The 144179-nt window shown below is 43.1% G+C and overlaps 3 protein-coding genes, 1 non-coding gene and 1 pseudogene across 6 annotated transcripts; 3 read left to right on the top strand and 2 right to left on the bottom strand.

Moving 5' to 3' along the window:
- The first annotated feature begins 18753 nt into the window (after positions 1–18753).
- Positions 18754–28279, top strand: MCRS1 (microspherule protein 1). 3 transcript variants are annotated; one of them, XM_036252858.1, is made up of 16 exons: positions 18767–18842; positions 19534–19689; positions 20022–20138; positions 20660–20798; positions 21170–21308; positions 21894–22052; positions 22200–22309; positions 23185–23293; positions 23552–23690; positions 26232–26307; positions 26670–26698; positions 26807–26899; positions 27076–27158; positions 27315–27402; positions 27605–27732; positions 27854–28279. In XM_036252858.1, the coding sequence occupies exons 3-16, from the start codon at positions 20129–20131 to the stop codon at positions 27938–27940; spliced, it is 1389 nt and encodes a 462-aa protein (XP_036108751.1). In that variant the 5' UTR covers positions 18767–18842; positions 19534–19689; positions 20022–20128; the 3' UTR covers positions 27941–28279. The 3 variants fall into 3 exon arrangements, with proteins under 3 accessions (XP_036108750.1, XP_036108751.1, XP_036108752.1); XM_036252857.1 differs by lacking the exon at positions 19534–19689 and having other exon boundaries at positions 18754–18842; XM_036252859.1 differs by lacking the exons at positions 19534–19689; positions 20022–20138.
- A 288-nt stretch (positions 28280–28567) lies between these two features.
- On the bottom strand, positions 28568–45445 carry KCNH3 (potassium voltage-gated channel subfamily H member 3). The gene is made up of 15 exons (XM_036252489.1): positions 45370–45445; positions 43507–43740; positions 42912–43046; positions 41865–41998; positions 41169–41412; positions 40530–40687; positions 40238–40445; positions 36309–36581; positions 35797–35996; positions 35197–35446; positions 31668–31885; positions 30573–30895; positions 30062–30168; positions 29359–29435; positions 28568–29260 (listed from the first exon to the last, which is right to left on the bottom strand). Exons 1-15 carry the CDS (start codon positions 45443–45445, stop codon positions 28664–28666), a joined length of 3234 nt encoding a protein of 1077 aa, XP_036108382.1. The 3' UTR covers positions 28568–28663.
- An 11130-nt stretch (positions 45446–56575) lies between these two features.
- On the bottom strand, positions 56576–134504 carry SPATS2 (spermatogenesis associated serine rich 2). Its single transcript, XM_036253013.1, has 13 exons — positions 134442–134504; positions 125938–126197; positions 117119–117198; positions 106809–106917; positions 106089–106138; positions 97915–98176; positions 96482–96649; positions 92384–92519; positions 76173–76231; positions 70899–71008; positions 60503–60605; positions 58058–58272; positions 56576–57010 (listed from the first exon to the last, which is right to left on the bottom strand). The coding sequence occupies exons 2-13, from the start codon at positions 125960–125962 to the stop codon at positions 56708–56710; spliced, it is 1620 nt and encodes a 539-aa protein (XP_036108906.1). The 5' UTR covers positions 125963–126197; positions 134442–134504; the 3' UTR covers positions 56576–56707.
- Positions 80091–80197, top strand: LOC118624765. The gene has a single exon (XR_004958436.1). It is a non-coding gene; the product is annotated as a U6 spliceosomal RNA (small nuclear RNA).
- LOC118623705 lies at positions 129922–137340 on the top strand (annotated as a pseudogene).
- The last annotated feature ends 6839 nt before the right edge of the window (positions 137341–144179 follow it).

Below are 144179 nucleotides of genomic sequence, written 5' to 3'. Positions count from 1 at the left end.
CAAATTCAGATTCCCAGCTGGTGTTTTTCAACAAACACCAGCGATGTTGCTAAGTAGTCCTAGAACTTTGAGAAATTCTACTTTCCTCCCTCACTCCCCAAACTGTATATTTTAATAAAATAGAGGTATGTTTATTTTTAAATTTTTCTGTCTCATTGCTGAAACCCACACCTTCCCAACTGATTTCTGGAACCAGGTCCATGACCACATGGCCACTGACCTGGACACCAATCAGAAAAGATTCCCCAAGTGTTGTCTCTGTCCTTTGGGAGCCAAAAGACTACGAAGGCCATCGTTAGTGCCTGCCACACAGTAGGGGTCAGGAACTCTTGAATTAATCAAAGACATGGGCAAATAAATAAGTGAAATACTGATGAGCAGCATGAAAGCACAGGATAAAAAGGAAATATCATGTACAAGTCAGAGTCAGGTGCCACTGTGGGAGGCAAAAGCAAGTAAGTCTCAGGGGTGATAGCAAAAGTGGCAGAAATGGAGAAATGGTTCCATGTCCAGGTGATGTGGGCTAAGGAGGCCATCTCTGGCAATCGCCTGTCAGTTCAGTTAATTCACTACTTTCCTTAGTTCATTCAGCTAAAGGGCACTGTCCCACCCTCCCTGTTCCCAGTACACAGCCATCTGTCTCATCTCTCAATGGGCCTCTGCCCTGCCCTCCTTCTCCACTCACCCATCCAGACCCTGCATGATAAAATGTTAACCCTGTCCGCAGAGAACCTGCAATCCAGTGATCGTTCCTCAGGAATGGTGCCCATCTTTGCTTCTAGCTTAAGGTTGAGAGTCTGGAAGGAAGAAAAGGATATGGGGTATGAACAACTGGCTATTGCATGATGTTGAAGTGGGATCTGATTTCTGAGCGACAGCTTAACACATTGCAAGGAACGTCTGGTGGGGGGAGGAAGGAGAGGGGCATTCCTGATGCAGGTCCCACAGGGCAGCTGTGGCAACAAAGGGTCCTTTCTGGCCTTTCAGGTCCTAGGGCTTATTCTTTTTTGGAGGCCTCACATCAATGGTATCCAACATTTAAATGCACTCATACTCAAAATGTATTGCTTTAAATAATTTGAAAGGATTTTCATAACTTTGTTTTGGACATGAACTGGGTATGAGTAAGTGTTTTTAATGTGTAGTTGGCTGTGACTTTTCAACAATCATCATGCACAGAGATGAAATCTAACAAGTTTTAGAAATGTAATAAGAATTTTTGAATGTTAAATTTGACATTGTAATGAAACTGGCAATATTATGTTTTATAAACATTTAATTATATATACTTTTTTTTGGTACTTTGAAACCAATAACATTTTTAAATGTTTCATATGCTCTTGGAACTGTGCTTGAGGAGCCTAGTGGCTAACTTGCTCTGGTGATGGAGGACCTTGACTTTCTGCATGTCCTCTAGCAAGCTGTCTGTCAAGCAAGCAGAGTATCTGATAGATTTTTCTCCTGCTTTGCCAACAGTTCATTTCCTTAAAGGTAAAGAAGGCCTAGATGGGCCAAGATATGAAGCCAAGAGGGTTGATAACTTAGGAGATACATAAATATATATGGTACTTTTCTAGCAATGAGGTTCTTTGATTCTATATATGTGCCTCTTTTTTTTTTTTTTCAGAGCAAAGTTAATGTATTTGGTCAAATAAGATATTGCCTCCACCCTCAGAAAAGCTCAGGAAAGCTAAGGCATGGAAAGGAATATTTCTTGGCATAGTTTTTCAAGGCAGATTTGGGGGGTTGGCCATAGCTCTGCTTGTCTGGGAGCTTCCAAAGTGAGGAACCAACATTGATGTGTATGGGGTCATGAGGGAAGGGTCTACTTTAGCCCTCACTGTGATCTTCAAGGAGGCATGGGTGAAGTGGAAGGAACCAAAACTTTTTGTAAATCTAGCCAAAGAGGCAGGGGGAGGAAAGCCATATGAAGTGTGGTGTGTCCTATGTACTGGGGAGGCCAACTTGGAAAAAATCAGAATAAGGATAAGCCTGACTCCACGAATGGAGGAGTCATCTCAAAAAGAGAATATGTGCATGACTAAGATGTAACTGTCAATTGGGGACTTTGAAATGGCTACATTTAATATGTTAAAGGTTCTAGTCTAGTGGGAAAAGTGGACAATGTGTGTGAACTAATGGGGAAATTTGAGCAGAGAGTAGGAAATTGTAAAAAAGAAATGCTAGAAGTGAAAACCTTAATGTCGGAGATGGATTCCTTGAACGGTTTTGCCAGCAGATTAGACAACAGCAGAGGAAAAAAATCCATGACTTTAAGCTAGGTCAATAGAAATTAATCAAATTATAACACAAAGAATAAAAGCAAATAAATAATCAGGCAAACCCAAAACTAAGCTAAATGTGTGGGACAGTGACAAATGGTCTAAACACGTGTAACTGAAGTCCCAGAAGGAAAAGGGAGAAAGAACGGGGCAGAAGAAATATCTAGAGATACTGAGAATTTCCCAAATTAATGGAAGACAATAAACCACTGATCCAAGAAACTCACAGAATCCCAAACAGGAGAAACACAAAGAAAAACACACCTAAGCATCTTATAGTCAAAGTGCTGAAACCAAAAATAAGAGAATATTTTGAAAGTAGCCAGAAAGAAAAAAAGTGCATAGAAATAAGTAACAAAGCAGTCTCCTCATTGGAAACTGTGCCAGCCAGATGGTTACTGAGGCCCAGCTGTATCCCTGCCTTATAAGTCCGCAATATAACCCAGGAGCATTCCAGGACATTCCACTGGTTGGGGCTAATATTAGCTTAGACAGGTTTCTGTTACCTGCAGAAACAATTGGCTAGAACTGAGCAGTGGCTCAGCTAAGCAGAGTCCTACAGGGCATGAGCTCTCCAGTTTTCCACAGTACCCAGCCCCTCCTCTCTTTTTTTTATTTTTTATTTTTATCCTCACCCGAGGACATTTTTTGATATTTTGTTCAGATAGAGTGGGAGGGAGAGAGAGAGAGAGAAACATCAACGTGAAAGGTACACATGGAGTGGTTACCAACCAGGGCCGGGGACAAACTGCTACCACCCACACAACCCAACCAGGGCCGGGGACAAACTGCAACCGAGGTACATGCCCTTAGCGGGAACCGAACCCAGGTCTCTCTGGACCACAGGCCGATGCTCTAACCGCTGAGCCAAACCGGCCAGGGCCCAGCCCCTCCTCTCTTTACACGTAGTTCTGAGCTGGTTGGTGACTGCATCACCCTCAAAGACTATTTATTGGCTGTGAGTTGGGAGGAAACAGAGTAGGTGGAGGCTAGATATACTAGTCAACTGGCCTAAATGCTCCTCAAGTTAGGCCCTGTGATCTGACTGTTGCCTCAAATTCTTTCCCCAAAGATGACCAGCCCAGAACAACCAAAGCCCCAGTCCAGCTGGCACACCTATCAGGGTTCTGAGAGATGGTAATTACCACTGGTGGCAATGTCTGTGAGGGAAGGCAGTTTTCAATAATTCAGAGTCACCCTGGGGTCAAGAAGATTCAGATTTCCTCTCCCACAATCCCTGTTCTAAGAGTCCCTATGTAGGTCTCTGTCACCTCACTTTCTGGAAGGGTTGCCTTACTGCAAGAGCCACAAGGGGGCAGCAACGTGTTTGTTTAAGAGACTGTATGGGTCTGGGTTGAAAAATGGGCTGAATTAAAAGTGTAGGAATTGCTGAAAGATAGACACAACTGAAGCTGGGTGAGGTGCATCTGAGAAAGTGCTTGGCTGAGCATGGAGAACAAGTATGACAATGGTAGGAGAAAGAGACAATGGATTCCTGGCTTATCCTTTGGATATCTGGATCCTGCAGACAATTCCTGGAGATAGGAAGCACAAGTGGAGAAGCTGGTTTGAGTGAGAAGGAAAGATGAGTTGTATTTGGATGATTTGAGTTGGAGGTGTCAGTGGGCAATGGGTTGATATGTTCAGTTGGGTGTTTGGATATACAAGTCTATGACTTCAGGGAGAGATTGGAGTTAGGCAATCATCATCATGTAGCTGATCACCCTGGCTCTAATTTTACTCTTTCAATCGTACTCCATACTAAGCCAAAGAGATCTTTCTAAAATCCTGATCTCATAACACACCCTGCTTAAAAACTCTTTAACGGTTTCTTCATGAGTTTAATCATGGCTTATAAAGATTTTTGTGACAGCTCTTTGGCCTGGCTGTATGACATTCCATTGTATGGAGGGACTATAATTTATTTGACTAGTCTTCTAGTAATAGATGTTTGCGTTGTTTTTAAACTTTTGCTACTATAAGTAATGCTGTAGTTGATAACTTTGGGTATAGTTTATTATGCTTATATACAAGTATATTGGATCAGAAACTATATGTATTTGTAATTTTGAGAAGTATTGACAATTTACAACTCTACCAGCATAGCTATGAGGGCCTATGGCCTCAGAAGTCTATTGTCAAACATTTGGAATTTTTGCCAGTCTGTAGGTGAAAAATTGTATCTAAATGTAGTTTCAATTTTCTTGTGAGGTTGAGTATTTTTTCATAAGTCTAAGAGCCATTTGTCTTTCCTTTCATGTTAACCATCCCATTTTCTTATTGAATTTTTGTTCTTTTTCATATTGGTTTGAAGGGATTTTGTATATATGAAGCAAATTAGTTCCTTTGCCTATGATATGAATTGCAAATATTTACCCCAGTTTGTCATTTGTCATTATGGTGTTTTTTGCTCTGGAGAAATTATAGATTTTTATGTTGACAGAAAGTCTTTTTTTTTTATGCTTTGGGAAATTTTGTTATTCTCAAAAATACTTTCTCTACTATGACATTACAAATTTATGTTTTTACTCTTTTAAGCTTATTTAAACACAGTTGATTCATATGGATTTATATTAATCTAAAGGCTAAAGTAGAGATACTACATTTTTCTTTTCAGGTGGCTACACAATTGTCTCAATACCACTTATTATATAATTCATCTTTTCCCTACTGATAGACAATGCCATCTTTATCATATACTAACATTTTAAATGTCTTGGGTGTATATCTGGACTCTTTTGTTCTCTTGACCAAGTTGCCTATGTATGTGCCAGTGTCCTTGAATTTTACTATTTTAATTATTGTAGCTTTTATTTATTATTATTATTATTATTATTATTATTATTATTTTGGTGGTATGTCCCCCTAGAGGGAACCGAACCCGACACTCTCTGGTCCGCAGGCTGACACTCAACCACTGAGCCAAACTGGCCAGGGCAATTATTGTAACTTTTAATGGTTTAATATCTGGTAGAGCGATTCTCTTCTCATTAACCTTCTTTTTCAGAATGTTCATGGCTATTCGTGATGCAAAAATTTCCATATGAACTTTATATATTCAGGTTATATAGTGTTAATATTTTTATTAGATTGTGTTAAATTTATAGATTAATTTATGAAGAGCTGACATCTTTATGATAGCAAGTCTTTCTACCCAAAGAATAGAGTATTCCTTTCCATTTATTCAAGCTTCCCTTTGTGTCCTATGATATACAGCATTTTAGTTTTGGGCACCTAGACATAGCATGTTTATAAAGATTATTCTTAGTTCACTTTGTTATTGCTATCATAAATGATCATTTTATTCTCCTGTACGTTCTAATTGGCTGTTGTTCATTGGTTTTTTGTAAATTAACTTGCTCAAGACTTATTTGTATTATTTTTTCAGTTGATGTCCTTAGATTTTTGGGGGTAGGCTCTCATATCATTAATAATAATTTTACCTCTTTTCCAGTTTTTTATCTCATTTCTTCTGCTTCTGTAATTAATTAGGCTAGTACTTCCAAAGCAATGTGAAATAAAAATAGTCACAGGGGCTATCCTTTAATGGGAATAATTTAGGTTTCCTTATTAAGTGTGAGTCTGGCTTTTGGATTGAGATGTGTACATTTTTTTCCTTTTTAATCCTCACTCAAGGATATTTTTTTTATTGATTTGAGAGGGAGAAGAAGGGAGAGAGAAACATCGTTGCAAGAGAGAAACATCTATTGGCTGCATCCTGTACACATCCCAACTGGGGATCAAACTTGCAACCTAGGCATGTGCCTTGATGGGAAATTGAACCCACAACCTTTTGGTGTACGGGATGTTACTCCAACCAACCAAGCCACCCAGCCAGGACAAGATGTATGAATTTTATTATGTTAATGAAAAGATATTTCATAAAGTCTATCTCTGATTCTCTATCTAGGGATTGATATTTCTGAGGGTGTCAGCCTGTGCACGAGACTCTCCCTTTACAGATGGTTTCTCCTCCCATTGATAAAGTGCACAGATATCAAGTAGAGTATTATGTTGACTTAAAATGCATTGTAGTCCAGGTCCTTGACTCTACCTGGCAGAAGATATTGAGACCCAAGCCTAAGAACAGTACCAATAGCTAATAGTTTTTGAAAACTTGCTATATACAACCCACTTGTGTAAGTAGTGATTTACTCCTCAGAACCATCCTAAAGAGTGAATACCATTATTTCCCCACAGATAATGAAACTGAGGCAATGAAAGGTAACTTACTCAAGGTCACAAGCTGGTAGGTGATATTGCTGAGGTTTAAAATCAGGCAGTTTGACTCCAGAGCCTGTCTTATTTTTTGTCTCTAATCCTCACCTGATGACATTTTTCCCATTGGTTTTTAGACAGAGTGGAAAGGAGGGAGGGAGGGAGAGAGAGAAACATCAATGTGAGACACACTGATCAGTTGCCTACTGCATGACCCCTACTGGGGCGGGGATTGAACTTGCAAACCCAGGTACATGCCCTTGACTGGGAATTGAATCTGCAATCCTTTGGTCCATGGGCTGATACTCTAACCGCTGAGCCAAACCGACCAGGGGAGAGCCTGTCTTCTTAACCACTATGTTCTAATCCTCGAGAAGGAGGAGCCTGGGGCCCTGAGCAGATGGGCAAAGATTCTGAAGAAACTGTGAATGGGGCCTCCATTGTAAGCCACATCTATCTCAGGCAAACAATGTCAGACTATGAAAGATTACTCTGGAATCAGGGAGGGTTAACTGGAGGCTGGATGATCAGTGCCATTAATAGCTTTTCTTTTTATCCACACTCTCCTTTCTTTTTGTTCCTTTGCTGGTTCCTCTTCTACTTTACCTTTAATATTAGAGTGCCCCAGGCATTGGTCTTGGACCTTCCTTATTCTCTATCTACACTCTCTCCCTAGACTCTGGCATCCAGATCTTAATCTGTATCTCCAGTCCAGGCCCCTTTCCTGACAGGACGAGGGTGTCCCCGTCTCTACTCAACACCTTCACCAAGATACCTCACAGGCCTCTCAAACTTAACATGTCTAAACAGAGTTCCTTGTTTCTACACCCATACAAACATGCTCCTCCCACAGATTTCTTTTCAGTAAGTTTACTCAACACACTTACTCAAATATTTAAAGCCCTGGCCAGGTAGTTCAGTTGGTTACAGCATGGTCTCAATATGCCAAAGTTGCAGGTTTGATATTCAGTTAGGGCACACACAGAAAGCAACCAATGGCCCTGGCCGAGGTGGCTCAGTGGTCAGAGCATCAGTCCATGTACCAAAGGATTGCAGGTTCGATTCCCCGTTAAGGTCATGTACCTGGGTTGCAGGTTCAAATCCTGGCCCCAGAGTGCCCGGGAGGCAACCAATTGATGTCTCTCTCTTTTTCTCTCTCTCCCTCCCCTCCACTCTCTCTAAAAATTAATGGAAAATATATCCTCGGGTGAGGATTAACAACAACAAAGGCAACCAGTGAATGCATAAATAAATGGAACAACAAATTGATATCCCCCCTTTCTCCTTTCCTTGCTCTCAATATATAAAATTTTTATTTTATTCTTTTTGCACAATCAATTTTTTCTTTATTTAATTTTTTTTATCTTTATTGTTGAATGTATTACAGATATCCATCCTTTCCCCCCCATTAATCCCCCCATCCTCCCTGCTCCCACCCCACTCCTGCCTTTCCGCATACGATTGTCTGTAGCCACTGGTTATGCACATACATTCTTTGGTTAAATCTTCCCGCACCCCCCCCCCCCACTTCCCTTTAAGATTTGTCAGTCTAGCCCTGGCCAGTATGGCTCAGCGGTTGAGCATCGGCCTGCAGACCAGAGTCCTGGGTTCGGTTCCGCTATGGGCACGTACCACAAAAAAAAAAAAAAAAAAAAGATTTGTCAGTCTAACAACCAATTTGTACTTAATCCCTTCATATTTTTGCCCCATTCCTCCAACCCACCTCCCATCTGGCAACCAACAAAATGTCTGTATCTATGAGCCTGTTTTTGTTCTGCTAGTTCATTTTGTTTGTAGATCCAATTGTTGATATATATGTATTTATTGCCATTTTGTTGTTCATATTTCATATCTTCTTTTTCTTCAAGAATACCCTTCAACATTTCATATAATATTAGTTTGGTGGTGATTAACTCCTTTAGCTTTTTCTTGTATGAGAAACTCTTATTTATTTATTTGTTTGTTTGTTTGTTTGTTTGTATCCTCACCCGAGGACATTTTTGCATTTATCTTCAAATAAAGTGGGAGGGAGAGAGAGAGAAACATTGACTGGCTGCCATCCACATGACCCCAAGCGGGGCTGGGGACAAACTGCAACCGAGGTACATGCCTTTAGGGGGAACCAAACCCATGTCTCTCTGGACCACAGGCTGATGCTCTGACCACTGAGCCAAACCGGCCAGGGCTGAGAAACTCTTTATATGTCCATCGATTCTAAATGATAGCTTTAGCCTGGCTAGTGTGGCTCAGTGGTTGAGTGCCGACCCATGCACCAAGAGGTCGCCAGTTGGATTCCTGATCAGAGCACATGCCCAGGTTATGGGCCCAATATCCAGTGGGGGGCATGCAGAGGGTGGCCAGTCGATGTTCTCTGGCATCGATGTTTCTTTTTTTTTTTTTTATCCTCACCCGAGAATATTTTTCCATTTTTTGTTCAGATAGAGTGGGAGGGAGAGAGAGGAGAGAGAGAGAGAGAGAGAGAGAGAGAGAGAGAGAGAGAGAGAGAGACATCGACGTGAAAGGGACACATCGAGTGGCTGCCACCCACACAACCAACCAGGGCCGGGGACAAACTGCAACCGAGGTACATGCCCTTCGCAGGAACCGAACCCTGGTCTCTCAGGACCGCAGGCCGACACTCTAACCGCTGAGCCAAACCTGCCAGGGCTGGCATTGATGTTTCTGTCTCTCTTTCTCTCTCTCTTCCTCTCTCTCTAAAATTAATTTTTTAATTTAAAAAATAAAAAAATAAATAAATGATAGCTTTGCAGGATAGAGTAATTTTGGTTGTAGTTTCTTGCTTTTCATCACTTTGAATATTTCTCGCCACTCCTTTCTGGCCTGCAAAGTTTCTTTTGAGAAATAGGCTGCCAGTCTTATGGGAGCTCCCTTTTAGGTAATTAACTGCCTTTGCATTTTGATTATGGTGTGTCTTGGTGTGGGCCTCTTGGGTTCATCTTGTTTGGGACTCTCTGTGCTTCCTGGACTTGTATGTCAATTTCCTTCACCAAGTTAGGGGAGTTTTCTGTCATTGTTTTTTTTCCAAATAGGTTCTCAATTTCTTGCTCTCCCTCTTGTCCTTCTGGCACCCCCGTGATGTGAATGTTGGTACACTTGAAGTTGTCTCAGAGGCTCCTTACACTATTCTCATTTTTTTGGATTCTTTTTTTTTCTTTTTTTTTAATCCTCACTCGAGGACATTTTTTGATATTTTGTTCAGATAGAGTGGGAGGGAGAGAGAGAGAGAGAAACAGCGACGTGAAAGGTACACATCGAGTGGTTGCCCAACCAGGGCCGGGGACAAACTGCAACCGAGGTACATGCCCTTAGCGGAAACTGAACCCGGGTCTCTCTGGACTGCAGGCCGATGCTCTAACCGCTGAACCAAACCGGCCAGGGCTGGATTCTTTTTTCTTTATGCTGCTCTGATTGGATGTTTTCTTCCTTATATACCAAATCAATGGTTTGCTTCTTGGCTTTACCAACTCTAGTATTGATTCTCTGTAAATTATTTTTTATTTCAGTTAGAAATAAATTATTCTTTATTTATTTCTGATTGTGCATCCTTCATTTTTAACTGGTCCTTTTTATGCTCTTGAGGCTCTCACTAAGTTCATTCAGCATCCTTATAAGCAGTGTTTTGAACTCTGCATCTGTTAGATTGCTTATCTCCATTTCATTTAGTTCTTTTCCTGAAGTTCTGTTCTGTTCTTTTATTTGGGACATTTTTTTTTTCTTTTAATATGTTTTTTTATTTTAGGGAGAGAGAGATAGAAACATCAATTGGCTGCCTCCTGCATGCCCCCCACCAGGGATAGAGACCACAACCCAGGCATGTGCCCTGATCAGGAATTGAACTAGGACCTCTCAGTCCATGGGATGATGCTTACTCCACTGAGCCACACTGGCTAGGCTGGGACATGTTTCTTTGTCTCCTCTTTTTGGCTACCTCCCTGTGTTTGTTTCTATGTATTAGGTAGAGTTGTTATGTCTCCTAGGCTTACTAGGGTGGCCTATTATAGTAGGTGTCCTGTAAGGTCCAGTGACACAGCCTCCCTAATCACCTCAGCTGGGCCCTCAAGGTGCACCCCTTGTGTGGACTGTACATCATTCTATTGCAGTTGAGTTTTGATTGCTGTTGGCATGTCAATGGGAGGGATTTACTCAGGCTGATCAGTTTCAAGGACTGGCTATGCCCACTGACCACTGACCTCTGTCTATCTTGGAGGATGAGCGGTGCAGGGCCCAACACACAGAGCAAGACTTACTTCAGCAGGGCTCTGATACACACTGAGTCCACTCCTTGAGTGTGTCACTTGTGGAGGTGGTTGGGTGGTCTTCATGTGCTTCATGTGGTCTGAAACTGTCCACTGGGTGTGCTGACTCTGGGGCAAGGTCAGCCACTGCCTGTGTTCTACCCGGGGCCACCAGGCATAAGCTACAAAGTGATCTGCAGATGGCTGCTTCTTGTGCTGGGCTTGCAGGTGTCCAGGCAAAGCCAAGTTGTAAACCAAGGCTGGCTGCTCCTAGTGCCAGGCCTGGGGCCACTTAGTGAGAGGTATGGGACTCACTGAGGCCAGATGTTGCTTTTCTGAGAGAATTTAGGAAAATCTAAAACAGGAGCCAAGAGGCCACTAGAAATAGCTTGGGTGAGTCTGAAATTGGGTGGGGCAGGACCTCAGGGAAATACCAGGGTGGGGCAAACAGTATGAGCCAGGTTGCTGGAATCTCAGATATGGTGGCCATCTGCCTGCCCCATGGGGGAAGGGCTCATTAACGGAACAACCACCCCTGCTACCACATATGTCTGGGAGAAAGATACCCTACAGTGCTCACCCAATGCCAAACAACTCAGTTCTTCCCCGTATGTCTCTGGTGCCTTTCAAGCTGCCTCCCTCACCCTGGAGCCTGGAGGGAGCGAGTCCAAGTAAGTCTGTGCATAGGCCCTTGCAGAGGAGCTGCCTGGGGTTTCAGAAGCCTCAGCCTCCCTCAGCCTCAATTCCCACTGGTTTTTACAGCCAGAAGTTATAGGGACTTCTCTTCCTACAACTGGAACCCTGAGCTGGGGCCTGGTGTGAGACAGTGACCCCTCAATCCTCAGGGAGGACTTTCACAGCTGAGGTATCCCTCCTGATTTTTATCTGCCACACGTGGGTGTGAGACCAGCCCTCCCATACCTCCACCCCTCCTACCAGTCTTGATGTGGCTTCTTATTTAATTTCATAGTTGTAGGACTTCCATTCAGCTTGATTTCAGGCAGTTTTGCATGATGATTGTTCTGTAGTTTAGTTGTAATTTTTCTTTTATCCTCACTTGAGGACATTTTTCCATTTTTTGCTCAGGTAGAGAGAAACATTGATGTGAAAGGTATACATCGAGTGGCTGCCACCTGCATGACCCAACCAAGGCCGGGGACAAACTGCAACCAAGATGTCCGATAGCCTGGGGACTGGCACCAGGCAACTTGCTTGACCATTACCACGAGTACCTAACCTTAACCCCCGCCCTGTTTCAGGAACTATTTGCCGCGGGCCTATAGATTAACCCCTGCCTGGTTCCAGGAACTGTTTGCCCCGGGCTTATAGACCCACACCCTATTACGCATCAGGCAGGTATAAAAATCGCAGACCCAAGCATCGGGCGCAGCTTCTAGGACTCGACCCCTGGAGTCTGTGAACCCGCCCAGAGTGTACCCAATAAAGCCTGATCTGATTATTCAGTTGTTTGGCTCTCCAGTCTCTTCTCATCTTTTCGGCGGTGCCCCGATTCCTTACACAAGATACGTGCCCTTAGTGGAAACCAAACCCAGGTCTCTCTGGACCACGGGCTGACGCTATAACCGCTGAGCCAAACTGGCCAGGGTTAGTTGTAATTTTGATGTCAACATATATAATTTTTAAGACACACAAATATTTATTACTATAGCAGTAAACAAAACAGACAAAAATCCTTGCCTTCATAGTGCTTACACTCAACTGCTGAGGGACATACAATAAACAGAAAAAAAGTAAAATACATCATATATTAAAGGATAATAAGGGCTAAGGAGAAAAACAAAGCATGGAAGGGGTAAAGAGTGCAAGGGATAAAGTAAAATACATCATACATTAAAAGATAATAAGGGCTGCCCTGGCCAGTTTGGCTCAGCGGTTAGAGCGTCGGCCTGCGGTCCGGAGAGACCCGGGTTCGGTTCCCGCTAAGGGCATGTACCTCGGTTGCAGTTTGTCCCCGGCCCTGGTTGGTCGTGCGGGTGGCAGCCACTCGATGTGTCCCTTCGCGTCGATGTTTCTCTCTCTCTCTCTTTTCCTCTCTCTCCCTCCCACTCTATCTGTACAAAAAATGGAAAAATGTCCTCGGGTGAGGATAAAAAAAATAATAATAAAAATTAAAAAAACAAAGGATAATAAGGGCTAAGGAGAAAAACAAACCATGGAAGGGGTAAAGAGTGCAAGGGATAGGGCAATTTTAAAAAGGGCAATTGAGAGGAGTAGGAGATGAGGTCAGAGAGGTAACAGGGACTAGACCATGAGTTTTTATTCCAAGGAAGATGGAGAATTTTGAACAGAGGCTTGACATGAGTGGATTTCCATTTGTAAAATGTATTTATTTAAAAAAAAAAATTTTTTTTTACTGATTTTAGAGAGACAGAGGAAGGGAGAGGGAGAGACAGAGACATAGATGAGAGAGAACGAATGACTACCTCCTGCATGTGCCCCATTGGGGATTGGACCCACAATCTGGGCATGTGCCCAGACCCGGAATCAAACTGGTGACCTTTTGGTGCATGGGTTGACTCAACCACTGAGTCACACCAGCCAGACTGGATTTCCATTTTACAAATTTTTTTTTCTTTTTGTTTTAATCCTCACCTGAGGACTTTTTTTTTTTTTTTTTTTTTTTTTTGCATTTATCTTCAGACAGAGCAGGAGGGAGGGGGGAAGAGAGAGAAAACATCAAGGTGGCCCTGGCTGGTTTGGCTCAGCGGTTGGAGCATCGGCCTGCGGTACAGAGAGACCCGGGTTCGGTTCCCGCTAAGGGCACGTACCTCGGTTGCAGTTTGTCCCCGGCCCTGGTTGGTTGTGCGGGTGGCAGCCACTCGATGTGTCCCTTTCACATCGATGTTTCTCTCTCTCTCTTCCTCTCTCTCCCTCCCGCTCTAGCTGAACAAAAAATGGAAAAATGTCCTCAGGTGAGGATAAAAAAAAAAAAAAAGAAAACATCAATGTGAGAGAGACACATCGACTGGTTGCCACCCGCACAACCTCAACCGAGGCCAGGGACAAACTGCAACCAAGGTACGTGCCCTTAACGGGAACCGAACCCGTGACTCTCTGGACTACAGGCCGATGCTCTAACGGCTGAGCCAAACCAGCCAGGGCTGGATTTCCATTTTAATAGGAACATCCTAACTGCTGTGAAGTAAAGATGAAAGCTGAGAGACTAGTTAGGGAGCTCTTGCAATAGTCCAGGTGAGAGATGATAAACCTAGGACACTTGGATCAGGAAATGAGAAGCTGGTGCAATAGGATAAGTAAACACAATATCGTGTCCTCCCACAACCACATCAGAGTTACAACTAAACTATAGAACAACCATGCTTCAGAACCACCAGAAATCAAGCTGAATGGAAGTCCTTCAACTACGGAATTAAAGAAGCAGCCACATCAAGACTGGTAGGAGGGGTGGAGGCGGATGGGCTGGTCCCACACCCACGTGTGGCGGATAAAAATCAGGAGGCTACCTTGGCTGGGAAGGTCCTCCCTGAGGACTGAGGGGTCCCCATCCCACACCAGACGCCCCGCTCAGGGTTCCAGTGCCAGGAAGAGAAGTCCCCATAACTTCTGGCTGGAAAAACCAACGGGAACTGAGGCTCAGGGAGGCAGACACGGTTGGAGCCCCAGGCAGCTCTTCTTAAAGGGCCCGTGCACGGACTTATCGAACTCACTCCCTCTAAGCTTGGAGGGGAGGCAGCTCGAGGGTTGCCAGAAACACACAGGGAAGAACTGAGCTGTTTGGCACTGGAGTGAGGGCTGGAGAGGGCTTTCTCCAGGACAAACGTGCTGTCAGAGGCCTTTGTTCCTTTGGTGAGCCCTTCCCTGGGGAGGCAGACAGCCTCCATATCTGGGACTCCAGCAACCTGGTTCATACTGGTTGCCCCACCCTGGTGATTCCCTGAGGCCCTACCCCACCCAACTTTCAGGCCCACTCAAGCTGTTGTCACTTGCTTAACCATAGGATTGGCCTGTCTTGGATCCTGCTTCAGGTTTTCCTAAATTCTTTCAAACAAGCAGCATCTGGTCTCAGCTAGCCCCATACCTCTCGTTAAGTAATACATAGAAACACACACAGGGAGGCAGCCAAAATGAGGAAACAAAGAAACAGGTCCCAAATGAAAGAAAAGAAAAAATCTCTAGGAAAAGAACTAAGCGAAATGGAGATAAGCAACCTAACAGACACTGAGTTCAAAATACTGCTTATAAGGATGCACAATGAACTTAGTGAGAACCTCAGCAAACTTAGTGAGGGCCTCAAGAGCATAATAAAGGACCAGTCAGAAATGAAGGATGCACAGTCAGAAATGAAGGAGGCACTAAATGAAATAAAGAATAATTTACACAGATTCAATAGTAGAGTAGGTAAAGCCAAGAAGCAAACCATCGATTTGGAATGTAAGGAAGCAAAAAAAAACATTCAATCAGAACAGCAAAAAGAAAAAAGAATCCAAAAAAATGAGGATAGTGTAAGGAGCCTCTGGGACAACTTCAAGGGTGCCAACATTCACATCTTGGGGGTGCCAGAGGAGAAGAGAGAGAACAAGAAATTGAAAACCTATTTGAAACAATAATGGCAAAACACTCCCCTAACTTGGTGAAGGAAACAGACATACAAGTCCAGGAAGCACAGAGAGTCCCAAACAAGATGAACCCCAAGAGGCCCACACCAAGACACATCATCATCAAAATGCAAAAGGTTCAAGACAAAGAGAGAATCTTAAAAGCAGCAAGAGAAAAGCAGTTAGTCACCTACAAGGGAGTTCTCATAAGACTATCAGCTGATTTTCAAAAGAAACTTTGCAGGCCAGAAGGGAGTGGCAAGAAATATTCAGAGTGATGAAAAGCAAGAACCTACAACCAAGATTACTTTATTCTGCAAAGCTGTCATTTAGAATCTATGGCCATATAAAGACTTTCCCAGACAAGAAAAAGTTAAAGGAGTTCATCACCACCAAATCGTTATGATATGAAATGTTGAAAGGTCTTTTTGAAGAAAAAGATAAAATATATGAATAAGCAAAATGGCAATGAATATATATCTATCGACAATTGAATCTACAAACAAAATGAACAGGCAGAACAGAAACATTCTCATAGATACAGAGAACATTTTGTTGGTTGCCAAATGGGAGGGGGGTTGGGGGGATGGGTGAAAAAGGTGAAGGAATTAAGAAGTACAAATTGGTTGCTAGACTTATAAACCTCAAAGGGAAGGGGGTTGAGGGGGGACTTTTTTTTTTAATCTTCACCCGAGGACAGTTTTTTCCATTTTTTGTTCAGATAGAGTGGGAGGGAGAGAGAGAGAAAGAGAAACATCGACGTGAAAGGGATACATTGTGCCACCCGCACAACTCATCCAGGGCCAGGGACAAAATGCAACCGCGGTACGTGCCCTCAGTGGGAACTGAACCCGGCTCTCTCAGGACCGCAGGCCGATGCTCTAACTGCTGAGCCAAACTGGCCAGGGCTAAACCAAAGAACTTATATGCATAACCAATGGACACAGACAACAGTGTGGGAAAAGGCAGGAGGGGGGGGCCAGACTGGGGAGGAGGGGGGTCAATGGGGGGAAAATGAGGAACATCTGTAATACATTCAACAATAAAGATTAAATAAATAAATAAATAAAGGCGGGGGAGGTGGGGCGGCTAGCATCACCCAGTTTCTCAAGCCAAAAATTTAGGTCTCATCCTTGATTCTTCTCTTTCCCTCATATCCCATACCCTATCCATCAGCAAGTCGTTGTGGTTCTGCCTCCAAAATATACACCCAAGTCACTGTTTCTGTCCATCTTCACTTCTACCACAACCCAGCTAAATCACCTGGGTTTACCTTTCACCTGAATTGCTACAATAGCCTCTTCTCTGATCTCTGTACTGCCTCTTCTGACCCCTAATCTCCACAAGCAGCCAGAAGGCTCATTTTAAAATTTAATATTATGCCTTGGCTGGTTTGGTTAGAGCGTCAACCTGTGGTCCAAAGAGTCATGGGTTCAATTCAGGTAAAGGGCACGTACCTCGGTTGTGATCTGGTCTCAGCCTTGGTTGGGTCATGTGGGAGGCAGCCAGTTGAAGTGTCTCTCTCACGTTGATGTTTTTCTCTCTCCCCGCCTCCCGCTCTATCTGAGGATAAAAGAAAAAAATATCCTCAGGTGAGAATTAAAAAAATAAAAAATAAATAAAAATTAAATATCACAGGATGGATGACTTTGCTTGCAATTCTTTAAGAGCTTTCCAAGGCATTAAGCAACAAGACCAAGGACTAATGTGACCTTCCTCTGTTCTCACTGCCTTCCCGTTTTTTGTTGTTGTTGTTAATCCTCACCCAAGGATATTTTTTCCATTGATTTTTTTTTTTTTTAGAGCAAGTAGGAGGGAAGAAGGGAGAGGGAGAGAGAGAAACAGCTATGTGAGACACATTGATTGGTTGCCTCCCACACACAGGATCGAACCTGCAACCCAGGCATGTGCCTTTGACCAAGAATCGAACCCGAGACCATGCCATGCTCAGGTCCACACTCTAACCACTGAGAAACACAAGCCAGAGCTCCTTCCCTCTTTTTCTTCATCATCCTGCTCTAGCCACACTGGGCTCCTTCCTGTTCCTCAATTCACCAAAGTGTTTTCTGCTTTGGAGCCATGCTTTCCCCTCTGACTAGGGCATCTTATCCCAGCTCTTTGCATTACTGGTTTCTTACCAACTAGTAATGCAAATCTCAGCTAAGTTGTCACCAGCTTAGAGACCTCCCTGATAACTCTCATCTAATATATATACTATATCTAGATAGTCCACCAGACCTTATATCAGGAAACACAATCTTTCAGGGGAGATAAAATAGGTTAATACTAAGCAAGATCATAGGACAGTAAATGAAGTAGGGACTTAAAAAAATTTTTTTTTCAATATTGATTTTTTTTTTTTTAGAGGGAGAGATAGAAACACTGATGAGAGAGAATATTGATTGGCCGCTCCCTGCATGCCCCTCACTGGGGATTGGGCCCACAACCTGGGCATGTGCCCTGACTGGGAATCTAACCAGGGATCTCTAAGTCGACGCTCAACCACTGAGCCACACCGGGCTGAAGTGGGGACTTTTTAAGCTGAGGGCTATCATATACTGTCAGGGCTTGAAGGGCCGGGCCTCCATCTGATACTTAAATCCCCTCACAATGTCCAGGTGAAGGGGCTGTCCTAGCTGGACAGCTTTGGAACTGGGTCTTCCATTTTCTGAATTGCAGTATGTTTCCCTAGAGCGTCTACACTTTTGTGCCCTCCAATGAAACATAAAACAAATAGTAATCCTTTAGAGGACAGTCTTTCTGGTTTCCCAGAACAGCCCTTATACACCCAACTTTTCCCATCCCAAGATTCCCTCCAGGGCACTCCCCTCTGAAGGTGCTTCCATTGGTCTTCTCTCTTTACCTCCCAGGGCCCACAATGACTCCAGCAGTCCAGGTGGGATTGGGCTGGCTGGACCAACTGAGCACCACTCCTTCTCCCAGCGCCTCTGCCTTCTAGGAACGGCCCATCCGGCTCCCTGCCCCTTTTGTACGCCACGTCTCTCCGGCGAGCTCCTCAACATATCTCCCCGTCATGTGCCTAGCATGGTGCTTGACACCGAAGAGTTTCTCTAAAACCTCTGGTCGAATCAAACAATGCATAACTGCTCCTGAGAAACTATTAAAGATTCTTCTTCGTGCGAATTCGGAAGCCGAGTCTAGTAGGTGTGCGGCTCCAGCCCACCCCACGCTCGGGCCCGCCCCTCCCAGCGTCGCCCCAAGTCTCGTCTCTCCCTTAAATCGCTCTCCTCAACCTGGTAACCTCTCTGGCGCCTAAAATCCCTGATGTTTCCCTACTGGGTAAACCTTTGGTTTCACCTGTTAACAAAAAAGCTACACGGTCGCAGCCGTGGCCACGCCTCCTTCACGCCTGTGCTCTGGGCGAACCGGAAGGGATTGTTCGGTCCCCGGTTCGTAGACCCGGAAGTAGACTTACCTCACGGAAGCCTTGGCCCTGCGGCTGCTGCCGTCGCCGCGGAGAAATTATTGGATCTGGCAGCCTAGGAATGGTGAGACTCGCGGTTCGCCTCTGAGGGTGGTGAGCGGAGTTGAGGGTCAAATGGAATTTCCCAGGGTGCCTCCAGGGACGACTACTCCCCAGGTTTAGGGCCCCGCCCCAGTGGCGCCCCGAAAATCTGCGCATGCGTGGGTCGCACCGGGCCAGAATCAGGTCGGAACTGTTACGCATGCGCAAAGGTGGCTTGCCGAAGGTGGGGTGAGAATTGGCCCAAGGAATTGTACCCCTCTTTCCCGCCACTAGCTCAAGGGGCTTAAACCAAGGATGCAGGAGCATCGGGGTTCTCTCGGTGCTACGCTTTGAGTTTCATCACCACTCCTATCCCGAGCCCCTGAAATAGACCTGGACTAACCCCCACCTTGGTGTGCACTCGAGGGAGAATGAACCGAGGGCTGGGGAAGGAAGGGGGCGTAGACCCTGCCTCAGTCGGCCCGTGGAATCGGGCCCCTTCGCCCTCTCCCCAGGTGTCAAGATTCCCAGTCATATACTATGGGGCGGCGCGACGAGCACACCTGGGGACAGGGCCAGAACGCTGCGGGAAGAGCAGCCCTGGGCAGAAGGAGCGGGACCCGCAAGCGCCCCCCACCTCGAGTCCCCAGTACCTGAGTTTTTCGGAGTTTAGGAACCACCCCTGCCCCCTGGCTGAGGGTTCATATTCCGGCAGTTTCCAAACTGTATTTTAGTTCCCCCGAGGTACCGCCAACCAAATCTTCAGCTAAAGATGCACATGGGAAAAAAAAGAGATGGAATGGTTGGAATTGTATCCTTTTTCCTTCTTTGGCCCGGGAAGGAAAGGGGTGGTGCTGTTGAACTGAGTGGCCAGCTGATGGAAAGAAAAAGTGAGCCAAGAATCTCTTGTTTCGTGCTTGTTTATATCAAGGCCATTAACTTAGGGACTATGAGTAGAATTAGTGGGGTGTGTGAACCTCCTAATTAGTATGTGTTTTTACATTTTTCTGGAGTCCATAGTTTTTATATTCTCAAAGATGTCAGTGCCCTTCAAAAGGCTACTGATATATCAGGATCATATTGGTGAAATAGAGGTTTGTGACTTTCTTCTCCTTGTGTCTTCCCTAGCTTATGGGACCCTGGGGGATCTGTTGCAGTATAAGGAGGTGAGGCTGGCCAGTTGGAATCCTGAGCCTCAGGGAGCCTCATTTATCCTTTGCAGAATCTTTCAGCCTCTAAGCTCACCTGGTCAGAATCCTTGGATGAACCTGTGGGACCCTTCCTCCTAGCCCTGTGGTTTGGAACCAGTGGCTTTGGGACTGTAAGAGGATGGACAAAGGTAGTATGAGGCCGGGACAGCTCCCCAAACATTTGGGCACCAAGCACCTGCTGATTCCACCCTGTGCCTGGAAAGACGTGTGTCTTTCCATTCTGGCTGGGCATTGCCATCTCCCCCTGGGCCAGCACCATCCACATACCTCTTGGCAGAGGCCACAATTGACTGACTTGCTGTTGAGCTGCTTGCTCTTTGGCATGGCGCATTTTGATGGCAGAGGGAGCAGTTATGTCCAGAGCCTGGTGTGTCGGCATCACCAGTCTGACTTGAGCACCATGTGTTGCACGACATGACATGTGGCACTGGGAGAACTACCCAGCGTGGAAGGTCTGGGCCAGGTCTGAGCCCAGATGGGATTTGGATGGCCAAGGAATTCCAACCTTAAAACCTCAAATGTCAAGGAAGTAGGGGAGGGGCTGAGAGGGCTGGCAGAAGAAGGAAAGGACTGAGAAGACCTATGAGCAGAGGCTCAGGGCTCTGCTAGGCATTTAGGAGACCCGAATTCACTACTTCTCTCTTTCTAGATTCTCAGGGGCTGCTAGATTCATCCCTGATGGCATCAGGCACTGCCAGCCGCTCAGAGGATGAGGAGTCACTGGCAGGGCAGAAGCGAGCCTCCTCACAGGCCTTGGGTACCATCCCCAAACGGAGAAGCTCCTCCAGGTAGTAAGGATTCGGAGGGCTGGGGACTGAGCAGGGGTATTTGGTACTGCATGCCTTTGCCCTGTTGGGAATGACCTGAGACCCTAGGGACTTAAGGGTTGGTAGAGCCTTGTGCTTTTCCTGTCCCTACTGAATCCTTGACTGAGGGCAAAGGAAGGAGATCTTAGGTCTTTGACATGAAGTTGTGAAGGTGAAGTTGTGGTGCAATGCCCTTTTGTCTCAGAGGGATGAGACACAGCAATTCCATGCCCCATCCACTGAGCTGGGCAGTCAGCACCCTGCTGGGAACCTGCTCTGTTCTGAGGCATGGTGTGTGTAAGTGGTTGATGGGAAGGGAGCGAGGATTGCTCACTGAGTAGGACTCTTCACAGGTTTATCAAGAGGAAGAAGTTTGATGATGAGCTGGTGGAGAGCAGCCTGGCTAAGTCTTCTACCCGGGCGAAGGGGGCCAGTGGGGTGGAACCAGGGCGCTGTTCTGGGAGTGAACCCTCCTCTAGTGAGAAGAAGAAGGTAAGAGCTTGGGAGATGGGGTGGGGGGGAGTAGGAGAAAGATGGGGTGCAGGGCCACAACCTGTCAGCTGGCAAGAGTTCTTCAGAGGATGCTATGAGAGGACCAAGCTGCCCCAGCCCAACCTCCATTGCCTCCCTCCTGGGAGCCTATCTCTCCCTACCCCCTCTTTCTTGCTCCACTCCCCATCCTTCAATGCATCCTGTATCACATTCTGTGTGGGAGGCATAGAGCGTGCATCTATTCTGGGAGCAGACAGCCTGTTCCCAGCATTGCTAGGTGTAAAAATAACCCCCAGGTGGCTTTGCTCTGGCCCCAGACACTGTACCAGCAAGAGTGTTTTCCTGGTATCCTCTCCACCCACCCTCCACTCTGGGGTTGGGGGTGCCACCAGCAAAGAGAAGACCCCATATAGTCAAGGACTGTAGAAGTGCTCTGGTGAGTGGGTGTTAGAAAACTGAGCTCCCTGCCTGTGCTGCTTATTGTTGAGTGGGGCTGGGCTGTCACAGTATGTAAAGCTCTAGGCCTGAACATCCAGCTTCCCTGATGCCGGCTTTGAGCTCACTGTGTTCCTGTTCTCTGCCCAGGTGTCCAAGGCCCCCAGTACTCCTGTGCCGCCCAGCCCAGCCCCTACCCCTGGACTTACCAAGCGTGTGAAGAAGAGCAAACAGCCACTTCAGGTGACCAAGGATCTGGGCCGCTGGAAGCCTGCAGATGACCTCCTGCTCATCAATGCTGTGTTGCAGGTACTGTTTCCTACCACAGTTTTTGTGTTCCCTTTTTCCCCCCAACCTCTAGTTGTCTCTCATCTAGCCCAGCGGTGCCTTGTGGGTGGCAAGGGAAGGGTTTTTTCCAGCACTAAGGCTGAAGCAAACCCCTCTGGGGCCTTGCAGACCAATGACTTGACGTCCGTCCACCTGGGTGTGAAGTTCAGCTGCCGCTTCACCCTTCGGGAAGTCCAGGAGCGCTGGTATGCCCTGCTCTACGATCCTGTCATCTCCAAGTGAGTGGGACTGGCTCCAGCAATGTAAGAGGACTGGGGGAACCAGAATTTGGCTCCTGAAACAAAGAGAATTGTATAAGGGCCCAAGGAGGGGGTCTGGGAGGCAGGGCCCTTGCATCCTCAGTCTTCAAAGGGAAACTTCTTTCTGCTGCCAACCCTGCTAGTTCTGGCTTGATACCAGAAGCAAGGGGATCTGCAAGCTAAAGAAGTAGCATAGGAGAAAACACCCAAATGAGTGTCAGGAGCCCTGGTTCCACCACAGTGTGCATGTGGTTTGGGGCAAGTCACCTCCCAGCCTTTCCACACAGACCTCCCGCAATTCCTTCCAGCTTCAGCACTCCGAGTTACAAATAAACCTGTGCACACATGCACCACACACTCTTCCTCCTCAGTCACTTCATTTAATGTCATCCAGATTTGGTTGGCTGCTTGACACCTGTCTTTTACTCCACAGTCTCTGGCACCGCTTAAGCTTTAGCATGGCCCCGATACACCAGGAAACAGGCAGGGCTCAGGGAAAGGGGAAGTGCTAGGCAGTGGCTAATGGGTGGCAGCTTTGGCCAAGAAGGACTAAGGTCTTGGGGAGAGAGCCTCAGCTTGACTTAGGATCTTTCTCAGGACTGACCTGTAGGGGGCTGTGCCTTTGAATCACTTCACGGGGTTCAACACAGGGACTTATTTCCTGAGTTGTCTGTTCATGCTTTAGACAATCCTGTGAGGCCACAGGTGCCATGGTAAGCCTTGGGCTCTTCCTATTGAGGGCCTGGCCTCATCCTGCATCTCAAAGACCTACAGGCTTTGGGGGAAATAGGAACCTCAGATTGCTTGGCACCCTCCCTTCAACCCTGCCCTGACATTTTCTCCTCCCTACCTAGGCTGGCCTGCCAGGCCATGAGACAGCTGCACCCAGAGGCCATTGCCGCCATCCAGAGCAAGGCTCTGTTTAGCAAGGCTGAGGAACAGCTGCTGAGCAAAGTGGGATCGGTAAGGATGATGACTAGTAAGGTTGATGAAGGGGCTGGGCAGGGTGGGAGCTAGACTAACTGGAAAACTGATGTGGGGAGACCCCACTGCCTGGAAACAAACCCTTGTGGACAGAGTCCTCGGGAAAAGCCAGGCCTGAGCAGCCATAGCTCTTCTTCCAGCTCCGGGTGGGAATGGGCAGGAGGCGAGAGTGGGGTGGTAAGACAGATGTGGGAATGAGGAAACCTAGCTGTCTAGAGCATGCTTCTTGCCCTCCAGACCAGCCAACCCACCTTGGAGACCTTCCAGGACCTGCTGCACAGACACCCTGATGCCTTCTACCTGGCCCGTACTGCCAAGGCTTTGCAGGCCCATTGGCAGCTTATGAAGCAGTATTACCTACTGGAGGACCAGACAGGTAATTGGCCCCAGGAGCTGGCAGGGTGGGTATACATATGTGAGTGTGACGTGTTCTGGGCACAGCTGCCCTCTAGTGCCCTGTAATAAATCCCTCAGTGGCCCCCAGGGTCTGGCTCACCTATCTTTGCAGCAAAACCCACTTCTTTCTAGAGGGAGGGAAAGTAGCTGGAATGGCCTTCAGCTTCATGGCAAAGGTAGCCAAAATTGTCTCGAATCCTGGGCAAAATGTCTAGATGGCAGAGTTGTCTATTCTTTTTCTTTTCCTTTTGTCATTCTATAATTACATAAATAATATGTTAATATAGTCTTCATGAATAACATTCAAGTATGAGCAAAATGTGATCATCCCCCTCACTGTTCACCTTTCCCCATTTCCCTCCCAGGAGATATGCCCTGCCCTCTCTTCACCTTTTTCTCACTGCCTCTCCTTCAACCAGCAGTGTTGTCGGGCTGCCTTCGGGCCATTCAGAACTCCCCACTGGGACTTCACCCCCAGCCTATGTGTCCTCCTCCCCCAAGGGCTAGAACGCTCCTTCATCTCTTCCCTTAACTCTCACTCTCACTCTCCTAGTGACAGGTCTGGAAAGCAGTCTGATTAAACTGCAGGAAACGCTTCATTAGATTTGAGGTTCAGGGTCAGGCTTTCATAATACAGCACCTGCTGCTCTTCCTAAATGTTGTCCATTGCCTTCTACATTGTTGTTCACAGTGTTATGAAAAGGAAGAGTTGGCCATGCCCTTCACTGTACCATCTGGGTCCTGCAGCTTTAGCTCTTGAAGATATTCCTACAAGAGGATTTTAGGAAATCTTGTCAGGGGGACGCCCCATCTTTCTTTCCTAAGGATCTCTGAATTTAGTGCCCAGAAGGCTGCCGACTTTATTCCTGCAGCATCCAAATCTCTGCTGCTTCCTCAGGCTCAAATATCGCTGAATTCCCAGAGAGAATGGACACTGGATAAAGTTTATTTTTGCAGTTATAGCTAGGTTCTTTGTCACTGTTTTTGTTTTGTTTTTTTGTCATAAGTGTACCTCCTTTTTCTCCCATTGATATCCTCCTCCCTGCTTTGTCACTGTTTTGAAAGTTATTTTGGCCCTGGCCAGTTTGGCTCAGCGGTTAAAGCGTCGGCCTGCAGTCCGGAGAGACCTGGGTTCGGTTCCCGCTAAGGGCATGTACTTCGGTTGCAGTTTGTCCCCGGCCCTGGTTGGTCGTGCGGGTGACAGCCACTCGATGTGTCCCTTCACGTCGATGTTTCTCTCTCTCTCTCTCTCTCCCTTCCTCTCTTTCCCTCCCACTCTATCTGTACAAAAAATGGAAAAATATCCTCGGGTGAGGATAAAAAAAAAAAGAAAGTTATTTTTTATAAACTTACTTGTTAACTTAAAGGTTTAATTTTTCTCTCCAAGAGTCTCCTTAAGTGAATATTTGATTTCTCCTTTGCTATTTAGAGCTAGAAGCCCCTAGGAACAGAGTGTGCACTGCTGAGCTGATAAGTCAATTAAATATTAAGTTGGTGGGATTTCAGGCAACTATGGTTGGGGAGGGGCATAGTGATGACCACCCCAAACCCATTTGCCCACACAGTCTGACCTCAGGAGGCAGCTGTAGTACTGGAGGGAGCATTTGGAAGGCAGCGAGGGTACCTCATTGTTGTCAAACTCCTCAGCCAACAGTTTCACAGCCACTAGCTCGGGGGAGCTGCTGCTGAGCGACACTTGCAATAATGGGAACAGCTACCTTCAGGCAGAAGTTCTCAGATTTTGGAGGCCCCAATCCCTTTCACATTTTGACCAGAAAAAACTGAAAAACTTTCATGAAACAATATTTACCCTGAACACAGCTGATGGACTTCGATATTAATTGTCCTGTTTCTCTCTCATCTTTGGAAAAAGGGAAATTAATTCCATGACCCATTAACACATTTGAAAACACTGGTGAGAGTGGGGTAATTTCTTTACCACATCCTTTCTAAATGGGCTTGTGCCTCCGGACCGCAGGCGGACGCTCTAACCGCTGAGCCAAACCGGCCAGGGCGGGCTTGTGCCTCTTAGCCCCTTGCCGAGGGTGGCAGAAAAAGTTCAGGAGCATGTGATGCTTTTGGTTTGAGATTTGCAATCGGGAAAGCAGGGCTTGAATCTTGACTCTGTGCTAAACTAGAGTCACATAGTTGAACCTTCCCTCCCATGTCCATTTCCTCATCTGTAAATGGAGCTAATAGAGCCTTCCCTACTGAGCTCAAGGCTTGTGAGAGCCCTTCACACACTGAAAAGTTCACATGAAAGGTCACCCTTAATTCCCTGCCCTTTGTAGAATCGCCTCTGCCCTCCATTAACTGCAGGCACGCTCTCTACCGAATTGGCATGCAGCCTAATCTGGCATGCACTCCGTTACCCATATTGGTATTGGATTAACTTCCGTTCATTTCAACATGAAGCTGATCCCACAGGCTCAGTTTTACAGTGTGTCCCCTTAGTTCCATGGTCTGCTCAGCAGCTTAAGGAATAGCATCGGCGCTGAACCTCCCTCTGTCCTTTGTTCAGTGCAGCCGCTGCCCAAGGGGGACCAAGTGCTGAACTTCTCCGATGCAGAGGACCTGATTGACGACAGTAAGCTCAAGTGAGTGGCTGGGGTCACAGGCAAGGTGCAGAGAGCTGAGTGTCCCCCGGGATGGGGCAGAGTGCCCAGGTTACCAGCCCTACCTCTCCCGCTGCAGAGAACAGAGCCCAACCCAGTTTCAGCTTCAAGTTCCAGTTGTAGCTATTGGCACTTGGTCTCCCTGCTGAACCTCCCCGCTCCCAGAGCATCTTACACCACTCCTATCCCCTGGAAGGAGGCTAGGGAGGAGGTCAGAGAAGCAGCCTGCTGGGCCACTTGGCTAAGGGGCTGAGGAAGGTCCTAGTGATATGAGGAGCACCTAATGGTGATGGCAGGTGAGCTGGAAGTGGAACTTCATTTATCCTTCTCTTCTTACCTCCCAGGGACATGCGAGATGAGGTCCTGGAACACGGTGAGTGTGCCCTGGGGGGGCAGGGAGGGGGTGGAAGCTCCTGCCGGAGTAGAGAGGACCAGTACAAGGTGCTGGCATGTCCCTCCTTACCACCCCAACTCACCCCAGAGCTGACAGTGGCTGATCGGCGCCAGAAGCGAGAGATTCGGCAGCTGGAACAGGAACTGCATAAGTGGCAGGTGCTAGTAGATAGTATCACAGGTGAGGAGGCCAGGGGACGAGGAGGAGCACACTTCAACTCTTTTCACCCAGCCTTGGGCGCCTGCGGTTGCCTGGCTTGGTGCACCCTACTTTCCCTCGGTTGACCTTGCCCTGGCTCCCTAGCCCTAAAGCGCTAAAGGGTGGGCTCTCCCCCACATGAGCTCTTCCTCCTCCAGGCATGAGCTCTCCAGACTTCGACAACCAGACACTGGCAGTTCTGCGGGGCCGCATGGTGCGGTACCTGATGCGCTCAAGAGAGGTAAGGCAGGCCCAGTGCCGTCCCATTCCCTCTTCCCCTTCCTAAGTTTACCTCCTCCATCAGTCTTCCCCTCATTGCCCTTTCTGTGTCTGGGCTCTGAGTTCTCATCTTTCCCCGATTCCTCAGCTGCCAGCCCTCACCTGCCCATTTTCCTAGATCACCCTGGGGAGGGCAACCAAGGATAACCAGATAGACGTGGACCTGTCTCTGGAGGGTCCAGCCTGGAAGATCTCCCGGAAGCAAGGTACCAGCAGGAAGCCCTCTCTAGCCCTGGGGCTTGGTCTCTGTGGGAACTCTCATGGATGAGCTAGCATTTTATGATCTCTAACTTGGGAGTCCCTGGGTGCCTTCTAGCCCATCCCCAGGAATCAGAGAGGGTACATGGGCACTTTGGACCCTTTTCTGGCCTTCCCCTAACACATCATCTTTTTTTCTCTATGCCATAGGTGTCATCAAGCTGAAAAACAATGGCGATTTCTTCATTGCCAATGAGGGTCGGCGGCCCATCTACATCGATGGACGGCCCGTACTGTGTGGCTCCAAATGGCGCCTCAGCAACAACTCAGTGGTGGAGGTGAGCTGGGAGGGAGATGGAGAGGCCACAGCGAGACCCACCTGGGGTGTGATGAGCCAGTATGCGGGCCTGGCTCCCAATCCCACCTCTGTCCTCAGCCACCCTTTTCTCTTGCCCACAGATTGCCAGCCTACGATTCGTCTTCCTCATCAACCAGGACCTCATTGCCCTTATCCGGGCTGAGGCTGCCAAGATCACGCCACAGTGAGGAGTGGTGGCAGGACCCATGTTCTCTCTGGCCTCAGTTTCCCCTGCCATTCCAGCTCTCTGGAGCTTGGACTTAGGCTCCTGGAAAAACCAGAGTGGGTAGTGGGAGACCCAAATGACAGCCCATTGATCTGAGCCTCTGCAGGGGGCTGGGCTGGCCCTCAGGAAGCCCCTAGAGGCTGGGACCCTGCAGCTTCCTTGGGGCCAGGGCCCGTACCTTCTCTCTGCAGACCCCTTCCTCTTCCCCCTGATTCCTACCTTCACCCTGTGTCTCTAGCTGATTAGCTTCAGACTTTTCCTTTATTATTCTTTTGTAAATAAAAAGCACTGAGTTCCAAAGTAGCTTCGTTTATTATTACTTTTTAATATAAAAAATGTGGGGACAGGTGAGGCAGGGGCACATGCAGGGGATAGCAGAACCTTCCTTGGCGTCAGGCCTGTCCCCCAGCCCGCAGAGGGAGACAAGGAGGTCAGAGGAGCAGGCTGAGGAGGGGACCCACAAGAAGGGGCCAGAAGAGTACTAGCCTGGAGCCTGTCCCTGAGGCTCCAGCCCACCCACCATGAGAGCCCAGGGCCAGGCCTTGCTCGGCTCTCAGGTTCCCTGCCCTGAGCCAGAAAGCAGCCTGGAGTCCCTGTGTGTAGCTGCCGCCCTTCCTCTACCCCAAGGTTGGTCAGAGCAGCAGATGGCAGCATGTCCAGCAACACTGAGTTCTGGTGCTGGCAGTCAGACCCCTGTGCCTTCTTCCTGGGTCCACTGGACCGTGCCAGAGCCATGGCAGCCAATAAGCACCATCTCCAGGCTGTGGGGTTCCCAGGCCAAGGCCAGGGGCCCTGACCCTGGTGGGGGCTCTCCGGTGCTGGCAGCCTCAGCCTGGCTCACAGGCTCCAGGGGTGCAGTCCTAGCCCCTTCCTTAGGGGGTGGTGAACCAGGGGTGTTAGGCTCAGGACAGAGTTCTCTTGAGCCCGGTGGTTCTGAGTCAGAGGTGGAGGTCCAAAAAGCTGTTGTTTGAGGCCATGGGGAGCTCTGAGATGCTGGGGGACCCCAGGGCCAGGGTGCCACGAGGGGTGGGGGCCCCGGACGAGGGTGTGGCCAAGTCCCACTCAAGGCAGAGCCAGCCGGGGGCTGCAGACAGTAGGAAGAGGCCCCAGTGTCCACACACAGAGGCTGTAGGAGTCCAGAGGTGCTGGCTGGACATGGCCCCTCTCCTGATGCCTGAGGACATGTGCCCTCCCCATGGGGCGCCAGGAGGAGCTGCACTGCCTGGCGCAGGGACTGCAGTCCCTCCCGCATCTGCAGCACCTGCTCAGACAGCTCCATCACCTTTGGGGAGGAGAAACATGAGATCAGAGTGGAGTTAGGGCCTTACACAAGAGCAGGGCCCCTCTCCTTGCCCTGCCTCCACTTTGCCCCTGACTCACCGCCTGCTGAAGCTTGTCCAGTGTATCTTTGTTACTCTCCTCACTGGGTCCGAGGGGGACAGTAAGACGGCTGTTCTCTGTGGACCATAGAATGAGGTTACTAGCCAGGGCTGTTAGGAGACAGCACAGGGTCCAGGCCTGTGCCCTAGTCGGCACTAACCACATTGGCCTGGCAGGAAGGGCCACTGCCTTGCCCAAGTTGCTGAATTCTGCCCAAATGTCCAGGGGGCCACAGACACACTGCCCCATGCTTTTCCCCTCAGGAAGCTGCTTTCTGTGCATCTCTTGTTCTGTCCTCCAGGGACATGGACACTTCTGGGAGCTCATTACCCAGGGCTGTCTGGTCTGGCTGGGGGCCATTTCAATCTGCCTCCTCAGCCCTCTACCCTCCCAGTGAGCCAGACAATGTGCTGAGGGTCTTAGCAACATTAACATGCACAAGAATCATTTTATAGACCAGAAGCTGGGGCGAGAACCAAGTCACACTGCTAGGGAGCTGACAGCAGAGGTCCAAACCCCATTCCCAGCTACCCTCCAACACCAAGGTGCCGGTCCTCACCACCAAACTCCCTGCCCATACCATGCAGGTGGGTGAGGGCAAGAGGGCTTCCAGGCAATGTCTATGTCCTGTCGGTTTGTCAGAGGTTCACAAGGCAAAGGGACTGCCCCTCCAACCTCCCCCAGAGGCAACTGGCCCCAGTACCTGGTCCAGGGGAGGGGCTGCTGCTACATTCCGGGACAGGCTGCCCCACGCGGAAAGAGAATTTGGGCTGGTCAGAGCCACAGCCATCCTCAATGCCATCTACTACCCTGTGGACACAGGTAGCAGGACAATAAATTGACAGATAGCCACTGTGGTGTTTCCTGGGCAAGACTCCCCATTGTCCTCATATAGAAGCTGCAGGATCCTGGAGCTGGGATTGGGGACTTGAAACCCCAAGAGAAAGGTAACATGAGAAGCCCCTTCCCCTAGGAGATTGCAGTTTCGCTGAGGATCCAAGATTGAGAGATATGAAACAGCAAGAAAGTTCTGAGCTGAGTTCTGAATGGTGGGGTGGGGGCAGCAGGGAGGTGGAGTCCAGGAAACTTCCTGGAGGAGGTCGGGAGGGGTTAGGATGGAAGGATGGGTACCCAGGGAAGCGGTGTGACTGGCCAGGGCCCCGGCCCTATCACTACCATCTCTGCCAAAGTGTAGTAGCCCAGGGCCTGCTCACCTGGGGCTCAGATCCGGGGGCACATTCCATGGCACAGGGGGCAGCCGCAGCCCCTCTAAGCTTCGAGGGTGAGCAGAGGGGCCAGCTTCAGCTTGCAAAGTCCCTGACCTCCCTCTGCCACCTAGATAGGACCTGGGCGCAGTTCGACGTGGGGATAGCAGCTTGGCAGCCGAGGATGAGGAAGTGCAGCCTGGGGATAGCAGGGGGCTGGAGGGTTCATCAGCTGGGGCTGGTGAGGCCGCAGGGCCCTGCTCCCCATCTGTCTCCTTCTCTTCCAGTGTGGACATGAGGGTGTTGTCGCCGCTCAGGGAGCTGGTGTCCACCTGGGGACAGTGGGGGACGGGGAACTAGCACAGATAGCCCTTACTGTGCTTCATTCGCCTCCCCCACCCTGGCTCCATGTCCCCAGAAGAGAGGAGCCATTCCTGTTAAACAGGGTGCCCAGTATACCCACCAGGCTGAGGAAGTGGCTCAATTGGTTAGGGGCAGGGAAGACTGCTTTTCTGCTGCCCCCACAACACCACAAGCCCTAGAGGTATTTGGTGCCTCTCAGAATTCCAGCAAAGTGTGGCTTGGGCCCTTGGGCTAACTAAACTATTCAAGAAAACACAGTACTAAAAACTGGTTTGGAATTTGTGACATAAGTCAGGAAAATTCAAAAGCCCCTCAGCAGTTACATTTCACTGCGAAGAGGAAGCGGGGCAGAGGCAGGACTTTCTTCAGAGGTGACCTGGTGGGCTGTGCGTGGCCCTGCCCACCCTGCCCCGTGAGCACCATCCTTAATTTTCAGCCTACAAACTCCTTTTCTGGTACGAGTGGACTCAGCTGCCCTCCCCCAAGACCTCGCTCTGGTCAGGCCAGGCTGTCTCAGATGGGCCAGGGAGAACCGGGAGTGTGGCTGAGCATGGCTGGGCTGGGCTGGGCTCTAAAGGATAGAGTTTGGTTATGAAGGAGAATGTAGACGTCTTATCATGTGCCAGGGGTGTTCATCCAGGCCATATATTCACACACACCTCTACAAACCCCAGCCTCTGCCCCCCTCACCAGGCTCCCTGGCACCCCAGCTTCCTCCATGCACATATTCAGCACCCTCACCTCCGGGGGACCTCCGCCAGCACCCAGGTTGTAGCTGAGCTCCCCTCGGAGGCCCTGGCTGAAGCGCAGGGCAAACTCGGGGTACAATGCCAGGCTTTCATGCAGCCCAGCCAGCTGCAGACACTGCAGGACGCAGTATGTCAGCCCTTTTACATCAGCATTGGCCTTGACCACCTGCTCACGCCGGGGCAGCTCACAGCCGATCAGATCACCCTTCCCTGGGAAGAGGAAGCAGAGGTCAGCGAGCCTGCCACTGCAGAGGGGAGTCAAGCAGAGGCTGCTGAGCTTTCCTCATGGGCTGAAGACTTCCCAGCCGAAACCCCACTGTGGGACCTGAGGGCCAGGGCAGAGAGGAGCAGAGAGGCCTGGCCCTGGTTGAGCACTGTGACCCAGGTGCTCCAGCACATTGAGGATCAAAGCCACTGAGCTGAAACACATCTATGTTTTACCTCTGAGACCACTGGGCAGTCACCAATTCTAGTGGCTCCCAGACTGCCTAGGGATCAGCAACCTCTGGGAAAGTTAAAATAATTAGACTCCCAGGCTCCATCCCTACCGACAGAATCAGAGTATTTACAGGAGACCCCACAATACGATGGTTTTCCAGCCTCACAGGTGATTCAATGGTTTTCCAGCCTCACAGGTGATTCGGGTGTAGCTTACCCGGAAACAGTGTGTGGAACCAGCAGGTGAGTGCCCGGTGTGGCACGATGGAAATGTCAGGTGGCTGCATACTTCAAGCCCTGGTGCCTTGTCTCTACAACAGATCCTGCATTAAACTGAGGCTGTGGTGCTTTCGTGATCTTACCAGCAGGTGTCAATGAAGGGTTTTCCCATCACCTGCTGACTCTGCCACTGGGCTGACAGTGATTGTAAATCTGCATCCCGATCTCAGAAATGTTAAATGGTGGGGAAAAATGTGTGTCTTAGAATCAATGAAATACGGTGTCTGGTGTCTCCGATCAGGGATGTGGTGAGGATTAAATAAGTTAGTGGAGATAAAGTGCCTGACACATAGGCCACCAATCAAAGTTCATTTCCTTCCCTCCCCTGTCAACAGAGTCCCCTGTAGATCCTGCCAACAGGGATGGTGTGCCATTGGGGACTGTGCAGAGCACTCACTGCCCTCACGAGCCAGCTCAAACCACAGCCAGATAGTTCACAAGATTAGAAAACGTTTCCTTAACCTTAAGGAAGAAGGTGGATCATTGCCACCAGCGCTGTGGGCTGCTTCATGCTGCCAGCAGAATTCTAAATGGATTTTTGCTCAAACTTAAGACTAGAAGGCATCACTGCTAAATCTTATTTTCTTGATTTCAGGCCACCCTTCTGGTTCCTTCTGAGAGCTATTTGGATCTTAATGTGATCATCTGATGAATGAGCTCTCTCTCCTCATGTGTGTCATCTGGAAATAGGATAAGTGCGTATTCCTTGTCTTCACCCAACAAGTGAGATAAAAACGAGATACAGGACAGGACCAAGGACAGAGTTCTGGGCCACTGGTCTCAGGCACCAGAGACCACCTTCTAGGCTGGCATCTCAGCCAGAGCCTCCAGCTCAGTTCATCAAGCTCCGTAAGATCCTCCTGGCACCATAGCCCAACCCACCTCTCTTGGGCTTGCCTTCTTTCTCCCCCACAGTTGAGTTTGCACATGCTCAGCAGTTAGTTCATACACAGAGGGAGGGGCCAGACTCAACATTGCTAGATGCATGGTGAGCCTTAGCTGCCAGGAGCAGGCAGGAGGCACTGGATGTTCAACTAGGAAGCAGGTGGGAGATGGGATGGAGACGAAGCAGCAAACCAGGTCACAGGGACCCAGGAACTCTTGGGGCACCCAGAGATGCCAAGTCGACAGAGGAAACAGTTCATTCAGAACATATGAGATAGGACAGATCAAAGGTGACATAAGTCCTGGTACTGGGAACATTCTGGAGGCAAAGGCCCAGGGTGAAGGTGATGGCTGTTCTTGAGGCTCCATCTTAATTCCGAATGTGGCTATTCTGAGACCTGGTGCCTGGCACCAGTGAAGACAGGCTCTTGCAGGACTCCTGCCAGCTCCCAGCCACACTACTTCCTCACTCCAAGCTGAAGCCATCTGTTTAATAATCCACTTGACAATCTTGCTTCAGGGTGACCAGTCTGCAATTGTCAAAATCTGTCTTTTTGCCTTTCTGAATCTCTCCAGTTCTTCACAAATTCTTTAGGATTGACAGACAAATGTAGGTGGCCAATAACTCTGTGTGCTAAATCCTGGCACAGACTGCATCTGGTCCAGAAGCCAAAATCATGAATGGCAAGGTGAAGGATGTAGCAGCCTGTAGCCTCTCTTGGTTCCAAGAACTCCCGGATGGTATTTATTCATCCTGTTTCCTGTCAGAACATCCTTCTCCTCAAGGGAGAGAGAATGGACACATAGTAGGTACTGGTCATCTGGTCATCCTGGTTCTTCAGAGTAGTACACACCTCAGCTGCTTGCTCCAAGCATGACCTGTCCCCACAGTGAGTCTACAAGTGCTTGGCTACCTGAGGATTCAACTGTGGTTTGGGTGCCACCTCCTTTCTGTCCAGTTCTGTCCATGTGCGAGGCCCTCAATTACCCAAGCAGTTCACAGCACCCCTGCTCTCTGGGGTCACTGCTGACAGCCTCCCACAGCCCAGGCACCATGCAGCACATGTTTCCCAGATGCTCAAATGTGCTGCACGTCCGGGCATCCTGAAGCAAAGCCCTTTCTTCGGCGCAGTCTCCACAGGGCAGAGCACCTGGGAGCGCAGTGTCGGAAGCCTGAGGTTTAAAGTTGGGCAGACTAGCTCTAACCACACCTGCCAATCCATTAACCTCTGGACATCTTTGTCTCCTATGTAAAACAGGAATAACAATACCTCTTCCCACTTTGGGTTTTGATGTTTGCTTGAGATGAAAGTGTAAGCCGGCCCTGATGTGAGACCCTTGTGTCAGCTCTGTTATGATGCTGACTCCATAACTGCAATCTCTTCTTCCTTATCTAGGGAATGGATCCTTCATCTTCACCTCATTCTTTTGCCAAGAAAGGGGTATACATGCTGAGTCTGAGCTCTGCTGTCACTCCTCAAGGCCCTGGGCTTGCTCTGTTACCTGCCCTGGGAAAGTGGCATCTCCCCTCTCCATGGCCCAGTGGTGGTGGGAGTCCCGCAAGGATAACTTCCATTCCTCCATTTTCCAGCCCTGCTTGAACACTCTCCAACACTTAAATCCTCATCATTTCAATTTCTTCTTTGACAGAAGTGCTACTCCCTGGTCCCCTCAAAGACTAAAGACTGGTCCTCCACTTACTCTAGCCTCCAATACCCTCAAAATCATTTCACCTCCTTGGGTTGCCACCTATGGTCACTAGTTCTGCCCTGAGCTGTGCCCAGTGCTCCATGGTTACTCCTGGCTCCATCCTGGCTATTTCTCTCCAGGTGGTCTTGCCTGGATCTCCTCTCTGGATTTTCTGCAGATGGGCCATCTGCCTCCCACAAGCCCCTGTGCCCTCTCCCACCCTCACAAACCTAGGATTGCAAGCACGGTGCCACCCTTGAGCACCTCCATGGAGCCAGAGCAGACGAAGTAGAGGGCCTGGAGGGCGTCGCCTTGGTGAATGAGGTACTCGCCAGGTGTGCAGAAGGCGGGTCGCAGAGCCAGGGACAGCGCCCGCAGGCAGCCTCGGCTCGCAGCTTCGAACAGGGGCAGCTGCAGGACCTCCTTGTGCAGGTGCATGGCAATGTCTGCTCGTAGTTCGTCAGGAAGGCTCTGCAGCAGCTGCAGGTAGGGAGCAAGGGTGGGGGTTGGGTGGCAGAAAGGGAGGCAGCCTCCAGCCGGCCCCACAGGGCCTGATCAACAAGGGGGTTCTGTGCTTCCCTCTCAATCACTTCAGCCCCTCCATGAACAGCCCAGCTTTCCTCCTCCAGACCTAACGAGAGTGGAGAGGGGCCTCCGAACCTTCCTGGCTGCATTCTGCCCCATGTTGCTGCTGCCCAGGAGAGAGCAGAGGCAGGGAGGCCAGAATTCTGCATTCGTTGCCTCCCAGCCCACTCACGGGAATTTTAGGCCAATTGCACACCCGCTGAGGGAGCAAAGGCTAGAAGGGCCAGCCTTGGAGGTCTGCGCACCTCGGTAGTGTCAATACCGTTGTTCACGGCCCAGGTCGCCTGGAAGTACTCGAGCATGCGCTGCTTGAGAGGCTTGGGGATGCGGTGGATGCGGATGTAGTCGCGCAGGTCGCGGGTGCGGCTGTGGTACAGAAAGCGGCGGGCGTACATGCGCTGGATGATGGCCGTCACGTTCCCAAACACCACCGCGTGCATCAGGGCTGGGGAGGGTGGCGAGACGGGGTCACCTCCAGGACTGGCCTGGCCTAGCCTGACTGACACAATGCAGGACACATCTGTCCTATCCCTCCAGCCCCTCTACCCTCCACCCTCCACCCTCCACATGCTCCTGGCCAAGGCACAAGGGTGGCTGTGTGGCATGGAAGCCTGAAGCCAAATGGGCTCTCCTGGTGTTAGCCTCAAGTTCCTTGGGCCCCCTAAAGCAGAACTTCTAGGAAGAACCTTGGGGCCCTGGGAGAGATGGAGAGGGAGGGGCCACCTGGGGAGCAGTCGCAGACTGGGGCAGGCCTCACCACCGATGAGCATGGTGCAGATGGAGAAGATCTTCTCCGTGTCCGTGTTGGCAGACACGTTGCCAAACCCCACGCTGGTGAGGCTGCTGAGTGCGAAGTAGAGGGAGGTGATGTAGGCACTGCGCAGTGATGGGCCGCCCAGGAGCTCCAGCCCTGTCCTGTTGGCCTCGCTGCTACAGTTGTCACTCTGGCCAGAGCTGTTGGCTACAGCTGGGCTCTGGCCCACCAGGTAGTAGGGGGTCTCCAGTCGGCGGGCCAGCTCCTGTAGCCAGCCTGGGAAGGGGGCAGGTGGGCCTGAGTCAGCAGGACAGCACTGCCAGGCTGTGGGAGCAGGTATGTCCTCTGGTATCCCAGGGGTGAGGGACATGTGGATAGAGATCTACCCCCAGGGCTTCCCTCCACCTTCCTCCTCTGCTGGCCCAGTACTCCCCTCTCCATTCCCTCAGCCCTCAGCAAGACGGGCACATGAGGACGAGGCTGAGGCTGCCATGTCCCCAGCTGGTGTCTACTGGTGCTGAGGACGGAGCAGGGAGCACTGTGCCCTGTTCTCCACAGCTGGCACTGGTCCCAATCACCCCAGGGCTACCTCCTCTGCCCTATCCACTCAGACTCCTCTTGCTCTTTCTTTGAACTTTCTTTGAACTTGTCTGTTCCAGAAAGCTGCCTCCCATTCAACCTCATTCCTCCCCACAACCACACACACCATTCAGCCTCACACATGTGATCTCAAGAACATTAACACCACCAAGGCTACACATGAGCTCTGCACAGTCAGACGGACAAGGACACACGCGTGTGAGCACGTTCACAGAGCACGGCCACACCAGTCACACAGAAAAGGCCCGTGCACACTTGGGAGATAGACAAGGCTACGCAGCTGCTTGCATACTGATGTCCAGACTGGGGAGGGGACACACTTGCATGGACACAAGCACACAGGTGAGGACACTCAAAGGCCACAGTGCACACACAGAGGCCCTCACCACACATGCAAACAGAGGCCAGCCTGGGCCGCTGGGTGGAGGCCAAAGATCATCTCAATCTCCCCATCAACTCCAAATTCTCTGGGCTGGCCTTGCCAGGAGGTGGGAGCAGTGGGACCTACCTCTTCATATGCACTCTGCCCCCTCCCACCTCAACATACCCTAGCCCCCCTGCTCCATACTCTCCCTAACACCTTACGCATATTCCCCCTCATGATCCCGATTCCCTTCCTCTCCCTACCCACCCATTCATTCATTCAGCAACCTGATGTACAGAGGCCAGGAGCTCAGAGACCCTTAGGAGTTTACTGCAGGGTTGGGGCTACATCTCAGTCATACAAGGCCCGAGTGCCACAGGGTGGGGCTCAAATCAACATGTTATGGGCTAGGGCTAGAAGGCGTCCTGGAAGAGAGATTTGTGCTTGGTCTTAGAGGATGGACAGAGTTTTGATACAAAGAGACTGGGGGAGAGGGGTGTCATTTCTGATCTAGGGAAAGGCATGAGCCAAGTATCAAGATGGAGACAAGTATAGGCAATCAGCTCAGCTTAGCTAAATTGGGGGTTCACAATGGGTCTTCACATTCCAGGCCAAGGAATTTAAGGGGTTGTGATAAGGTCTGAGCCAAGGTGAGGATTCCCCCTCCTATTTGAGGTGTTCTGGGAGAATACAGGGGAGTATTCAAAATGTTTCAGTCACTAGTTGGGCTCTTGAGGTGAAGCCAGTGGCCAGGTGAGGAAAGTGGTGGTGGTGGGAGGGGAGCAGGGGGGCAAGACGCAGGAACATTAAGGGAGGGTGGCAGACCTCTCTCAGTCTTGCCTGGGGCCTCCAGGTGCAGAGGGTCAGGCCAGCAGAGGCTGTTCTGGAGGCTGGTGACTTTCACACTGTGAACTGCCCTGAGTGATCGCCCTCAGTAATTAGTTAACTTTTGAAAATCCAGCCCATCTCCATTGGGCTCATGGGAATCTATGTCCACACCATGGGCAGTAGAACAGGGGAACTAAGGCCAGGAAGCCATGGAAAGGTGCCTCCCAGAGATAAATGCGGGCCACTCTGCCCTCAGGGACATCCTTCCAGGGCTGGACTTTGGGAGGTCTGGGTGTGACTCCAATCCAAGTTGGAGATAGTTTCCTTTGAGAAAGAAGGGGGAAATGATGACCTGAAGAACTTGGAAAATCCCCAGATGTGAACCAGTACCAGCCCCAAATGGAACAAAAGCACTCTGGAACTTAGGGTTCAAGGGTACAAGAATTGCCACGTATATCTACAAAATGATCAGTCAGCGCCTCCATCCCCATGTTCTCCATGTGGGGCCCAGAGCTCTCTGGGAGCCAAAGTTGTTTCTAATGTCAGTCCCACAGCCCCTGTGAAGTGGCCAGGACAAAGGAGCCATGTTAACTCAAGACCCTGGGTGTCTGGGTCCTGTTTGGGGGTGGAGGGGCTGACCCAGGAATTTGGTGTCTCAGCCACTTTGGGGCCAGGACTTTGTGTCACCATTATCTACCTCTTGGCCCTCTGACTATATGTTCACTGGGTGGCCATATGAGCCCAGAGCAGCCTCCACCACAGCCCCCCATCTGGGAAGGGCAGGCACCAAGGTGTGGACATGCCTGGAGCATCTGTGTGCTCAGCAACTAGAGCACTTGGGAAATGTCCAGGTGGGCCCTCTGGATTACACAGCAGTCTCTGTGGGCTTGGTGAAGAAGAGAGAATTCACAGGAGCCTCCTTATCCCTGGGAACTAGTCAGAGCAGATTTCTAAGGCCAACCTGGATCCCACCAAGGAGTGGACAGTCATGACAGGCTGTCTGAGCAGCTGGTCTCTTGCCCACTGCCTGGAAACAGGTGCTAAAGGCCAGCTACTGGGAAGTTACCAGAGGGCTGAGGGCATGGGAGGAAAGCAAGTATGTTGAATTTTGGAGCTGTAAGTATGGAGAGTTAGAAATGGCTGGGACAAAATGGTTGGCATTAGAGAGAAAAAAATAGAAGTTGAGATGTCCACATGGTGGAACCATAGTGGAACTGCAAGAGAAAACAAGGTGAGTGGTTAGCAGCAATCGGAGGAGAGCTCAGCACCGAAAGAGGCTGGAGTAGGAGGCCCAGCCCGGGGCAGAGAGGCAGAACAGTTTGAAAGAGTGTAGTTGGCAGGGTTAGGTGCTACAGGGACTTCAAGGGGGATGAGGGTTTGGCCCCAGAAGGTCACTGTGACCTTCTGGATGACATTTTAGTAAGAGGTGGAGGTGGAAGCCCTTCTAGCAGGAGTTAAAATGTGAGTGGGAGGTAAGCAGAGGCAGTTGTGGAAGTGGAGGTGAAATGAAGGACAGTGAAGACACTGGTGGGATGCAAAAAAAGACCATGTTTTAGGCAACAGGAGGGCTAAGAAGCAGCCGAGAGCGATGCAGCCTGGAGATGACAAGTGGGAAAGAGGCTTGGGAGCTGAGATATTGGGGGATGAGCTTCAGAGAAGGTGGCAGGGAAGTGCCAGGCATCAGGGGACCCCTGAAGGGCACTGACTCCCTGAACAGCCTTCTCCAGCTAGATAGGCATTTGAATAAGGTGATAAAAGTTTGGCCACAAGGAGGTCATTATGAGTGAATAAGACTCCTCCAGGCAGCCCACCAGGCTTTCTCCACAATGCCCAGCTGCTGGAGAAGAGGCCTACTCTGAGGTGATGGCTCTGTCACACTCATACCTGCACACACATACCACCCTCACATTCTTCTCACAAGCACATCTTCTTGAACACATGTTGCTGTGACACACAGATACAAGCACACACACATGCAGACTTGTACACATCTCTGACACCTTGTACCAGCTCACAAACATGCCCTGACAGAGACACATGCATTCACACTTTCCCGACACACGTACATTCGAACAACACACTCCTGGGCACGTACGTATGCACACTCAAACGCCCCCCTCGCCACCCCAGCCTCCAGTACCGATCTCAGGCAGCTCAGATGCACTGCTCTCAATCTCCTGCTGGCCAATGTAGAACCAGATGCAGGCCACCCAGTGGGCAAGCAGAGCGAACACGGCCATGAGCAGGGTCAGCACCACGGCACTGTACTGCGAGTAGCGATCCAACCGCGGGAGCAGGCGTAGCAGCCGCAGCAGCCGCACCGTCTTCAGCAAGTGGGCCCCGAAGTACTGAGGTGGAGGAGGGAAGGAGGTCACCCCTGGACCAGCCCACACTGTCCCACCCCAAAGCCCACCCTGCCCAGCCACACTGACCACATTGACCTTGAAGGCTTGTAGCAGGTCAAAGGGCAGGGCTGCAATGACGTCCAGCAGGAACCAGGTGGTAACGTAGTGGAGGCAAATGGACTTGGGGGCAAACACCACCTGGCCCGACTTGGAAACGAATGTGGTTCGGAAATTCAGCACGATGTCTGTGGAATGTCCGGGTGGGAGTTGGATCAGGGTGGGGAGGAACCACTTTTTACTGGGCACCAGCTCACTATCTGACATTATCCTGGGCCCTTGACATCAGTAACTCTAAAAGGTGAACACTGGCCCTGGCTGGTTTGGCTCAGTGGTTGGAGCGTTGGCCTGCGGACCAGAGAGTCCTGGGTTCGGTTCCCGCTAGGGGCATGTACCAAAAAATAAAAATAAAATAAAATAAAATAAAAAATAAAAGGTGAACATTGCTATGCCTATTTAATGGAGAAAGGAACAAGTTTGGAGAAGCTAAGACTGGCTCAGGGTCACATAACCCATTAGTGGTAGACACACGTGGAACCCAGGTCTGATTTCAAACAGAAAAGTGGCAAGAGGGACACTTGTGGGGCACTGGAGCCAGGCAGACTATCGCCATCAATGCCTGAGGGGCATCTAGCATGGGACTGGGTGGGAGGCACAAAGGGCACCTACCAAGAATGAAGAGGACCTCCACTGCCAGGTCACAGACACTGGGGGGGCCGCGGGCAGCACTGGGCTCCCGGGCTGTGCTCACACACACACTGTAGGGCACAGTGACAGCCACGTAGAGGGTGGCAAGCAGGATGAAGCCGTCCCAAGTGGCTCTTAGTGCTCCACAGTGCAGCAGGATGAATGGTGACTTTCGAATGGCAGCTACTTTGTATTCAGGCAAATTTGGCTTCTCCCCAAACACCTTCTGAGTGAGGCAGGGCAGGTCCAGGCAGGGATGACAGGAAATTGGTACAGGCTGAGTTTGGATAGTGTCCAGGACAGGCATCCATCTTCTTTCCCTCCCTGCATTCATTCTCAAAGCAACCTCTGACATAGGTATTAGTGTCCCCATGTTATAGATCAGAAAACTGAGGATTAGGGAGGTCAAGTGACTTAGCTAAGGTCACACAGCTGCTTAGGGGAGGAGCCAAGATTGAACCCAAGCCCATCTGACCCCAGGGCCAAGACTCTCCTCTATATCTTTGATGGATCAGGCATATGACAGTCCCTCCTTCAGTCACAACCCCAAAGTACTTGTGGAGACTATGTGGCCCCGTGGACATTCTCTCTGTGGTGGGCTCAGTTCCCCCCTCCATCTCTTCAGCCTGCCCCTACATTGTCCCAACCCCCAGACACACACCCTAGTGCTCAATCCACCTTATTGAGCTTGTGCTTGCCCTTGGGTTGCTTCTGCAAGTGCCCAGACAGGTGGTAGAGCACAGCCCGGCTCCGCCGCCGGTTGGCATTGAAGCCTTTGGCTCCTGCCCGGCCATATCGGCGCCGGCCACCACCTGCAAAAAAAAGAGGAGCCTATGAGGATAATGGTGGAATGGTCTTGGGTGTAGGATACTAGTTGTTGGTCCATGGACAGGTCTGGCTCATTGACTAGTCTGTCTAGAGTTGGAGGCTCCGGCATTCCTCACTTCCTAGAATCACTTGCACCCCAGCAATGGGCAATCCTAGGGGTGCTTACAGACACTACTCCCAGTGCCTGCTTGCAGGAGGATGTTTGGACCAAGGCAAGGCAGGAGAGGGTCTCCACAGGAAAAGGCCTGGGAACAGAGGGAAGAGGTGATTCCTAGGAGTTGGGGGAGAGCAGAGCAAGCAGAAGGCCATCAGGCAGAAGCTCAGAGGAGGACCCCGGAGTCCAGATGCAGGGACTATCATGGACTTACATTGTGGGGAGGCTGATCCAGGGCTGGGGATGGAGGATTGGGAAATGGAGAGTATCTGACATCCCCAAGTGGCAAAGAGGCCTTGGAGCAGGTTCGGATGACAGCTTGATGAGCTGTCTAAGGGCCTTCCCCAGCCCTGGGAGGATACAAGAGGGGCAAGATTCCAAGGACTTAAAAGAGGGCTTTGGCCAGGGTCCCCAGTCAGGTTTGTGTGAAGAAAAGGCACTGGGGCTGGGGGTGGTGCTCAGCTTCACTATTGGTCAGAAAACTGAACTTCACAGGCACTAGTAGAGTTTGTTTGCTTTTAGTTTCTTAGTAAAGTTGACTTCGAAATTCCAACTGTATAACCACCAGTCTATCTGAAAAGTCTTTTCATACCTGGGCATGTGGAGAGGACAGCAGCACAGGCCTCTCAGCCAGCAGAGTAGGAGTCAACGAGTGCAAAAGGGTGGGGGCAGCCATAAGCCAGGCCTGATATACCCAACACCCCAGCCACAGCAGTTAAACCAATGGCACCAAAGGCACCTACCTTTCTCCTTCCATTTGTCAGGGCCCCCTCGGTTCTTGGCATCACTGATGTCCTTGTGAGAGACCAGGAAGAGGGCCACCTCTCCCTTTTCATTCTTGATGGGTATCACATCCAGCAGACACCAGAATGGGAGCCCTGGGCACAAAGTCAGACTCAGCCCAGCTCCCATCTCCACCCTGCCCAAGGCAACAGAGGCTCCACTGACACCCATGGCTGAGACCCAAGCAGGATTCTGGGAGGGGAGCAGCAACCTGATCCATTTAGGACAGGTCTTGATGGAACAGGGCAGTAGAAAGAAAGGGAGAGTAGGGATGACTGTCAGACATGTGTTTTCACAAATCTGTCCTACTGACATGGCTGGGGTGGGATACCCAAGATGGGAAACCAAATGGAGGCTAAGGATGGTGTGAAGATGGAAGAGAGGAGGGCCAGGGACAGGGTAGGGTAGAGGAAGAGGAATGGATATGTGGCAGCTGGGATGAGAGGGGAAAATGAAGAAGATGAGAATGGAAAGGAGGGACAAAGGATGGGGTGGGTGCCAGGCTGGGATAAACTGAAGAGGTAAGGTGGGTTGGCCAGATGGCCAGCCCCTCACCACTCTTCCGGTAAAGGATCAGTTCCGCCTTGAATTCCTTGTGCTCATCCAGGGCCTTGCGGATTTGTTGGCGGACGAGCTCACTGGTGTCTGGACCATAGAGGAAGGAGCAGGCACAGCCCCGCTGCATGACTTCAGCCCGGGAGAAACCAGTGAGATCACAGAAGCCATCAGAGCAGTAGACCACAGGGAAGAGCCCTGCCACCTGGGCATTGCCCAGCACGAAGTTACTGTCTGCAAGAGAGCATCTCTCAGGAAGCATGGGATAAAGAGGCTCAGGGCACCACCACCCCTTCTTTCCATCAAAGGTGGGCTTTATAAAACCCAGGAAGTGTGTGTGTGTGTGTGTGTGTGTGTGTGTGTGTGTTGGGGGTGTGGACAGGGTTAGGGCAGGAGCTATTTATGAGAAGGAATGACTGTGTCACCTGTGTCAGTGCCCTGCTCTTAGCAGTGTGTGTATGAGTGCATTTGAGAATCAGCATGTGTGAACACTGAGGTTGTGTGGTAGCCTTGTGTGGGCACTGTGCCCTCTGGTGTGTCCTGAGCAACTTGGGGTAAGGGGTGGGCTTGGGGATTTCCAAAGGAGGACCTTACTGTCAGCTGTAGTCAAGCCTCAGTCCCACCCCTATCTCTACCAGGCTCACTCACCAGCTAGGTACCCAATTTGGCTGTGTGGCTCCTCCCACTGGGACCCACCTGGACTGAGAGGCAGTCCAGACCACCATCCATTCTGCACTCTGTTTGAGCCCCAGCTGGGTGCCCTGGCTCAGGAATTAGTGAATGTGATCAAGAATGAGCATGTAGCCCTGGCCAGTTTGGCTCAGCGGTTGGAACGTTGGCCTGTGGACCAGAGTCCCAGGTTTGGTTCCTGCTAGGGGCACATACCAAAAAAAAAAAAAAAAAAAAAGAATGAGCATGTAAGAAAGGTAGCTGAACAGGGAGCCTGGAGCCAGAACTGTATTGGGGAGTGGGGGTTGCTGAATCAGCAGGCTCTAGGAGCATAGCGTGTGCGGGCACGGGCGCGCGCGCGTGCATACACACACACACACACACACACACACAGAGCAAAGCAGATGGAGAAACTTGGGGGAGGGGGCGCTCAGAGATGGGCTCTCACCCACTTCCTATCAGGAACTGAAGACAGTGGAGGGCTCTAGGCGGAGATGGGAAGCCCCACTGGGGGCGAGTGTTAGGGAGGGGGAGGAGGAGAGGGGAGGGGGCTTTCATGATTTTCGCTGTGCTCAGAACCTCAGGAACTCACAATCCTGAAGCTCTGATCAGAAGCTCTGATCTCCTTCTCCAAACTTCCCCAGTCTTGGTGGGAGTCCCCAAACCATGGGTTTAGGTTGGTGGGTTTAGGCGGTCAGGTAAGCGTGGCCAAACAGTGTGCTCCTGAGTCCCACCTACTCTATCTCCGTTTACTAACCTCTTTTCTAAATCTGGTTGTTTTTTCGTTTGTTTGTTTGTTTGTTTGTTTTTAGCCCTCCGGGCTTTCCCTGACTACCAAGCCCCCGCCTCACCTCCTACCCCGCCAGTTCGAACGAAGGTAGTGATGGGATAGAGCCAGACTCAGTGATGGAATGGATAGACTGACTAGGTTGGGGTTCGCGCCCCAGCGAACAGACGGCATTCCGTGCCCCAAACCCAGAGACTTCTAGCTGTTTTGCTTGGCCTGGGGCAGTTTTGATTCTAAACCTTTAATGGAGATGGCGTCTGGAAGGAGACGGTGGTCTCAGCTAAAAGCGGGCAGCAGGGGAGGGGGGCGGGAAGGAGGAAGGGTAAGAGCAGGAGGGGTGCAGGATCCGCGGAATCCCTGGCAGGTACGGCTCGTTCAGGAGCCAGTGGGGAGAGGGTTGGACTCACGCGTGCCGTCGAAGCGCGTGGCAATGGTGTCCAGGAAGGTGTTCTGTGGCGCCAGGAGTCCCCGCATGGCCGGCATCTTAGGCCGCCGTGGCCGCCCGCCCCATCCCTCCGGGGCGTGGGGACTAAGGGCCAGAGGAGGGCGCCCAGCTTGGCCGCCCCCCGCTGGGCCCCGTGCCCCCTAGTGCAGCGGTCGGGCGACAGTGCCCATCCTGGACTCGTAGGCCCCGCCGGCCGCCCGCGCGCGAGGGGATGTCCCAGCCGTCGGGGCTCGGAGCATGGCGCGCAGCCCCTCGCGCTGTGGCCGCCCACGAATGCCGGGATCCAGGCTCAGCGCCTGCTGCGCTCTCGGCACCTTCCGCGCTCTCGGCACCTTCCGCTCGCCACGGCGACGACCGTGGCTCCCGTTTCAGCAGCAGTCCGGCTCCCGCACAGGCTCGGCTGGGTGCCGGGTGCCCGCAGCTCACTCCGTCTGTCGGGGAGAAGCGGCAGCCTCCCTCCCTCCCTCGGGCGCCCGCCGCCTGCACCGGGGTAACCATGGAGACCGGGCACACCCAGGCAGGGCCGCCTCCTTAAAGGGACAGAACTCCTGCCGTGGGAACCCTCTCCCCTCGAGACCTCGGTGGGTATAAGGCAGGTAGTGGCCATCCCACCCAGGCACCCGGCCTGCCGCTCGTAGAACGACCGGCGAGCGTCTGGTCTGGCTGGGACTACACATCAGAGAGGTGTCTTTCTCTGCAATGGAGACCTGAGAAGAGACGGGGGTTGGGGGGTTGGGGGGGGGGTATGTGGAGCGGTCGAAGATGCTTTCCCTGAGGAAAATGTAATTGGAAAGGGGGCTGGGCAACTAGCGGAGGCAGGGTAGTTGGCGGAGTTTGGGACCCCTAGAGGGATTCCAACTGTACAGGGGAAGTCTAAAAGGAGATTGGGGTGGGGGGCGGTCTGAACACAGCTTCTGGACATGCAATCCTTTCTCAGCCTCAACTTGACCCCTGGAAAATGGAGCTGTCGGGAAACTGGAAGGAAGGGTCAGATGCTCCCCGTGTGTGCCCCGGGAGTGGAAAGGGTATATGTATGCGGGGGTTGGGGGAGCCTAGACCCTTTGTCTTGTCCCTGTATTTCTACTATTCACCGCCTTTTGCTCCCAGGCTGCGCTAGAGGGTCAGATTGCAAATACCGAGGACAGATAGACGTCAGGCGCTGGGAAAAACTTCCTAAACCTGTGCGTGGGTGCTTGTTAGCGGGGTGTCAGGAGGACCCAGCCTCTGCTCCTGTCCCCCTTCAGTCCTCGAGAACTCTGCTCGGCTCTGGAGGGGAAGCTGGCAGGGGTCGGGTGCGGTGGCTGCAGAGGCCATCCCCCTCTGGCGAGGGAGTGGGAAGGAGGGGCCAAGGCGGGCGACGCGGAGCCCAGGGAGCCACGGTCTCCCGCTCATCTCCGGCGCTGCGTCGGTGTCCCCAGCCTCGCGCTGCCAGCGCCGCTCCTCCTCCCTCCCACAGTTTGCCAGCGAGCACGGCTACCGCCCGCGCCCAGAAGAGCCGCCCGGGCCAAAACAGCAATTTGTTCCCAAACGAGTGAAGCCGGAGGCTCTGCACTCCCCACCTCTCTAGAAGATATATCCATAGTTACCAGTATCTGTAAGAAAGGAGAGTCCACCGCTCCACCCACCCCCTCATCCGCAAGGAGGGCCTAGGCACTGCCCTGGCCGGCATGGTTGTGGTTCTAACGTCCGCCCGCGCACCAAAGGGTGGCGAGTTCAATTCCCAGTCAAGGACACGTACCTGGGTTGTAGGTTTGATCCCGCGTGCGGGAGGCAACCAATTGATGTGTCTCTCAAATTGATGTGTCTCTCACAGGGATGATTCTCTCTCTCTCTCTCTCTCTCTCTCTCTCTCTCTCTCTCTCTCTCTCCCCCCTCCCTCCCTTCCTTCCACACGTTCTAAAAAAATTCTAAGGAAAAATATCCTGGGGCAAGGATTAAAAAATAAAAATAAAACGAACTGGTGCTTTTGGGAGGAAAGAGAGGAAGCGTTCTCCTCCCCCAGTCCTCTGAATCCTGGAATCCTCCTCTCAGGAAGAATGAGGCTCAAAGGTCTGCAGATCATGCTCCCCACTTCCACTGCAGACTAACCCCTCCTCCCCCCAGCCGCTCTTCTATGCCTCTTCAGGTGAGGGTCAGGCATTCTAAGGAGAGGGTGCAGTTTAGTAGTCAGCTCACTTTGAAGACAGGATGAGGCTGTGGCTGAAAGTACCCATCAACTTGGGAACCAGGCTACTTAGGTCTGAATATAGCTCTCCACTTACTGTGATTTTCCTTCTGGCTCAATTTTCTTGTCTGTGAAATGGGGATGATAACACTTCAGAGGGTTGTTAGGATTAAATGAGTAAAGGACCTAGAACAATGTATGACACTTGCATCATGCAAATGTTTATCTGATTTTGAATCTTATATAAGAACCCTGTGAAATAGACAGGGTAGGTGATACTTACACGTCATTTTACAAATGAGGAAACAGCGGTAGAGATACATAGTTTTCACCAAATTGGATACCAAATCTCTCTCTCTCTCTATCTTGTTACTTAAAGTCCCTAAGTAAGGTCTCCCTGCCTTCTCCTTCCACCTCCTCCTCCAACCCCCAAACACACTAGGGGCAGGGACCCACATTAAGGAGACAGTAAGATGGGGGGTTGGGGAGTTGAAAAGTGAACAGAGCACTGGGAAGTCAGAGAGCACTGGCTTCCTCACTGTAGTCTCCTTTTCCTCTCTCCTCCCAACTCTTGACTCATTCAGCCACAGTGGGGTGTCACAGGGAGGGGAAAGTTGAGGGAGAGCTCTGTTTAGAGACAGCTCAAAGCCATTGTCAACAAGAAACTCGGGAGGCTGCATTTCGGAGTTGCTGTGGGAGGCCAGTGGGAGTATTATCTACAAAAGGAACGAGGAGAGAGAAAAGGGAAGAGCAAAGGCGGAGGGGGGGGGTTCAAGACACAAAAGATGGAAAAAGCCCCCACACTCCAGGTGCAGGTGGAGTCAGTTCATGTGTAGTGTGGGTGAGAACAGGTGGCTGTCGAGGAATAGAGCCTAGGGGCCCCTCCCTTCTCCTTCCTCCCTCTTCCTACTTTCTCTACCCTCCTTTCTGGAGATCCGAGGTCTATGGGCCAGTGTGGCTCTGCTCTGCTTCTAAGACTATGCTGTGTGGTGGGAAAATCTCAGGATTTTAAGTCAAACTAGTCTGATTCCATTCTAACTCTGTCACTGAACAGCCTTGGGCAGGGATGGGTGTTAATCTCACAGGGTATGTTTCTTCATTTGTGAAATGATCTTTCTCAGAGGATTATTGGCTTAGAAAGTGGTAGTGATTGTTGTCAAAAGTTCCCCTGAACACTTGCTCTGGCCTTGGATGCTAGGACCAAGGAAATGAGATCAGAATCAAACTTCACTGAAGGTTCCCCTTCCCCACCAAAATAAACAAAACATTTTGGAATACTTTGAGGCCTCCATTACTTGGCCCCTTGGCTGTCTCGTTTTAGGTCATTCCTTTTTTCTTTTTTTTTAAATCCTCACCCGAGGATATTTTTCTATTTATCATCAGAGTGGGAGGAACGGAGAGAGAGAGGGGGAGAGAAACATCAATGTGAGAGAGACACATCGACTGATTGCTTCCCGCACAACCCAACCAGGGCCAGGGATGAACCCCAACCGAGGTACATGCCCTTGACTGGTATCAAACCTGCAACTCTTTGGTCCTCAGGCTGACGCTCTAACCATTGAGCAAAACCAGTCAGGGCCATTCCTTTTCTTTTTTATGTTCAATGATGTTTACTGAAACACTGCTTATTATTATTAGATTTTATTTTACAATTAGATTACATTCAATATTATTTTGTATTAGTTTCAGGTGTGCAGCATAGTGGTTAGATAATCATATACTTGATAAAGCCATTTTTTTTTTCTTTTAATGGATGATCCTAGCTCGTGTGAGAAAACCACAATAAACTTTCAAACAAGGGAATACTGGAAGGTACATGGTTTTATTAACAGATAAAGAAACTGTTTTATGTCTCATGGCTAGTAGTGGAGGAACCGGGTCTGAACCAAGGTTTGACTAGGTTGACAGCACTATTGCTACTGTGCCACACTGCTGGGTGCTATGTCCTGTCCTTTGGTAAGCAGCCTATTAAAACACAACAGTATGGTCATTTTGATTAGTGGTCAGATAGTGACCTGTAGTGAGTGCCCATTGTAAACAGCAACCTGGACTGCAGGCCCTGCCTGTCGGAGGGCAGGCTACCATAATCCTGCCTGGAACCAGCAAGGGAACGAGTCAGAAATCTCAATCTCTGTATTCTAGCAGCACCACAAAGTGGGTTTGTTTGAAATAAAGTTACAGAGAAAGCCTAACTGGGTTAAGCTGGAGAGAGACATAAAAAGAAGACCTGACTTTCCCCTGAGGAATAAGAGTGGGTGGTATTTGTTCCTGCTGTTTGACAGCAGTGAAGGGGCGGGCAGACTGGAGAACAGTTGTGCTAATGGGTGAGTTTCCTCACCCAGAAAAATCTTCTTCAGATAGTGTTTCCTCCTTGGTAAGGAGTAGCAACGTTGGTAATAAAATTCCCTTTGCACCTGTATGAAACAACAGTCCCTGTCTCTCCCCTGGGAAACGCTGCCCCACCCCCTTTCACTCCTGCATGCTGCTGGCTGGTGACCGAGTTTACCCAGGTCAGTGCCATCAGCATCTGGCCTGCCCCATCCAGAGAGCTCAGAAACTGGAGTTGGGAGTGCACTTTTATGACAGGTATGGCAGACAGAAAAGAGGGGCACTATGCTGGGAAATACGTACTCGGAGGAGAAAAGCTACGAAAGGAATAGGATGACTGAATTACTTTTTTGGTTAAGATCTGTATGGCTGGAGACAGGGGAAGTCTTTCATCACTTTTTATCAGGGTAGAAAACATAAAAAACAAGAGTTATGGTGAGTGAATTTTCAATTGGTCACAGGTTAATTTAGACACCTGGGTATTGTTCTGCAACACCTGGCATACTAATGAAGTAGTTGCCATTTTCTCCACTTAACAGTTCATGGAGAGGTTCAAAGATGTTATGTGCCCAAGGTTAGTGAAGTAAGAATTAAAATCCAAGTGTGTCTCTCAAAAGTCCAGGGTCTTTCCACTCTACCAAACTACCTAGCCAGCTTCCAAGGGTTTAAGGGAGAGCTAAGAGCTCTGTTTCCTTCACCTACAAAGTGGTTGTTGAGGCAAGAGCTAGAACCATTAGCCTAAAAACTCAGCATACTGCCTAGTACACAGTAGGTGCCTCAATGTTTGAAGGCAAGAATGTGTTTAGGTGGCTAAAGCAAACAGAAGTCAAGCTTGACTGATTTTACAGAATGCTGTCTGGCTACCAGCATTATGGTATGGTACTCTCTGAACTGGTTAAAATAGTGACAAAATAGCTCCTTGTTCAAGTTGATGACCTCCATACATTTACCATTTTGGACACCTGTTTCTTTCTTGAAGGGTGCTGCTGTACGGGTATAACCTTCACCAGGTAGGACAAGCAGGTGGGGTGAACCTAATAAATCAAGCAAGACAAAGCCTCATTCTGTTAGGTCAAATGCCAGAACTTTCAGTGGCAAGAAGTCATTATTCTACTGATCTCCAAAAGTATAGCTTAGCTCACAGACTGATAACCATGCATCCTGACTTTTCCAGGTCACTCCCAACCGAACTTAGTTTATTGTGTTTTCCCCCACACATACATTCATGTACCCTGGTTTGGGAGTCTGAAATAAGGTCACCCTACCTACAAACCACTGAACAAATGCCTGATAACCCCTTGTATAGTTTAAGTGTAGGACCCAGCCCCTCAGTGGCATTTCCTCCATGTCACTCACAGAAGACAGCATGGCTTTCATGCAACACTGTTACTTAATACGTATTATTTTATGTGTATGTCTCAGTTGCCCCAACTGGTTTATCAGCCCCTTGAAGGGATGTTTTAGTTATCTTTATTTCTCCTTAGCTTCTAGCTCAGCAACTGTACAAAGCACTCCCAAACACTGTTGGTGAAAAGGTAAATCCATGCATCTTTTTTGTTTTTCTTTATTGATTTGGCAGAGAGAGACAGAAACATTGATGAGAGAGAACATCAATTGGGCTGTCTCCTACATGCTCCCCCACTGGGGACTTGGCCCACAACCTGGGCATGTGCCCTGACAGGGAATCAAACTGGCTACCTCTTGGTGCGTGGGTCGATGCTCAACCACTTAGCCACACCGGCAGGGCAATCCATGCATTTTTTTTTTTTTTTTGGTACGTTCCCCTAGTGGGAACCAAACCCGGAACTCTCTGGTCCGCAGGCCAATGCTCCAACCGCTGAGCCAAACCAGCCAGGGCAATCCATGCATTTTTTAAAAATTTTTTTTATCCTCACCTGAGGACATTTTTGCATTTATCTTCAGATAAAGCGGGAGGGAAGAGAGAGAAACATCGGTGTGAGAGAGACACATGGAGTGGTTGCCACCCACACAACCCCAACCGGGCCAGGGACAAACTGCAACCAAGGTACGTGCCCTTAGCAGGAACCTAACCTGGGACTCTCTGGTCCGTGGGCCAATGCTCTAACCGCTGAACCAAACCAGCCAGGACAATCCATGCATTTTTAAGAGTACTTTATCAAAAACTATGAAATCCAGCAATTCCACTCCTAGGAATTTGTCCTAAAGATACACATTCACAAATGAGGAATGATATACATATTCTAAGATGCTCATTTCAGCAATACTTATAATAGCAAAAAACTGAAAACCATCATTAGAGACTGATTAAACTAATTATGATAAATTTATACAATGGACTACTATAGAAAGAACAAGTTATGTTTGTGTATACCAAAATGGAAAGAGGTCTAAATGGTATATATACATCCTTTCGATATATGTGTGGTAGTACAGAAAAAACCTCTGGAGGGAATCACAAGGTACTTAAGAGTGGGAGGGAGCAAAGAGTCCAGAGTGGGATGGAGGCGTATTTTTCATCATATACACGTTGGATCTGTTTAAATTTATTATTATTTTTACCATTTGTACATATTGATTTTTTTGGTAAAACAAAACAAAAACTAGTTATAAAAAATAAGAAGTGAAAAAAGCAAGGTTATAGAAGTATGTATGCATAGTTTTATTCACACTTATATAAAAGAAAGAAATATATTTGCATGTTTGAACTTAGAAAATTTGTGGCAAGATATATAAGAAACTTATCAGTGGGACAAGATAGGGGAGGCTTTTTTACTTTCAATCGTGCATCCTTTTGTACCTTTTTAAAAGAACGTATTACTTTTAAAAAGTGAAATTTAAGAAATGCTGTACATAAGGGGCTTAGGAACTATCTGATGTTCACAATGAAGCCATGCTAATTTAAACGTTCTCTCTCCAGGGGCACATAACTGCCAGGACTAAGCAACCTTAAGTTTCAAGTCCTATCTCTGAGTTGGGAAAAGGCAAGACATTGCTCTCTAAGAGGAAATGAAAAGGGAAGGAAAAATTTTGATTAGGTAGGATCTCTCTGACCAGCCAGTGGGAGCTGCCCAGGGTTTGGAGACTCTCTTCCCTTGGGAAGCCCAGAGCTATTATGGGGAGCAAGGAATGGGCTGCATGATTCAAACTAAAGATAAACCAAACTTACCTTTATCAAAAAAAGTCAATTTTGCAAATTTAGGAGCAGAATATATACAATAGAAGTTCCCAAATAAACTGTGGTTTAGAAATTATTTTTAAAAAGAATCAAAGCCCTGGATGGCATGGTTCAGTGGTTATAGCATTGGCCCATGCACCGAAGGGTCACAGGTTCAATCCCCAGCCCCAGATGGGGCGAGTGCAGGAGGCAACCAATTGATGTATCTCTCTCACACTGATGTCTGTCTGCCTCTTCCTCTCCCCTCCCTTCACTCTCTCTAAAAATCAATAGAAAAAAATATCCTCTGGTGAGGATTAAAAAAAAAAAAAGAATTGCAGAATACATATAAAACAAAACAAAACATATATATGCTTTGAAAAAAAGTCTATAGCCCTGGCCGGTTTGGCTCAGCAGTTAGAGTGTTGGCCTGCGGTCCAGAGAGACCCAGGTTTGGGTCCCGCTAAGGGCACGTACCTCGGTTGCAGTTTGTCCCCGGTCCTGGTTGGGTTGTGCGGGTGGCAACCACTCGATGTGTCCCTTTCATGTCATGTCTGTCTGTCTCTCTCTCTCCCTCTCCCACTTGACCCAAACAAAAAAAATGGAAAAATGTCCTCAGGTGAGGATTAAAAAAAAGTCTATAAAAGTATATACCAAATTATTAATAGTCATTACTAACCCTGAGGAATAGAATGAGATGGTGGAAATTTAACTCTCTCCTTTACATTTAAAAAAATTTTTTATTGATTTTTTTAGAGAGGAAGGGAGAGATAGATAGACATATGGATTGGCTGCCTCCTGCACACCCCCTACTGGGGATGGAGCCTACAACCCAGGCATGTGCCCTGACAAGGAATCGTACCAGGACCTCTCAGTCCACGGAACGAGGCTCAATCCACTGAGCCACACCAGCCAGGTTCTCCTTTTACATTTCTGTATTATTTGATGTTTTAAATGCTACTTTTGTAATTATAAAAAAAATGTAAACATATTTTCATAATTTTTAAACTTTTTATGGTCATAGAAAAAGATCTATATAAACTTTTCCTTTCTTTTTTTTTTTTTTGCTGAGAGATAGAGAGTGGAAAGGGGGGAGGGAGGGCGAGAGACAGAGAGACACCATCGGTTGCCTCCCGCCCGACCTCAACCAGGGCTGGGGACCGAACTGCAACCAAGGTATGTGCCCTTAACCAGAATCACACCTGTGACTCTGGTCTGTGATCTGATGCTCTAACCGCTGAGCCAAATAGGCCAGGACTATATTTTTCTATAAGATTTTTTTTTTTTAATCCTCATCTGAGGACATTTTTCCATTTTTTGTTCAGATAGAGTGGGAGGGAGAGAGAAGAAAAGAGAGAGAGAGAAACATCGATGTGAAAGGGACACATCGAGTGGCTGCCACCCGCACGGCCAACCAGGGCCGGGGATAAACTGCAATCGAAGTACATGCCCCTAGCGGGAACCGAACCCGGGTCTCTCTGTATCGCAGGCCGACGCTCCAACCACTGAGCCAAACTGGCCAGGGCTATAAGATTTTAATTTCGACTTAAAAACATTTCAAAAACAGTGGCACAAACAATGGCTTCCCATCTTTGGCTTCCCATCTTTCTGGGTAGTTAAATAGTTTTGCCTGGATACAGGGACAGACCTCATAACCCTTCAAGGTTGCTTCAATCTCTGGATTTCCTATAAAATAAGGTAAGCAATTCATCAGAAAAGCAGGGATATTCCTGACACCCAGCAAGCTGATGGTGTTGTTGGACAAATTCCCAAAAATGAGGTGATCAGCCTTTTAGAAAATGGCTTCCCAGTACTCCTTGACTACTGTTTTCATTACTGAAAGACACACATACACTCTCTTTCTCTCTAAATCTGTTCAACCATCCTGAACCCAGCAGCTCAGCTTCAGCCAAAGAACCAGGGGCAGCCCTGAGGCAGCTAAGTTCTGCACCACTGCCACTTACAGTCTGGGCTTCAGACTTGGGAGAATAAATGCTGGAGAAATAAATTGCTCTGCTGTTTCTAAATCATAGACGCTGGGGGAGCGGGGTAGGGTGGAAGGGTCTGACACCAATTCCACCTGCTACATGTGGGAGCTCAATTATACTGCTACATTCACTAGTCCTATCAAGGGACAGGCCAGGAGGAGAGGGGTGCTGATAATAACCTTTGGTTGCCTGACAGAGCTGCTGGCAGCTGTGGTTTTTTTTTTTTTGGTTTTTTTTTATCCTCACCCGAGGATTTTTTTCCATTTTTTACTAAGATAGAGTGGGAAAGAGAGAGAGGAAGAGAGAGATACATCGACGTGAAAGGGACACATCGAGTGGCCGCCACCCACACGAACCAACCAGGGCCGGGGACAAACTGCAGCCAAGGTACATGCCCTTAGCGGGAACCGAACCCGGGTCTCTGCGGACCGCAGGCTGATGCTCTAACCGCTGAGCCAAACCGGCCAGGGCAGCTGTGGTTTTTTTAAACTGGTAAGCTCTCCTTTGGAAAGTCACCATTCCCTATCCTATGACTCTTTCCCACAGGAACAGCTGCATTTGCTCATCCTGCCTTTCACATTTTAATTTGGTTCTGAAGCTAGGCGGTGGACAGATGACTTAGACATCAGACACCCTCATTTAAACCCCGAACAAACTGCCTGAGAGACTTCTACCCCATGAGGCCCAAAGAGAAACAGATAATGAATGAAGTCACTTGCTGCTGGGAAACAAATGTAGGAACATTTAGGCAGTTGTTTTTATTTACTCAACTATAAAGATAGACTGGGGCAAATTTTTGATGGGTAACACCTTAGATTAACACTAATTACATTGCTATAAATTTGGTTCAGGATAAGAATACGATTCAGGTAAGAGAGAGACTATAACAACAAAAATCTTCAAACATTAAAACAAAGAAATACTTTTTTTCCTTCTTTTAACTTTAATTAAATGCTCCTTTCCCACAGACTTCCCTAGACTGACTGGTTTGCAGTCTAAGGTAATGAAGGAAACAAGGCTTTGGGCATTTTGAAGAAACTGCAGGTTAAGCTATCGTGCCAATCAGAAGACCGAAACCCTGATCTGAGTGTCAATCTCAGGCACATTCTGGGAGGAGAGGCAGATTTTCAAATATTTCCTAGTGTTCTTTCCTTTCCATCAATTAAATTTCCTCGTCTCTGGCTAATTCAGGGCAGTACACAATCCCCTCAGTGCTTCTCCTGGTTAAACTGTTGTTTAGAGGGAACCTGACAGGCATGTGTGGCTCTGCTTAGACTGGAAAGGCAGCAGGAGCTAGCTCTGATCCATCTCCTCCTGAGAGCCTGAACAGTGGGGGTTGCTGAGGAAGGCCTCTTTGGGCAAGTGGAAGGCCTGGTGCCCTGGGAAGAACATTGCTTACCCTTGGGAAACCTGGCAATCGTTGCCCATGATTCCTGGTGAAAATGACCAATCAGAATCAATCCATATCATTGGGAAAGGTCAAGGGAAAAACAGATTCCCCTCCAAAAATGGTAAAGAGAAAATGAGGAAAGAAGAAACCAAAAATATTTAAAACGGCATAAAAAGTGATATGTGAAAACTTCTTTTTGTTATTAAATCTAACTATTAGTTTCCTAAAGTCCAGTTACTAAGTTGAATTGTGTGGGATAGAGGAGAAAGGCCAACTGGAATTTCCCTCAAGAGTTCACAGCTTTAGGATGAGAGGTCCTGGGTTTGTGCTGGGGGAGCCCCTTTTGAATGAGGGCTTGGGTGGGCTGGGTTCCATGCTGGCTCCGGTTCCATTGGTTCCTGCAGAGTGAGCCTGGCCCCGTTCACTAGCGTTGCCTGGTGCTTGGGGTGGCCCACACTGATACCTGGAACCAGATGTATACCATGAGCTACTTCTGTAACGACCCACACTGTCAAGTCGCCCTTGGTTCATGGGGTCATTGAACTTTTGGCCTTGTGGCCTGTAGCCTTGTCCTCCTCGTCTGTTCCCCGGCAACACCTAAGGATAAAAGAATACAATGTTCAAAGCACTTTGGCATTGTGGTGCTCCATTTGTTCCAGTTTAGTTCACAGGAGTATTCTGACAGCATAATTGTGGTAATCCATGCTTGGGACTCGGTTATCTCTCAAGACTCACAGAATTCTGCCAGCCAATTCAACCTAGCCACCACATCAGGAACAATCATTCTTTCACTATTTCTTCCCTGCCTCTCACCCCTAGGCTCTTCTCCAACGAAGAGGAGTTCACTTTTCTTTAGCTCGGCACAAGCTAAAGAAGGAAGAAAGAACATTCTTTGGGTTTTTACAAGCCCTCAAATGGGTAAGTATCTTATCATATGTCTGAGCTATGCAGATAATAAGCAACTTGTAAACATAACGAACATTTGTTATTATAAAACATCATTATGATCTGCTTTGCTAGATAGCACGAACCATAGATTCAATCACACTGCTATGACATGTAGTACATTTTTACATTACAACCCAGAAAGTTTATGGCATGGGATTTTATTTTTGTCTTCCAATTTCAATGTAATACCAGTTCTGCAGAATTACTGACAGCACTGCCTGAAATTGCTCTAGTGTATTTTTCAAACCAAGAAAAAGAAACTATGTATTATGCTTCAACTTTCTAGTGTTCACTCTCCACTGCACTAGGTTCACTCTCTCTCTCCCAGATATATTCTATGTTGTGCTTCTAGGGAGCTGCTGCTTCACTCTGGTGAACCTGCCACTGTGTTACTTATCTACCTCGAGATGGGTGCACGACTCCCAGTGTGACTAATTACCAGGCGATACTACCTATCACAGCTAGGATCACTGCCAACAACAGAAAGCAGTCTTGGCAACAGGAAATCTAAACTGGCTGGTGGTTTGGAACATACATACCAAATGCTTTCTCTGGAACTAACTGGGGCGGGAGGAATTCAAAATTGGTGTGGAATGGGAATAAAGAAAGGAAGGTAATGTACTGAGCTGTCAGCACTTAAACTGTGATAATCTGGTAGCTTTCTTCCTGACTAGCCCAGTGTGGAAGTCAGGTTACCTCTCGGTGAGGTTGACAGGACCGGCCACTGGAGTTTGCTATGCCTGCAGGAGGCTCTCCTGGTGCCAAGTTTTTCTTGGTAGTACTTGTAAGGCTGGAAGCAGAGGCACAGGTGGAAGCAGCAGCAACAGAGGCATCACACAGGTTACTCAAGGACACAGGTGTAACTGAACTACATCGGGACCGGGTTGAATAGCTGTTCTTTGGATGGGACACTGAAACAGAAATATACAATATATGTGGTCATATGATGAAAGAGCATGAAGAATAAGGTTTTTCCTATTTCCTCATTTCACAATGAGCAATTTAAGATAAAATAACTGTTACCCCGTTGGTGTGGCTCAGTGGCTGAGCATCGACCCACGCACCAAGAGGTGGCCAGTTTGATTCACAGGGCACATGCCCAGGTTGTGGACCTGATCCCCAGTGGGGGGCATGCAAGAGGCAACCAATATATGTTCTCTCTCATCGATGTTTCTCTTTCTCTCTCTAAAAAGCAATGAAGTAAAAATGAATAAATAATTTGAGTAAGTTGTAAAGAAAATCTTATAAAATGGGTAACAAAAAGAAAAGTCTCCCTTCTGCCCTCTTCCTCCACTCCCTCCCCACTGCTCTGTAAAGGAAATCTTAGAGACAGGACAACAGTTTCAGAGTGACCCATTTCCCCCACCAACTAATGACTTCTGGACACTTCCTACTACCTAAACTCCTGGCTCTAGCTCTGGCAGTCGACTAAGCCTAGGAATAATAATATAAGCCATACATTCAGCTTCCCATGTGAGGAAAACTCTAAAGTACAGACTCTGCAAAGAAAGACAAAGGTGCCCTGGCCGGTTTGGCTCAGCAGTTAGAATGCTGGCCTGCGGTCCTGGAGAGACCCGGGTTCGGTTCCCGCTAAGGGCATGTACCTCGGTTGCAGTTTGTCCCCGGCCCTGGTTGGGTCGTGTGGGTAGCAACCACTCAATGTGTCCCTTTCACATAGATGTTTCTCTCTCTTTCTCTCTCCCCCTCCCACTCTATCTGAACAAAATACAGTGATACCTCGGTTCTCGAACATAATTCGTTCCAGGAGGACGGTCGAGAACCGAATTGTTCGAGAACCGAAGCAATGAAACCCAATAGGAAAGCGTGACTCCACAAAGCGTGACTCTCTCTCTGCACTCACACTGATGACGCAAGCAAGGCGCGCTGGGCCAAATGAACGCCATTCGGCTCAACTCGGCTCATCTCGGAAGTTCGAGTTCCAAATATTTGTTCGGATTCCGAGACAAAAGTTTCTAGAATCTCCTGGTCGAATACTGATTTGGTCGAAAACTGAGGCGTTCGAGAACCGAGGTATCACTGTATCAAAAAATGTCCTCGGGTGAGGATAAAAAAAAAGAAAGACAAAGGTAAAGAGCTAAATCATTAAAAAAAAATCTGAATGATGCACAGTATAAATAATCAAGATTAGTTCATATGAACAGAAGTCTGTCTTTTTTTTTTTTATCCTCACCCGAGGACATTTTTCCATTTTTTGTTCAGGTAGAGTGGGAGGGAGAGAGAGGAACAGAGAGAGAGAGAGAAACATCGATATGAAAGGAACACATCGAGTGGCTGCCACCCGCACAACTGACCAGGGCCGGGGACAAATTGCAACCGAGGTACGTGCCCTTAGCGGGAACCGAACCCGGGTCTCTCAGGATCGCAGGCCGACGCTCTAACCGCTGAGCCAAACCGGCCAGGGCAGAAGTAAGTCTTTACAACAAACATGTATCTAAGGTTCTTTTGCAAAAATAATCCTAAATTCAAAATACCAATCTAGCTGAAAAATATTAACATTTCAACTCAAATGTTGCCAGAATTTAATGGTTTAATGCTCCCCACTAGATTTTCTTCTTGGCATTAAGCCTGGACTATTGTTGAGTTCACAAACACTGCCCTAGACCCAACATTTCACTTTCATACTGTGATGGAAAGAACCAAGGAGCTAAGCTCGGGGTTGGTGTCACATAAACTCTCACTTCAGAGGCACCATCCCCTCTGAGCTATTATTTTAGTACCTATTACGTGCCAGGCAAGGCAGGTATTGTTATCTCCATTTTGGAGAGGAATAAAATGAGGTTTCAGAGGTCAGTGTAGAGGCAAAAATTCAAACTTGGTCTGACTCCACAGCTCCATGCCTTTTTACATTACATTTCATACACCTCTCAACTCAATAGAGAATGGATATAAAAAATCTTATTGCAAATTTAGGGAGCCCATCCTCAGTGCTCCAAGCATCTGTATCCACTGATTTCTTAAAGATCTCAGAGCTACTTTTCATAAAAACAAGCAAACAAACAGAAACACAAGAGGCACCAAAGAAGAATCAGTGGAGAAGCCAACGGGCACTTCAGTCTCTAATTAGTACAGCGTGGTCTTCTCATCACCATCTCTGGTGCTCAGAATCTCTTGCTATCTCACCTTGTCCAAATGAATCAATGTTCTTCTTTAGAGTCTCTACATCGCAGGTGAACCGGGCTACTCGTCCCAGATCCTCGTCATATTTACGTTCACTAACAAAGTGCTGGAGAAAGGGCAAAGAAAAGCCTCCAGGTGAGACAAAGAGTATGCATGGAATCTATAGCTTGCTATGTACGAATGAAACAGAATTATTTTCAACCCAATTATTTTTATTGCTTCAAAGTTTACTCAATGGCCACAATATTACCAATGCTGGGTGACTAAGAAAATTTAGTCATTGTCTTCAGAGCCCAAAGAGAAGTCTATTTGGGAACTTTACTAAATACTACATGATTGTCAAAGCCCACTAAATATAATCAAGAGAAACTGTAGCGAAAGGAGAAAGAATTTACAGTAGAGGGCCATCTTTCCACTACTGGCTACTCTCCACATCATTCTATTTTATACAGAAGCAGAGGCAGCTGCAAAAATGTTCATAAGTTACCACAATGATTCCATTTAAAAAAATGGTTTGGTGTTCTTTAATAGAAACTTCCTTAGAAAACCCACTTTAACTCTTTATTTTTATTATTATATATATATTTTTAATCCTTACCAGAGGATTTTTTTTCCCATTTATCTTCAGATAGAATGGGAAGGAAAGAGAGAGAGAGGGAAAGAAACATCGACGTGAGAGAGACACATCGACTGGCTGCCTCCCATACAACCCCAACCAGGGCCAGGGATGAACTGCAACAGAGGTAAGTGCCCTTGACCGGAATTGAACCCAGGGGGTCATTGGTCTGTGGGCGGACACTCTAACTGCTGAGCCAAACCAGCCAGGGCCCACTTCAACTCTTTATAAAGTAGGATTTACTAGTCCTTGAAACAGAAACAATTTCTTGAGATGGAAAATCATTCATGTGGCCCTGGCCAGTTTGGCTCAGCGGTTAGAGCGTCGGCCTGCGGTCCGGAGAGACCCGGGTTCGGTTCCTGCTAAGGGCACGTACTTCGGTTGCAGTTTGTCCCCGGCCCTGGTTGGTCGTGCGGGTGGCAGCCACTCGATGTGTCCCTTCACGTCGATGTTTCTCTCTCTCTCTCCCTCCCACTCTATCTGTACAAAAAATGGAAAAATATCCTCGGGTGAGGATAAAAAAAAAAAGAAAATCATTCATGTGAAAAAGTCAATGTTAGCCCGGCCGATTAGATTCCTGGTCAGGACACATGCCCAGGTTGTGGGCCCAATCTCCAGTGGGGGGCATGCAGGAGGTGGCCAGTCGATGTTCTCGTTCATCAATGTTTCTGTCTATCTCTCCTTTCTTCCCCTCCTTCTAAAAATCAATAAAGAAAAAAATTTATTTTTAAAGAGTCAACTTTATAAATGAAAAGTTTATACCGTAAATAATTTAATCCTTTTAAGTTGACTGAGCTGAGAAGTAATCAACCCCTTGGGTCAAAAACTAACTATACTACAGAAATTGTGGGACTAAATACATGTTAAAAATAAAATGTTTCTGAGGGTCTATTTCAATAAACAATTTCTGGAATCATTTTTTTTTTTTCAAGATGAAAATGTTATACTTATTCTAGATGAAATTTAGAACTGAACTCCTTAGAGCAGTCCTCTAACTGGTGGTGGTCTAATTCTACTTTGGATTTTCAAGGGGTAGAATTGAATGCATCAGAATACTTGAGATTTACCTAGAAGTAGTGAAGGGAAAGGAAAAATAAAATTTACCTCTGGCCCTTGAAGCCCTAAAGCTTCAGAATATACTGTGGCTTGGGAAAGCACACAAACCTCTGTGACAAAGCCTTTAGACAGTATATCAGTCTGAGATTACGTCTGAAACAAATTTTAGAGTTTGTTGAGCCAAGACATAACAGAAATGACAGAAATAAAATGATCTGGAAATAAGACATTTAAATTGCATAGCATCCACTTCAGTACACGGAAACTGTGGAGAGAAACAGATCCTTAGTCAGCCTGCAGAAATATTCCTAGCAGCTTTTCAACCATGTGGGAAGGAGAACAGATGAAGCCTGTGAGAGCCAAAATTCTCATCTAATTCCAAAGGGGTTTCCGGCTTCTCCCAGATAGTTGAATGAGACTGATTGGCATTAGTAAGAAGAAAACTTTCTATAAAATTTAGTAATCTAGTTTTAGTTAATCAGAAAATAATAATTTAAAATTTGTATTGTTTTGCTCTTTCACCCTAATAGAGTCTAAGAGAAATAAGTGAGAATAATAACATGAGCTAGGATTTGTGCAAAACACTGGGTCAGAATGATGACAAGGATATCTGTAAGGGCTTAGGAGATCTTCCATCAATGTTTTTATTTTACAAAGGCTGTTATACAGCCTCCACAGCAAGCATTCCTCTTAAATATAGCGACAAATCTCATGTATTCAGAAAGAATAGAAATTAAGGGCTGAGGCATAGGGCAGGCCAACTCCCCTCGTCCATATAGCTCACAGTTTATAAACAATTTTTTAGAACACCAGTCTCTACAACTACCAATGCATGTCCCAACTTCTAATAGGTTCCCATGCTTAGTCTCAGAAACACCATTCTTTAGTCAAGAATTTAAAATGTATGAGTGTTAGTGACCTTAAAGATTCCACCAAAACACTACTAGAACTGATAAATGAATTCAGTAAAGTAACAGAATACAAAATAAATATTCAGAAATTGGTTGCATTTTACTACACCAATAATGAACTATCAGAAAGGGAAATTAGCCCTGGCTGGTTTGGCTCAGCGGTTAGAGCATTGGCCTGCAGACCAGAGAGTTCCGGGTTCAGTTCCTGCTAAGGGCACGTACCTCGGTTGCAATTTGTCCCCGGCCCCGGTTGGAGTCGTGTGGGTGGCAACCACTCAATGTGTCTCTCTCACATTGATGTTTCTCTCCCTCTCTCCCTCTCTCACTCTATCTGAAGATAAATGCAAAAATGTCCTCAGGTGAGGATAAAAAAAAAAAGAAAAGGAAACTAAGAAAACAATTGCATCAAAAAAATAAAAATAAAATAAAATACCTTGGAATAAATTTAACCAAGGAGGTAAAAGACTTGTACTTGGAAAATAAAACCCCAAAGAAAGAAATTGAAGATGATAACATATACAGGGTAGGGAAAAGTAGGTTTACAGTTGTTTGTATGGAAAATAACACATTAATAATAATAATACAAGAATAAACTCTGTGTTTTGCCTACTCACAACTATAAACTTACTTTTGTCCCAATCTGTAAATGGAAGCATATACTGTGTTCACAGATAGGAATAATTTAACATCGTTAAAGTGTCCATACTACCCAAAGCAATCTACAGATATAATGCAATCCCCATCAAAATATTAATGGCATTTTTCTTTTCTTTCTTTTTTAAAAATCTCACCTGAGGACATTTTTCCATTTTTCGTTCAGGAGGGGGAGAGAGTGAGAGAAACATCGACGTTAAAGGGACACATCGAGTGGTTGTCACCCACACAACCCAACCAGGGCCGGGGACAAACTGCAACCGAGGTACATGCCCTTAGCGGGAACCGAACCGAGGTCTCTCTGGACCACAGGCGGATGCTCTAACCGCTGAGCCAAACCAGCCAGGGCTCAATGCCATTTTTCACAGAACTAAAACAAAACTCCAAAAATTTATATGGAACCACAAAACACCCTGAATAGCCATACCAATCTTGAGAAATAAGAACAAAGTTGGCCCTGGCCAGTTTGGCTCAGCGGTTGGAGCGTCGGCCTGCGGTCCCGAGAGACCCGGGTTTGGTTCCCGCTAAGGGCATGTACCTCGGTTGCAGTTTGTCCCCGGCCCTGGTTGGTCGTGCGGGTGGCAGCCACTCGATGTGTCCCTTTCACATTAATGTTTCTCTCTTCCTCTCTCCCCCTCCCACTCTACCTGAACAAAAAATAGAAAAATGTCCTCAGGTGAGGAAAAATAAAAAAAAAGAACAAAGTTGGACCGTATCATGCTACCTGATATCAAACTATACTGCAAGGCTACAGTAATCAAAACAGTATGGTACTGGTATAAAATAAGACACATAGGTGATTGGAACAAAAGAGAAAGCACAGAAATAAACCCACACCTTTATGATCATTTAATATTTGACAAAGGAGGCAATAACATACAATGGGGTAAAGATAGTCTATTCAGTAAATAGTGTTGGGCCCTGGCTGATTTGGCTAAAAGCGGTGTGAGTCAGCCTGTGGACCAAAGGTGTTCAGGTTCAATTCCCACTCTGGGGCACATACCTGGGTTGCAGGCTTAATCCTTGGCCCTGGTTGGGGTTGTGTGGGAGGCAACCAATTGATGTGTCTTTCTCACATCGATGTCTCTCTCTCTCTCTCTCTCTCCTTCCTTTCCACTTTCTCTAAAAATCAATGGTAAATATTCTCAGGTGAGGATTAACCAAAATACTAATAATAATAATAATAATAATAAAAGTACATAGTACTGGGAAAATTGGATAAATACCTGAAAATAAATTAAACCAGACCACATTCTTACATCATAAATAAGAATAAGTTCAAGGATTAAAGACTTAATGTAAGACAAAACCATAAAAATCCTAGAAAAAAACATAGGCAATAAACTCTCTGACATTTCTCTTAGCAATATTTTTTCTGCTATATCATCTTGGGCAAGAAAAATAAACAAATGGGACTATATCAAACTAAAAGTTTTGCACTGCAAAGAAAGACATCAACAAAATGAAAAGACAACTTACTGAATGGGAGAACATATTCGCCAATGATACATCTGATAAGAGTTTAATTTCCAAAATTTATAAAGAACTCAGACAACTTAACATCCAAAAAACCAAATAATCCTATTTAAAAATAGGCAGGTGATCTGAATAGACAGTTCTTCAAAGAGGAGATACAAATGGCCAATAGACATATGAAAAGATGCTCAACATTACTAATCATCAGAGAATGGAAATTAAAAACACAGTGAGATATCACCTCACACCTGTCAGAATGGCTATCAAGAATAAATCAACAAAGGATAAGTGCTGCCGAAGACGTGGAGAAAAGGGAACTCTTGTACACTGTTGGTGCACCAATACAGACTGGCGCAGCCACTATGAAAAACAGTGTGAAAGTTCCTCAAAAAATTAAAAATGGAACTGCATTATGAACCAGTGATTCCACTTCTGGGTATATACCCAAAGAAACCCAAAATTTGAAAAGATATATGCATCCCTATGTTCACTGCAGTGGTATTTACAATAGCCAAGACATGGAAACAATCCAAATGCCCACCAGTAGATGAGTAGATAAAAAAAGTTGTGGTGCATATATAAAATGGAATTTACTCAGCCATAAAAAAGAAGGAAATCTTGCCATTTGTGATACCATGGATAGACCCAGAGGGTATTATGCTAAGTTAAATAAGTCAGACAGAAAAAGACAAATAAAATCATATAAGTATGATTTTACTTATATGCGGACTCTAAAAAACAAGGCAAACAAACAAAATAGAAACAGACTCACAGATACAGAGAACAAACTGATAACTGCTAGAGAGGAGAGGGTTTAAGGGACTGGGTGAAAAAAGTGAAGGGATTAAGAAGTACAAACTGGTAGTCACAACACAGTCATGGGGATGTAAAGTACAGCATAGAAAACACAGTCAATAATATTGTAATAGCTATGTATGGGGCCAGGTATGGGTACTTGCAGTATCAGGGGGATCACATTGTAAGTTACATGACTGTCAACAACTATGCTATACAACTGAAACTAATATAAAATAATATTGAATGTAAACTGCAATTGAAAAAAAAAAAGTTGAATTCCAGTCAAGATGGCAGTATAGGTAAACGTGGTATCCCCTCCTCCCACAACCACATCAAAATTACAACTAAACTACAACACAACCATCATTCAGAACTGCCTGAAATCCAGCTGAATGGAAGTCCTAGAACTACAAAATTAAAGAAGCCACATCAAGACTGATAGGAGGGGCAGAGGTGCAGACCAGCTGGTCCCACATCCACATGTGGCGCATAAAAATCAGGAGGATACCTTGGCTGGGAAGGTCCTCCCTGAGGAGTGAGGGGTCCCTGTCCCACACCAGGCCCCCAGCTCAGGGTTCCAGTGCCAGCAAGAGAAGTCCCCATAACAATGGCTGTAAAACAAGTTGAAACTGAGGCTGAGGGAGGCTGAGACTGCTGTAATCCCAGGAACTTCCTCTTAAAGGGTCCCCACAGACTTATTTGGACTCACTCCTTCTGGGCTCCAGCGTTGGGGAGGCAGCCTGAAAGGCACCAGAGACATGTGGGGAAGAACTGAGTTGTTTGGCATTGGGGCGAGAGCTGGAGGGGCAGCTTTCTCCTGGACAGACTTGCTGTGGGAGGCCATTGTTCCTTTAGTGAGCCCTTCCCTGGGGCAGTACACAGTAGCCATATCTGGGCCTCCAGCAACCTGGCTCACACTGTTTGCCCCACCCTGGTGATTCCCTGAGGCCCCACCCCACCCAATCTTCAGGCCCACCCAAGCTGTTTCCAATGGCTTTACCATAGGATTGGCCTGTCTTGGATCCTGCTTCAGAGTTTCCTAAAATCTCTCAAACAAGCCGCATCTGGTCTCAGCAAGCCCCATACCTCTTGTTAAGTGGCCCCAGGCCTGGCACTAAAAGCAGCCAGCCTTGGTTCACAACTTGGCTTTTCCTGGACACCTCCAAGCCCAGCACAAGAAATAGCATCTGCAGATCACTTTGTAGCTTATGCTGGGTGGCCCTGGATAGAACACAGGCAGTGGTTGACCTTGCCCAGAGCCAGCACACCCAGTGGACAGCTTTAGACCACATCAAAACACCACCACCCAAACACCTTCACAGATGGCACAATAAGTGGACTCAGTGAGTACCACAGCCCTGCTGAAGTAAGTCTTGCTCTGTATGTTGGGCCCCTACACCGCTGATCCTCCAAGGGAGTCAGAGGCCAGTGGCTAGTGGGCACAGCCAGTCTTTGCAGCTGATCAGCCTGAGTAAATCCCTCCCACTGTCATGCCAACAGCAATCAGCACTCAATTACAATAGAAGGGTATACGGTCCACACTAGGAGTGCACCTCGAGGACGCAGCTGGGGTGATCAGAGAGACTGTGCCACTGGATCCTACAGGACATCTACAACAATAGGCCACCCTACGAAGCCTAAGAGACATAGCTACTCTACTTAATACACAGAAACAATCACAGGGAAGCAGCCAAAATGAGGAGACAAAGAAACATGTCCCAAATGAAAGAAAAGAACAAAACTCCAGGAAAAGAACTAAACAAATGGAGATAAACAATGAATCAGATGCAGAGTTAAAAACACAGGTTACAATGTTGCTCAAGGAACTTGGTGAGACAGTCAAGGGACTTAGTGAGACCTTCAAGAAACTTAAGGAGACTTCCAAGGAACTTAGTGAGAACATCAACAACATAAAAAAGACCAGTCAGAAATGAAGGATGCACTAACTGAAATAAAGAACAATTTACAGGGAATCAATAGTAGAGTAGGTAAAGCCAAGAAGCAAACCATTGATTTGGAATATAAGGAAGCAGAAAACACCCAATCAGAACAGCAAAAAGAAAAAAGAATCCAAAAAAATAAGAATAATGTAAGGAGCCTCTGGGACAACTTCAAGTGTGCCAACGTTCGCATCATAGGGGTGCCAGAAGGAGAAGAGAGCAAGAAATTGAGAACCTATTTGAAACAATAATGACAGAAAACTTCCCTAACTTGGTAAAGGAAACAGACAAACAAGTCCAAGAAGCACAGAGTCCCAAACAAGTTGAACCCAAAGAGGTCCACACCAAGACACATCATCATCAAAATGCCAAAGGTTAAATACAAGGAGAGAATCTTAAAAGCAGCAAGAGCAAGGCAGTTAGTTACCTAAAAGGGAGCTCCCATAAGACTGTCAGCCGATTTCTCAAAAGAAACTTTGCAGGCCAGAAAGGAGTGGCAAGAGATATTCAACGTGATGAAAAGCAATGACCTACAACCAAGAAAACTCTACCCTGCAAAGCTATCATTTAGAATTGATGGACATATCAAGAGTTTCCCAGACAAGAAAAAGCTAAAGGAGTTCATCACCACCAAACCAGTATTATATGAAATGTTGAAGAGTCTTCTTGAAGGAGAAGAACAAAAATATGAACAATAAAAGGGCAATTAATACATATCTATCAACAATTGAATCTACAAATAAAATGAGCAAACAGAACAAAAGAGACTCATAGATACAGATAACTTTTTGTTGCTTGCCAAATGGGAGAGGGCTAGGGGGGTGGGGTGGGTGAAAAAAGATGAAGGAATTAAGAAGTATGAATTGGTTGTGATGAACCTCAAAGGGAAGGGGGAAGGGAGGGCAGGATGAGCTAAACCAAAGAACTTCTATGCATATGTGCATAACCAATGGACTCCGACAATAGTGTGGGGAAGGCAGGACAGGGGCAGAATTGGGAAGGAGGGGGTCAACGGGGGGAAAAAAAAGAAACATCTGTCATACATTCAATAATAAAGATGAGTTTTAAAAAAATGCCAAAGGTTAAAGACAAAGAGAGAATCTAAAAAGCAGCTAGAGAAAAGTGGTCCGTTACCTACAAAGGAGCTCCCATGAACAATAAATATGACAATAAATACATATCTATCAACAATTGAGTCTACAAACAAAATGAGCAAGCAGAACAGACTCATAGATACAGAGAAGATTTTGTTGCTTGCCAAACAGGAGCGAGCTGGTGGGGGATGGGTGAAAAAGTTGAAGGAATTAAGAAGTACAAATTGGTTATTAGACTGATGAACCCCAAAGCGAAGGGGGGGAGGAGGGCAGGAAGAGATAAACCAAACAACTTCTATGCATATATGCATAACCAATGGACACAAACAACAGTGTGGAGAAGGCAGGAGGGGGGCAGGATTGGGGAGAAGGGGGTCAATGGGGGGAAAGGGGGGGACACATCTGTAATCAAATAGGTTCTCAACAATAAAGATGAGTTTTAAAAAAAGTACGCCCAGCCCTGGCCGGTTTGGCTCAGCGGTTAGAGCGTTGGCCTGCGGTCCGGAGAGACCTGGGTTTGGTTCCCACTAAGGGTGCGTACCTCGGTTGCAGTTTGTCCCCGGCCCTGGTTGGTCGTGCGGGTGGCAGCCACTCAATGTGTCCCTTTCACGTCGATGTTTCTCTCTCTCCCTCCCACTCTATCTGAACAAAAAATGGAAAAATGTCCTTGGGTGAGGGAAAAAAAAAAAAAAAAAAGTACGCCCAGCCGGTGTGGCTGTGGTAGAGCGTCAATCCATGCACCAAGAGGTCACTGGTTTGATTCCCAGTCAGGGAACATGACCACATTGTGGGCCCAATCCCCAGTGCAGGGCATGCAAGAGGCAGCCAATTGATGCTCTCTCTCATCGATGTTTCTATCTCTCTCTCCCTCTCCCTTCCTTTCTCTCTAAAATCAATATAGAAAAGGAAAAGAAGAAAGTATGAGTGTTAAACCCAAGTAACCTTTATAGATAGATCATAATATAATCAATATCTCAAATTGCTCCTTTTTCTCTATAAAATCAGAATCAACCAACCATTTAAATATTTACTGAACACCTATTATATGCCAAGGTACTATGCTAGGCACCGGAGTGATAGCAGTCCCTGCCATTGAAAAGTTTACAATCTAGTGGGACTGACAGATTAATCAAATGTACATGGAATATAACTGTGCTACAAAGGCACAAAATAGGAGGATATGACAGGAAAATCAGGAAGGATGAGTAGATCATGAATGACTGTGTGTGCTGGGAGTGGCAAGGAGGGAAGACTATTTTGGATAAATAGAGTAGTATGTGCAGTTGTCCTCTAGTAGGAGAGAGCAGGATGTGTCTGCAGTAAGGAAAAGTTAATATGGCTAGAGCTGAGAATAAGGGGGGCATGGTATGAAATGAGGATGGTGGCAGAGCCAAATGTGCAGAGCCCTACAGCCGTGCTAAGGATTATGGTCTTTATCCTAAAAGCAATGGAAAGTTTGAAGCAGGTTACTGTAGTGTGAGGAACAGATTTGGAGAGTTGGAGAGGGTGAGTGGAATCAGTTAAGAGGCTATTATAGAAGTCCAAGGAAGAGATAATAGTAACTTGATCATGACAGTGGTGAAGAGAAAAGGTCGGATTTGAGATTCAGTAGGAATTCAAATGGACAGGTTCTGCTGATAGATTTCATGTAGGAAAGGAGAACTTTCCTAAGGTTTCCAGCTTGGACAACTGGATAGATGTCAGAACCACTTATAGAGAAAGGGAACCTGGAGGAGGGACAGGTTTGGAAAGGGAAGATCATGAGTTCAATATATTAAATATAGCCATGGATTATGGAGATTTGCTACTTTAGTCCCCAAAGGCAAGAAGGCAGAAAGGAAAAGGAAGTTTTACCTTGATATCAGCTCTGAGCTCAACCAATTGCTCCTCTGACATTCGAACGGCCACTTCAGTCATCTTCTTCAGAAGTTCAGCTTTCTTTTGTCGGCTGAGCAAAATTTCCACTGTAGAAGAAAAAGGAGTATAATTCTTATGTTCTACTCAATAAGATAAAGAAGAACTGAAGTATAGGCCTGGCAGTACATATCTGGAGAGCCAAAGGCTTAGCTGCCCACCCATCTAGAAAATGAAAATACCAAGGGTCCAGTTTTCACCTTCCTGAGGGACTCTAAAGTCAGTTAAAAGGTAAATACTTTATGAAATAAAAAAACACATAAATCATGTCATTTCTCTTTTTTCTCTTACCAGAAAAAGACATTTTTTATCAAGGAGCATATCAATTAATGTCCTGGCCAGTGTGGTTCAGTTGGTTGGGCATCATCCCATGCATGGAAAGGCTGCTGGTTCGGTTCCCAGTCAAGGTACATACCCAGGTTGTAGGCTTGATCCCGGTGGGGGGTGCGCAGGAGGCAGCTGATGAATGTTTTGCTCTCATATTGATGTTTCTCTCTCTCTCTTTCCCTTTCTCCCTCTAAAAGTCCATTAAAAATTTTTTTTAAAGAAGCATATAAATTAAAACAAAAATACACACACGGTAAAAAAAAAAAAAGACTTATCTAGAATGAGTATGAAATGAGAGTAAGTGTCCCCTCCTACTTCTGATGTTGTGGTCCTCTCCCCAGAGGAAACTACTGTTAATTTTTTCTTTTTTTCATTATTGATTTTAGAGAAATAGGAAGGGAGAGGGAGAGAGAGATAGAAACATTGATGAGAGAGAACACTTATTGGCTGCCTCCTGCATGCCCCACATGGGAATTGGGCCCACAACCTGGGCATGTGCCCTGACCGGGAATTGAACTGGAGACCTCTTGGTGCAAGGGTCGACACTCAACCACTGAGCCACACTGGCTGGACTGTTAATTTCTTATGCATACTTCCAAATATATTCTATGCATATATAACATCTCTCTCCCCCTTTTCTCCCTCCTCACACATGGGAATGTATCATATACATGGTCCTTCCTTTACCTTACCTATTTTTACTTAATATATCTTGAGGTTCAATTCCTATTAATACACTGGATCTCTCTCACTGTTTAACAGCCACTTAATATTCCATTATATAGATATACCACAATTATTTACCAAGTTCCCTAATGATGGATATTTAGGTCATTTACAGTCTGTTAAGAAGCATCTTCTGCCCTAGCTGGTTTGGCTCAGCGGTTAGAGCATTGGCCTGTGGTCTGGAGAGACCCAGGTTTAGTTCTCGCTAAGGGCATGTACCTCGGTTGCAGTTTGTCCCCATCCCTGGCAGCCACTCGATGTATCCCTTTCACATTGATGTTTCTCTCTATCTTCCTCTCTCTCCTTCCCGCTCTATCTGAACAAAAAATGGAAAAATGTCCTCGGGTAAGGATTAAAAAACAAAAAAACCAGCATCTTCTTTGGCATGGTCCCAGATGTATAACTTAGATATGACTGAAAAACAACAAGCAAACAAACAAAAAATCTCTCAGAGTAGAGAGCAGGGGCTACAGAGGGCATGGGCAAAAGAAGTTCTCCTAGGAAGCAGAACTATAGGGGTTGCCAGATGAACCAAGGAAATTTCTTTCTCCAGAGCAGGGACTCTGCTATTCCTGTCCAATAAGATTTGATCATTGCTTTTCCAAGTGGGAATTTTTATTATAATTATCTTCTTTCTCTATCAGTGTAATATTGTAGGGCATTTAACTTTTCTTTCAGATTATGGGGCCCCACACTACAGTGTGCCATGTCTAGACCTATTGAAAGAAAGATCTGAAATTCCCCAGAAGTCCTGAATTGTCAACTGAATATACTAACTAGATGAGACAGACTTTGGAGGAGATGCCATTGAGGAGGCGGCGAGTGTATTCTCATTTTGGGAAAAAGGGATATTGCAGGGTGGACTGCAGCAAAGACTGTTAGTGACTGCACATCCATTCTCTTCTTCTTCCTACCAGAAGTCCAATGTTGTTGGGTATGAACCTGCTTAGGTAAAACTCTACATTTCCTGATTCTGCTGCAGATAAGACAGTCATGTGATACAGTTTGGCCATTGAGATCTAAACAGAACTCATAGGGTGAGGTTTATAGGGAAGCTCTTTAAAGGAGTTTTAGTCAGCATGTAACATTTTGCCCCTCCTTAACTGGAGCCTCTTTGACCATAAACACATTCTAAGGATGGCTGGGTAGAAGGATAGAGAAAGTTGGGTCCCTCTTGTCATTTTGGAGATGTCCTTCAGCCCTGAATCACTCTGGACCTTTCATTTTATGAGAGAAAAATAAACTCACATTATTTAGGCCACTCTGTTAAACTCAATTCCTAACTGTTATAGACAGAATCCTTTAATATACTGAGAAATTAGCCAAATTTATTTGAGAAAAAATAGAATTTTCAAAGAGCTACATCAGGTATTACAGAGCTGAACCTCTTTGGCAAGTTAAAAAACATTTTTTTCTTTACTGATTTTAGAGAGAGAAGAAAGGAAAGGGAGAGAGAGATGAAAACACTGATGAGAGAGAACATTAATTGGCTGCCTCCTGCATGCACCCCACTGAGGATTTGGCCCACAATCTGGGCATGTGTCCAGACCAGGAACCAAACTAGCGACCTCTTGGTGCACGGCGAGACGCTTGACCACTGAGCCACGCTGGCTGGGCTTAGCAAGTTTTCTTAACCTGACTGTCACATATATGCCACCCACAGGCTGCCCATACCAATGTCATGTTAATCAGTAAGGGCATACTTTCCTAATAAAAGGAACGTGACTACAAACACCAAGGCCCAAAAGCTACAAATGAGCTATTGGTCTGGTTCCCAAGATAAAACCTACTTGCTATTTTTATCAAATTCACTTTCTCTTAGCTCCAGTATTCTAGGATTCTAAGATGGAGAAAATGTATGTAGTCAAGATTTCTACACATATCAGATAAACTCAGAGAACCTAATTTAATTATATGCCTTTGAACAAGTTACATTTTTTCCGAATAACTAGTTTCATTTATGAAATGGGAAAAAGGAAACCCTAACTACCTCATAAAGTTGATATAAAGATCATATGAGTAAAAAAACTCTGAATTGGGAAGTACTATGAACATATAAAGTAATAAAACTATAATGTAGTTTTTTCTTTTTAATTTATTTTATTATTATTTGTAATCCTCACCCAAGGATATTTTTCCATTGATTTTTTTTTTTAATCCTCACCCGAGGACATTTTTTTCCGTTTTTTGCACAGATAGAGTGGGAGGGAGAGAGAGAGAGAGAGAAACATCGACGCGAAAGGGACACATCGAGTGGCTGCCACCCGCACGACCAACCAGGGGACCAACCAGGGCCGGGGACAAACTGCAACCGAGGTACATGCCCTTAGCGGGAACCAAACCCGGGTCTCTCGGGACCGCAGGCCGATGCTCTAACCGCTGAGCCAAACCGGCCAGGGCGATTTTTTTTTTTTTTTTTTTTTAAGATAGAGTGGGAGGGAGGGAGGAAGAGAGAGAGAAATATCGATGTGAGAGAGACACATTAATTGGTTACCTCCCAAACCACCCCGACTGGGGCCAGGGAATCGAACCCACAACTGAGGCACATGCCCTTGACCAGGAATTAAACCCTCGACTCTTTGGTCTGTGGGCCAACACACCAACCCACCAGGGCTATCTGTAGTTTTTAAAAAGTAGCACCTTCTTGAAAGTGTTGGTAAATGAGTAATTATATGAGTGTAACTGAAACAAGGATTTTTAGCATAGGAGAAAGGAGACACAGATATAAAATTGATGAAGTTCAGTAAAACTGTAGTTCTGAATTTGATAAAATAAGATTGTCCATGAATTGATAAGTGGCTGAAGATGGGTGATGGGGGTTAATTATATTAGCCTCTCTATTTGAAGTATGTTAAAATTAAGGGCTATGTCTTCTTACTAGATTTATGTTATCTGAACCTTCATCATCAAAAAGAACATGTAGTTAAATAAATGGACTAGTAAAACTTACAAATTTAGAAATTTCAGGATATACCCCATTCAACTGAAATGAAATCTTACCTCTGAAAAATAGTGGGTAACATCTCTGCTATGTATTAAAACTTTCAGGTAAAAATAGATCAAAACTGCCCTGGCCAGTTTGGCTCAGTGGTTAGAGCGTCGGCCTGTGGTCCAGAGAGACCCGGGTTTGGTTCCCACTAAGGGCATGTACTTCAGTTGCAGTTTATCCCCGGCCCTGGTTGGGTCGTGCAGGTGACAGCCATTCGATGTGTCCCTTTCACATTGATGTTTCGCTCTCTCTCTCGCTCTTCCTCTCTCTTCCTCCCACTCTATCTGAACAAAAAATGAAAAAACGTCCTCAGGTGAGGATAGAAAAAAAATAGATCAAAACTAAATTCAGCTCAGTGCTTCAAAGTTGCCTCCTCTGGCCCACGACCATAGAAACAAATAATTTAATTGTGAGGCATCATCTTAACCTATTTACATTTTCACCAGTTTAAGAGCAGGTTAAAAAGAAACAACCCCTCAATTACAAATCTGGGCATTCAATGCATGAAAATAAAACATGGTGCTGAAAAGCCTCAAATTAATCCTGATGTATAAGATGCATTTGACATTTCCTTCTTCTTATATAGTTATTTTCCTTTAACTTATACTTATAGAAATTACCAAAAACAGGTAACCTATTCTTATGTATAAAACTCTATTCCTCAAGAATCTAGTTTAGCCCTGGCTGGTGTGGCTCAGCGGTTAGAGTGTTGGCCCAAGGTCCAAAGAGTCTTGGGTTCGATTCCGGGTAAGGGCATGTACCTTGGTTGTGTTTCGGTCTTGACCCTGGTCGCAGTCGTGTGGGAGGCAACCTGACAATGTGTCTCTCTCACATTGATGTTTCTTTCTCTCTCTCTCCCTTCCACTCTATCTATAAATGGAAAAATATCCTCGGGTGAGGATTAAAAAAAAAACCAAGAAACTATTTTACTAAGGTTTCAAGGAACTCTAGTCTATATCCAAAATACTAAAATATGGAAATATTTTTTAAAAAGGCTCTTGTCAAGTTGTTTTGATTGAAAAAATTCATACACCAGTGCAGTACAAATGTTCAAGATTGTTTAACTAAATATATAAAATCTTGTTGTGGTATTTATATTGAGCTTTAACTATAGGGGTTGAGAGGCAGGTATCTACTAACTGGTAATAGCTTTAATTAAAGATCAATCTTACTTGCTTCAGCTTTCACTTTGTCCATTTCAGCAAGCAATGTCACTTCTCGATCCATTAAACTAAGAAGAAATGACACAGGAAAAAAAAAAGATTTGATCAGAAACTCGTAACAGAGAAACAGCACATTGTAATAGTGGAAAAAAGACTTATGGAGTTTGTTCACTAAAAGCATACTACAAAGTAAACATTGCATGAACCACAAGGAAATTCTGTGTTACCCTCAGTAAAGAGTATTTTAAGGATTCTAATAAACAGATCTCATTCCCTTTTATTTCTATATATTACAGTAGACCAGTAGATGGCAGTAGCAAGTTTTCAAACACATTTCTTGGTACATTGTGCTTAAAGCAAAAGCCCTTATGGAAATTACGTATTTCCACATATGTACTCACATATTTTTATTTTGTATTGTGGTCTAAAAAGCTGGACAGCTTTGCTTCTAATGAATTTACCAGGCAGTACCCCTTCTGGGCCACGGTAAATTTATCCATGATTAGGATTTGTATACCTTCAACATTTTGCCACAGCTGCGCTAAGTCTACCTGCACTTTAGCTTTTAGAATGAGGGTAGTCAAATTTGTGCTGGTTTTGGGTAAAAATTTATTAGTAATCCAGAAAATACAGAATCAAGGGTTTCTGGTAGGCTTTTTACAGAAAAAGAACATTAAATGGATAATTAGCACTTTCTCCGTTGCAAACGTAAATGGCATGTACAGCTGTTCCACTTCTTTATAAAAGGGCCCAGATAGTAGGCTACCTTAGTATTCAAACTCTGGATGCAAATAATTTTCCTTACCATATCAATTTTGTTTAGTGGTGGAAAAAAAAATCTAAAATTTTAATACCTACACAATCATAAAATGTTCCAACTTTCTTCAAATTTGGAATTCATTCTGATTTCTCCTTTTGAATGGGAAATAAAGGGTCAATAAAAGTTCTACTCTTGTTTCTTGTTGTAAAACCAATCATACACACACATATATACTAATTCAATTTAGCTCAATATGTAATTATGTTAGCACAAAGTTAATATGGAGACTACAGTGTGAGCTATACAAAAAAGTATAAGACAGGGCATTTCTTCAAGGAGCAAAATCCTTTATAGTGAAGTGCCAGAGAACATAGGTTTGATAATCATTATGCATGAAGTTAATAAATAGAGTTGTAATGGAACAAATGTGGTTGGCATATTAATCCAAAAGCACCAGACTGGACAGAAGATACAACTACTGTGGGGTAGCAATATTTGTTAGGAAAGCATTTCCCAAACCTTGGCAATATTTTGCTCCAAGAACTCTAGCAGCATTTGGAATACCTAAAAGGCAAAACAAAAGCACAACTGAGACAGGAGCTGCTGGGCCTGGAGTTGGACATTACTTCTCTTCTGTTGCTGAATCACCTACGTTGCAGATATTGTGTCCACCAAATGACATACTTATCTCTGACAAAGCTTCTAAACTACTTATTAGAAGACTTAAGCAAACAAGTAAGCTTTCTGTAGCTTATATATTTAAGTTAATAATAAACATAACAATCTTTATTATGAAAAGTAGACTGTCATATGACCTTGCTTTTAGCAAGAAAAATTAAAATAAATTTGGCATTATCACAATCAGACTTTTTTGTGGCATTATGAGCTAAGTAATTGCAAGGGCACATTTATTTTCTCCCTAAGAGGAGCATCAATTTAAATAAACTTTGTTGCACCCTGGCAAGTTTGGCTCAGCGGTTGGAGCATTGACCTGTGGACCAGAGAGTCCTGAGTTTGGTTCCCGCTAGGGGCACATACCAAAAAAATAAAATAAAAATAAATAAATAAACTTTGTTGCTTGATTGACTCATTGGTGATCATAAGAAATTCATAGGGCATGGCATGTACAACCATACAACCACTCCATTAAAAAAATTAGTTCAGCCCTGGCTGATGTGGCTCAGTTGGTTGGAGCTTTGTCCCATACACTAAAAGGTTGTGGGTTTGATTACCAGTCAGGACACATACCTGGGTTTCGGGTTCGGTCCCTGGTTGGGGCATATATGAGAGGCAACCAATTAATGTTTCTCATATGGATGTTTCTCTCTCTCAAATCAATAAACATATCCTCGAGTGAGGATTAAAAAAATTAGTTTACATTTTTGTCAAACAATATCGACAAGCCCTGGCCGGTTTGGCTCAGCGGTTAGAGCATCAGCCCGAAAACCAGAGAGGCCCCGGTTCAGTTCCTGCTAGGGGCACGTGCCTCGGCTGCAGTTTGTCCCAGCCCTGGTTGGGGTCGTGTGGGTGGCAACCACTCGATGTGTCTCTCTCTGTCTCTCCCGCTTCGATGTTTCTCTCTCTTCCACCCTCTCTCCCTCCTGCTCTATCTGAATATGGATGCAAAAATGTCCTTAGGTGAGGATAAAACAAAAAAATCGACAAAAAGTAAGCACTTCTATTTCTTTGTTTTCATGTTGCTATCTACTGATAACATCTATTGAAAGGTCTTGTGATATCATCCAAGTATTAAATAGGGGCATCTACTGGTTAATTAAACTGTTTAGATATTTTCTCAGAGAAAAGCTTGATGAATATTTGCAAATTTCCATTAAATTTTTCAGTCTTTAAAATACAAAAATGAATAAATGTTAAAATACATGTAGTGTAAGTGCTCGGTGTTAAGCTTTTGGTTGCTGAGATGTTTATTTCAAAGACATCCATCTCTAATAAACACACTGCCAACTATACAACTAGATTAAAAAGCCAGGTTTCCCCACCCATGAAGTTCTTCCCCTTTTAGAAAGCCTGGGTGACCTAGATGACTGACCACTTGAATGACCCTGCTTTTCCTATCTGCACTTTAATTCCCACTCTTGTTTTTTTTTAAATCCTCACTCGAGGATATTTTTCCCACTGATTTTATTTATTTATTTATTTATTTATTTATTTATTTATTTATTTTTAATCCTCACCTGGGGACACTTTTCCATTTTTTGTTCAGATAGAGTGGGAGGGAGGGAGAGGGAGAGAGAGAGAAACATCGATGTGAAGGGACACATCGAGTGGCTGCCACCCGCACGACCAACCAGGGCCGGGGACAAACTGCAACCGAGGTACACGCCCTTAGCGGGAACCAAACCGGCCAGGGCCCCACTGATTTTTTTTTTTTAGATAGAGTAGGAGGGAGGGAGAGGGGGGGGGAGGGAGGGAGGAAGACTGAAAGAGAAAGAGAGAAACACTGACATGAGAGAGACATCAATTGGTTGCCTCCTGCATGACCCTGACCAGACTAGGGATCAAACCCTCAACTCTGGTCCTCGGACCAACGCTCTAACTGCTGAGTCAAACTGGCCAGGGCTCCCACTCTTATGTTTTAAATTCACCAATAAAGAGTGAACTTGCAAAACATGAGCACCCCACACTTGACTCCAATAAAGGAAGAATCCTAGGCATTCCCTCCCTCTCTTTCTGCAACCTTACTGTATGCCCCCAAGAATGCCCATATCCTCCAGAACCTGTGAATAATAAATCTTGTTTTTGCAAAATTCCTGGATGTTGTTGCTGAGAGGTATCTTGCAATCATAAGAACCACAAGGACCAGTCAAGTCACAACATTGGTTCAGTTGGGGTATAAGGCCCAGGTGAGTGTTCCCAGGCATTCCTAGCTAATAGCATCACTATTGATAGGCTGAGACCAACACAAAACATATGTAGCTTTCTTATTAAAAGTGTATCACATAATGTATTATGGTTGTGTAGAACAACCATATTCTAAGGTCATTCATACTAAAGCATTTTGGGGGGACATGTCATGTCTGCAACTTCTAAATGGTTCCATCAAAACACACACACACACACACACACACAGAGTAAATACACTGATCACTGTACTATCTTTTAACTTTTCTATTTCTTGAAAGTTTTCATAATAAAATGGGGAACTAGTGCTCGCTTTGGCAGCATATATACTAAAATTGGAACAATACAGAGAAGATTAGCATGGCCCCTGTGCAAGGATGACACGCAAATTCGTGAAGCATTCCATATTAAAAATAAATAAATAAATAAATAAATAAATAAATAAATAAAATAAAATGGGGAACTATGTGCATTACAAAATAAATAGAGAAGGGAAGAAGAGTTCAAAAGTGGAAAGTAGGCTAAGCATAAGGACAAATAGTAGAGGCTTTTTTTTTTTTTTTTTTTTAGTAGAGGCATTTTTTACAATTAAAAACAATAGCCTTGCCAGTGTGGCTTGGTGGCTTGAGAGCTGTTCCATGAACTAAGAGGTCCTGGTTCAATTCGTTCTCTCTCTCTCTCCCTTCCTTTCTCTCTAAAATATCAATGAAAACTCATTTAAAACAAAAGAATAATAATTTACTATAATACAACTAACAAGAAAGGAAGTTAAGTTAAAGTTTTCCATCTGTTCCAAAGCTAAACGGTGGTTCCAGTATGGATCTGTGGCCAAAAGATGCAAAAGTACCTGTACTTTAAGGTATTAGTTTTTTTTTTAATCTTTATTATTTCAAGTATTACAGATGTCCCTGAGGTAACAGTTTTTAATTTATTTATTTATTGCTTTTAGAGAGAGATAGGGAGGGAGGGAGGAGGAGGAGGGGGAGGAGAAGGTAGAGGAGGAGGATGAGAGAGAGAGAGAGAGAAATTAATTTGTTGTTCCACTTATTTATGCATTCCTTCACTGATTCTTATATGTGCCCTGACCAGGGATCAAAACTGAAACCTTGGTATATCAAGATGATGCTCTAACCAACTGAGCTACCAGGCCAGGGTGAGGTAAGTTTTTAGATGCCATACATGCAAGTAGCAACTCAGAGAGTGATGAAAGGCTCAGACTGTCACACTTTCCGTTTTGCTCACTCCAATGCATGAGGGCACTAAGCTTGCAGCTGTTCTCTTAAGGCTTTTCTGAATGGAAATACCATAATAAGCATCTGATATACTAGATTCTGAAACAGCTAGTGAAATTCAACTAAATATTGCTGGAACTCTATTTAGAAAGACATTAGGTCTCATTAAGCCTGGGATTTACAGTGTAGAGAATTTCCACATCTTTTCTTCAATCATGAAAGATGGTTTTAAATGATTAGTCACTGTTACTAAGGGAAAGTACTGGTAAATGTCTGAATGTTCTGTATTTCCTTTCCTCCTTACCAGAACTTTTTATCACCTTCACATTTGCTCAACTTCTTCTTCTTCTTTTTTTTGTGGTACATGCCTCTAGGGGGAACTGAACCCGGGACTCTCTGGTCAGCAGGCTGACGCTCCACCGCTGAGCCAAACTGGCCAGGGTTCAACTTATTCTAAAGCTTCTGTGTAATTCAGTTGTTCAGAACAGTTGTTTCTGTAGCATTACCATTAATATCTCTATGATATAGTGTGTCTATCATGAAGCAAGCCCTTTAACTATATTTAACATGTAGCTTACTGATTGTAGCTCTTGCCTTCAGTACCAAAGAACTGTTAACAATCATTTGCTTATGGTTGTTGCATCAGAAAACAATGTCATAATGGAAACATAATTCTAGCAACTCCAAAGCCAATGACTTCAAGGGATAATTCTCTAAATTACTCAATAATGTCCTTAGAAAACATTTGTATTTGATTTTATTTGCTGAAAACCTAAAAGCTATTTATTCTAATTCCACTGCTAATCAAAGTAGATATCCAAGCAAAGCCAAGGCAAACACCTTCATTTCTCTGAAGAGACTTTCCTCTTCATACATAAACAACCCAAAAAAAGAATTGTCAGTAGTTTTTATTAGCAGAAACTTAATGACACCTCATGTGTTTTGTAAAACTCCACACTCCCAGCACTGGCCTTACTGGAGTATAGTACACACATCTGGTCTCTAAACAAAAACAGCCCTGGCTGGCATTGCTCAGTGATTAGAGCATCAGCCCACAGACCAAAGAGCCACAGGCTCGATTCGGGTCAAGGGCATATACCTCGATTGTGATTCATCCCCGGCCCTGTTTGGGGTCGTGCAACCAGTTGATGTGTCTCTCTCACATCAATGTTTCTCTATTTCTCCCTCCCTGCCACTCTATCTGAAGATAAATGAAAAAAAAAAAGATCCTCGGGTGAGGATTCAAAAAACAAAAACATCAGTTAGGTAGCCAAGTCATCATATATAGAGATAAATAACTGGGTAAAATGAACTTATTAATTCAAATTTGGATCTTATGAAAATTTTAATGGGTTCCTCTTTGTTAGGAGTCCTTTACAAAGCAATGTGGACATGTAATTTCATATTTCAAGAGTCTAAAGTAGCTTTTAAGAAGTCAGAATGTGAATGTAAGCTTTTCTTATGGGATAGGCCTTCAATGAATAACCTTTCTTTCTATTATTTTCCAGTGGACAAAAGCATCTTAATTCTAAGGTAATACTAGAGACCATACAACTTGATAATATTTTACAATACATTTAGAAAAAAAGAACCAGCAGCAATCTAGATTACCAAGGAGTTTATCATTCAAGTTTCTAGGTGGTAAGGAAAACTGGTTAGTTAAGCCACATAGTGAGTGGATAATGAGGTCCTCATGTGAAATTGTGATTTGTTTTTCTTGCATCCTCTCTCTGGAATTATAAAGGCAAACAGATACTTGGTAAGACAGAAAAAGGAAGCACGGTATAGTGAAAAAGTGTCACTTAGCACCAAGTATGATTTTGGGTAAAGTATTTTTTCTGTTTTCATCTTTTCTCATCTATAAGATGGTATAATACTACAAGTGATATTGTTATATACATTAGAGATATTGTGCATAAAAGCTTCTGACATACAATAACAGCTCAATAAATGGTAATAGCATTTATTATTCTAACTTTCTGTATTAATCTTGATTTCTCACTTTCAGAATATCTATTTAATAAAATGCCTTCATATCAACTCTGATAAATCATTATACATTCCAGATCCATTGTCTAGAAATTTTTTTAAAGAAATTCTTAAACAAACATGTACACACACTCACACAGTGAAGGCAGTTATACAGAAGTGAATTTAAGATAACTTTAAGTGAAAAGAATGCATTACAAAATTAGATTCTCACTATGATTATAACTATTAAGATCATGTATGCAGAGAGTGAAGGGACCTAAGAGAAAATGTGCTATGGTGGTAGACTTATATGACTTTCATTTCTATTTTTAAAAACCTATTGTTATAATTATGGGAAATATAGTAAAAATAAGAGGAAATAATGCAAATTTTTTTTTTTTTTTTTTTATCCTCACCCGAGGATATTTCTCCATTTCTTGTACAGATAGAGTGGGAGGGAGAGAGAGGAAGGGAGAGAGAGAAACATCGACGTGAAGGGACACATCGAGTGGCTGCCACCCGCACGACCAACCAGGGCCGGGGACAAACTGTAACCGAAGTACGTGCCCTTAGCGGGAACCGAACCCGGGTCTCTCCGGACCGCAGGCCGACGCTCTAACCGCTGAGCCAAACTGGCCAGGGCGGAAATAATGCAAATTTAAAAAAAAAAAAAAAAAAAAGATGCCCGGGCCGGTTTGGCTCAGCGGTTAGAGCGTTGGCCTGCGGTCTGGAGAGACCCGGGTTCAGTTCCCGCTAAGGGCACGTACCTCGGTTGCAGTTTGTCCCCGGCCCTGGTTGGGTCGTGTGGGTGGCGACCACTCGATGTGTCCCTTTCACATCGATGATTCTCTCTCTCTCTCTCTCCCTCCCTCTCTCCCTCCCACTCTATCTGAACAAAATATCGAAAAATGTCCTCGGGTGAGGATAAAAAAAAAAGTAAAAAAAGAAAAAAAAATTCCTTCATCAAATGCTCTCATTCTACCATGGTCTCTGATTTCATCCCTCACTGTTTTCTAGTATATGTTGTCCCGTAACTCTAGCTACACGGTGTAGTCTTTGCTTTTATCATATTTCCTAAATGCAGTGTTCTATCCCCATTCTTTCTGCTGATGTAAGTAAATTCCATGCTTCTTTCAAAGATTGATGATTCATTTCCTCCAAGAAATCTTTTTTTGTTGTTAATCTTCACTGGAGGATATTTTTTCATTGACTTTTGGACAGAGTTGGGGGGTGGGGAGAAGAGAGAAACATTAATGTGAGAAAGACACACGGGCTGGTTGCCTCCCAAATGACCGGGGCAGGGGATCAAACCTACAACCCAGGTACATTCCCTTGACCAGGAATCAAACCCAAGACCCTTGGGTCCGAGGGCCAATGCTCTAACCTCTAAGCCAAACCAGCCAGGGCCAAGAAAGCTTTTCTAATAGACTCCATTCCATAGTGGCCTTCCCCTTAAACTGCATACTTTTACCACAACTAAGATCTGACCTGACGAATATCTGAATAAGTCACTCTAAGTTGTGACTTAAGATAAGTAATTAAGGTCTTCTGAATTATAAAATGTTTTTAAATTGAGTATTTGGATGGAATATTCCTTCTTATAGTTTTATTTTTTAACTAAAAAAATACTTATAAAGGTTTCCATAGACTCAGTCCTTCTCATTCTACACTGTTCCATAATAACTAAATTCCTTAGTCCCTAAATTCTTCTACAGTAAAGTTTCTTTGTTACAATGCCTTTCAGCTGAGGAGGAAATAATAAGTGTGACATATACCAACAATTTCCATCCAGCCTTCTTCCCAAGCTTTAGTGGGGAAGTGAGCCATCAGTGATGGATGGGAGAAAGATCATATGGTTACTGGAAGTCAGAATACAGATCAAAATATTGAATCTGCAACTTAAGATGTCATGTTAGACAAGTCACTTACCCTAAGAAAATCCCCTTTAATAATAAATTAGAATGAGAAATTTCTCCTTTATAAGACAAAAATCTAGATAAATATATCAGATAATATGATCAAACATGTCTGGCAAAAGGTAATTTTCATGTTATTAGTTATTTTCAGAAATGGTTAGAGTTAAATTTTTATTTATTTACTTATATATATTTTTTAAGTTAAAATTTTAAATCAAAGTAAACTGAAGCTAAATACTAGTAGAAATAAGGTATCAATGTCCTAAATATGCAGAAACTGAAGAATAATTTAAAGCTATAAAATAATATGTACATTTAAAATAATACACTAGCACATTCTTTTATTTGTATGCTTTTCAGAGATTTTTGAAAGTGTTCTGGCTCAAAAAATGATTCCAGCATCTCAATATAGACTTAAATTTAAGGATCTAAAAGCCTTTGGTATATCCTGGCCAGTGTGGCTTAGTTGGTTGGGTGTTGTCCTGTGCTAAGAGACTTAGCTGATTCGATTCCCAGTAAGGGCACATGTTCAGGTTGTGGGCTCGATCCCCAGTAGGGGGTGTGCAGGAGGCCGTCGATCTCCCTTCCTCTCTCTCTAAAAATCAATAAAAACATATTCTTAAAAAAACAAGTATTTGGTAAGACTACTGATAGTTTAATATAAGAAGAAAAGAGAAGCTCAAATAAAAGTAACTTGTCTAAGGCCAATAAGGAATCAGCTAGGAAAAATTTTAATCTTAAGCACAGACTTACACTGACTTTATGTGTTACATAACTTCAAATTTCTTTTTTTTATTTCTTTTTTTAATCCTCACCCGAGGACATTTTTCCATATTTTGTTCAGATAGAAGACATTTTTCCATATTTTGTTCAGATAGAGGACATTTTTCCATATTTTGTTCAGATAGAGTTGGAGGGAGGAAGGGAGGGAGGGAAGGAGGGAGGGAGAGAGAGAGAAACATCGATGTGAAAGGGACACATCGAGTGGTTGCCACCCACACGACCCAACCAGGGCCGGGGACAAACTGCAACCCAGGTACATGCCCTTAGCGAGAACTGAACCCGGGTCTCTCTGGACCGCAGGCCGACGCTCTAACCGCTGGGCCAAACCGGCCAGGGCAACTTCAAATTTCTTGACAGTCTTTTTCTCTTACCTGTTTTCTCCTTTTGTAAGTACCTTTTGACTTTAATAGAAATGATTATTTAAAAGGCAAGCTGAGCCCTGGCCAGTGTGGCCCAGAGGTTAGAGCATTGGCCCTTGAACCAGAGGGTCTCGGGTTCGGTTCCTGCTAAGGGCAATGCCGCGGTTGCAGTTTGTCCTGTGCCCCGGTTGGGGTCGTGTGGGTGGCAGCCACTTGATGTGTCTCTGTGACGTCGATGTTTCTCTCTCTCTCTTCCTCCTTCTGTCTCTCCCACTCTATCTGAAGATAGATGCAGAAATGTCCTCGGGTGAGGATTTAAAAAAAAAGGCAAGCTGAATGTGTATCATTTGTACTTTTCACCAATACATATGACGACCAAAGTAGTTTATATATTCCAGCTTCATGTTCCACTCCACAAAAGCTTTAAACTTAAGTCTACTAATAGCTCCAGCAATGTCAGACAAATTTTATTAATAATAAGAAAATTTCAGCACCCATGAAGGAAAAAAAAAAAAAAAAGCCCTGGCCAGTTTGGCTCAGCGGTTAGAGCGTCAGCCTGCGGTCCGGAGAGACCCGGGTTCGGTTCCTGCTAAGGGCATGTACCTCAGTTGTAGTTTGTCCCCGGCCCTGGTTGGTCGTGCGGGTGGCAGCCACTCGATGTGTCCCTTCACGTCGATGTTTCTCTCTCTCTCCCTTCCTCTCTCTCCCTCCCACTCTATCTGTACAAAAAATGGAAAAATATCCTCGGGTGAGGATTAAAAAAAATAAGAAGAAGAAGAAAATTTAAGTCCAGAGATGATTATTACTGAATCAGTAATATGAACAGATTGTTAAATGTTATTTACAAGAAAGCTTTTAATTTTACCTCCCACAGGTATGTCTCAGCTTTCATTTGCCCTCAAAGTGAAAGCAGTTATCTGTATAATTCCCCTTGTGCCCCATCAGGAGTAATGTAATCTTACTGTTCCAAATTTGTTAGAACCCTTTTCTTTTCTTTTCTTCTACACTATAACCAACACAAAAAATGGCTTCCTAAGTGACATTAACTCCAAGCTCTGGTTCAGTGCCAAATGGAGTTAGCTCACCTGCCAATTATGTCTTGAAGTAACAACTACAAGGGACAATGAAATAAGGTAGTTTAAAAACCCAATCAGCCAGAGAGAAGGGTTTTATATCAGCAGGAAAGGGCAGGTAATCTCTTTCCTCAAGTTAAATTGACCTGGTTGTTATGTCTGCTAATCAATCCTAAATACACAGTTCCCAGGCAGGAAACCATTTCATCTGTCATTTATTAAAGGAGGCTCCCTTTGGCTGGGTTCCAAGTCAACAGGAACTCACAAATCTCTCTCCCGGAACTGTGTTTCCTGCTTCAGGCTGGTTCTGAATAAAATCAGATCCTGTGACTAAGTAACCAGTAAGCTAAACAAACATGGAGACCAGAGGCTTATCAGGTAAAATTTGTGATGATCTACTCTTAGCACTTTATTCTTTTCCAAATAAGACAACAATATCTGATATGATCATACCCCAGGGCAAAGGGCATAATGCTTCCTTGAAGAGGTGCAGAAAGAGAAGAAATCAGTTACCCAGAAAAATTTCCATAAGTTAGAACTTAATTTAAGGTAAATTTGGGAGAATTAGATGGATTTAGATAAGTACAAAGATATAAAAGAGCATTCTAGGCTGGGAAGTAGAAAGGAAGTGTGACTGTTACTTTTTTGAGACAATGAGTAATATGCCCGGAGCAAAAATGTAAGAAAAATGGAAGATATGACATTAAGTTTCTAGTTAAAAGCCTGAGAGGAGAAACTTGGGACTCAGGACAAAGCATGGATAGGCTCGTACATGAATTACCTATCCTAAAAGTATTTTTGGTTATAATGGTTTAATGGACCATTCTACAATCTGCAAATGATAAACATTGGGGCCAGTAACTTTCTGAAGGCTTTATTCTACATCTTTGTTAATTCACTCTTCAATTCCAGACAAGAGGACTGAGGCTACCCATACTCCCTCTATTTCTGGTCTGCTGTGGCATAAAGTAACCAGACTAAGTCTGTGAAGAGATACAGTTGAATATGACCTAAGGGAACACGACTGGCAGGAACATAGATGGTTGGGAGGCAGAGTGGTTAGAGTCTATCTATTCATGAATACTTCCTCTCATTTTTATTATTATTTTTTAATCCTTACTCAAAGATATTTTTCATTGATTTTTTTTTTTAGAGAGACGGAAAGGAAGGGAGAAAGGGGGAGGGCGAATGAGAGAGAGGGAGAGAGAGGGGAGAGAAACATTGATGTGAAAGAGATACATCAATTGGTTTCCTCCCAAATGCACCCTAATCATGGCCAGAGATTGAACTGGCAACCCAGGTATGTGCATGCCCTTGACAGGAATCGAACCCAAGGCCTGTCAGTCCATGGGCTGACACTCTAACCACTGAGCAATGGCCAGGGCTACTTCCTCTCATTTTTCAGAGATCCAGAGAAGTTTTACAAATAAGCAGAGTACACAGTCCTCTATTCCAAAACATCAACCTAGTTGCTTTTCTTCCCCTCATTTTACTTAATTTGTTCCTTAAGTCATTTCTAGTTTGAAAAATGCTCCTTATAAAATGCAAATGCTCTCCAGAAAGAAGTTATGGTTTAAGTATCAATTAATACCTAATATCTAATAATTAAAACAGCTTTGGTATTCTAGAAAACATTAAAATATATTCCCCCCAAAAGATTCTATAATAAAAAACATTTGAGGAACAGCATAGTGTACCTCCCTCTTGTAGATTCATAATGCACATTAATATTTTAAGGCACTAGAAGTCTAGTAGTAAAATTTTTGTTTAAAGTATTATCAGAGCCTCTGGGACAACTTCAAGCGTGCAAACGTTCACATCATGGGGGTGCCAGGAGAAGAGACAGAGCAAGAAATTGAAAACCTATTTGAAACAATAATGACAGAAAACTTTCCTAACTTGGTGAAGGAAACAGACATAAAAGTTGAGGAAGTATAGACAGTCCCAAACAAGATGAACCCAAAAAGGTCCACACCAAGACACATCATTATCAAAATGCCAAAGGTTAAAGATAACGAGAATCTTAAAAGCAGCCATATCTGGGCCTCCAGCAACCTGGCTCACACTGTTTGCCCCACCCTGGTGATTCCCTGAGGCCCCACCCCACCCAATCTTCAGGCCCAACCAAGCTGTTTCCAATGGCTTTACCATAGGATTGGCCTGTCTTGGATCCTGCTTCAGAGTTTCCTAAAATCTCTCAAACAAGCCGCATCTGGTCTCAGCAAGCCCCATACCTCTTGTTAAGTGGCCCCAGGCCTGGCACTAAAAGCAGCCAGCCTTGGTTCACAACTTGGCTTTTCCTGGACACCTCCAAGCCCAGCACAAGAAATAGCATCTGCAGATCACTTTGTAGCTTATGCTGGGTGGCCCTGGATAGAACACAGGCAGTGGTTGACCTTGCCCAGAGCCAGCACACCCAGTGGACAGCTTTAGACCACATCAAAACACCACCACCCAAACACCTTCACAAATGGCACAATAAGTGGACTCAGTGAGTACCACAGCCCTGCTGAAGTAAGTCTTGCTCTGTATGTTGGGCCCCTACACCGCTGATCCTCCAAGGGAGTCAGAGGCCAGTGGCTAGTGGGCACAGCCAGTCTTTGCAGCTGATCAGCCTGAGTAAATCCCTCCCACTGTCATGCCAACAGCAATCAGCACTCAATTACAATAGAAGGGTATACGGTCCACACTAGGAGTGCACCTCGAGGACGCAGCTGGGGTGATCAGAGAGACTGTGCCACTGGATCCTACAGGACATCTACAACAATAGGCCACCCTACGAAGCCTAAGAGACATAGCAACTCTACTTAATACACAGAAACAATCACAGGGAAGCAGCCAAAATGAGGAGACAAAGAAACATGTCCCAAATGAAAGAAAAGAACAAAACTCCAGGAAAAGAACTAAACAAATGGAGATAAACAATGAATCAGATGCAGAGTTAAAAACACAGGTTACAATGTTGCTCAAGGAACTTGGTGAGACAGTCAAGGGACTTAGTGAGACCTTCAAGAAACTTAAGGAGACTTCCAAGGAACTTAGTGAGAACATCAACAACATAAAAAAGACCAGTCAGAAATGAAGGATGCACTAACTGAAATAAAGAACAATTTACAGGGAATCAATAGTAGAGTAGGTAAAGCCAAGAAGCAAACCATTGATTTGGAATATAAGGAAGCAGAAAACACCCAATCAGAACAGCAAAAAGAAAAAAGAATCCAAAAAAATAAGAATAATGTAAGGAGCCTCTGGGACAACTTCAAGTGTGCCAACGTTCGCATCATAGGGGTGCCAGAAGGAGAAGAGAGCAAGAAATTGAGAACCTATTTGAAACAATAATGACAGAAAACTTCCCTAACTTGGTAAAGGAAACAGACAAACAAGTCCAAGAAGCACAGAGTCCCAAACAAGTTGAACCCAAAGAGGTCCACACCAAGACACATCATCATCAAAATGCCAAAGGTTAAATACAAGGAGAGAATCTTAAAAGCAGCAAGAGCAAGGCAGTTAGTTACCTAAAAGGGAGCTCCCATAAGACTGTCAGCCGATTTCTCAAAAGAAACTTTGCAGGCCAGAAAGGAGTGGCAAGAGATATTCAACGTGATGAAAAGCAATGACCTACAACCAAGAAAACTCTACCCTGCAAAGCTATCATTTAGAATTGATGGACATATCAAGAGTTTCCCAGACAAGAAAAAGCTAAAGGAGTTCATCACCACCAAACCAGTATTATATGAAATGTTGAAGAGTCTTCTTGAAGGAGAAGAACAAAAATATGAACAATAAAAGGGCAATTAATACATATCTATCAACAATTGAATCTACAAACAAAATGAGCAAACAGAACAAAAGAGACTCATAGATACAGATAACTTTTTGTTGCTTGCCAAATGGGAGAGGGCTAGGGGGGTGGGGTGGGTGAAAAAGATGAAGGAATTAAGAAGTACAAATTGGTTATTAGACTGATGAACCTCAAAGCGAAGGGGGAAACGGCAGGAAGAGATAAACCAAAGAACTTCTATGCATATATGCATAACCAATGGACACAAACAATAGAGTGGGGAAGGCAGGAGGGGGGCAGGATTAGGGAGGAGGGTTCAATGGGAAAAAAGGGGGGGCGGACATCTGTAATACATTCAACAATAAAAATAAGTTAAAGAAAGAAAAAAAAGAAAAAGAAAAAAAAGTATTTTCAAAACTCTTCAACTACCAAACTGTATTTCCCCTATAGAATATGTATTAATATATTTTTAGATATGAGTATCTTTAGGACACAGTTTGGAAAAAAAAAGAAAACAAATCAATGACTGATAGATAATAGAGCACAAAGAGACTATTAGGGTGGGGTACTATAGGAAGGATAAAAGGAGGTAGGAAAACAAAGACTGATCTTTTTTTTTTTCCAACATTTTATTAAAAATTTTTTTTTTCATTATTATTTTATTTTTGTTACAGGTGTTTCTCCTTTTTTTCCCCATTGACACCCTCCTCCCCATCCCCACCACCCTGTACCCAGCTTTGTTGTCTGTGTCCATTAGTTATGCGTACATGCATATAAGTTCTGTGGTTTATCTCTTCTCTCCCCCACAACCCCCTCTTCTGAAGTTCGTTAGTCTGTACCCTACTTCCATGTTTCTGGGTCTACCCTATTCCTCAGACTATTATGTTCATTATATTCCACAAATAAGAGAGATCATGTGGTATTTGTGTTTTTCTGCTTGGCTTGTTTTGCTTAGGATAATACTTTCCAGGTCCCTCCATGTTGTCTCAAAGGATAAGAGATCTTGCTTTCTTACAGCTGCATAGTACTCCATTGTGTATATGTACCACTGCTTTTTTATTCAATTGTCTACTGATGGACACTTGGGCTGTTTCCAGATCTTAGCTATTGTAAATAGTGCTGCTACAAACATGGGGGTACATATATTCTTTCTGATTGGTGTTTCAGGCTTCTTAGGGGGGACTGATCTTTTCTACTTGACAATTTTATTCACAAAAATCATGTCATTGTTTACAGACCCTAAAGTAAGAATGCATTATCTACTCTATAATTATTTGTCCCTTTCTAAACAACATTAACCTTAGGCTCATTTTTAGAGCATTATGAGTTCTCTGTCCCACTCATTCCCACATTATGACTGAAAGAAGTAGAACAAAGCAGAAAGCTAAGTCTATCATAGAATTTTAAAGTAACTTGGTGAATGGCTGACCATTTTATAAATAATAATTTCTGTGCTACTGATATCAAATGCAACTTAACTTACCAGCTCTGCAATTCAGCAAAAGCTTGTTTCATTTTCTTAATGGAAGCATCCATCTCTTCTTTAACTACAACTCGATATCGTGCAAGAGACACTGTACAGCGCTGGAGGTCTTTCACAGATTTTTCAATATTGGAACCTTGGGGGAAAAAACCCCAAAGATTAATCTTTAAAAGTATAGGTAACTAGCCCTGGCTGGTTTGGCTCAGTGGTTAGTGTGTTGGCCTGTGGACCAAAGTTTAGTCACGGGTTCAATTCCAGTCAAAGGCATGCACCTTGGTTGTGGTTCAGTCCCTGGCTCTGGTTGGGGTTGTGCGGGAGGCAACAAACTGATGTGTCTTTTTCACATTGGTGTTTCTCTCTCTCTCTCTCTACTCCTCCCTCCCACTCTATCTGAAAATAAATAGAAAAAAATAATCCTCAGGTGAGGATTAAAAAAAATTTATAGCTAACTAGCCTGGCCAGTGCATCTCAGTGGACTGAGCACTGTCCCGTGGACTGAGAGTTCCCGGTTTGATTCCCAGTCAAGGCACATCCTTTGATTGCAGGCTCGATCCCCAGTAGGTGGCATGCAAGAGGTAGCTGACTGATGTATCTCTCTCACATCTATGTTTCTCTTTCTCTCTCCCTTCCTCTCTCTCTAAAAATAATTTTAAAAAAAAAAAAGTATAGATAACCAATGGACACAGACAATAGTGTGGGGAAGGCAGGATGGGGGCAAGAGTGGGGAGAAGGGGGTGAATAGGGAACAACGGGGAAACATCTGTAATACTCTCAACAATAAAGATAAATAAAATAAAAAAATAAAGTCTAGGTAATTTGAAAAATGGATCTAAACACCTAAGCAGGTAAAGTAACAAATGTGTGTATGAAGAATGTTTCCTAACAGGCCACCCTCTTCAACAAATAACCGCTGTTTTCATAGATTTTTAAAAAATAATAAGTATCCTTGCCAAGATAAAGTAATAGGAATTTGATTTACCGTCCTTACACAACACACACACACACACACACACACACACACACACAATATCTGAAACAATGGTTTTCAGACAGGGGACAATAGGCAGTACTTTTTCCCTATGAAAACAGAAATAAAAGAAGTGAGGCCCATGACTGCCCCAAGAGAGTTTCTAGGCTGCAATGCAAGGAAGAGAGATTCTAAACTGAGCCTGGAAGTCTCCCTTGAGGGGACAGCACTGAGAATTCAGGGAGGCCACAGTTAGAATTCTCAAGGCAGAGTACTAGAGAGGAGAGAGCTACAAAAAGATGAGAGTGCTGTACAGTGATCTACAGAGGATTCTGAATGCATGAGTGTGAGGAAACTATCCAAGACAGGAAAAGAACCAAAACCACTGGAAAGGAGCAGGTGGAACAATCCCCAGGCCATGAATAGTTATTTTCTTTTTAAAAAAATTTTAAATTGATTTGAGAGAGAGAGAGAGAGAGAGAGAGAGAGAGAGAGGCATCGATCTGTTGCCTCCTGCACATGCCCCGACCAGAGATTGAACCCACAACCTGCTTATGTACCCTGACCAGAAATCGAACCTGCCACCTTTTGGTGTACGGGATGATGTTCCAACCAAGCCACACCAGCCAGGGCAAATATTTCATTTTCACATCAGCCAGTGTGGGACATGAGGTACAGTACTTGGAAGTGCACAGTAATGAGGCAAAATTAGCTCTAGAATAAAGGTTGCCCTAGTACCACCTACCAAAGCTTAAAAGCTAGTCTCAAACTGTTTCCAAATAATAGTCCCAGAACAATTCACAAGAACATTTTTAAAAGTACAAAAATATCCAGCAATCACTCTGGCTGGTTTGGCTCAGCAGTTAGAGTGTTGGCCCTCAGACCAAATGAATGTGGGTTTGAATCCCAGTCAAGGGCACCTATCTGGATTGAAGGTTCAATCCCTGGCGCCAGTCAGGATTGTGCAGGAGGCAACCAACAGATGTGTCGCTCTCATGTTAATGTTTCTCTCTCTCTCTCTCTCCTCCCTCCCTCCTACTCTATCTAAAAATCAATGGAAAAATAGCCTTGAGTGAGGATTAACAACAACAAAATCCAGCAATCAACAAAGCAAAATTTACAATATCTGTCATCCAGTAAAAAATTACTAGACAGCCCGGGCTGGGTGGCTCAGTTGGTTGGAATGTCATCCCATACCCCCAAAAAGTTTGTAGGTTCGATTCCTGGTCAGGGTGCATGCATCAAAGGCAACTAATCAATGTTTCTCTCACATCTATGCTTCTCTCTCTCCGCCCCCCTTCCCTTCCTCTCTCTCTCAAAAATCAATAAAAACATATCCTCTCAGATGAGAATAAAAAAAATTACTAGACATATAAGAGGCAGAAAAATATGACCCATAATGAAGAGACAAGTCAATTAACAGAAACAGATGCAGAATCAAGTAGATATGGCATCAAAACAGTTAATATAATGAGATGCCATATGTTCAAGAAGGTAGAGGAAAGTATAAGCATGTTAAAAAGAGATACGGAAGATATTTTAAAAGACCCCAACTGAGTCTCTACAAATAAAAAAAAAAAAAGAAATTATCTGAGATGAAAAATACACTAGGTGGGATTAACAGAAGATTAAAAACTGTTAAAAAAGGGATGAATTTGAAGACAGCAATTTTAGAAACACAATTTTAAAATCTGTATCAGCACATTATAAACTTCTAAAATCTGTGATTCCAACTATCAATTGTATATATAACTTTGACATTGGTTGAGTATACAAAAGTTAGTAGAACTTTAGAAACTGGTTAAAATTGTGTTGGGTAGGTAAATATATTTTATTTTTATCTATAATGCTTCAAACTGTACTACAGAGAAGTTTTCCACATTTGCATTGTTTACATGGTGAATTATGTTCTAAATCCTATCATTAACTGTTTTGAAAATTTGGTACCTATTCAGATAGGTTTTTTTTATTTAGTGTTTTTCTCTGCATTTCATTTTGGGTAGTTTCTAAAACTGCTGTCATCAAATTCATTACTTGACTTCTTTTAAAATCTACCCAAAAGCTTTCAAGCCTTGTGACTTTATTTTGTTTGACTGAATAGTCTCAGACTTGCTTTTCTGCACCAAGCTGAGGGTTATTATGTTAAAAAGATGAAAAAGGAGAGCTTCATTGATTAAATTTAGTTCACGTGGAATAAATAATTCAGTAAAGAGCTACAGGTTACAAGTGTCTTACATTTCTATGTTTAATTTGTTTAGTGGAATGAACCACCATGTTTAGGTGTATAATACTCAAAAGGGCTATTATCTCTATTTGTTTAGTTATTGACTGATTATTTAAATGACTATTATAGTTAAATTTCAAAAAAGCAAAAAGCTACCTCTAGTCAATGCTAATAAATACATAAGAGAAAATTATCTTTTTTTTATTTTTTGGTTAATCCTCACTCAAGCAATTTTTCCATTAATTTTCAGATAAAATGGAAGGGGGGGGAGAGGGAGAGAGAGAAACATCAATGCAAGAGAGACACATCAATTGGCTGCCTCCTGCACCACCCCGACCAGGGCTGAGGATCAAACCTGCAACCCAAGTATGTGTCCCTGACGGAGAACTGAACCCGAGACTCCTTGGTCCGCAGGCTGACGCTCCAACTACTGAGCCAAACCAGCCAGGGCATAATTATCTTGTTTAAAGCTAGAGTCTGAAAGATTTTAGTAAGAGCATGAAGTGAAGAGAAATGAAAACATTTCTTTCAACTATCATGTCAGAGATGGCAGAGCTTTTTACTATTGAGTCAACCAGGAGATAAAAATGATGAAAACACCACAAAAACATTGCAATAAAACAAGTAAAAGAAACAGATTAATGGTAGCATAAAAGTCATCCTGGCAGTAAAGTTTGATTTTCATTCACAAAATAAATCCCCACTATTGTAACAAGACTATATAGCATCTGAACATACTATTAGACTCCAACTGTGTACACAGTCAGGTAAGAACTGGATAGTCACTGACTGGACAACAGGAAAAAGATTATCTACAGAACCTTCTCACACTTTATCTATGAGTACAAAAAGGTAATTGCCCTCCACAGCCAAAACCACATAAAAGGCAGGCCAGGCCTCTATTTACCTAGCTTCTTGTTGGTGGAGGAAAGTGGAACATCTTCCATGCCCAGATTTGAAAACTGGGGTCTTGAGAAAGATTTGGCAGCATTCCTATTTTGTTGAGAATTCTGAGTAGGGTTCATAATCAAAGACTTGGACTCAAAATCAGAGATACCATTTTCCAGCATGGAACCTGTCAAGGAAACAGTGTTTCAGAAAGATTTAAGGTTAAAACAATCAGGCAGTCTTAAATGTACACAAAGAAAGAGGGTAAAGATATTTTAGGCAAAACTATGTTTCTTTGTAAACTGCCCCCCCCCCCCCCCGTCCCCCTCGCTTGACGTTTCTTAAATGGCTGTGAACAAAATCAACTGAGCAGAATCAGCAGAAGGAGACTCTCTGGCTTAGCTCTAGGCAGGGTCCTGAATGAAGAAGTCTCTGTTAACTCATCTCTAGATAGGCTAGCTTGTTCCTTGTAGCTTGGTAGCTTCCTTGTAGCTCTGGGCACAAGGAAGTGAACAGAGTCAATATCACCAATTTCTGATAGCTTCTATAAGTTACGTTGAGGAAAAAAGACTTTACACTGTCCTAGGGCATGAAGAGTTTTAAAAGCTTTAGGGAACAGAAAGGATAAAGAGTTAGAAAACGAGAGAGCTAGCTCCAAAAAAAAATTGAAGCCACTGACTATCTTTAGTTTGTCTGAGATCACTTTAGGCATTATGTTTTTCTCTTTTTGTGTTTGTGCAAACTAATCAATAAAAGAACATAAGAAAGAACAGCATAATTCCTAAATTGCCACTACATTTATAAAGCCAGCACAACAGAGCAAGGTGAACTGGATTACAAACAAGTAATTTAAAAACCTATTTTAAAAGAGATATTCCTAATATCTTCCCGGCACTCATCAAAATGGTTAATAAAAAAAAGAAAATATACAAAATACGTGAATTTACAACACTAATCTTAACTCTTTATTAGAAAACAAATGTGAGACTATAAAAAACCAACAGTCTACTTCTCATGAAAGCCATAGATTTACAGTTACTATTATATATTTTCATTGTGTTGGATCTTAGAATAATATCAATATCAACTCATTACAAAAATTTCCCTTAAAATGTGTACAATTTAGCCCTGGGCAGTTTGGCTCAGTGTTTAGAGCATCAGCTCAAGGATTGAAGAGTCACATGTTTGATTCCTGGTCAAGGGCACATAACTCGGTTTTGGGTTTGATCCCCAGCCCAGTTAGGGACATGGGGGAGGTAAGAAACTGATGTCTCTCTTTCACATCGATGTTTCCCTCTCTCTTTTTCTCTATCTGAAAAAAATAAATAGAAAAATATCCTTGAGTGAGGATTAAAAAAAAAGTAAGAGAGGAACTAGATTTAATTTATTGATTGCTTTCAGGAAGCCCCTAACCGAGAATGTAACTTTTCAAAGACCTGTTAATAAACTCACCTGTTCTGTCCAGCATGTCAGGCATGGTAGACTCAGGATCCTCCAATTCTCTGGCATCTACTGAAAGTGTCTCCATACCTTCACTGAGTGAGTCCACAGACTCAGTATCATTGATGGCACCGTTAACATGGTAACCATTAATATCACCTTTTTCTGAAGAAGGCGCGGACTGCTCTTCTTGAATGGAAACTGATTTACTGGAATCTGGGATACTGTTACTTGCTTCTACTGCAGGTTTTGGCTTGCTTTTCTTCTTTTTGTTCTAATGGTTGTTACAGATTTAAAAAGAAAGAGAAGACACCCCAACAGAGAGGTAACTCTAGCTACCCAAAGGCAACCAATGTTACCAAGTTTTCATACACTCTTCCATAAATTGAACACATTTCTGTATATGTTGAATAACTAACTAAAATAACTATGTAAAATACTTTGATAAACTCAAACACATAAATATAATAAATGTATGCATAGTAAAACCCACCATAAGCAAAATCAAAAGATAAATTACAAAATGTGAAAAAATATGTGCAATTTATATATAAAGAGCTAAATATATAGAGATCTCTAACAAAAACAAAACAAACAATAACCCAACAGAAAACAATGGTATACACCCGGCTGGTGTGGCTCAGTGATTGAGCATCAACTTATGCACCAAAAGGTCACATGTTCGATTCCCAGTCAGGGCACACGCCGGTGTTGTGGGCCTGATCCCCAATGGGGGGCATGCAGGAGGTGGCCAATGGATGTTCTCTCTCATTGATGTTTCTATCTCTCTCTCCCTCTCCTTTCCTCTCTCTCTCTCACATCAATAAAGAAAAAAAAAGAGAGAGAGAAAAACAATGGTATAGGATATAAGCATATGAAATGAAATGCAACCCCAGTAATAAGAGACATATATTAAAATTGCACCGCAGAGGATTCTGGGACCATAGCAGAGGAGGAAGCACTGGGAATTTGTCGCTCCACCTACCATACCTTAAATAGGCTCAGAACACTTAACATTAACCTATAGTTGGGCAATATCATCTAATATAGTGAATACAATGTTGTTTACCCTCATTATCAGGTGGCTGACTGGGAGCTGCAGCTGCCCAGCATCACGAGAATGTACACTACATATTGGCTGGTCTGGGAAAATATCAAAATTCAAAGTATGGTTTCTACTGAATGCTACTGCTTTCCCACAATCCCAAAATAAAAAAAATCATAAGCCAAACCATTGCAAGTTGGGGTCCATCTGTACACATACCAAAACTTATGGGATGCAGTGAAAGCAGTGCCAAGGGGGAAATTTATAGCTATAAATGCTTACATTAAAAACAAGAAAGAGCCCTGGCCGGTTTGGCTCAGTGGTTGGAGTGTCAGCTTGCGGTACAGAGAGACCCGGGTTCAGTTCCCACTAAGGGCACGTGCCTCGGTTGCAGTTTGTCCCCGGCCCTGGTTGGTCGTGCGGGTGGCAGCCACTCGATGTATCCCTTCACATTGATGTTTCTCTCTCTCTCTCTTCCTCTCTCTCCCTCCCGCTCTATCTGAACAAAAAATGGAAAAATGTTCTAGGGTGAGGATAAAAAAATAAAATAAAAATAAAAACAAGAAAGATCTCAAATGAACAACCTAACTTTACAACTTAAGGAACTAGAACAATAAGAACAAAACCCAAAGCTAGCAGAAGGAAGGAAATAAAGATTAGAGCAGAGATAAATGAAACAGAATAGAAAAACAATAGAGTCCACAAAAAACTGTTAAAACTGACTAATTCAATAAAGTGTCAGGATATAAAGTTAATACACATTTCTGTCAAGTTGCATTTCTATACATGAGCACACAATCTGAAAAGGAAATTAGAAAAATAATTCCATATGTACAGTAGTAGCATAAAAAAAATCAAATACTTAGGAATTAAATTAACCAAGGTGGTAAAACACTTATGCAATAAAAATTATAAAACACTGTTGATAAAAATTAAAGACAACATAAATAAACAGAAACACATTCCATGTTCATGGATTGGATGGCTTAATATTGTTAAAATGTCAATACTACCCAAAGTGATCTACAGATTTAATGTAATCTCCATTAAAATCCCAATGATGTTTTTTGCAGAAACAGAAAAACCCATCTAACTTCATATGGAAATCTTGAGCGACCCCAAATAGTCAACACAATCTTAGGGAAAAAAAAGAACAACACTGGAGGACTCTCACTCCTTGGTTTCAAACCCTACTACAAAGCTACCAAAATCAAAACAGTGTGGCATAGCCCTGGCCAGTTTGTCTCAACGGTTAGAGAGTCGGCCCACAGACCAGAGTCCTGGGCTCAGTTCCCGCTAAGGGCACGTACCTCGATTGCAGTTTGTCCCCGGCCCCGGATGGGCTCATGTGGGTGGCAACCATTTGATATGTCTCTCTCATGTCAATGTTTCTCTCTCTCTCTTCCTCCTTCTCTCCCTCCCACTCTATCTGAGGATAAATGCAAAAATGTACTCAGGTGAGGATAAAATATAAATAAAATAATAGGGAAAACCCATTTAAAAAAACAAAACAAAACAGTGTGGCATAAAGACAGACACCTAGACCAATGGAACAGGACAGAGAGCCCAGAAACTAACTCTCACATGAATGGTCAAATGATTTGTTGTTGTTGTTATTAATCATCACCAGAGGACACTTTTCCACTTTTTAAAAAAAATAAAGTGGAAGGGAGGGAGGAAGAGAGGGAGAAACAGCAATGTGAAAGAGACATATCGGTTGGTTGCCTCCTGCATGGCTCTGACCAGGACCAGGGACAAATCTGCAACCCAGCTTTGTGCCCTTGACTGGGAATCAAACCCGCAACCCTTCGGTCAGAGAGCTGATGCTCTAACCGCTGAGCTAAACGGCCAAGGCTGTCAGATGATTTTTGACAAGGGTACCAAGACCATTCAATGGGGAAAGGACAGTTTTTTCAATAAATGGTGCTGGGAAACTGGAATATCCACATGCAAAAGAATAAAGTTGGACCTTTACCCAATGCTATGTTCAAAAATTAACTGAGAATGAATCAAAGACCTAAATGTAAGACCTAAAACTATTAGAAGAAAATGTAACACAAAAGCATCACAACAGTGAATTTAGTAATGATTTCTTAGATATGACACCAAAGGTATAAAAGAAAAAAACAGACAAATTGGACTTCATGAAAAATTGTTTTAAATTGTGCATCAAAAGACACTGTTATCAACACAGTAAAAAGGCTACCCACAGGATGGGAGAAAATATTTGCAAATCATATATCTGATAAGGGATTAATGTCCAGAATATATAAAGAATACCTAAAGTCAAAAACAAAAAAACAAATAACAATTAAAATATGGGCAAAGAACTTAAATAACATTTCTCTAAAGAAGATATACAAATAGCCAACAAGCACATGAGAAGATGCTCAACATCACTAATCATTAGGAAAATTCAAGTCAAAACTATCTCACACACATCGGGATGGCTACTATCAGAAAAACCAGTAAACAAGAAGTATTGACAAGGATATAGGTGTATAAATTGGAACTCTTTCACACTGTTGGTGGGAATGTAAAATGGTACAGCTGATGTAAAAAACAGTATGGCAGTTCCTCTAAAGATTAAAACTAGAATTACCATATGATCCAGTAATTACACTTCTGGGTATATGCCCTAAAAAATTGAAAGCAGTGTCTCAAAGACATATTTGTGTACCCATGATCACAGCAGCATTATTCACAATAGCTAAAACATGGAAGCAACCCAAGCGTCCAGCAATGGACACACACACGATGGAATATTATTCAGCCTGTAAAAGGAAAGAAATTCTGCAATATACTACAGCATGGATGTAACCTTGAGAATTATGCTAAGCAAAATAAGCCAGTCATAAAAAGACAAATACTGTATGATTCCACTTATATGAGGTACTAGAGTAGTCAAAATCATAGAAACAGAAAGTAGAATTGGTGGTTGCCAGGGACCAGGAGGAAGGGAAAATGAGGAATTACTTTTTTTTTTTTTTTATCCTCACCCAAGGACATTTTTTGCATTTATCTTCAGATAGAGCGGGAGGGAGAAAGTGGGGAAGGGAGAGAGAGAAAAATCAATGTGAGAGAGACACATCAACTGACTGCCACCCACACAACCCCAACCGGGGCCAGGGACAAACTGCAACCAAGGTACATGCCCTTAGCAGGAACCAAACCCAGGACTCTCCAGTCCGTGGGCCGATGCTCTAACCACTGAGAAAAACTGGCCAGGGCAGGAATTAGTTTTTAATTGGTACAGAGTTTCAGTTTTATAAGATGAAAGGAGTTCTTGAGATGAATGTTTAAAAGTGCTATAGGAGCAGATCTTAAACGTTCTCATCATAAGAAAAAAATTTATAACCATGGATAGTGATGGATGTTAACTAAACTTATTTCACAATACATGCAAATATTAAATCATTATGTTATAGATGAGAAACTAATATAATGTTATATGTGTCAGTTATTCTCAATAAAAATAAAGTAAAATATAAAGACTTCATTGGCAAATTATTTCTGATATTGGCTTAGAATAAAAGCCAAAAAAAAAAAAAAAGAGTTCTGGAGATGGGTGGTAGTGATGGTTGTACAACATTATGAATGTATTACCAAGCTATACACTTAAAAATGGTTAAAATGGTCAATTATATGTTTTCTACAGTAAGAAACTTTTGAAAAAAAAACAATGTACTACAATATTATTTATCTACTAGACTAGCAAAGGTGAAAAAGTTTTAAAACACTGTAGGGCTGACAGGGTTGAAGGTATGGAGAAACAGGCATTTTCCTATATTACTTGTGGGAGTACAAGATAGTACTCCCTATAGTAATCTGGCAATACTTATCAAAATTACAAATGCACATACCCTTTGACCCAGCAATCCCACTTCTAAGAATTTATTCTCGGCGATACTAACATGATATATGTACAAAATGATATATGTACAAGATTCATTGAAGTATTAATAATAATAGCAAAGAATTGGAAACCAAAATGTTGATCAATAAAAGGACTAGTTAAGTTAGTTATGGTACATCCAAACAGTAGGATAACTACACATCCATAAAAACAAGAAAATGCTTTATATACTGACATGAAGTTCCAAAATACATTACATTTAAAAAGCAAGCAGCCCAGCCCCGCCAGTGTGGCTCAGTGGATTGAGTGTCAACGCATGGACTGATAGTTCCCAGTTCAATTCCTGGTCAGGGCAGATGCCTGGGTTGCTGGCTTGATCCCCAGTGGGCGGAGTGCAGGAGAAGGCAGCCAATCATTATTTCTCTCACACATCGATGTTCTATCTCTCTCTTTCCTTCCTCTCTCTCTAAAAAAATAAATAAAAACATATTTTTAAAAAAGCAATTAGCCTTGACCTTTTTGGCTCCGCGGTTAGAGCATTGGCCCTGGGACCCAAGGGTCGCGGGTTTGATTTCTGGTCAAGGGCACATACCTGGGTTGCAGATTCAATCCCTGGCCTTGGTCTGGGTCGTGCAGGAGAAAACCAATCGATGTGATGTTTCTTTCTCTTTCTCTCTCTCTCTCTCCCCCCTTCCTCCATTCCATTCTATCTAAAGAAATCAATAAAAAAAATATCCTTAGGTGAGGATTAATAAGAACAATAAAATTGTTTTTAAAAAGCAAGCAAAGCCCTGGCTGGTTTGGCTCAGCGGTTAGAGCATCGGCCTGCGGTCCAGAGACCTGGGTTCGGTTCCCGCTAAGGGCATGGACCTTGGTTGCAGTTTGTCCCCGGCCCTGGTTGGGTCGTGCGGGAGGCAGCCACTCGATGTGTCCCTTTCACGTTGATGTTTCTCTCTCTCTCTCCCCTCCCCACTCTATCTGAACAAAAAATGGAAAAATGCCGTCGAGTGAAGATAAAAAAAAATAAAATAAAATAAAATAAAAAGTAAGCAAAGCCCTGGCTGGTTTGGCTCAGTGGTTGGAGCATCAGCCCATGGACCAACGAGTCGCAGGTTCGATTCTGGACAAGGGCACCTACCTTGGTTGTGGTTTGTCCCCAGCCCTGGTCAGGTTGTGCAGGAGGCAACCAGTCAATGTGTCCCTCTCACATTGATGTTTCTCTCTTTCTCCCTCCCTCCCACTCTATTTGAAGATAAATAGAAAAATATCCTCGGATGAGGATTAAAAAAATAAATAAATAAAATAAAAATAAAAAGCAAGCAAAGAAGAGAATATATATACTCATATTTGTTCATATATGCATAAAACATCCTGGAAGATAAATAAGAAACTGATAATACTGTTTACTTCTGGAGTGGGGAACCAAATGGCTGGGGAATAGGGATAGGATAAAGACATTTCAGTGCATTAACTTTTGTATTTTTGAATTTGGAGCCATATGAATATTTACCTAGGCAAACAATAAAATTAAAACAAACAAAAAAGTCCTTTACCTTTTATTTTGACAAACCACAGCTCTTCTGGTAATACTTAATTCTATTCCTAAGGCTAGACTGACATGACTGAATCAATTTTTCCCCAAACCCTTCTCATGACCCTAACAGGAACACTACTGGGACTCTAGACATAATTTTCTTCTCTCCACAGCTCTCATCTTTCTTTCTCTTAAATATTTTCTCCCATGTGAACTGGATAAATAACTGTCCCAGTAACTGCTCCTGGTGACATCCTATCGAACCAATCCCAACAGTTAACTGGACTGCACTGGGGCATTTAGGACTGCCAAACAGAAGCCATTTTTCTTTCTCTAAATTTTATGTGTCTCCAACACATACTTTTTCCAGTTTCAAGCATATATCACATAACTAAATAAACTACTATCCTGCATTAATAAGTTAATAAACTGGTATTCTCCAGAGCACACAGAGCTATTTATGTTAGGTGAAAGCAATGGGAAGAAGTTTAAGCAAATATTCAAAGCTAAAGGTATGGAGAGCTTCAGGGAAATCTGTAGTAATATTAAGGTTCTCCTTGGGAAAAAACTCTCAAGGATCATTGGGGCCAAGCCTGGTTTGGTCAAGACTTAATAGATGTTCTAAAAAAGTGATTTAGAGTTATCAAGAGCCCTGGCGGGTTTGGCTCAGCGGTTAGAGCGTCGGCCTGCGGTCCAGAGAGACCTGGGTTCGGTTCCCGCTAAGGGCATGTACCTCGGTTGCAGTTTGTCCCCAGCCCTGGTTGGTCGTGCGGGTGGCAGCCACTCGATGTGTCCCTTTCACGTCGATGTTTCTCTCTCTCTCTCTCTTCCTCTCCCTCCCACTCTATCTGTACAAAAAATAATAATAAAAAATAGAGTTATCAAGAAAGTATTTCAGAACCCCAGTACTAACCTGATATAGAAAAATAATTTTCCAAAGAGATTTCACATAGAGATAGATACCTGATTAAAATTCATACTTCAAGCATTTCCTAAAGGAGCTAGATTTAGAGTACAGAGCTGTGGGAAGCCTTTTGAGATCAGCTAGTACCCTTTGGGGAGAGCATTTTGGTTTTAAGTGGACAAGGAGAAGGAAATGAGAACTAGTATGTCAGAAATTAGGTACTGGTATTTGTTACTATTAATTTTCCTATTTTAGAGATGAGAAAAGTAAGGCACATAAAGGTTAAACAATACTCCCAGGTCACAAAGCCAGTAAGTAGAACAAAATATAAATCCCATTCTGATCGACTCCACAGCCCAAGTGCCTTTCCCTCTCTAAACTGGAACATCAGACCCCTCTGTATCACTACTAGCAGCAAAGACCCTCTTTGGGCTTTAAGTCAAAGCTCATTAATATCAGAAACTAAAACACAGTTGTCTGACCTAAAAATCTAAACTATTTTAACTGATCTATGGTAAGAATGATGTTGGAAATCACTGGACTAGATCACTTTTCTCTAGTGCAGCTCTGCTTTCCTTGACATACTCTCTTGTTTCATGCCTGCCTAATATTAATATACCCTCAACAGCTCCACCATGGCAGGGTCATTCTGTTTCCTGTCTTAAATCACATGGAGGAAATTGTATGGTATTCTATGTACACAGCTGTGTTTCAGTGTCACAGAAAACTTTTTTAAACCAGATGAACTGAAGAAGCATATGTAAATTTCTCCTTTCAAATATTTTTTGCACAGCCTAGATATTTTTATTATATCAATATCATGCTTTTAAATTTAATTCATTTTTACCTTTTTCTTGCCTGTTACTGTCCATTCTTTGAGTACTTCACTGGCACTACCTGTAAGAGAAACCAATTATAGATTTTCTCTCCTAGCACATGCATGGTCAAGCAGGAATTAGTGCCCCTGCATTTTATAATTGCTGGAGAATTTCTAAAGTTCTTAACAGAAAAAATTAAGGTTCAAGTCTCTGAACTAATGTAATGAAACAATCATATCATGCTTATCTTTTGGAATGCCTGCCCATTTAGATTCCCCTTCTCTATGTAATTTCCTCAGTAGTTCTTCTAAGAAGAGATTAATGTAGCCTGACCATTTTGAAATTCTTTTATTTATATAACTTAGACCAAATACAAAGATGAGTGGTTTCAACCCAAGTATGTCATCCTCTCTCCTTCAGAAGATTACACACTACTTCAGCTACGTTGTTTTAGAGAGCTGTACATTGCCCTACACCCAAATGCTAACATTATAAAGAAAACAGATGACAATGAAGAAAAACCTAACAGTATTTGGACTTGTTTATTCTATACTGGCAGAAAAACAGAAACAGGGAGACCTAATCTGATGTAGCTACTCAACAATAAGATGTCGTTTTAAAATGGCAAGGTATGTTATATTATCATGGGGTCTACTGTATCATCTATGAAACACCAGGTTGCTTATAGAAATCTGAAGCAACTTCTATTTGAACAAGCACAAACTTATTAAAAAGCTGAATAGGATTACCTTCCATAAATGCTTGTACTGTTTTGTCCACACAATTATCAAAGTGCTGCAAAACCAGGATGATTTCATTGTTGCTCTTATTGGGAACTATTGCACGCACTGCATTTATCTGGAAAAGATGACAAGGTCATTTAATTTTAACATCAGTAGGTCAGTTGGTAACTGAGGCCTATTACAGAGTGACATTTCATTCTTAACAATATGTATCACTCTTTAGTGTCAGTGAGAGTAACACACATTAATAGATGAGTTATAAAAGCACATAAAAATAAATTTCAAAACTTAGAAAAGCAGGCCCTGGCCAGTTTGGCTCAGCGGTTAACAGCATACACCCATGAAACAATGAGTCGCAGGTTCGATTCCGGTCAAGGGCACATGCTTCAGTTGTGGTTCGTCCTTGGCCCTGGTCGGGTCGTACGGGAGGCAACCAGTCGATGTGTCCCTCTCACATCGATGTTTCTCTCTGTCCCTCTCTCCCTTCCTCCCTCCCATTCTATCTGATGATAAAATAGAAAAATATCCTCAGGTGAGAAATAAAAAAAACAAACCAAAACCTAGAAAAGCAGAACATTTCTAGAAATGGACGATATGTGCTAGATTTTACTCTGAGAAAGGGAGGTTTCCTTTAGGTATCAGGTATTAATTTTAGCATCAAGGATTCCTCATTTTTAGCATACTGTAGAGAAAGGAGGAAAGTTTAATGAACCACCTCCAATAACTTAGATTTTTATATAGCATTTTTCAAAACATTTTATTTCATATCATTTAACTGTATAACACTATAAACATAATTTAAATTACTATAAACTATTTTAGGCATACAAAACATAATGAGCACTCATTGCGTGACAGCCAGTTTAATAAAATAGATGCAAATGAAGCCCCCATGTAGTCCCTCATAAATCCCATTTCCATCCTCTCCACAGAGATTTCTACCACCTTCAAATTGATGTTATTTCAATACCCATTTTTTTCACTTTTACAATGTATGTATATATCCACAGGTAATATATACTATCATTTTACATTATTCACATATTATCATATCATACGTATCTATATTCAATTTGCTTTTTTCATGTAATACTACTTAGTTTTTTCATGCTGATAAATGCATCTCTTATTTATTTAACTGCTACACAGCATTTCCATTGTATGAATGTAGTCAATTTATTCATTCTCCTGTTGATAGACACTTACATTTTTTTCAATGTTTGGCTATTATGAAAACTGCTGAACATTCCTATGCTTATTTGCTGCTAAATCCTCAGTGCCTAAAACAATGTTTAATACATTTTAGAAAAAAAAGTATTGGGTCTTCTGTGAATAGTGAGAGAATGTGTCTCTTGTATATAATCACTAGCATAATTCCTGAATAGTCCAAATTCATTTAAGAATGCTAAACTGCTATTTAAAATAGGTATGTCAATTTTGTCAGATTTATTTCCAAAGTATTTTATTTCTTTGAGATTAAAACTACACAATTTATAATAATTGCATATTGTTTTCATTTTTATATATCAATAATTTTTATCCAGCAACCTTGCTGAACTCTTAATATTCCTATTATTATTATTCTTGCTGTCTTGGTTTTTCTATGTAAACTGTACTGTCTATAAATAATAGCAGTTTTTTTCCTTCATTTCCAATCCTTTTAATTTTCATTTCTGGTCTTACTGTACAATGTAGAATTAGTTATTTCTCTAAAAGGACCTGAATCTTTATGGTAGAGAGTGGTAGTTAGAAACCAAAATGTAAGAACTAGGTGTGTTTACTGCTAGTGTGGAGTCATTACTTCTAGGTCTTTTCACTGGATAGAGCTAGGAGGTTTTGTTTTTTACAACATGAGTTCATATTGACATCTTCAATTCAAATATAATATTAAAAGGGTTCTTTCTCATAAGATTTCAGACATATATATCTTTCTTCTAAACTAAAAGTTTTAGTTTCTAAAAAATGTTATTTACGGATTTGCTTTATTATGTAATATTAATAAAATATTACTACTAATAACACTATGATATATTACTACTAATGATAAAACATTAAATAAAATTTAAGATTTGTTTGCAGTTTTTTTTGTCCTTTAAATATATACCTCTGGAAATATACAGTACAAATACTGTATTCAAAAGTCTGTGGGAAGATTTATTCTAGTTAATCCTTTCCCTGAAGGTAAAACATTTTTATTTTTATTTTTTTATTATTTTATTTTTGTTACAGATGTTTCTCCTTTTATTTCCCATTGACACCCTCCTCCTCATCCCCACCACCCTGTCCCCAACTTTGTTTTCCGTGTCCATTGGTTATACGTACATGCATATAAGGTCTGTGGTGTATCTCTTCCCTCCCCCCCACCACCCCCTCTTCTGAGGGTTGTCAGTCTGTACCCTACTTCCATGTTTCTGAGTCTACCCTGTTTCTCAGACTGTTATGTTCATTATATTCCACAAATAAATGAGATCATGTGGTATTTGTCTTTTTCTGTTTGGCTTGTTTTGCTTAGGATAATACTTTCCAGGTCCCTCCATGTCATCTCAAAGGATAAGAAATCTTTCTTTCTTACAGCAGCATAGTACTCTATTGTGTATATGTACCACTGCTTTTTTATCCATTAGTCTACTGATGGACACTTGGGCTGTTTCCAGATCTTAGCTATTGTAAATAGTGCTGCTACAAACATGGGGGTACATATATTCTTTCTGATTGGTGTTTCAAGCTTCTTAGGGTATATTCCTAGAAGTGGGATTACTGGGCCAAATGGCAATTCAATTTTTAATTTTTTGAGGTAACACCATAGTGTTTTCCATAGTGGCTGCATCAGTCTGCATTCCCACCAGCAGTGTACTAGAGTCCCCTTTTCTCCACACCCTCGTCAACACTTGTTTGATGATTTGTTGATAGTGGCCATCCTGACAGGTGTGAGGTGATACCTCATTGTTGTTTTAATTTGCATTTCTCTGATGATTAGCGATGATGAGCATTTCTTTATATGTCTCTTGGCCATTTGTATGTCCTGTTTGGAAAGGTGTCTATTTAGCTCCTCTGCCCATTTTTAATTGGGTTCTTTGTCTTCCTTTAGTTGAGTTGTATGAGCACTCTATATATTTTGGAGATTAATCCTTTATCTGATGTATCATTGGCAATGATGTTCTCCCATACAGTGGGTTGCCTTTCCATTTTGATGATTGTTTCTTTTGCTGTGCAGAAGCTTTTTAGTTTGATGTAGTCCCATGTTTTCATTTTTTCCTTTGTTTCGGATGCCTTACGTGAGGTATCTGTGAAAATTCTGCTGCGTATGATGTCCAAAATTTTGTTGCCTACATTTTCTTCTAGAATTTTTATGGATTCACAGGTCGCATTTAAGTCTTTTATCCATGGTGTAAGTTGATGGTCTAGCTTCATTTTTTTTGCATGTAGCTGCCCAATTTTCCCAACACCATTTATTAAAGAGGCTGTCTTTACTCCATTGTATGCTCTTGCCTCCTTTGTCAAATATTAATTGAGCATAATATCTTGGGTCCATTTCTGGGTTCTCTGTTCTGTTCCACTGGTCTATATGCCTGTTCTTATGCCACTACCAGGCTTTGATTACAGTAGCTTTGTAGTATAACCTCATATATGGTATTGTGATCCCACCTACTTTGTCCTTCTTTTTTCAAGATTGCTGTGGATATTCGGGGTCTTTTTTGGTTCCATATGAACTTCTGAAGTATTTGTTCTAGTTCTGTGAAATATGTCATTGGTATTTTGATGGGGATTGCATTGAATCTATAGATTGCTTTGGGTAATATGGATATTTTAATGATGTTAATTCTTCCAATCCACAAACAAGGTATGTGCTTCCTCTTTTTTATATTTTCCTCTATTTCTTTTTTCAATGTCCTGTGGTTTTCTGCAAATAGGTCCTTTACTTCTTTGGTTAAGTTTATTCCTAGGTATCTTAATTTTTTTGCTGCGATGGTAAATAGGATTGTTTTCTTAGTTTCTCGTTCTGTGAGTTCATCATTGGTGTATAAGAAGGCCATCGATTTCTTGATGTTAATTTTGTATCCTGCTACTTTGCCAAATTAATTTATTAAGCCTAGTAGATTTTTAATGGAGTCTTTAGGGTTTTCTATATATAATATCATGTCATCTGCAAATAATGACAGTTTCACTTCCTCCTTTCCAATTTGGATCCCTTTAATTTTTCTTCATGTCTGATTGCTGTGGCTAAGACTTCCAGCACCATATTAAATAACAGTGGCGAAAGTGGGCATCCCTGTGTTGTTCCTGTTCTTAAATGTTTTTAGTTTCTGCCCATTGAGTATGATGTTGGTTATAGGCCTTTCATATATGGCCTTTATTATGTCGAGATATGATCCCTCTATTCCCACATTGCTGAGCATATTTATAAAAAATAAATGCTGGATTTTGTCAAATGCTTTTTCAGCATCTATTGATATGATCATGTGTTTTTTTTGTTTTTTGTTTTTTTTTATCCTCACCCGAGGACATTTTTCCTTTTTTGTTCAGGTAGAGTGAGAGGGAGAGACAGGAACAGAGAGAGAGAGAGAGAGAAACACCGATGTGAAAAGGACACATCGAGTGGCTGCCACCCGCACGACCAACCAGGGCTGGGGACAAACTGCAACCATGATATGATCATGTGGTTTTTATTCGTCATTTTATTTATGTGGTGTATCACATTTATTGATTTGCGAATATTGTACCAGTCTTGCATACCACTTGGTCATGGTGAATAATTTTTTTTCATGTATTGCTGGATTCGATTTGCTAGTATTCTGTTCAGGATTTTGGCATGTATGTTCATCAGGGATATTGGCCTGTAGTTCTCTTTCTTTGAAGTGTCTTTTTCTGGTTTTGGAGTTAGGATTATGCTGGCCTCAAAAACAAGTTTGGAAGTCTTCTTTCTTCTTGAGTTTTCAGGAATAGTTTGAGGAGAATGGGTGTTAGTTCTTCTTTGAACGTTCAGTAAAACTCCCCCATGAAGCCATCCGGGCCTGGGCTTTTGTTTCCTGGGAGAGTATTGATTACCTCTTCAATTTCCTTGGTTGTTATTGGTCTGTTCAAGTTTTCTATCTCTTCCCAGTCCAGTTTTGGGAGACTATGTATTTCTAGAAATTTGTCCATTTCGCTTAGATTGTCCAATTTGTTGCCATATGGTTGTTCATAGTAGTTGTTAACATTCTTTTGTATTTCTGTGGTGTCAGTTGTTACTTCTCTTTCATTTCCGATTTTGTGTATTTGGGTTCTCTCTCTTTGTTTCTTGGTGTGTCTAGCTAAGGGTCCATCAATCTTGTTTATCTTTTAAAAAAACCAGCTCTTTGTTTCCTTGATCCTTTGAATTGTTTTTTGTTTTTTTTTTGGTCTCTATGTCATTTATTTCAGCTCTGATCTTTACTATTTCCTTCCTTTTACTTGCTCTGGGGTTTTCTTTTTGTTTGCTTTCTAGTTCTTTAAGTTGTGAGGTTCGATAATCTATTAGAAATTGTTCTTGTTTCCTGAGGTAGACCCGTAGTGCTATGAACTTCCCTCTCAGAACTGCTTTCACTGCATCCCATAGATTTTGTGTTGTGTGTTCATTTTCATTGGTTTCCAGGAAGTTTTTAATTTCTTCCTTGATCTCCTTGGTAACCCATTTATTGTTCAATAACATGCTATTTAGCCTCCATGTGTTCAAATGTCTTTGCATGTTCTTGTTGCAGTTGATTTTTAGTTTCATGCCACTGTGATCTGAGAAGATGCTTGATATGATTTCAATCTTCTTGAACGTGTAGAGACTTAAGTTTGTGTTCTAACATGTGATCTATCTTTGAGAATATCCCATGTGCACTTGAGAAGAATGTGAATTCTGTAGTTTTGGGTGTAATTCTCTATTAAATCCATTTGGTCTAGTGCTTCATTTAGAGTCTCTGTTTCCTTGCTAATTTTTTGTCTACAGGATCTATCCAGTGATATCAGCGGGGTGTTGAAGTCCCCTGCTATGATTGTATTGCTCTCAATTTCTCCTTTGAAGTCCTCCAGAAGATTTTTAATATATTTTGGTGCTCCTATATTGGGTGCACATATGTTTATCAAGGTTATATCTTCCTGTTGGATAGATCCTTTCAATATTATGTAGTGGCCTTCTTTGTCTCTAGTTATGGCCTTCATTTTGAAATCTATTTTATCAGATAGGAGTATTGCTAGCCCAGCTTTTTTTTTTTTTTTTTTTTTCCTGTTTGCTTGAAAGATTTTTTCCATCCCTTCACTTTCAACCTGTGTGAGTCTTTTGTTGTGAGGTGGGTCTCTTGTAAACAACATATATATGAGTCATGCTTTCTTATCCAGTCAGCTACTCTGTGTCTTTTTATTGGAGCATTCAATCTATTCACATTTAAGGTGATTATTGATATGTACTTATTTACTGCCATTTTTGTTTAGTGTGGTTATATTTTTCTTCCTATTTCTTCTACTAATTACAGCTGTCCTTCTAACATTTCTTGTAGTGCTGGTTTGGTGCTAATACAGTCCCTTAGCCTTTTTATGTCTGGGAAGCTCTTTATTTCACCTTGTAATCTGAATGATAGCCTTGCTGGATAGAGTAGTCTTGGAGTCAGATCCTTGTTTTTCATGACTTTGATTACCTCATGCCATTCCCTTCTGGCCTGCAGCGTTTCTGTTGAGAAGTCAACTGAGAGCCTTATGGGGGTTCCTTTGTAGGTAACCTGTTGCTTATCTCTTGCTGCTTTTAGGATTCTCTCTTTGTCTTTAATTTTTGGCATTTTAATTACTATGTGTCTTGGCGTGGGCCTGTTTGGGTTCTTCTTAGTGGGGCTCTCGTGCTTCTTGAACTTTAATGCCTTTTTTCTTCACCAAATTAGGGAAGTTTTCTGTCACTATTTCTTCAAGTATATTCTCTACCCGTTGCTCATTTTCTTCTTCAGGGACTCCTATGATGCGAATATTATTACGTTTCCAGTTGTCCCACAGTTCTCTTAAGCTGTGTTCCTGTTTTTTTAATTGTTTTTTCCTTTTGGTTTTCTGATTGGTTGATTTTTTCTACTCTGTCTTCTAATTCACTGATCCGGTCCTCCGCTTCCTCTACTCTGCTCTTTAGACTTTCCAATGTGTTCTTTATTTCTGCTATGTCATTCTTCATTTCTTCTTGATGGTTTTTAATTTCCAATTGGTTGACTTTCAACGTTTCTATGTCTTTATTCACGGTGTTGATGTCCTTACTCATGCTGTTGAGCTTCCTCAAGATCATGGCTCTGAATTCTAGCTCTGTTAAACTTGCTTAACTGCACCTCATTTATCTCATCTTCGGTAGAGTTCTCTTGTTCTTTCATTTGGCATTGTTTCTTTGTTTCACCATTTTAGCTATCTCGGTGGGCTTTGGAGCCTGCCAAATGTTCCCCGTGGGTGCTGGTGTTCTGTTGTTTGTGGCTCCCTCTACTGGGTTTGGATGAGTGTGGGAGGACCCATGTTAAACACCACTGTCAAGTCTTACTTTCTTGGGTCGAGTTGCAAGCCCAGGAATGGTTCAATTATTGTCTAGCTTTTTGCCTGGAGGCTATTAGTCGTGGTTGCTTGAGGAGCTTGGGTTCTCAGTTGAATGAAAGACTCCTTCAGGTGTTCAGTGTAAGGGGATTTCCCAAGGGTGGGGCAGATGCTGGTTGTTAATGAGCCTCAATTTGCATTTCTTTTTTTTTTTTATCCTCACCCGAGGACATTTTTCCATTTTTTTGTACAGACAGAGTGGAAGGGAGAGAGAGGAAGAGAGAGAGAGAAAACATCGATGTGAAAGGGACACATCGAGTGGCTGCCACCCGCACGACCAACCAGGGCCGGGGACAAACTGCAACCAAGGTACATGCCCTTAGTGGGAACCGAACCCGGGTCTCTCCGGACCGCAGGCAGACGCTCTAACCGCTGAGCCAAACCGGCCAGGGCTCAATTTGCATTTCAATGGCCCACCGGGTAAAGTTGAATCTCCAAGGGAGGGGCCACCACCTCTCCCCAGAGCTCTGGGAAGAAGAAAGATGGCCAGCATTTTGCGTGGCTGCAACTCAGCGAAAGCTTTGAGCGCCTTCCAAATCCCGTGTCCCCACACAGTTCCAGTCTAGTCCGCCCTCCCTCTGCCAGAGCCCAAAGTGAGTGGCTGTGGCTATTTTAGCGCTCTGTCCCGCCTCTCTGCGCTATAGAGCTGCTTGGGACTTTAACCCAAGGGCGCTGCTCACAGTTAAGACTGTTGCTGTCCATGGGCTTCCAGCCCCCTTCTCGTGCCTCTGCAATCCTACCAGGATCGATTCAGTGTCCCTGGTTATACGGTCCTCGCAAGCTGTTTTTCTGTTGCTTTTTCCCGACCATTTGGCTTTATTTTAGTTGTAATTCCAGTTTAGTTCTGGGAAATGGTCTGTATAGCTTCCATTCACTCTGCTACCATTTTGGAATCTTAGTAAAATATTTTTAGGATCTCAGTCTTTTATAAGATCTCAGCTCCAATTCCTAAGCAAAGTCAGGCCTTGAGCTTTATGGCCCTATGTGGTAATACCCATTTGCTATGAAGACGCAAAACACAACAGTTAGCTAGCTCAGACTTACCACTCTGGTTTTTCATTCCCTCTATACACTTAGCCCCTAGGGATTTCCCTAACTTCTTCTGTTCAATTATGCATTTTAAATGATGTATGTTATTTTTCATTCTGTATTTCTTGGTATTTTATATTATGAATGTTTTCAAGTTATCTAGTTAGCAATACTGCTTGAAAAGGAAGTCCTTTTATAGACAAGAAGTAGTAAAGTATCTTTTCTAAGTAATAGGCAGAGTCTGTATTAGAACCTAAGTTTTTTAGTACGCTTGCTTTCACATCATTCTACACTTTTTTTGTTTCAGGTTTCATTAAACAATAATAAGGTTTAAAACCATACAAGTGGGAAAGTATAAAATCTATAATCCAAAGAGGAATAATTTGTAATTATGCATTTTTGAGATGAGCTTTTCTTAGCACTTATCACTAGAAAATGAACTTTAGGCAAAACTTACAGATTCAACAATAAAGGTAAGATTACAATAACTTAAAATGTGACAGTGTTGAAATAATATATACCTATGACTCCATAACCAACAATATACTTTTTTCAATAAGACAAGTTTTTTAAAAGCACATAAAGCTGTTGTTATTTTTTTCTCAGTTCAGCTCATTCAGGGTTCTATTACTAAAAACACCTGGTTTTCTTCTAAAGAAATGTTACTTGGAAGATCTACTTCTCTTCTTGCTCTGAAAGTCTCCTGAACTTCAGAATCCTCTTCAAGTGAATGGAAAGATCCTACTCAGTTTGCTCCTTAAAAAATATTGCCAAATATGCCCTGGCCAGTTTGGTTCAGCGGTTAGAGCATTGGCCTGCGGTCCCGAGAGACCCGGGTTCGGTTCCCGCTAAGGGCGCATACCTCGGTTGCAGTTTGTCCCCGGCCCTGGTTGGTCGTGCGGGTGGCAGCCACTCGACGTGTCCCTTTCACGTCGATGCTTATCTCTCTCTCCCTGTTCCTCTCTCTCCCTCCCACTCTACCTGAACAAAAAATGGAAAAATATCCTCAGGTAAGGATAAAAAAAAAAAATTGCCAAATAAATACACACTTAGCCATATAAATATTGTTATAATATGAATTAATATTAAGGTGTCTTCAAAAGAAGCTAGAATAAATATATAGAGATATGCAAAAGAAAATCATGTTTGCACTTAATAGACTCTGACTCCTCAAAACTTTCACAATAGTTACACTCTGATATACAGTAGCATTCTGTTTTGTTTTTAAAGTTTCGCTTTCTTTTTAAAAAATTAATTTTTAAATTACAGATGTCTCTTCTTTCCCCACCAATGACACCCTCCTTTCCGCTACTACCTGCCCCCCTGCCTTCACTACACTTTTGTCTGTGTCCTTGGTTATGAAGTATCACTTTCTTAATGAGTTTGTATAGCTACTGACTGTATTAGTATCTAAATTTTACTATGACATTCATGTTTACTATTTACAGCAACGATTTTCAACCTTTTCCATCTCATGGCACACATAAGCTAATTGCTAAAATTCTGCAGCACCCCAAAATATATACTATATTTTTGCCAATCTGACAAAAAAAAATAGGTATAATTTTGATTCATTCATACCAGACAGCTCTTGTATTGGCTGTTGTCATTTATTTGACAATCTAAGGGAAAAGAGGTCAGTGCCCTTTGACTACATAGTCAGGTATTACATGTTTTAAAAATTCTTGCAGCACACTGGTTGAAAATCTCTGATCTACAGTAACTAGTCATACCTTCTCTTTCATGTTCTCAAAAGCTCCTCCCTGGGCCAGTACTGTATTGGACTGCAAATCAAAAATGAATCCTGATGAATCTGAAAGAATGAGAAGGAAAAAATACATTCAACAAGATCCCAAACTGACATTTAATCCATCCCCCACAGAGAAGGGCCTTAAATAGTTAACAACTTACTTTGCAAATTCTATTATATAGATAACTGATAACTACACTTGAGTTAAAATTATGAAATAAAATTTGATTCTAATAGAAACTGTCACAGCTTAAGAAAAACACTAAATACATCAACTATAATAAACTGTCCAGTAATCCTTGATATCTTTGTTAACTATTTTATCTTAATTTAAAAGGCCCTCGCCCTGGCCGGTTTGGCTCAGCGGTTAGAGCGTCAGCCTGCGGTCCGGAGAGACCCGGGTTCGGTTCCCGCTAAGGGCATGTACCTCGGTTGCAGTTTGTCCCCGGCCCTGGTCGGTCGTGTGGGTGGCAGCCACTCGATGTGTTCCTTTCATATCGATGTTTCTCTCTCTCTCTGTTCCTCTCTCTCCCTCCCACTCTACCTGAACAAAAAATAGAAAAATGTCCTCAGGTGAGGATAAAAAAAAATAAAAAATAAAAAAAAAATAAAAGACCCTCTATAAATGTTGCAAGTAAATGGCTCCCCAAGGTAAAATTTAACACTAGCAAATCTGAAAATATGAGTGAGGACAAGAGTTTTGTGGCATTAACAATAACAACCAATGAAAGTAATTTCAATCTTCTAGACTGCACCACAAATATGTTTTTAGACTATGAACTCCATGAATACATTCATGTTTGTGTCCCCAATATGCTTGACAAAGCAATGTACCTGAGTTTTCATTACCAGCACAACATGGGAAAACTTAGTTTGATGTGTGTGATTTATTATAGAAAATAGTTTGGCTTTCCTGTATTTATAAAGAAAAGGCTATATTGCCCTGGCCGGTTTGGCTCAGCGGTTAGAGCATCAGCCCGCAAACCAGACAGTCCCAGGTTCGGTTCCTGCTAAAGGCACGTACCTCGGTTACAGTTTGTCCCTGACCCTGCTTGGGGTTGTGCAGGTGGCAACCAGTCGATGTGTCTCTCTCACATCGATATTTCTTTCTCTCTCTCTTCCTCCTTCTCTCCCCCCTGTTCTATCTAAAGATACATGCAAAAATGTCCTCGGGTAAGGATAAAAAAAAAAGAAAGAAAGAAAGAAAGAAAAGAATATCTGCAAATTAAATCAATTTCTTTACCTGAGACTATGTGATCAATAAATTACCTCAGCTTTATTTGTTTTTAGAGAGAGAGAGAAACATCAATTGGTTGCCTCCCGCATAACCCTGACTGGGGCCGGGATTGAATCTGCAACCCAGGTACGTGCCCTTGACCGGGAATCAAACCTGTGACCCTTCGGTCTGCAGGCAACCGAGCCAAACTGACCAGCGCAATTACCTCAGTTTTAAATACTTGACAACTTCATTTTAATCTAATGAGATGCAATCCAGGAAATGGTTAGAATTTCTCAGATTCTGATGTGTATACTTATCTGGTGAATCTTAGTTTAAAATGTAGGTTCTGATTCAGTAGTCTAGCCTGTAGCCTGAGATTTTTACTCCCTGGTGGTATCAACATTGCTGATCCATGCACCATACTTGCTAGTAGCCTAGGGGTTAGAATTTCAACAAAACGAGTAAAAGAGAAAGTTTTGAAAAAAGGGGTTGCTGTAATCTTAATGTTTGTGTCATCCCCTGCCCCTTAATTTATATGTCAAAATCCTAAAGTGATGGTATTAGTAGCTGGGGCCCCTGGAAGGGGCCCCTGAGAGTGGAGCCCTCATGAATGGGATTAGTGCTCTTACAAAAATTATTGCAAAGAGCTCCCTAGCCCCTGCCACCATATTAAGACACAATGAGAAATCTGTGAGCTGGAAAAGGGCCGTTACTCAACCTTGCGGACACTGATATCAGACTTCAAGCCTCTAGAACTGTGAATAATTAATATCTGTTGTTTACAAGCCACCTATTTTGTTATAGCAACCTGAATGGACAGGGGTTTAAAAAATACAGCAATATTCTAGTACATTTTCCAAATTATTTTGCTATTATTACAGATGTGTTTCAATTAAAGCCTCTTTTATAACTCAGTCTTTACCCTGTTTTCTACTACCTCCTAGTTGCTATGGAAGACTGATCATTTGTAAGTTAGCCTGATAACACATTTTGGTACTAAAAGTGGAAAAGAGGATATGAATACAACATACGTCATTCCAAGAGAAACTATGCTTGCCAATTACCAATAAACTGTAAATTCATTTAGGTTTTACCTCTGTAATACTGGCAGTTTTGAGACTGTTGACAAATAAAATTCAAGTTGCACTTACCCAAACTCAGTATTTAAGCCTGAGTTTTCCAGATGATTATATAATATGATTAATTTCCAATTATCTTTAATAATTCAAGAGACACAGTACATAAAGATGAAAATCCTATACAGCCCAAATATAATCCAGCAACCTTCTCAGAATTGCTGTAGGTTAGCCAAATGATACAACTTGAATGTTATAAGTATTCTCTCCCAAAGACATATTAGTGAGCAGTGAGATGATACAAAGGAATTCAATGATTTTATCAGAGAATCAAACCACCAATCTTTTTTAGGGAAAAGAGGGGACACAAAGTGAAGGTGCACTTCAATGTCTGTCTTTAACTGAACTATTAGTATTACTAGCTCCTTATACATCATCTAACACTTTATTTTTTTTGCTTTAACAACACACTAGATGAAACAAAGTGCAAAGCAAACAACGGGTAGTTCTGCAAACACCTTCAGTTATTATCCCCCCCAAAATTAGCACAGTATTATTAGGATTTATCTGGCATACCAATTAGGGTAATGATTTAAAATACATAAAGCGCCCTGGCAGGTTTGGCTCAGTAGTTAGAGCATTGGCCTGTGGTCCAGACAGACCCAGATTCAGTTCCCGCTAAGGGCATGTACCTCGGTTGCCGTTTGTCCCTGGCCCTGGTTGGGTCCTGTGGGTGGCAACCACTAGATGTGTCTCTCTCTCTCTCTCTCCCTCCCACTCTATCTGAACAAAAAATGGAAAAATGTCCTTGGGTAAGGATTAAAAAAAAACAAAAAAACATAAAGCAGCTATTTCAGTCAAGATCCCAGCAGGGAAAAAATGGCAAACTCAAATAGGGAAATCTAAGGAGAGTTTTAATTCTTTTTTTTTATCCTCACCCGAGGACATTTTTTTCTTCTTTTGTTCAGAAAAAGTGGGAGGGGGAGGGATAGAGAGAGAAACATCGACGTGAAAGGGACACATCGAGTGGTTGCCACCCGCACAACCCAACCAGGGCCAGGGACAAACTGCAACCGAGGTACGTGCCTTTAGGGGGAACTGAACCCGGGTCTCTCTGGACCGCAGGCCAATGCTCTAACCGCTGAGCCAAACCGGCCAGGGCTAAGGAGAGTTTTTTAAAAAGACTATATTAGAAGGTGCAAGTAGGGAGTAGGGAAACCACAAGATGTAGTGCAGTTACCCCTTCGCTAATAACAGCAATGGGCATTGCTGCCCTGAGGATTTAAAGAGGTATGAGACAGCAATTACTGGAACCCAGAAACAGAGGGCTTTTTCATCTTTGTTTCATCTGATGTGGTAAGGACCATAGGACAGTAGCTATGACCTTTGGTCAAAGGTCACAGTAAACCCACAGTGACCCTTCAAGGAAAAGATTGGGGGAATAAATATCCCTACCTCACTCTCCTCCTTTCCTAGATCTCCAGCCCATACTGCCCAATGGGCAAACCCAAGCAAAAGCCAGAAAGCAAGAGAGCCATTGAGGGAATATTTATCTTTTAAATTATGAGTTTACCAAAAATGGAAAGCAACAATTTAACATCTTGTCTATTCAGCAGCTAATATTGCCTCTTAAACCAACAATTCAAGTAGATTCAAAACCTTGCATCAAAGAACTAGAGCTTAAGTGCCTCTCAGCATTACATTTTAATTCCCATCAACAATATTTAGTGATTTAACAATTCTCTTATTTATACAGGCAAAAAAAGGCCCAAGATTTACTTAACTTCATTGGTAGGAAATAAGGATCTCATCTTGTGATAGAAGAGCATGTATACTCTATCAGAAGTAAATTTTTAAAAGAGAAAATGCAGTTAAATACTATTATCAGGCAATTCATAAAGGATACAAGAAACCCTTGAGATTGAGTTTTTTTAACACTTTTTTTTTTTCTTGACTGATTTTAGACAGAGAGGAAGGGAGAAGGAGAAAGAGACAGAAACATCAATGAGAGAGAACATCTATTGGCTGCCTCATGAATGCCCCTCACTGGTGATCAGGCCCACAATCTGGGTATGTGCCCTGACTGTGTACATGGGTTGACAACCACTGAGCCACACCAGCTGGGTGAGATTGAGTTTTACTTTTATCATTTATTTCCCTCTGTTGGGAACTATCTCAGAAGTTTCTTGGAATTATTTCAAATAGCACACATTTAGGAACATTTTGGAAAAAGTATATTCTTCACAATATCACTGATATATCTGTAAATACTGCAGGCTTTGTTATTGTTGTTTTTGCTGGCTTCAGAAATCAGGTAACAGTTGTTTTAGGCATTGAGAATGACACAGAAATGTCTGAGTTTATCTCATATATCAAACCAACATTGAACAAGTTTTTACTGAAGTACAATTAACATTTATATAACATTATGTTAGTTTCAAGTGTACAATAATTATTTGATATTTATATATACCCTGTGAAAAGATCACCACAGTAAGTCTAGTTAACAGCATTCACCACACATGGCTACAAATTTTTCTTTTTGTGATGAAATTTACTCATTTATAGCAACTTTCAAATATGCAATACAGTATAATTAACTATAGTCCCCATACTGTACACTACATACTCAGGACTTATTGTATAACCGGAAGTTTGCACCTTTTGACCCTCTTTACCCATTTCGCCCACTACCTTTCTTCTAAAGATCTCAGATTCTTGTTACTACTCACTGATATTCCTTACACATACATTTAAAAAGTTGGGTAACAAAATTATTCACATTTTACCATAGCCAAAGAGAGGTTACAGAGGTAAGATCCAGCCCTGGCCAGTTGGATCAGTGGTTAGAGCGTCGGCCTGCGGTCCAGAGAGATCCGGGTTCGGTTCCCGCTGAGGGCTCGTACCTCGGTTGCCATTTGTCCCTGGCCCTGGTTGGGTTGTGCGGGTGGCAACCACTTGATATGTCACTTTCGTGTCAATGTTTCTCTCTCTCTCTCTCTCTCTCTCTCTCTCTCTCTCTCTCTCCCTCCCTCCCTCCCTCCCTCCCACTCTATCTGAACAAGGTATCAAAAAATATCCTCGGGTGAGGATTAAAAAAAATAAATAAATAAATAATTTTTTTTTTTTTTAAAGAGGTAAGATCCAATTAAATGCAGGTAAGCTCTGAGGTGAGGAATTCTGTCTAAACATAATCTAACAAGTGTGATAATCACCTGTCCTATTTTCTCAAACTGTACAAACTTCCTCTTAAAAATTAAAAAGTAAACTCAAGAGCAGAGGTTATTTAAGTGACAATTCTTGCAGAAGTGGTATCTCATGAACAATTAAACAACCTAAAGTTCTGCTTTAGAGTGGACACAGACAATACTTAACCACCAGTGTCTTCAAATAGCTTTTTCTCATACCAAGTTTGAGAAGTATCCACATATAAGTCACCAATAAAATGACAAGTGGAGTTCAGTTTCTTCATGTGCACTACTAGCAAATATAGGAATGGGGGTTATAGTGTACAAATGTGAGTGAAAAAAAAGTTATTGTCACAGACACTACTAGCTGCTAGCTAAAGCCTAGAGTATATTTACAACTTCAAAATAAATATGCTGCCCTGGCCAGTGTGGCTCAGTTGGTTGAGCATCATCCCATGCACTGAGTGGTCACCAGTTTAATTCCCGTTCAGGGCACATGCCCGAGTTGTGGTCTCGATCCCAGTATACGGGAGACCATAATTGCCAATGATGCATCAGATAAGGGGTTAATTTCCAAAATATATAGAGTGCTCATATAACTCAACAAAAAAAAGACAAAGAACCCAATTAAAAAATGGGCAGAGGAGCTAAATAGTCACCTCTCCAAACAGGACATACAAATGGCCAAGAGACATATGAAGAAATGCTCAACATCACTAATCGTAAGAGAGATGCAAATTAAAACAATGAGGTATCACCTTACACCTGTCAGAATGGCCACCATCAACAAAGCATCAAACAACAAGTGTTGGCGAGAGTGTGGAGAAAAGGGGACTCTAGTACACTGCTGGTGGGAATGCAGACTGATGCAGCCACTATGGAAAACACTATGGTGTTACCTCAAAAAATTAAAAATTGAATTGCCATTTGACCCAGTGATCCCACTTCTAAGAAGCCTGAAACACCAATCAGAAAGAATGTATGTACCCCCATGTTCATAGCAGCACTATTTACAATAACTAAGATCTGGAAACAGCCCAAGCGTCCATCAGTAGACAAATGGATAAAAAAGCTGTGGTACATATACACAATGGAGTACTATGCAGCTGGAAGGAAGGAAGGAAGGAAGGAAGGAAGGAAGGAAGGAAGGAAGGAAGGAAGGAAGGAAGGAAGGGAGAGAGAGAGAGAGAGAGGGAGAGAGAGAGAGAGAGAGAGAGAGAGAAAGAAAGATCTCTTATGCTTTGAGAAGACATGGAAGGACCTGGAAAGTATTATCCTAAGCAAAACAAGCCAAGCAGAAAAAGACAAATATCACATGATTTCACTTATATGTGGAATATAATGAACATAACAGTCTGCAGAACAGGGTAGTGGACAAGAAAACAGGGATGGGGCGGGGAGGGAGGTGGAGGAGGGTGTCAATGGGAGAAAAAGGAGAAACATCTGTAACAAAAATATATAAAATAGCATTTCTTTTATATTTAACGTGTGAGAGCTGTACCTACAGCTTTGTTTTCAATTAAAGAACATTAAATTGAATGAGGGGGGAAAAGCCAGAATTGCTATGGTCACTCTCTTAATAAATATATTCCAGTTGTGTATAACAGTTATAGTGCTATTGTTAAATTTGTTAACATTTTTGCAGCTATTCTAGGAAATGAAAAAGTGACTGTATAGTCTTTGCTGTCCTTCCCCTTATAACTAACTATTCTTGACCTTTCTTGATTCTTTGCACTTTATATTTTATTTTATTTTTTTATCCTCACCCGAGGATATTTTTGCATTTATCTTCAGATAGAGCGGGAAGGAGGGAGGGAGGAAGACAGAGAGAGATACATCGATGTGAGATAGACACATCGAGGGGCTGTCACCCACAGTACCCCAACTAGGGCCGGGGACAAACTGCAACCAAGGTACGTGCCCTTAGTGGGAACCAAAACCAGGACTCTGGGAACCAAAACCAGGACTCTCCGGTCCGCGGGCCGATGCTCTAACCCCTGAGCGAAACCGGCCAGGGATATATTTTATTTTTGAAAAGAAGCTAGAGGAATAATCCTGGAAGGAAAGCTAAAAAAGGAACCAAAATCTAGAAGCATTTACTCTTGCTTCATTTCCTGTCTCCAATGAAACATCAACTCAAAGGATACAGAATATCCTGCAATAAATTATCTCCTACCACTCCCCCTAACATATGTTCACTCTCCAAAAAGTAAATTTTCAAGAGGCATTTGGCTTTCCTGCAAGTGTATTCCAATTTATTAGGTTTATAAGACTAGAAAAACAACTGTTATATGAATTCCCAAGTTAGTAATACACAAAGCTGTAATGTTCTATCTACAGATACTCAGTTAATGAAGTAACAAAGTTATGAATGTTCTGTACTCTTCTAAAATTAATTTCTGTCATAACAAAAAGTTGTAACTATCAGAAATACTGCCAAGGATAGAGGGGAAGTATAACCATTCAAAACACATTACGAGAATTTTTTTAAATCTTCACTTGAGGATATTTTTCCATTTATCTTCAGATAGAATGGGAGGGTGAGGAAGAGAGAGAGAAAGAAAGAGAACGAAAGAGAGAGAGAGAGAAACAGCGACATGAGAAAGACACATTGACTGGTTGCCTCCTGGAGGGCCCGGACCAGGGCTGGGGACCAAAGTACGCGCCCTTGACTGCAATCGAACCCACGACTCTTTGGTCTGCGGGCTGACACTCCAACTGCTGAGCCAAACCAGCCAGGGCAAGAGAATGTTTTTGTTTTGTTTTTTATCCTCACCTGAGAACATTTTTTCGTTTTTTGTTCAGATAGAGAAGGAGGGTGAGAGAGGAAGAGACAGAGAGAGAAACATCGACGTGAAAGGGACACATCTAGTGGTTGCCACCCACACAACACAACCAGGGCTGGGGACAAACGAGGTACGTGCTCTTAGCGGAAACCGAACTTGGGTCTCTTTGGACCACAGGCCAACGCTCTAACTGCTGAGCCAAAACAGCCAGGGCCAAGAGAATGTTTTTTAAAAATATAGATATAGCCAGGCCAGTGTGGCTCAGTGGTTGAGTGTTGACCCATGCACCAAGAAGTCGCCAGTTTGATTCCTGATCAGGGCACACGCCCAGGTTGTGGGCCCGATCTCCAGTGGGGGCCATGCAGGAGGCGTCCAATCGATGTTCTCTCTCATCGATGTTTCTATCTCTCTCTCCCTCTCCCTTCCTCTCTCTCTAAAATCAATAAATAAATATAAAAATACATATAGATATAAATGGAGATCATTATTCCACAATTATGCTTTTAACAATTTATGCCCACATGTAATCTTACCCTTCTGATTTTGTTTCCTAGACATTGTAGTTTCTTTGATCTGGAAAGATACAGAAGGAAAGTATTCTTTTGCCTTGTCTGGGTTTTGATTGTAGTTATCTCTGACTTAAAGGTAGGTAAGAGAAGTCTGTAGCTGGAGGTGATAAACACAAAATCTTGGATATCTAAAATTCTGCTAACTGGTGATCTCCTTTCCTTCTATTAACTTCTTGTCAGGAAAAATCATTGCAGACATTCATGTCTCTTTTTCCAAGAAGATTCTGTAGGGAAACAAAAATATACATATTTACTGTTATAGTAATAGCTATCTGCACAAAATTTCTGAGAGATATCCACAGGTTTTATTTTGTATTTTTCTTTTTTTTTATTTTATTTTATTGTTTTATCCTCACCCGAGGACATTTTCCCATTTTTTGTACAGATAGAGTGGGAGGGAGAGAGAGGAAGAGATAGAGAGAGAGAAACATCGATGTGAAAGGGACACATCGAGTGGCTGCCACTGCACGACCAACCAGGGCCGGGGACAAACTGCAACCGAAGTACGTGCCCTTAGCGGGAACCGAACCCGGGTCTCTCCGGATTGCAGGCCGACGCTCTAACCGCTGAGCCAAACCGGCCAGGGCTATTTTGTATTTTTCTAAACAAACTAGTGATTAGAAGAAAAGTACTCTAAAAAAATAGCTGTAGTCTTGGCCGGTTTGGCTCACCGGTTAGAGCGTCAGCCTGAGGTTCAGAGTGACCGGGTTCGGTTCCCACTAAGGGCATGTACCTAGGTTGCAGTTTGTCCCCAGCCCTGATTGAGTTGTGCGGGTGGCAACCACTCGATGTGTCCTTTTTTTTTTTTTTTTATCCTCACCCAAGGACATTTTTCCATTTTTTGTTTAGGTAGAGTGGGAGAGGGAGGAACAGAGAGAGAGACAGAAACATCGATGTGAAAGGGACACATCGAGTGGCTGCCACCCGCACGACCAACCAGGGCCAGGGACAAACTGCAACCGATGCACGTGCCCTTAGCGGGAACCGAACCCGGCTCTCTCTGGACCGCAGGCCGACGCTCTAACCGCTGAGCCAAACTGGCCAGGGCCGATGTGTCCCTTTCACATCGATGTTTCTCTCTCTCTCTTCCTCTCTCTCCCTCCCACTCTAGCTGATCAAAAAATGAAAAAATAAATGTCCTCGGGTGAGGATTAAAAAAAAAAAATAGCCGTAAAAAGGAATGTTTCGTTCTTTTAGAAACTTTAATATAAAAATCAAACCATCTTCTTAGTTTAGAAAGCATGTTTTCTTCGTCATCTTGTATTTTGTATATATCTCAAATATATTATCTACATCTCTGCTTCACAAACTAAAATATTACCTTTTACCACTCCCTAAAATCTTTCTTACTGCCTGCTTCCTCCTGTCCAAATCATGGGTCTTTTCTCTTCCTCTAGAACTTCCTATTTCTAATCTCTCTTCAGGTTTCCCAGCTCAAATACACCTGGAAAGAAATTTGGGGTGCACCCTAAGAAGCCTGAAACACCAATCAGAAAGAATATATGTACCCCCACATTTGTAGCAGCACTATTTACAATAGCTAAGATCTGGAAACAGCCCAAGTGTCCATCAGTAGACGAATGGATAAAAAAGCTTTGGTACATATACACAATGGAGTACTACGCAGCTATAAGAAAGAAAGACCTCTTATCCTTTGAGACTACATGGAGGGACCTAGAAAGTATCATCCTAAGTGAAACAAGCCAAACAGAGAAAGACAAGTTTCATATGATCTCACTTATTTGTGGAATATACAGTCTGAGGAAGGGGGTAGAGTCCCAGAGACGCGGAAATGGGATACAGACTGACAATCCCCTAAATAGGGGGGTGGTGGGGAAGAGATAAACCACAGAGCTTATATGCATGTATGCATGAACAGTGGACATGGACAACAAACTGGGGAAAGGGCAGGGAGGGAGGGGGAGGGGGGAATCAGTGGGGGAAAAAGGAGAAACATCTGTAACAAAAATTAATTAATAAAAATAAATAAATAAAAGTAAATGAACCAACTCAAAAAAAAAAAATTGGGGGTGCAGGGTAAATGGGGAGTGCACAAAGGAATTTTAATAAGGAAAACTGAAACATCAAAATTTGGATTAGTCCATACTGTAGGAAGTTTCTATAAATTGTAAAGATACAAGTGCTATTTTTTCCACATTACTAAACATTTAAAAAAAATATGCCCCAGATTTCTGGGTAAAGAAAGCACGATGAGGATTACAGAATTTATACCTGGCACTTGATAGAAAAAACATTTTATAAAATGCAATCCAAGAAGGAAATGAAAGTAACCTTATATGAAATACTTTCCAATATGGAAGGAGGAGAATGAAGGGATGAATAGACAACCCTGGGAAAAAATGCTTTTTTGTTTTTTGTTTTAATCCTCACTCGAGAACACTGTTTTCCATTCTTTGTTCAGAGGGGGAGGGAGAGAGAGAGAGAGAGAACCATCAATGTGAAAGAGAAACATCGAGTGGTTGCCACCCGCACAACTCAACCAGGGCCGCACAACTCAACCAGGGCCAGGGACAAACTGCAACCGAGCACATGCCCTTACCGGGAACTTAACCCAGGTCTCTCGGGACCTCAAGCCGATGCAATAACTGCTGAGCCAAACCAGACAGTTCAGAAAAAATGTTTTTTAATCTATCAACAGTAAGAGTCTCACCCTGTGCACTGAAGGGTCTCTGGTTGGATTCCTGGTAAGGGCACATACCCAGATTTTGTGTTCAATCCCTAGTTGGCACATACTCAGATTGTGGTTTCAATCCCCAGTAGGGGCACACACAGGAAGCAACCGATCAATGTTTCTTTCTTTCCTTCCCCGTCTCCCTTCCTCTCTCTCTCTAGAATCAATGGGGAAAAAAAAAAGTCCTCAGGTGAGGACTAAAAAATAGTAATAATAAATAATAAATAAATAAATAATTTTTAAAATAGTAAGAGCCTCGTCCCGGCCAGTTTGACTCAGCTGTTAGAGCATCAGCCTGCAGACCAATGAGTTGTGGGTTCAATTCTGGTCAAGGGCATGTACCTTGAGGTACAAAGGGTTGTGGTTTGATCCCCCGCCCTGGTCAGGGTCGTTCGGGAGGCAGCCAATCGATGTGTCTCTCTCACATCGATGTTTCTCTCTGTCTCCCCCTCTCACTCTATCTGAAAAATCAATGGAAAAATATCCTCAGGTGAGGATTAAAAAAAAAAAGTAAGAGCCTCTACAAATCACTATGGGACCTGAGGAAAGACAGCCTGAACCTCTGAGGCTTACCATCTTTCAGAGCATTGAGCCAAATTGGGAAAGTCAGACAAAGCCTCTGGAAATACATGGAATTTACCAGTGGATAGAGTGGGCCTGATACAAAACATTTTATGAGATTTTAGAAGAAAAAAATTCAGATCTTTAAGACAAAACATATTAGCAAGAGACAGAGCTATATCATTATAATAAAAAGGTCATCACATCCCTGCTCTGGAGAGAGGGTGTCCCTCTAAGAATGAACATGGGGAATTTTCTGAGGGGTAAAATGTTCTATATCTTGATCTGGGTGTTACTTATATGGGTGCACACATATATACTTATGCACTCTTTAAGATCTGTGCATTTTACTATACATAAAGTATAACTAAAAAACTTTTTAATATTTTCTGCAAAAACTAAGGGGAAAAAAACAAAGGATACTCTTGGCCAAGCTGCTTGTTTGTACATAAGAAACCATTCAGTCAAGCATTTTTTTCAAAATGGGACCAACACGTACGCAATACTTCTTTGTATTGATGAGATTAAAATCTGAATTAAACTGGTAATCAATGGATGGATGGATTTAAAAAGAAAATAAAAATTATTAAACCCGTATTAATTTGTTGCTGCTTATTAAGTAGTAAAGCAAATTCAAAATGGTCAGTCTAGGATTAGTTACTTCTGTGAACTAGAGCTTAAAGCTAAGAAAACCGATGAACCCCATTCCATCTTCAGTTAGTTTTGCTCTAAAGAAGTCCATGGTCACAGACTTCACCCCTAGTACCAGGTATACAAACATATGCTGCTGGTTCCTAGGCACCCTGAGCCTGAGGTATAGCTTGATGACTCTCAAGGTGGGCAAATGAAAAAAGGATGGTTATGTAGTTTTAAAACCTATTGCTTTAATTTATTGTTAATTGTTATATTTATCTTTTCATTTCAAATCACAACAAAAGAGGGCATAAGGTATGTGTGTGTGTGTATATGTGTATATATACGTGTGTGTGTGTGTGTGTGTGTGTGTGTGTATAAAGAGATGAGAAAGAGAGGAAGTAGAAGAGAGGTTACCAGTAGCTAGGGGCAGTAGAAAAGAGACAGTTATTGTTTAATGAGTACAAAGTTTTTGTTGGGGATGATGAAAAGATTTGGGTATAGAGAATGATGATGGTTATACAATACTGTGAATGTATATAATGCCACTGATTTGTATACTTATGAATGGCTAAAATGATATTATGTTATGTATAATGTTTTTAAATTTCAGGAATAGATCTTGAATAGCCAAAAATAATCTTGAAAAAGAACAAAGTTGGAGGCCTGATACCTCCTAATTTCAAAACACATTACAAAACTACAGTAATAAAAACAGTGTAGTACTGGCATAAAGAGAGGCATTTAGTGTGATGGAATTGAAGAGAGAGCCTGGAAATAAACTCTCACATATACAAATGATTTTTTACAAGGGCACCAAGACCACTCACTCAATGGGGAAGGGACAATCCTTCAACAAATGGTGCTGGGAGACAACAGTATGGTGGTTACCAGAGGGAAAATGGGAGGATGAAGAGGGTAAAGAGGGCCAAATATATGGTGATGTGGAGACTAGACTTTTGAGGGGTGAGTGCACAATGCAATATACAGATTATGTATTATAGAATTGTACACTTGAAACTTATATAATGTATTAATTAACCAGCGTCACCCCAATAAATTTAATTTTAAAAAGCAGTGTTGGGAAAATGAGATGTCCACATGCAAAAGAATAAAGTTGAGCCCTGGCCGGTTTGGCTCAGCGGTTAGAGCGTTGGCCTGTGGTCCAGAGAGACCCGGGTTCAGTTCCTGCTAAGGGCACGTACCTCGGTTGCAGTTTGTTCCCAGCCCTGGTTGGGTCATGTGGGTGGCAACCACTAGATGTGTCCCTTTCACATCGATGTGTCTCTGTCTCTCTCTCTCTCTCTCTCTCTCTCTCTCTCTCTCTCTCCTTCCCACTCTATCTGAGCAAAAAATTGAAAAATGTCCTTGGGTGAGGATTAAAAAAAAAAAAAAGAATGAAGTTTCCTTACATCATATAAAAATTAACTCAAGATGGATTAAAGGCCTAAACATAAGACCTAAACCTCTTAGAAAACAAAGAGGAAAAGCTTTATGACATTGGATGTGGCAATGATTTCTTGGATAGGACACCAAAGCACAGTCAAAGAAGGCAAATATAGACAAATGGGACTACGTGAAACTTAAAAACTTCTATACATCAAAGAAGATAATCAACAGAGTGAAAAGGCAATGAAATGAAATGAAAGAAATGAAAGAAATGGAATGAAAGAAAATATGTGCAAGCCATTTATTTGATAAGTGGTTAATATCCAGAATATATAAGAACTCCTCCAACTTAACAACAAAAAAATAACAGTTTAAAAACTGGCAAAGGACTTGAATAGCTATTTCCCAAAGAAGATATACATGGCCAACAAGCATATGAAAAAATGATTAATACCTCTTATTAAATACAAATCAAAACCACAATGAGGTATCATCTCAGAACCATTAGGATGGCTGCCAGAAAAAAAAAATGCGTTGGAGAGGATATGGTGAAATTGGAACCCATGTGCACTGTTGGTGGGAATGTAAAATGGTGCAGCTACTATGGAAAACAATATGAAAGTTCCTCAAAAAATTCAAAATAGAACTTCCATATGATCCAGCAATCCCACTTCTGGGTCTATATCCAAAAGAAATGAAAGCAGCATATCGTATACCCATGTTCATTGTAGCACTCTTCGTATCAGAGAAGAGGTAGAAACAACACTCAATGTCCAGTTACAGATGATTAGATAAACAAAATGTAGAATATACGTACAACAAGATATTATTCAGCTTTTAAAAAGAAGGGAATACTGACACATGCAACAACATGGATGAATCTCGAGGACATTATGCTAAATAAAATGCCAATCACAAAAAATATTACTATATGATTCCACTTACATGAGAAATCTAAAGTAGTCAAATTCATAGAAACAGAAAAGTAGAATGGTAGATGCCTGGGGCCGAAGGGAGGGGAAAATGGGGTACTGTTATTTAATAGGTACAGAGTTTCAGTATTGCAAGGTGAAAAAGTTCTGAAGAGCTGTTGAATAATTATGTAAATATACTTAACACTACTGACCTGTACAATTAAAAGCTGTTAAGCCCTGGCCGGTTGCTCAGTGGTTAGAGCGTCAGCCGCAGACTAGAGAGTCCCAGGTTCTGTTCCCACAAAGGGCACGTACCTCGGCTGCGGTTTGTCCCTGGCCCCAGTTGGGGTTGTGCAGGTGGCAACCAGTTGATGTGTCTCTCTCACATCAATGTTTCTCCCTCTCTCCCGCCCACTCTATCTGAAGATACATGCAAAAATGTCCTCGAGTGAGGATTACAAAAAAAAAAAAAAGCTGTTAAGATAGTAATTTTTATGAGTTCTTTTACAATTTAAAATTGTTAAATCATTTTTATTTTATTATTATTTTTTAATCCTCACCCGAGGATATGTTTTTCATTGATTAGAAAAAGAGAGAAACATCAATATGAGAGGGAAACATTGATCAGTTGCCTCCTGTATGTGCCCCATCCAGGGATCAAACCTACAACTTAGGTATGTGCCCTGACCAGAAACTGAACCTGCAAACTTTCATTGTACAGGACAATGCTCCAAGTGACTGAGCTAACCGGGAAGGCTTAAATTCTCTTTTTTTTAACTTTCGGAAATATACTGATTTGGAAAAAAAGAAATGAGAAATGTTCCATCACCACTAGTGGAGGAAAACCAAACCAAAGCATATTCTCTACTGAGGTTGAATATATCATTAATACAGATGCAGTGTAGCAGCGTGGTTAAGTGAGGTCTTTAGGCCAGACTGACTGAGTTTCCATCCCAGCTCTATCACCTCTTAGCTGAATGACTTCAAGCAAGCTACTTACCTTCCCTGTGTCTCAGTTTCTCCATCTGTAAAATGCAAATAATGCTAGCATCTTCCTCACAAGGTTGTTATATGGTTTAAATGAGTTCATACAGATGTAGCACTTAGAAAAATGTCTGACACTTATTGACAACTACTCAATAAACAATGGCTGATATTAACTGAATGAAAGATGGGTCCCCTAAAACTAAAAGGCTCCAAAAATCATAGATTATTCATGTTATTTAACAAACAAATGGGAACTTTACCAAGACTATGCGTTACCAGCAATAGGTCATGATAGAGCTTGAGAGAGGCAACTCCATTAAATTTAGATGATGTGTAATTACAAAATCGAATGAATCAAGGCACTCTAAAGATAGAGAGTATAATTTTCAAGTCTTGGAGTATATAACTTTTCACATTGGCATGCATTATAAGGACCTCACTCACACACTAACAAATAATTAATTGGGCTATTCACAAAGGTACTTGCAGTTACTTTAAATTTAAAATACAGATTGTTATAAAATCTACCTATCTATAGAACCAGTGAAAAAGAGGGGATGGGTTAGGAGGGCAGAAAACTAAATTTTCATCTTCCATAATAGGATTGCGCCTGAAAAGATTAAACAGTCACTTTCACCATGTTATTCAGAAATACGGATATTAAGACTAGAAGAAATATTTATGGTTACCCATGGAGAGATAGAATAGGGAATTGGGGAAGAGGTGCGCAGAGGACTGTTTTTAAAATAAATTATTATAAGCCTTATGATATAATTTGACTTCTAATACTGTGTATGTGTATATTTAGACTGAAAATACTTTTATCTATTTTATGCAAATTAAAACTACTAAGACACCATTTTTTACCCTCTCACTGGGAAATATCCAAAATGATTATACATACTAGTAGTAAGGCTGTGGAAAAACAGGCATCCTATTTAAGTGAGAGTATAAATTTGTATACCTATGGAAAACAGCTAGACATTAGTTACCAAAATTAAAAATGTATATTGTTTGACCCAGCAAGAAAATTTCTAGAAACTTACCCTACAAACATATTTGAAAACATGTGAACTAAAGTGTTCAAAGTTATCCAATATATTATTTATAAGAGCAAAAGACTAGAAACAACCTAATTGTACATCAACAGGATGCTAATTTAATAAATGATGGTTCATCCTTACGAGATACTTTGCAAATATTTTTTTAGAAAAGAGGAAGTTTTTTGTATATTGATATAGTAAGATATAAATTTAAATAAATATGAGGGAGAAGAATATAGTTATACTCACTTGTATACACATAAATATTGTACATCTGGAAGGATAAAAAATCAGCAATAGTGATGATCCGCTGAGGAATGGAAATTGAAAAAACAGGAACTTCAGATAAGAAAGACTTTTCAATCTACCTTTTTTTTTTTTTACATTGGAACTGTATAAACAGCTTATCTGTTAAAAATTTTTTAATATTTTTTTTACAGGCTCCTTCCCAATAAATTAAATCAAAGCTAATAACCCTCCACTGAATCTAAATAATATTTATTCCAACTTAGAAACCCAATCGGCAGGTTCAAGAAATGTGTCAATAAGAACCTATAAAATGCAAACTCTCTAGACCTGTAGAATAATAACCAAAAACAAGAAAATGCGAAGTTCCAAAATAAAAACATGTTTTCTGATTTTAGAGTTTTGGTTGTAAGAAAGCAACCAAGAGTTCTTATTCCACAATATCATCAGTTTGCCAATAAATATCATTCTCATTAGCTTTATAAAGGAATATAAAAAAGGACAGACCCAAACTAATTCATTGATATATTCTAAAAAGTAATTAGGAACAAAAAGGATGATTTCCTTAGGTCAAAAAGGGATATGTGAGCCTTTCCAAAGTCTTTTTTCTCAACAAATGTCTTTACTCATTGGCATTTTCTGATACACATGCCACTCTAATCTAAAAACTCTCCCATAATTACAAGGTCTGATCACTATAAACTTTATTTTGAAAAATAAAATTTTCATTTAGAAAAACCAATAAATTCTTTAAAAAATATTTTTTTATTGATTTTTAGTGACAGAGGGAGAGGGAGAGAGAGAAAAACATCAATGTGATTGGCTGCCACCTGCACACCCCCCACCAGGAATCAAGCCTGCAACCCAGGCACATGCCCTGACTGGGAATCCATCCAGAGACTTTTTAATGCCTAGAATGACGCCCAACCAACACCAATGAGCCACAATGGCCAGGGCAATAAATTCTTTTTTATTAATAAAAACCTCTAATTGAAACACCATAAAATCGGAAATTGGAACAAAAAATATTCTGAAAATTTTAAATATGACCTAAGTGCAAAATCAGAAACCATGTGATAACACAACTCTTCTTTACTACTATTAAAAGACACAGGACCAGCCCTGGCCAGTATGGCTCAGTTGGTTGGGCAACCTCCTGTCACCAGGAGGTTGCTGGTTCGATTGCTGGTCAAGGGCACATGCCTGGGTTGCAGGCTCAATTCTAGGTAGGGGGCGTGCAGGAGGTAGTAGATCAGTGTTGCACTCTCACATCGATAGATACCTTTCTCTATAGATACCTTTCTCTCTCTCTCCCCCTCTCCCTTCTCTCTCTTAAAATCAATGAACTATTCTTAAAAAAAAAAATAAAGAAAGACACAGGACCCTCCAAATTGCTTAATATTATTCCTCAGTGGCAGTTGTTAAGTGTGGCAGTAGAGGGACTCAAAAGAAGCAGAGTAGGAATACATATGTTTGTCTCTTTCTATTTTACTGCTAGCTGGGTAGTTAGACTTGTCTGTATCCTCCTCTTCATGCAGGTGGCTGTATCCCAAATCCAATCAAGCCAAATTATCCTCAACTATATAAATTCTTCAATAATTGTTAGACAATAATGATTATTTCATCCCCACCCCCATAAACACATATATAAACTCCATTCCTCCCATCTCCCCAAAGCACAGATGCATAGCAACTCAAGGGAATAGAGACAGCTATTAGGCAAAAACAAAACAAGGCAATTAAAAGCAACTTTATTCATGGATTCCAATCCATAAAGGAAGATTCCATGCACATAGAAAGTGATTTCTAACACCCCTGCTAACTTAATAAACATTATTAACTGTTCAACTAAGTATTTAATGTGAATCTACTATGTACCAATCAATACTTGTGGTAAAAATTATCAGTTTTGCCCTGGCTGGTTTGGCTCGGCAGTTGGAGTGTTGGCCTGCGGACCAGAGAATCCTGAGTTCAGTTCCCGCTAGGGGCACGTACCAAAAAAAAAAAAAAAATTATGAACTTTGCCCTGGCCAGTTGGGCTCAGCGGTTAGGATATTGGCCCACAGACCAAAGGGTCGCAGGTTCAAATCTGGTGAAGGGCATGTGCCTGGATTGCAGGTTTCCCAGCCCGACCAGGGCTGTGTGAGAGGTAACGAATAGATGTGGTTCTTTCAACATCGATGTCTCTCTCTCTCTCGCTACTGCCCTCCCTTCCATTCTCTCTAAAAAATAAAACATCAATAGGGAAAACATTATGAGCTTTTCTGTCTGGCCACAGCCATCAGGTAAGCCAAGATAGGCACTTACAAGTACATTCAGAGGCTATGGAGAAAGAAGCAGTCCGATGTAATGCACTTTCTTCTCAGGACGTGCTGCTGGCATTAACGCCAGCTCTGTGCACTCCACAGGACCCACCACGTTCACCTGGCCCAATAAAGCTGATAGGCCAGCATACAAGGTCAAGTAAGGTTATGGGCATATATCAAATTCATGTGTGCTGTGGTGGCCACAAACACCCAGTTGCTAAGGACACAACTTACAGCAAGTCTGTACATCATGGTGTTAACCAGTTAAAGTTTACTTAAAGCTTTCAGTCTGCTGCAGAGGAGCAAGCTGGATGCCACTGTGGGGCTCTGAGAGTTCTGAATTCTTACTGGGTTGAAGATTTCACATACAAATTCTTTGAGGTTACTTCATTAATCCATTCCATAAGGCTATCAGAAGGAATCCTGACACCCAATGGATCACCAAACCAGTCCACAAGCACAGGGAGAGGGGAGGGCTGACACATGCAGGCCACAAGAGCAATGACCTTAGGACCAAAAGTTCTACCACATTATTTGGTGGTTCTCGCTGTGCAGCTTGGAAAAGATGCAATGCTCTCCAGCTCTGCCGTAACTGATGACATAATGTTTATAAAATTCTTACCTAATAAACAACTTAGAACTATCAAAATACTTTGAAATACAGACTACTATTCAGCCTTAAAAAAAAATAAGGAAATTCTGAGACATGCTAAAACATGGATAAACCTTGAGGACATACTAAGCGAAAAGAGTCAGTCACAAAAACACAAATAATGTATGATTCCACTTATATGAGGTATTTAGAGTAGTCAAATTTATACAGACAAAGTAGAATGGTAGTTGCCAAGGGTTGTGGGGTAAGGAGAATGAGGAATTAAGTGTTTAATGGGTACAGAGTTTCAGCTTGGGAAGATTAACATAACATAATGTGAATGTACTCAATGTTACTGAACACTTTTAATGGTTTAAATGGTCAGTTTTATGTCGTGCATTTTACCATAATTTTTAAATTTTTTAATGCAATAAGATAAAGAAATATGAAAGAAAAAAGTGATTTCTTGGCCTAGCAAAAAATCCTTAGAAATACTAATCAACAACACCAAAAAAATTAAGCACAAATACCAATATCAAGATTTTTTTTGAAAGAACCAGTATAGCCCTGGCCGGTTTGGCTCAGCGGTTAGAGCGCCCGCCTGCGGTCCGGAGAGACCCGGGTTCGGTTCCCGCTAAGGGCACGTACCTCGGTTGCAGTTTGTCCCCGGCCCTGGTTGGTCGTGCGGGTGGCAGCCACTCGATGTGTCCCTTTCACATCGATGTTTCTCTCTCTCTCTCTGTTCCTCTCTCTCCCTCCCACTCTGTCTGAACAAAGAATGGAAAAATGTCCTCGGGTGAGGATAAAAAAAAAAAAGAAAGAACCAGTATAGATCTTACAAAAATGTAATACAGACATACAGACATTATGTAAAAACTGAATAGACACACACAAAAATAGAAAATCTAAATAGCCCTATATCTCTAAATGTAATTGAGGTTATAATTTAAAATTCTCTCATAATGAAAACTATCTCATCTCTAATCTGGTACCTCTGCTGGCAGGAGTGTAAACTGGTACCTCTTTGAAGTATAGGCATTATTTTGTAAAGTAAAACATTTTCAATCCTATGACCCAGAAATTACATTCCTAAGCACCTAAAGAAATTCTTTGCTCATGATACACACAAAAGAAATTCTTGCTCATGGTACACACAAAAACACAGATAGTTCATTCATAACAGTAAGAAATGGAAATAATCAAAATGTTGACAGGAAAATGAATAAATTGTGATATGTTCACTAACTGTAGTATTATACTGCAGAGAAAATGAATCAAGTACAACTATATGTGACAATATGGATAAATCTTAGCAATATGATGTTAAGCATTAAAAAAAGAAAGAAAAATCAATTTTCAGATTACATACAGCATACCTTTTTTAAAAAATTCATATACAATGAACACTAAACAATATATTATTTAGACACAATATATCTGATAAAACTATTATTTGAAAAGGCAATAAAAGAGTAAAAAATAAATTTAGAATAGCATTTACCTTGAAAGTCAAGGGGACATTAGAGAGGAGAATATGTAAGATGTTGTCATTATTCAATATTAAACTTCTTAGGTTAGATGGCATTTTCATAAAATTTCTACATATTTTTCAAAACCAAATACACAAAATAAAATGGCAAAATAAGTAAGTACATAATAAAGTTTGGTTTTTTTTTTTTAATCCTCACCAGAGGACATTTTTGCATAGAACAAGAGGGAGAGAGAGAGGAAGAGAGAGAGAAAGAAACATCGATGTGAGAGAGACACATTGACTGGCTGCCACCCACACAACCCCAACCGGGGCGGGGACAAACTGCAACCGAGGCACGTGCCCTTAGTGGGACCCGAACCCAGGTTTCTCTGGACTGTGGGCCAACGCTCTAACCGCTAAGCCAAACCAGCCAGGGCCATAATAAAGTTTTTAAAAAGTGCCATTGGTAAATGTGGAGTAAATGAATCTCACATTTACTAGTGGATCATAAGCATATCCTATGACCCAATGCCCCACTCCAAAGTATATGCTCAACAAAAATGTATGTATATGTACACTAAAGACATGTATAAGAACCCTGGCCAGTTTGGCTCAGCAGTTAGAGCACTGGCCCGCGGACTGGAGAGTTCCGGGTTTGGTTCCCACTAAGGGCACATACCTTGGTTGTAGTTTGTCCCCAGCCCCAGTTGGGGTAGTGTGGGTGGCAGCCACTCGATGTGTCTCTCTCACATCAATGTTTCTCTCTCTCTTCCTCCCCCTCTCCCTCCCCCTCTACCTGAAGATAAATGCAAAGATGTCCTCAGGAAAGGATAAAAAAAATAAAAAATAAAGACATGTACAAGAATGTTTATAAGAGCATTGTTTGTAAGAGTCCAAAACTAGAAACAGATTTAAACATCTATGAATGACAGAATGGATATATAAATTGTGGCACAGTCACAGAACAGAATACTGTACCACAATGAAAAAGAACAAGATACCAATATAACACAGATCAATTTCAAAAACAGTGCTAAGTGAAAAATGTCAGCTATAAGAGAGTATATGCTGTATGATTCTTTCTATCAGAGTCATGAACTAGCAAAACTAATCTATAGTAATAGAGGTCAGAATAGTGGTATGGGAGAGAAACTGGGTCAGGGAATAAGGGAGGCTTCTAGGATCCTTGTAATGTCCTATTACAGTCGTCCCTCTCCACTTTATGCCCGTGAGTGAAGCCACAACAGTCAAAGCACAAAGTGGTGAGGAAGACTGTTTATAAATAAAGAATCCTACTTCACGGAAATTCATTTATCGTGGTAGAGTCTGGAACTATTAACCGTGATAAACGAGGGCCGATTGTACCACAACTGAATAGTTATATGGGTGTGTTCATGGTGTAAAAATTCATCAAATTGTACCCTCAAGGATTTTGCATTTTGCTTTGTGCATATTACATATAAAAGTTTACCAAATAATCAAGACACCCTTTTACCTATTAATATGACAGTTTACCTGATATTCTCCATTCCCTTTACCATGAACTGCTTGTACCCCTGACTGAACACTGCTAGCTAACAGGCAACAATGACACGGAGTCATTTCTGTTCCCACCACACTACACTGATCTGATGTATTTGTTCTCAAACCAACTCAATGCCAGTTGTACCATAATTACAATAACATAATTATACTGAAATACTAAGTACACTAATAAACTATAAATGTAAAAAAGAGTTGCTATTTATTTGAAAACTAAGTTGAAGGCTTGGGAAGACTAAATATAAATCATTTGAAAAACTGTCCTCAGGGTGGTAAACACACAATACAATATACAGATAATGTACTGTAGAACCGTACACCTAAAACCTTATAATTTTATTAACCAATGTCACCCCAGTAAATTCAATAAAAAATAAAATCAATCAATAAACAAACTGTCTTCAATTTAAGTGTGGTGAGACAAATAAGCTTGGGGAGCCCTGGCCGGTTTGGCTCAACGGTTAGAGCGTCAGCCTGCCATCCAGAGAGACCTGGGTTCAGTTCCCACTAAGGGCGCATACCTCAGTTGCAGTTTGTCCCTGGCCCTGGTTGGTCGTGCGGGTGGAAGCCACTCGATGTGTCCCTCTCACATCAATGTTTCTCTCTCTCTCTCTCTCTCTCTCTCTCTTCCTCGCTCTCCCTCCCACTCCATCTGAACAAAAAATGGGAAAAAAAAAATGTCCTCGGGTGAGGATAAAATAAATAAATAAGCTTGGGGAAAATTAAAAATTTAGAAGGAGTCTATATTCATTGCTTCAAGTAACTAAGAGTTCTCACCCCACTTAGAAAACTGTAATTGGAAGTTTCAAGCAATACATCACAGGGTGTAATTAAGACCAAAAAGATGAAGAACTCTAATCAGCAGACTCATACTCAATATCATAAGGTTGGTGCATAAATGTATATTTATTTATTTTAAACTGAAATAAAATGCTTATGGCCCTGGCCGGTTTGGCTCAGTGGTTAGAGCGTGGGCCTATGGTCCAGAGAGACCCAGGTTCAGGTCCCACTAAGGGCATGTACAGCCCTGGTTGTGGTTGTCCCGGCTCTGGTTGTGGTCGTGTGAGTGGCAACCAGTCGATGTGTCTCTCTCACATCAATGTTTCTCTCTCTCTCTTCCTCCTTCTCTCCCACCTGCTCTATCTGAAGATAAATGCAAAAATGTCCTCAGGTGAGGATAAAAAAAATTAAACTAAAGAGTATACCTTTGTTGCTATATTAGTTATTATTAACCAAAGGGCAGCATGGTTACCCTATCATGGCATAATCTGGTTAATACAATGAAGGTCTTAGAAGAAGATGGCTGCTGAAAGGCCTATATGGGACTCATGAACCAAGCTCTGAGTGAGTATCACTGAACTGGAAAAACAATGGTCTGAGTTCTCTTGATAGAAAAAATAGAAACGATGCTTTGCTAATAAATTTTCCTTGAGAATTAAACTTTTTCCAAAACACAGTATTTAAAATTTCTTTCCAGAATCTGACACAAACCATGAGTTTCTCAGAAAAACAACAAAAGCTCACAGTATACACAAGCATCCATTTAGACTGAATTTAGATATAATAGTTTCTTATCAGATTTCTTTCTTTTTAGTTCTGTTTTGCTTTTATTTATTTTTTAATCCTTACTGGAGGATATGTTTTTATTAAATTCAGAGAGAGAGGAAGGGAGAGAGAGAAACACTGATATGAGAGAGAAACATACATGCCCGGACCAGAGATCGAAGCTGTAACCTATGTATGTGCCCTGACCAGGAATTGAACCCACAACCTTTTGGTATATGGGACAACTCTCCAACTAACTGAGCCACCCAGCCAGGGCTTTGATTTCTTTAAACCCACTGGTTGAAAGCATTAGATAGCTCTCAGTGATAGCATTTTACAGCTTCTATTTCATTCATTATTCAACTAATATTCATTGAATGCATACTACATTCTAAACCTTATGGGAGCTTGAGTGGGAAGGTGCTGCTGTTTCAGATTCAGGGGAGAATTATAGTATATCAGAATAGAGGAGTTTAATGTAAGAGCAGATGATGAAAAGTGGAGGCCAAACCCTTTAACTTCTCAAATGAGAAGTTTGGCAATAGAAAATTTAAAAAAAAACAGGATATTAGCCAGAGTTCTAGCAAGGCAAAGTAAAAAGGTTAAGTTTTACCCTCAAAAATAGGGACCATTTTTTTCAAAATAGAGAAAGAAAGCCCTGGTTGGTGTAGGTCAGTTGGTTGTCATCCTGTGTACCAGGAGGCTGCCAATTCAATTCCTGGTCAAGGGTACATGCCCAGGTTGTGGGCTCAATTGATGTTGCTCACTCACATCAATTTTTCTCTTTCCCTCTCCCTTCCTCTTTCTCTAAAAATCAATAAACTATTCTTAAGAGAGAGAGAGAAAGAAAGAAAGATCAAACAGACTACAGAGTATAATAATACTTGTAGAAAGAGAAAATAACTTAAAGGAAAAGCAAGACAGAAAGGTAATCAAAGATCAGATTTAATTAATCTTTATTTAATACCTAATATATGCCAGGAAATGTACTAAGCAATTTCCTAAGCATTATCTTATTTAATCCTCACAACAACCCTGCAAGATAAAAGAAATGTATTTCTGAAACAAGTTAAAAAGATAAGAAATACAGGGGTACAAGAGGGAAGATAAGGGAGGTCATACCAAATGACTGCAATTGTTTTGATAATGGAAACAGGTGAGAAGCACGAACACTTGAGGACTTGAAAGAAATAGGTATGAAAACTAATACTTACTGTCTAACATGTGCCAGGCACTGTTACATACCCAATCCACAAGTTTCTTTTTTTTTTTTTTTTTTTAATTTTTTATCCTCACCCGAAGACATTTTTCGATATTTTGTTCAGATAGAGTGAGAGGGAGAGAGAGAGAGAGAAACATCGACGTGAAAGCGACACATCGAGTGGTTGCCACCCACATGACCCAACCAGGGCTGGGGACAAACTGCAACCAAGGTACGTGCCCTTAGCGGGAACCGAACCCGGGTCTCTCCGACACGCAGGCCGACGCTCTAACCGCTGAGCCAAACTGGCCAGGGCCAATCCACAAGTTTCATATAATTCTGTTCGGTATTTATTATTCATTTAATTGAAGAACTTGAGATTTTAAGAATTTCCCAAATTCAAACAGCTGGTAAGTGATTCAAACCCAGATCTACGAGACTACAAATTCTATTTCTTTCCACTATATCACACTGGCACATCAAAATCAGGGATATGCAAGGGAAAAAATATGAGAGAAGTAAACATATCATGAAGCAACAAAAGTCCAGTCAAAATCAGTGTGAATTTGGAATATATAATGCCAACTCTGTACCCTCTGCTCCCTAGGTTTAACTACCCAGGATAAAAAGTATTTACATGGGGAAGTTGATAAAGTTGTAACAAATTAACATGTACCTTTTTTTTTTATCCTCACCCAAGGACATTTTTCCATTTTTTGTTCAGATAGAGTGGAGGAAGAAAGAGAGAGAAAGGTCGACATGAAAGGGACACATCGAGTGGTTGCCACCCACAAGACCCAACCAGGGCCGGGGACAAATTGCACCCGAGGTACGTGCCCTTAGCGGGAACCGAACCCGGGTCTCTCTGGACCGCAGGTCGACGCTCTAACCGCTGAGCCAAACCGGCCAGGGCAATATGTACTTTTAAGGACTAAAATTGGGCAGGAGGATTTCAACTCCCTTCGAATTATTACTACTGTTCTTTACTAATTAAATATCTATAAAATAATAAGCTCTGGGTAATCTTACATAACTTGCTACCTAATTATTTGAAGTTACAGTTTAAGTACCTGTCCAAACTTCA

This window comes from Molossus molossus, unplaced genomic scaffold (genome assembly GCF_014108415.1).
Source record: "Molossus molossus isolate mMolMol1 unplaced genomic scaffold, mMolMol1.p scaffold_m16_p_10, whole genome shotgun sequence".
In the NCBI taxonomy this organism is placed as follows: Eukaryota; Metazoa; Chordata; class Mammalia; order Chiroptera; family Molossidae; genus Molossus; species Molossus molossus.
The sequence above is the reverse complement of the archived record's forward strand: the minus strand, read 5'-3'. Positions and strand labels throughout refer to the sequence as shown.

Bases quoted from the DNA above. Each gene is read 5' to 3' on its own strand.
- KCNH3 (XM_036252489.1), bottom strand. From the start codon at position 45,445: ATGCCGGCCATGCGGGGACTCCTGGCGCCACAGAACACCTTCCTGGAC. The intron at 41,999-42,911 runs GTAGGTGCCTTT...TTTTTTTTGCAG, and splicing joins TGACAAATGGAAGGAGAAAG to GTGGTGGCCGGCGCCGATAT. The intron at 30,896-31,667 runs GTGAGGGTGCTG...CACTGTCCCCAG, and splicing joins CTGGCGGAGGTCCCCCGGAG to GTGGACACCAGCTCCCTGAG.
- MCRS1 (XM_036252857.1), top strand. The intron at 23,691-26,231 runs GTAATTGGCCCC...TCCTTTGTTCAG, and splicing joins CCTACTGGAGGACCAGACAG to TGCAGCCGCTGCCCAAGGGG. The intron at 27,733-27,853 runs GTGAGCTGGGAG...TCTTGCCCACAG, and splicing joins GCAACAACTCAGTGGTGGAG to ATTGCCAGCCTACGATTCGT.
- SPATS2 (XM_036253013.1), bottom strand. From the start codon at position 125,962: ATGTCTAGGAAACAAAATCAGAAGG. The intron at 71,009-76,172 runs GTAAGATTGATC...TTTCTTCTACAG, and splicing joins CAAAGTGAAAGCTGAAGCAA to TGGAAATTTTGCTCAGCCGA. The intron at 58,273-60,502 runs GTGAGATAGCAA...TTTCTGTTTCAG, and splicing joins CATTGATTCATTTGGACAAG to TGTCCCATCCAAAGAACAGC.